Source organism: Lissotriton vulgaris, unplaced genomic scaffold (genome assembly GCF_964263255.1).
Source record: "Lissotriton vulgaris unplaced genomic scaffold, aLisVul1.2 SCAFFOLD_3746, whole genome shotgun sequence".
Lineage (NCBI taxonomy): Eukaryota > Metazoa > Chordata > Amphibia > Caudata > Salamandridae > Lissotriton > Lissotriton vulgaris.
Window position 1 is genome coordinate 31,718 of NW_028243856.1, and position 144,179 is coordinate 175,896.

The 144,179-nt window shown below is 48.2% G+C and overlaps 1 protein-coding gene across 1 annotated transcript; it reads right to left on the minus strand.

Moving 5' to 3' along the window:
* Window positions 1–20,295: 20,295 nt before the first annotated feature.
* LOC147668217 (rho-related GTP-binding protein RhoG-like) lies at window positions 20,296–108,716 on the minus strand. The gene is made up of 2 exons (XM_086948694.1): window positions 108,111–108,716; window positions 20,296–24,976 (listed from the first exon to the last, which is right to left on the minus strand). Exon 2 carries the CDS (start codon window positions 24,939–24,941, stop codon window positions 24,366–24,368), a length of 576 nt encoding a protein of 191 aa, XP_086804820.1. The 5' UTR covers window positions 24,942–24,976; window positions 108,111–108,716; the 3' UTR covers window positions 20,296–24,365.
* Between the last annotated feature and the right edge of the window lie 35,463 nt (window positions 108,717–144,179).

A 144,179-nucleotide genomic window follows, 5' to 3' on the forward strand; every position in this document is an offset into this window, starting at 1 on the left:
GGGTGATGCCATTTACTCCAGGTACTGCTAACCTGCCCATACAATAGCATTACATGGCATCAGTACCCGCTCAGGGCTGGCTTTAGGGCAGTGCCAGCCTTGCAGATGCACGGGGCACTGACCTATGGGGGTGCCCTGTGTTTAGCAATAACATGATTTATAAGTTCCTTGTGCGTCCAGCTTTCAGGCAGCAATAAAAATATCAATAGAACTCTTGTGATTAATGTTCCTGCTACAGAGAGAGATCCCAGTTTTGTCTGGTGGCAGTGTTCACTCCCATTAAGTAGCACAGACGATTAATATGCCTCCTGCAAAGAACGGGTACCGTGCAGATCACAGAACTGTATTTTATAGCTGAGTGGATTAGTAAAGCCAGACTTTACCATCGCTTTAAAACAAATTAAATGCATGTGAGAGAGTCGGGCGGTGGAGAGATGAGTGGCTCTTTTGCATGGTGGTAGTGAGGGAATCCGAGGAGGAGGTCATGGAGGGAGAGATTGTCCCACCGGGCGCCACCAGCGCTAAAGCCGGCCCTGGACACAGGGCTAAAATCAAGCTCTACAGCTGTCTGAGGTTCCCGCAGGGGGCCACTAAAGAGGGTAGCCCTCTAGTGCCATTGGGGCACCCCACACCCTCTTAGGGGCCGGGACTCCGGGAGGAGTCCCCCCAGCCTTGTTGCGGTGCGCAAGGCGATCATCACTTCCTGTGCGCGAGGACAGGGGGAGGGGTATGTAGTCCTCCCCCATCATCTGGAGGTCCTCTTTCACGAGCCGGACCTGCCGTCTCCCACCCTACCGCTTACCCGGTGTGGTTCATGGCAGGCAGGAGGCAGAGAATGTTGTAATGTTGTCTTTTTTCGTTGCAGGCGGAGTTACAGGGCGATCTGGAAGCAAAGGGGTACAGAAGGGTACCTCTTCGCGGCACAATAGGGGCGCCATAGCCAAATCTCAGGAGCCTTCGGGGAGGTTCCTGAAAAAACGCGTTGGCGCCCCATTAGTCCTTCGGGCGATTGTGGGCCTGAACAACTGGGGGCTTGCTATGCTACACTCCGCCCTGAAAAGGGGGTGAGTAATAAGGGACCATGTGTCACGTGATCCGGGAAGAGGATCACCAGAAGGGACAGCACAGATGGGGTTTGCCCCAGTGCTGCTTGGCTCATCAGGCGGGTGGCCGGCCCAGATGGTTGCCTGCCCTTGGATCGCCCATAAGATAACCCACCGTATTACATAACGGTGTATGTAATAAACCTGCAGCAATTTTACCCAAGCAAAAAATGTGTGGTGTGTTTATTAATTAGCATGCATGCTACGTGTGGTGGGGTGGGGAGTGTTGCCAATGGTGGTGCTATGAACTTTCTCCCGTTGTAAGACTCAAAGGTCAGCCTGGAAGGGAATGTCCTCTAAAGAAGCCGTGCAGGGAAGCAGGGCATTAATGAGTAACTAAGGCAGCCTATTTACAGACCATGGGCTTTTTTTCTGCCCTATCTATGCATACCTTCGCCTTGTTATGATTGAAGAAACAATTTGCTTTGTAAAACATTGAGCAAGTGCTCAACTGGAACAAGGGCAAGTGCTACAGATTACCCAGAATCCCTTACGTGGACCAAGGTGCTTCCCATGGTCAGCTGAGAGAGAGGCGGCCGGGTCTGCAGCCTCTCAGAGTTCACGAGACGAGGACTGAGGCCACGTGATCAATTTACCCAGGGGTTCGCGAGCCCTCAGGCTGGGCAGGTGACGAGCCCCACGTGAACGAACGTAAGGCACTCATTTACAGTGGACGGAAGTGCACATTGTTCGAAGTGTGCTTTTCTAACACTTTGGCCCTCATCACGAGGGGCCATTATTTCTCCATCTTTGGACTGACACTTACTGCGAGAGAGGGAATTCCTGGTCTGAATTTCTCTTGAAGTTCCTCATTTTGGCCTGGACTTTCCCCTATAATTTCAGATTAAAGTAAAACATTTCATCATTTTGAAGGGGTTGGTAACTGCTGATAGCGGCCCTATGACAGTAAGTGCCACTTATAAAGCGTCTATTTAAATAAAAATTGGGGGGCAGATTTACAAGCCCCTTGTGACACATTTACGCCGCTGTTGCGTCACTTCTGTGACGCAGTGGTGGCGTAAACCATGCGCCATGTTGCGCCGTATTTACAAAGTGACGCATCTAGAGAGATGCGTTACATTGTAAAGTCCTGCGCCACGTTAAACCTGCGTCAGGTTTAATGTATGCAGGGTGGGCGTTCCGTCGGAAAAAGCCTCGGAAAAGTGACGCAGTGAAATCTACAAGATTTCATGGAGTCACTTTTCCGAACAAAACACTGCGCCTTCTTGAAGCAGACATAAGACGTGACGCAGCATGTTTGAAACCGGTCCTCTGAAGCTTGTTTCCGGTCCAGGGAAGACGTGGCTTGGCAGTTCGGGCTGGACTGTTCCCATGAGGCACAGGGCCAGACTGATTTGCATATAGCCATGTCTGAACTGGGGTGGCAGAGTGGGCTAAAGAACGGTGATGGATTAAACCCAGATCTTTTGACTGGGTGTGAGTGTTTGTTTGATTGATTGGGATGTTTCGTCCATCACCACCCCCTTTTGTACCGCTTTTGGCCGCCAAAATTGTGGCAGGGTATGCTCAGACGTGAGTCCCTTGCTCACTTTGCCACTGGATTCAAGCTGAAGGCGACTGGAATGCCAGAAACCGGTCCTCGGAAGCTTGTTTCCGGTCCAGGGAAGACATGGCTTGGCAGTTCGGGCTGAACTGTTCCCATGAGCCACAGGGTCAGACTGATTTGCATATAGCCATGTCTGAACTGGGGTGGCAGAGTGGGCTAAAGAACAGTGATGGATTAAACCCAGATCTTTTGACTGGGTGTGAGTGTTTGATTGATTCGGATGCTCCGTCCATCACCACCCCCTTTTGTACCGCTTTTGGCCGCCATAAGTGTGGCAGGGTATGCTCAGACGTGAGTCCCTTGCTCACTTTGCCACTGGATTCAAGCAAGCCGGGCTGAAGACGGCTGGAATGCCAGAAACCGGTCCTCGGAAGCTTGTTTCCGGTCCAGGGAAGACATGGCTTGGCAGTTCGGGCTGGACTGTTCCCATGAGCCACAGGGTCAGACTGATTTGCATATAGCCATGTCTGAACTGGGGTGGCAGAGTGGGCTAAAGAACGGTGATGGATTAAACCCAGATCTTTTGACTGGGTGTGAGTGTTTGATTGATTCGGATGCTCCGTCCATCACCACCCCCTTTTGTACCGTATGTTAGGTATGGGCAGCCCCTGAGCATTGATTGAGTTGCATCCCGCTTGCAACACGACTCCAGCAATGCGCCGCCCTTACGCCATCAGATGCAACACGCATCTATCTATCCCTGCGCCACGGTGCGCCGCATTGTAAATGCGACACATCTGTGGTGGCTCAAGGGTAGAATTGCGTTTCACATCTTTGCTGGCGCATCCCTGCTGATATGCAGGGATTCACCAGTCCTTGTAAATCTGCCCCGTGGTTTTTATGACAGTAGGCCCTTTAGCAATGATGCATGAGGCATACAAACGTTCCGAGCAGGACCAGCAAAAAAACTGACGCCAGCGCCACACCTTAAAACTAAGACTAACTTCAGATGCAGCGTTTATGCCTGCTATTCTGCTCTCTATTGCTCTTTTACAGCTACACTTACAGTAATACCATGAATATCGGATGCAGTAATCCGGTTCCTAGATTGTGGGTGAGATGTTTCACCTTGAGAGTAGAAAATGCCTTGTTTTCTAGTTATACTGTTAAACATTTACTAGTTCATGAGCACAAAAGGGAGAATTCACAATCATGTTTGGGACTTGGGTGTACAATTAATTGTAGACTTGCCTCTGGTTTCTATACAGTTTTCTGATTGTCAGGAGATTCGGAATTCTAAGCAAGTGTTAGATTTCCATACACACTTCTCCCATGTGTATACACATGGCTGCGAGTCCTTCCCAAAACAAAGGAGTGAAGACAGCGGAAATGTCCAGAATTCATTTTTGTAACCTTTTTTCTCTCCAGGAAAGTACCTTCTCAGCAATATCTGGAGAAGGGTCAGATGCCTGACTTTGCTACACTGTGAGTAGCGCTTGTGTTTATCCTGTGGACAGCACTCAGACAGCAGGCACTAAAATAGTCCCTCTTGTGAAACATGGGTTCAATTGATAACAGCAGAGGGTTTTTTCCTGCGCCTCTAGAAGTTGCAAAAACAGGTGTGACTCGAAGCTAAAGACAGTAGGAGGGATGCACGTCCTAATTCACACAAAAAACAGTACATCTGCCCTGGCAATGGCACGCCTCAGAATGGGCGCAAGTTTATTATTTTTTTGTATTTCACAACATTGTGAGTAATACACACAGGAAGCCGCACTAGTCACGGGGTTTCAGGCTTACTACTGGAAATGATGTCTGGCATTTTCACACGTTGCGGTTTCGTCAGTACGGAATTGCACGACAGTGTAATTCTGCATATTTGTGCAACTGCACGATTCTTTCTTCCTTTTTTTTTCTCTAAGGGGAAGTCTTTTTGGGCCAGGCGGAACCTGTTTTCCTTACACCATCACGAGGTGTGAGTGTGTTATATTCCCTGCCACATCCTGGAAGAAGATGTAGCCCAGCCTTTTCTTCGAGCAGATGCCCGAAAATGTGCAGGGTGGTAAAAGGTCAGAGAGGGGTTTGCAACTGTCCACAAACGTGCAAGAACGTGGTAGTTCACAAACTCAAAATACATGGGAAACATCCTTTACAACGGAGCCGTTACAACGCTGTACCGTTACAACGCAGGATTTACAACGACAGTCGTGACAACGACTTTCACTGGAGGGCGCTCTAGGATAGGGGATAGTTTAATTTACTTTCCAACACCTTCCCTACTATCCACGGGGACTGGAGTTGGAATAGTAAATTAAACTATTCACTGTCCAGCGCCCCCCAACGCAAGTCGTTGTAACGAATTGCGTTGTTAAACCTGCGTCGTAAAGGTACGCGTTGTAACGGTACGCGTTGAACCGTCATACATCCTAATACACACCGACGATAGAACCACACCTTCATCTGTCCACTCTCTATCCCTTCCAAGGAGTTTACGACTGAGGCATTATATGGAGTTGTGATGCACAATTAATGGGACCCTGCAGTGGTAGGCAGCGAGCAGCAAGGGTTCACTGGGCCCTAGCGCAAGCAAAGAAAATGGGCTCCCTGACTGCTGTTTGGGTACTAAAATACAGCAATAATCAGGGTTCAGTGGGACCCTCCTATATCTTGGCCCTGGCGCAACTGCACTGGCTGCACCATTGATAGCTGCGCCCCTGCTTGAAGCTGGGAGCGCACTCGGACTGTGGATAGGATTCTGCTTGCATAAGGCGAGGCGAGGCTGCAGCCTTAGGAGCCATCAACTAATCCAAATGGCCTGAAAGTGTACCCTTTTCAGGAGCACCAGAACCTTCCATTTTAACTGGAGAGCTTAAACCCCTTGCACCAGCCCTGATCTTCCGGCTCAGTGTAGCCATCGCTTGATACCTGCAGCGCCTGGATACCCTCACGGGTGACAAGAAGCGCTCTACAAATCTGCTGATTGATTGATCGTGCAGGTGCGACATAGAAAACAGACCCATTGGCCCCAAGAACCTCAGGCACCAGGGACCATTTGGTAAATAGAATAGTCAGAACTGTTTTGTTTACAGGAAGTGGTTGTCCACTGTTCATGGTAGGTTTTGCCATCACTTTCTCTCTCCCATGCATGTTTGTGAAGAAGCACCATGAGATGTTTCTCAGTATGGATATTGTGGAAGGGCCGTGGTGGAAGGAAAGAATATATGGATAGGGCATTTCTTGTGGTGTGACCCGCTCACGGTCCTGTGCTCATGCTGCCGCAGAGCCAGAAAGGGAGGAATGGAGATCTACATGTAGAGACGGCGCTCAAGTTTGTTTATAAAGTTGTCTATGTTCTTTTAAAGAGTTAACGGCATTGGAAGACTATTCTAGATTGGAAGGCTATTCTAGGTTCTGGATATTCTAGATCAGCAGAGGTAAAGATGGGAATGTACGCGTCCAACTCTAGCTGGTTTCAATTCTGGCTTTGCCAAGAGTCCACGGTTGGAAGATCCAAGGGTCCAGGACTTACCTGTACATGCCTGTGGCCTTACATCTTTGAACCAGGCAGATCACGGTAAGAGGATTCAGGATTCAATAGAGTCAACGGGGACTTGCTTGGTCTCACCATCCAGTCTCCTAATCCTCCTTACTAACCGAACTGTCGCATTTTGTTAGACCTGTAGCTCATGCAGAATTCTTTTGGGCAGCCTGCAGAGTGTAGTGTACAGTAGTTGTTTATTCTGTTTTTGTTGTCTGACAGTATTTGCGTAGAGCATGTTCTGCCATCGGTAAAACTCACAGGGGTGCCTTCGAGACTTGGGGCCTTTTTAAGAGTTTGGCAGATGGGATACTCCGTCACAAATGAAACGCAATTACAAGACATCTCCCATGCTGTAACAGAGTATTCCATATGCCAAAAGAAGGCCCTTGGTTAGAGGATTCACAGATCAAATTCGTATTTGACTTGTGATAATGTGGCATCAATAGTGTGCACAGCTACCTCCTCTCTTAGCTGAATTTGTCATATTCATCGAGTTCTTCTTGTGTGTGCTTGTTGAATGGTAGATACTCTAGGGTTGGCATTTATTACGGTACTGTATGTATGTATTTGGTATTTCTGTAGTGCAAACCTAGCCAAAGGCATAGAGCGCTGTGTAGGAGAGTAGGGTCTGCTTCCTATGGTCACCCCCACTTTTTGCTGTGATTCTCTGGTTTTTCAACTTTAGTCTGGCTGTGGCCCTGCTTATCAGGACAACAGCCTAGCTGTTCTCTCTCTAAATTGATACCATGTATTTTAGGTACATACCAGATTGAGTACTGGGTCACCCTTGTGAGCCCCTGTATAGTGTACCCTAGGTACCCAGGGCATAGGTGCATCCAAGGCCTACCAGGGGCTGCAGCATGTATTATGACTTTGGCTTTGGTTGGATTGAGCTTTAGGCCTGGGTGACGTGCAGGTAGTGTTTGAGGCCTTGGAAGTCTGAAGCAGAGGAGACCTTCAAGTACAGTTTTGCATCATTGGCATACTGACGGATCTTGATGCTGTTATCTGTAAATAGGCTTCAAGAATACAGTTTGCCAGCCACACACTTACTCAAACCCTCTATTATTGAGGGAAAAAAACCAAGTGAAACTTCCTGGTTGATCCGGGTATGTCACTATAACCCTTTTATTATTTCATTTTTTTATCTTTTTTTGTTTGATGTATAAAAAAGGACACCTTATTGTTTTCTATTTTACAGTTATTTACAACTCACAATTATTTACAACACAGAAACATACACTTAACTAGTTGTATATACAAAATTATTTGCTTTGATGGTTTTTTTCCCCTCAACCAGGAAGTTTCACTTGGTTTTTTTCCCTCAATAATAGAGGGTTTGAGTAAGTGTGTGGCTGGCAAACTGTATTCTTGAAGCTTAGTAATGGTCCAGCTAGCCACACGTCCCAGGACCTGACTCCCCCATTCTTTAAACGTTATCTGTAAATAGAGCACCAAGTGGCTGCTTGTAGTAGTTGAAAATTATAGGATACAACATGGAACCTTGGGGTAATCCGCAAGTGACAGGGATATTTTGAGACCTGGAGGGGCCCATGTCAACATGGTGGTGTCGGTGGAAAGGAACCAGTGCCATTAAATCCCATTGAAGAATGTAGGGTTCTTATGCGGGTGGGATGGTCAACTGTGTTGAAGGCAGCTGAGAGGTCCAGAAATATCAGGAGGGAGGGGTCACCTTCATCTATGGTTACGAGGGCATCATCAACAATGTGTAAAGTAGCAGCCTCTGTGCCTCATCGTGATCAGAAGCCCAACTAGTAATTGTGCAAGGATGGTCACAATTCATGTGAATTTGGCGTCGAGCATAGACTGCTTTTGCAGTGATCTCGCCAATGAATGGTAGGCAATCCATGCAAGGGTAAGACAACATCTTGATAAGGAGTGGCTTTGAGGGAGTTGCATATGTTGGTGAGGTCTATGAGATACAGGGCTTTGATGGGGGGCCATTGTGGGATTCTATGGGAAGGGGTGGGCGTGAGGGATGAAGTATTCTTGGTATTGTCAATGTGCTGTTTAATCTTCTGTATTTTTTTCACTGAAGAAGAGGCTGATGACATTAGTGACTCCATTTTATTTTCCTGAGTGATAACATGGCACATTTATTTTAGATTGTAGAATTGGAAATAGGAAGGACTTCCCTTGCTCACTGCACCATCAGGATTCAAGCAAGCCGGCCCGAAGACGGTTGTAATGCCAGAAACCGGTCCCCGGAAGCTTGTTTCCTTTCCAGTAAAAGAATTGGCTTGGTAGTTTGGTCTGTCCTGTTCCCATGATGCACTGGGCCAGGGACAGACTAATTTGCATGTAGCCAGGTTCTGAGCTGGGATGGTGCAGTGAGCTAAAAAACGGTGATGGATCAAGCCCTGATCTGTTGACTGGGTACGAGTGTTCTGCTTAATTCAGATACTCTGTCCATCACCACCCCCTTTTCTGAATCGTTTTGTCCACCAAGCGTGGAAGGGTATGCTCAGACATGAGTCCCTTGCTCACTGCACCATCAGGATTCAAGCAAGCCGGGCCGAAGACGGCTGTAATGCCAGAAACCGGTCCCCGGAAGCTTGTTTCCTTTCCAGTAAAATAATTGGCTTGGTAGTTTGGTCTGCCCTGTTCCCATGATGCACTGGGCCAGGGACAGACTAATTTGCATGTAGCCAGGTTCTGAGCAGGGATGGTGCAGTGAGCTAAAAAACGGTGATGGATCAAGCCCTGATCTGTTGACTGGGTACGAGTGTTCTGCTTAATTCAGATACTCTGTCCATCACCACCCCCTTTTCTGAATCGTTTTGTCCACCAAGCGTGGAAGGGTATGCTCAGACATGAGTCCCTTGCTCACTGCACCATCAGGATTTAAGCAAGCCGGGCCGAAGACGGCTGTAATGCCAGAAACCGGTCCCCGGAAGCTTGTTTCCTTTCCAGTAAAAGAATTGGCTTGGTAGTTTGGTCTGCCCTGTTCCCATGATGCACTGGGCTAGGGACAGACTACTTTGCATGTAGCCATGGTTCTGAGCTGGGATGGTGCAGTGAGCTAAAAAACGGTGATGGATCAAGCCCTGATCTGTTGACTGGGTAGGAGTGTTCTGCTTAATTCAGATACTCTGTCCATCACCACCCCCTTTTCTGAATTGCTTTGTCCACCAAGCGTGGAAGGGAATGCTCAGACATGAGTCCCTTGCTCATTGCACCATCAGGATTCAAGCAAGCCGGGCCGAAGACGGCTGTATTGCCAGAAACCGTTCCCCGGAAGCTTGTTTCCTTTCCAGTAAAAGAATTGGCTTGGTAGTTTGGTCTGCCCTGCTCCCATGATGCACTGGGCCAGGGACAGACTAATTTGCATGTAGCCAGGTTCTGAGCTGGGATGGTGCAGTGAGCTAAAAACGGTGATGGATCAAGCCCTGATCTGTTGACTGGGTACGAGTGTTCTGCTTAATTCAGATACTCTGTCCATCACCACCCCCTTTTCTGAATCGTTTTGTCCACCAAGCGTGGAAGGGTATGCTCAGACATGAGTCCCTTGCTCACTGCACCATCAGGATTCAAGCAAGCTGGGCCGAAGACGGCTGTAATGCCAGAAACTGGTCCCCGGAAGCTTGTTTCCTTTCCAGTAAAAGAATTGGCTTGGTAGTTTGATCTGCCCTGTTCCCATGATGCACTGGGCCAGGGACAGACTAATTTGCATGTAGCCAGGTTCTGAGCTGGGATGGTGCAGTGAGCTAAAAAATGGTGATGGATCAAGCCCTGATCTTTGGACTGGGTAAGAGTGGTCTGCTTAATTCAGACACTCTGTTCATCACCACCCCCTTTTCTAAATCGTTTTTGTCCACCATAAGCGTGGAAGGGTATACTCAGATGTGAGTCCCTTGCTCATTGCACCATCAGGATTCAAGCAGGCCGGGCCGAAGACGTCTGTAATGCCAGAAACCGGTCCCCGGAAGCTTGTTTCCTTTCCAGTAAAAGAATTGGCTTGGTAGTTTGGTCTGCCCTGTTCCCATGATGCACTGGGCCAGGGACAGACTAATTTGCATGTAGCCAGGTTCTGAGCTGGGATGGTGCAGTGAGCTAAAAAACGGTGATGGATCAAGCCCTGATCTGTTGACTGGGTACGAGTGTTCTGCTTAATTCAGATACTCTGTCCATCACCACCCCCTTTTCTGAATCGTTTTGTCCACCAAGCGTTGAAGGGTATGCTCAGACATGAGTCCCTTGCTCACTGCACCATCAGGATTCAAGCAAGCTGGGCCGAAGACGGCTGTAATGCCAGAAACTGGTCCCCGGAAGCTTGTTTCCTTTCCAGTAAAAGAATTGGCTTGGTAGTTTGGTCTGCCCTGTTCCCATGATGCACTGGGCCAGGGACAGACTAATTTGCATGTAGCCAGGTTCTGAGCTGGGATGGTGCAGTGAGCTAAAAAACGGTGATGGATCAAGCCCTGATCTTTGGACTGGGTAAGAGTGGTCTGCTTAATTCAGACACTCTGTTCATCACCACCCCCTTTTCTAAATTGTTTTTGTCCACCATAAGCGTGGAAGGGTATACTCAGATGTGAGTCCCTTGCTCATTGCACCATCAGGATTCAAGCAGGCCGGGCCGAAGACGGCTGTAATGCCAGAAACCGGTCCCCGGAAGCTTGTTTCCTTTCCAGTAAAAGAATTGGCTTGGTAGTTTGGTCTGCCCTGTTCCTATGATGCACTGGGCCAGGGACAGACTAATTTGCATGTAGCCAGGTTCTGAGCTGGGATGGTGCAGTGAGCTAAAAAACGGTGATGGATCAAGCCCTGATCTGTTGACTGGGTAGGAGTGTTCTGCTTAATTCAGATACTCTGTCCATCACCACCCCCTTTTCTGAATCGTTTTGTCCACCAAGCGTGGAAGGGTATGCTCAGACATGAGTCCCTTGCTCACTGCACCATCAGGATTCAAGCAAGCTGGGCCGAAGACGGCTGTATTGCCAGAAACCGTTCCCCGGAAGCTTGTTTCCTTTCCAGTAAAAGAATTGGCTTGGTAGTTTGGTCTGCCCTGCTCCCATGATGCACTGGGCCAGGGACAGACTAATTTGCATGTAGCCAGGTTCTGAGCTGGGATGGTGCAGTGAGCTAAAAACGGTGATGGATCAAGCCCTGATCTGTTGACTGGGTACGAGTGTTCTGCTTAATTCAGATACTCTGTCCATCACCACCCCCTTTTCTGAATCGTTTTGTCCACCAAGCGTGGAAGGGTATGCTCAGACATGAGTCCCTTGCTCACTGCACCATCAGGATTCAAGCAAGCTGGGCCGAAGACGGCTGTAATGCCAGAAACTGGTCCCCGGAAGCTTGTTTCCTTTCCAGTAAAAGAATTGGCTTGGTAGTTTGATCTGCCCTGTTCCCATGATGCACTGGGCCAGGGACAGACTAATTTGCATGTAGCCAGGTTCTGAGCTGGGATGGTGCAGTGAGCTAAAAAATGGTGATGGATCAAGCCCTGATCTTTGGACTGGGTAAGAGTGGTCTGCTTAATTCAGACACTCTGTTCATCACCACCCCCTTTTCTAAATCGTTTTTGTCCACCATAAGCGTGGAAGGGTATACTCAGATGTGAGTCCCTTGCTCATTGCACCATCAGGATTCAAGCAGGCCGGGCCGAAGACGTCTGTAATGCCAGAAACCGGTCCCCGGAAGCTTGTTTCCTTTCCAGTAAAAGAATTGGCTTGGTAGTTTGGTCTGCCCTGTTCCCATGATGCACTGGGCCAGGGACAGACTAATTTGCATGTAGCCAGGTTCTGAGCTGGGATGGTGCAGTGAGCTAAAAAACGGTGATGGATCAAGCCCTGATCTGTTGACTGGGTACGAGTGTTCTGCTTAATTCAGATACTCTGTCCATCACCACCCCCTTTTCTGAATCGTTTTGTCCACCAAGCGTGGAAGGGTATGCTCAGACATGAGTCCCTTGCTCACTGCACCATCAGGATTCAAGCAAGCTGGGCCGAAGACGGCTGTAATGCCAGAAACTGGTCCCCGGAAGCTTGTTTCCTTTCCAGTAAAAGAATTGGCTTGGTAGTTTGGTCTGCCCTGTTCCCATGATGCACTGGGCCAGGGACAGACTAATTTGCATGTAGCCAGGTTCTGAGCTGGGATGGTGCAGTGAGCTAAAAAACGGTGATGGATCAAGCCCTGATCTTTGGACTGGGTAAGAGTGGTCTGCTTAATTCAGACACTCTGTTCATCACCACCCCCTTTTCTAAATTGTTTTTGTCCACCATAAGCGTGGAAGGGTATACTCAGATGTGAGTCCCTTGCTCATTGCACCATCAGGATTCAAGCAGGCCGGGCCGAAGACGGCTGTAATGCCAGAAACCGGTCCCCGGAAGCTTGTTTCCTTTCCAGTAAAAGAATTGGCTTGGTAGTTTGGTCTGCCCTGTTCCTATGATGCACTGGGCCAGGGACAGACTAATTTGCATGTAGCCAGGTTCTGAGCTGGGATGGTGCAGTGAGCTAAAAAACGGTGATGGATCAAGCCCTGATCTGTTGACTGGGTAGGAGTGTTCTGCTTAATTCAGATACTCTGTCCATCACCACCCCCTTTTCTGAATAAGTTAGCACTAGGCAGCTCATCGAGCACCAGCGCAGGGAAATGACAGAAATGTGCCGTATATTGTTAAGTAAGGCTCATTCCTGCCCTTTCCTAATCATGCAGCGCAGCGCAGGAAGGTGCCTTGGTGCACTGCATGATTTCGTAATAAATATGAGATAAGAACATGGTCATCGAGGAGGGGAAAATGTAAAAACACACCCTCTTTCCTTCTTCCATCAGGTTCTGCCTGCCATCCCTGTCAGCTCTGAGACATGTTGTCTCCTTGGCCCCTCGGTAAATGTTCTCCATCCCTGGAAGAAGCTGCCCCTCTGGCTGGAGCTGATGGTGTGGTCATGCCATCAAGTTGAGGTTTGTGCTGGGGGCATGGGCAGTGGAGGGACGGAGGAGTTAGGAGTGTGGGCTTTTGATTGTGGATATCTGAATGTATGGCTGTGTGTTTAATCAGGTGAGTTTGTTTAGTGTTTTGTTATTTAGCGCTTATTCATCCGGAGGTCTCTAAGCGCTAGGAAGGATATCACCCTTAAATGAGAGCATGCCAGGTGTCCAGTGTAAGATGAAGGCGATTGGAAGTCCTAGCTTTAGAGTACCCATGAACCTCCAGTAGATGCATATTCACGGAGCGCAGGCTCTTCGACGAATAAAAGAAGGCCTCCCTTTTGCTCGAAAATTGATTGGGGCCAGACCACAGACCATCCAAAGTACAAGACAAAACTAGCAAGCAAGGATTTTTAAAGGACACTGACCTGGACAAATAAAAGCAATGGCAAGCAATAGGTGGAGTTTAATGCCACAAATGATGTATAACTGTTCAATAAGCGACAGCGCAAGCGCTGTTTTGGCTCGACCTAAAAAGGCTTATTTACAGGAGGCCCGCGCCACCCGAGCATCCCTTTATTTCATGCTCTAGTGGTGCAGGCCTCAGCCAGATCTATGAGGTGATGCAAAGCCGCCTTGCGTGGCCTCATAGATATGGAGTACGACAAGCCTGTGCAAAGCGCTGCGTTGCCTTTTTCTGCGTCAAGGAGGCGTTTCTAGGGCATTGCAGCGGGTGTTCCGACACAACACCTGTTGATTTTGATGCTGCGCCAGATTTACAAAATCACGTAGACCTGGGGCAGCGCCCCCCAGAGCAGGCATAACGAGGAGAAATGTTTTTATTGCTCCTCATTTTTTCCTCTTGCTATGTGTACTGCAGCCTGAAGCGCACATAGAACAAGGGAAACCCCTCTTGGGGCTGTTTCGTGCAGGAAGGTGCCTCTTCCTGCATATTGCTGCGTTGCCTCACTCTGCCCTGGGAAGGCGTTCCACGGGCGTTGCCTGGGTGTTTCCACGATACGCCCATGCTTTTTGACGCATTCTCAGATTTACCAGAACTGGCGACCTTGGAATGCGCTAAAAAGATGCGCCTTCCCAGGAGAGTTTTAACGAGGAGGAATATCTTTATTTCCCTTTGTTATTTCCTCTGTCTGTGTCTGCTGCTTCTGCAGGACACATTGCTAGAGGAATTTGCCTCTCAGGATTGTTGTTGTGAGGATGTTGCCCCTTCCTTCGCAAAACCAATCCTGCGTGCAACGCAAGCACCACTGCTCCACGGTGCCGAGGTGCCTGCGTGGGCGCTAGGCTTCCAAAAGTGCGCCGGCACAGACGAAAAGGCAGGAATGCACAGATTCTTTTAAATGCATCACATTCCTGCCCTTTCCCCGCCAGGCAGCGCAGCACAGTGACTTCCTGCGCTGCACTGCGTGACACTTTCGTAAATAGGCCCCCAAGGCTTTTATTAAGAGGAGGATGGATTGGGCGGGCCTTAGTTTAGATGGATATGAGGAAGGTGCCCACAGATCAGCGCCCCCAATGACAACCAATATCTCAGTCTTGTCAATATTTAATTGCACCCAGGCCCTTTCCATTCTTTCCTTCCATTCAGGTATTGACATCCAGCATGCACTGTTGGAAGGAAGGGGTTTGCTGCTTGGGTGGGGGGGTTCATGAGCTGTCTGTCCTCTGCATTCGTGTGGAATTGGAATCTTTTGGGTGCTAGGAGGGGGCAAGAGACTCACAGAGAGACTAATGAGTAATGGTGGTGGTGGGACAACTTAGGAACTCCAGATGAGATGCCGGAGAGGGTGGACGTTGAGCGCCCAGGCATAACCGTTTTGATGCAGTTGACCAGACAAGCACTGAGCCCCCAGGCTGTCTCTTGAAGTCTGTCCAGCAGGAGGAAGAGGGCGAAAGTTTCTAAAGCCACTGATGGATCTATTTAACTCAGGGCGGTGGCACTGCCAGAGCTGGCAGCCCAATAAATAGAATGTACGGCATTACAACGCATGCTTTTACATCGCATGCTTTTACAACAACGGGTTTTACAACGCATACCATTACAACGCATAGCGCTTTGGGGTGCTGGATAGTGAATAGTTTAATTTACTATTCCAACTCCAGTCCCCGTGGATAGTAGGGAAGGTGTTGGACAGTAAATTAAACCTATTCCCTATCCTAGAGCGCCCCCCAGCGCAATGCGTTGTAAAAGTTGCGTCGTAAAGGCACAGCATGGTAAAAGTTGCGTTGTAAGTGATGTTTCCCCAATAAATATCATGTTTGTTTGTATTAAGCGGCCTGCAGATGCCTCTTGTTTATGACCCAGTGTGAACCCCCTCCCGGAGTCCCTGGCACGGATGGTGACTGCCCCTTACATACTGCTGGCACTCCAGCTGTACTGGCAGCATCCTACATAGTGGTGGGGAGGGGCGGGCTCTGGCATAATGATAGGCACTGCTCCCCAATATATTGGTAGCCCTTGTTGGCATATAATGACTCTATTGCATTGGAAGAGGGCATCCTTGCTGGAATTGTTGCCATTGTGTGAGGTGGTCTCCCTCTACACTTCTGGGGCATCCTTGGCAATATGGCTGCCATTTATGGCATATTGGTAGCTGTGGTGTGAACTGGCCCTGTTGGTCCATGTGATCAGCCTTTCCATTACTGTGGACAAACCCTGGCATAAGCAGGGCAGTCCTGATATCTGTTTGACAGCCTTGGAATGTGATGGGCATTGCTGGCATGTGACTGTGGTACACTGGCATGTGAAGCAGACTCTCTCAGGGTAGGGAGTACCTGAACAAAGTGTCAAACTATTATGTGGTCACCAAACTTGTGTATTTACTGAAACAATGAAGTGTTATTGGAAAACAAAAGTATTTTTGGAAAATGCCAGACTGTATTTGGGAGCAAACTGTGTGTGCTAACTTGTAGTTTCTTATTATCTTTGAAGCCAATCTTTGGGTGATAGCTCAAGCTCAGGTGAGAAGACTTATTGCTGATGATGTTTCTATGGTGCCAGACAGCACTTTCTTACCAAGGCTGCAAACTCAGGGTGGAGGCAATCCAGCATCTTTTATTACATTCTCATCACTCAGAGCCCATACGATAGGTGTAACCGTACGCATGTATCCACTCTCTACACCTTGTAAGTCTCTGTAACTGAGTGAAAGCGTCAGTGTCATGGCGCGTGAGACCTGAATGACATGAGGGACAGCTCTGCTGTCCGCTGACCGAGATGGCGATGTCTGTTTGACTCTTTATTTTCACTCCTGCCTTTTCTGAGTAGATTCCTAGATATAACATGTGACTGACTCGGAGAGAGTAAGATGGGAATTGAAAAGTGCAAGGCAGAGGAGAAGAAATATACTTTATATATACTGTATATTTTGATAAGTTATAGGAGCCCATGTCAAATTGGGTATTCAGAAGCATAAGCGTTCTGGAATACCTAAGGCTTTTTTGGACCATTTTAGGTAAAACAGGCTATGAAATGTAGGGGCAGATTTACAATAATTGGCGCATTCCTGCATATCAGTAGGGATGCGCCAGTTATTGTGCGTCGCAGCTCTGCCATCCTGGATGCGCGCATTTACAATGCGGCGCACCATGGGGCAAAAACGGCCCGGATGCGTCACGCATCTGTGCCGTGAAAGCAGCGCATTGCTGGAGTTACGTTGCAAGTGTGACGCAGCTCCAACAATGCTCTAGGGGGCCCTATCTCCACAATGCTGCGTCAATCCTTACGCCTGCTTCAAGCAGGCGCAGGGTTTTGACACAGCATTGGCCGAAAAGTGACAGTGAAATCTTGTAGATTTCACTCAGCCACTTTTGGGAGGCGTTCCTGCGCCGGAATGGCTTCCTCTGCGATGGAACGCCTCCTTCTGGCGCAGGGCTTTACAAAGTGACACATCTGGGAGATGCGTCACGTTGTAAATACCCCGCACCATGGCGCATCTTTTGTGCCGCCGCTGCATCACAAAAGTGACGCAACAGCGGCATAAAAAGGGGCGTGCAAATATGCCCCATAGATTTTCCATCATTGCACCAATAGGGACGACATGTTTATTTGTATTTGAATATTTCAGGAGATACTCCTGACTGCAAACCTTGTAGTTTTGTAGCCAACTTATCTGAAAACTGTACTGTGAAATAATTATCGTGATGCCGTGAAACACAATACTGGGAGAGAAGAAACTCATGACTATTTGTGGGGAAGTTGAGTTCCCATTAGCCGCTTCTTTGCTTCAATTCGAGGGGGCTGTTTGTGCCTATTCCCTCCAAAGCTGCCTGGCCATAACTAACGTTTGGTGAAATGTTTTAAACAATCGTCCTCCTCGCCCTGACTTCCAGGCATGGAAGAGCCATCCTCTCCAAAATAGTCCTATTCAGAATGTCCTTCATAAAGGTGCCCAAGGGAACAGGTGGTTCATACCTTCCTGTTTCAGAATGAATGTGTGTGTATGTGGGTTAGCATTAGAGTGTATGTGGGGTTCTAATTTATAATTTGCAGCTTCAGTCTCTATTTTGAGTTAACCACAGAGTCCTCATGTAGAGTGCCCGCCTAACTCTATTAGCTTCCTGTCTCTCTATGATGTTAGTGTGAGGGCATTTGGGAAACTGTTTAGGTTCTGACAGGAATCTGAGACAGTCTTTCCTTACAGATGTCCTGCTTGGTGTGGTATTATATATATATTTAGTGTGAGTACTTTACATAAAATTACATCCCTTGATTTTCCGTGAATGTAATCCTTCATTATCGATGTTTTTAGGTCTCCTGGGCGTGGCAGCGCAAAGCGCTGCTCCGCCTCTGCGAGAGATATTGTATATAGAAGATTTCTAAAAAGGACTCTAAGCCCCGCCCCTCCTTTCCATTGGGTAGCGTCAGCGTTTGTGGTAAACGCTGGCTTCCCAATGGAAACAAGTGTTTTTGGGTGCCACCCTGTCCACTTTTTGGACAGCCCCAACGGACACGATGTCAATGATTCGCAGAAATGTCAGAGAACACATATGTAGACAATGCACATAGAATTATGACAACACCAGATAACAAATGCGACGAATGACTGTGATTTAATCTATTAAACAAGGGTTGTCAAAGGATCAACGGTTCAGATGACATAATGTATGTCACAATCTACATTTTAGTTAAAGCAGGTGCAAATAAAGTGACAAGTGCAAAAATTGGGATCAGTGTAAGTGATGTGCAAGGGGAAGGTAGTGCATATATATACATCCACAATTAATTTAGAAACCCCACCTCCAAGACATTCATTTTGCTGGTCCCCACAGGGGTCGAAAAGTCGACTTTTTCTTTTTCTTTTTTTCCACATCAAACCTGGTTGACAGTGATTCTGTAACTCCATCCTTTGTTTATGTTGTTGCATTAATTGTATTTGCCAGAATTCTGGCAGGATAGGTTTCTAAATTAATTGTGGATGTATATATTGTTATCTGGTGTTGTCATAATTCTATGTGCATTGTCTACATATGTGATCTTTGACATTTCTGCAAATCATTTCCACTGTGACCATTCTTTTGTGCACTACTATCGGGTTACCCCATTGATATAGAACTCCACGGACACGATGGCCTGGTTTACGGCTGTCGTAACTAACTTTCTTATCAGTGGAGGCGTGTTTTATCACTTTGTTTACTACTCCAGCCATGCACGGAGCTCACAGGTGCAGGAGGGCACGGAGAGGAGAACAATTATCTCAAAACCACCCATCACCATTGTTAGAGCAATGGCTGCGGTGACTTTGTGTTTATGCATGGAAATCTGACACATTTCAGGTGTGATACTGGCGCAGACAAGAAGGTGGTGCTTGTGGAACAGTTGCATGTGCAATAAGTTGTACTTATTGGAAATTGTAATGTACATTTGTTTCAAGGCAGGTACACACACTTCTGCCTGGTCCTGAAACATTGCAATATTCTGAATAAGTATCCCTACTCCACTCTGTCAAATGCCTTACACTGCCAAGCCCTCCCTTAAATGCAATTAAACTTGTCTATCAGAAAAGTAACCTTTGACCCATCAAAGAGTTACAAGGCTAGATTGGGAATTGTTATGGCTTCTATGATTTCTGAGTGCTTTATGGCTTGAACACAGGACCTCAGCAGAGCTCTGTCAATGTGTTATTACTGTAAGCAGCGGAGGCTGACGGAGGACTGACTGGCTTAGTAGGCTTTCAGAGAACTTAGCCAAAAATAGAAAATTGCTTTGGTGTTTAGCTAAAGCAATCACCCTTCACTTTCTGGGGCGGGTCAAAGGTGGAATGATGTGTTTCACTATAGATCCCTGGATCCCTGGAAGAAGGTGCTCAGGTTTGAAATATCAGCACCACATTTGTTGGTATCTTGTTCATTCATCTGGCCTATCGCTCAACTGTGAAACATGGAGAGGTTGTTGGGTGAGTACTGAGATGCATGGGCAACACTGCACATAGGCACAAGTAGAACACACAGATTCGGTGTCAGGCTAGGGAATAACCGTATAACTAACGAGCCGTGTATTAGTAACACGAGAATCACAGATAAGGAAGGATGTGCATTAACAGAGCTGTGGGGTCACTTCTGGATAGACAAATCATTTTTAAAAGCTTGGCAAAACACTGACAAACATGGTAATGCAGGTTACACACATGGACTATTTCTGAATTTTAGATTGAAAATTAAAAAAGCACATAAGATACCTAGCTATAACGATTCTGCCCTGCACCTATTGCCACCATTAAGTGCACGCCTTAAGTATGCTATGGAGTAAGAATAGTAATTTGGTGGGGATTGAACGTTTTAACAGGTTTGCATATTTGTACATAGATATTATTGTATGCTCTTCATTTTTAGAGTCCAGTTTTGGGGCCTTTAGTTTGGGGCTTTTATTTTTTAGGTCTTTTTTTTCTCTACACTGGACATATGCAGTGCTCCTGGAAACGAGCCCCATGGGTTTGTACAGCAGCAGGAGGTGTGGAGCCAGACCAGGTCTGGAATCTAAATGGAAGTAAATGGGGAAAAACCCATACAATGGAATCAGATTTCTTTATGGTGCTTGATTCACATGTTCATGCAGAGGATTGTGAAAACAACAGACTAGAATGATCATGATTTAAAAAGACAGAATTATGGAGAAAATACTTTTCAGTGCTGTTGTGAAACATGGAGGCCATGGAAATGAACTTACAAAGGTATACACATCTTCAATATGAAATCAGCTTCTGATGCTTCGGAAACCTGTTAAGCATTTAATTTAACTCATATTTTTTATTTCTCTTTTAAATTAATTTTTACAGTGTTTTAGAAGCGCTAACAATCTCATAAATGCAAAACGAGCATTTTATTAATACAAAACAGGCGTTAACCAGATGAGAGCGCAACATCAATTTCTGTCCCCTTTCGTTTGTGTTGGGGGTCGCTCTGAAGCTTACTGACGAATCCCATCGTGAATCGTGAACTGCGCAGCGTAGGACAGAGGAAGGGGTCAGGGTTGCGTTGCATTGGTGGAGCAGCACTTGACCGTCAGAGGAGTCAATGGCAGTGGTCTTCCCACTCCCCAATAGTCGTGTTTAATATAAAAGCGTGAGATAAGCAACTCATTGAAAATTGAGAACATCACATAGATAAATAGTCTTTATTATAAAAAAATAGCAAGAGATCTTGTGTGGGACAATCAGACAAGCATCAGCAGTTGTTGGTGGGAGAAGCCCTCAAGTGGCCACAGAGTTCACGCCGTCTATACCATCCTACCAATAACGTTCATCGAGGGGTGGAGCGGGAGGTGGCCCTAGCTCCACCCTCCTTCTGCTAAAGCCAACTGAGGACTTCCCTCAACTACAAGAGCTTCATCGCTACACATAGAAGTGCGATTGTTCATCTTGCTAACGATGACTAGAATATGGCTTGGTCCAAAAATCATGATTAGGAATGAGAAAACTTAGCAAGGTTGTGCTCTTCTCAGTGTAGAGCACGGTCCACAAACTTTGTATTGTCGGCCACTTGCGTCGGCATAGGCTAATGCTCCGGGGGATGCACAATCCAACGTTCATGGGGGTGCTGGGTGTGAGAGAAGGTGTAAGAAATGGGTCTCGCCAGGCTCTGTGCGTGTTGGCACTTCATATTTTACTTTACTGGAAGTGAACATTTTTTCAGGGGTGCAAGAAAACATCATGTGAGGGGGCAAAGGTTTCCAAGGGCTGGAAGTGTGACCTGCCATCCACCACCAAAAGAAACCACTGTGATATACTAAAGACAGGTCTGGAACAGCAGGTTGCACCTTTCCGTGAAGCACAGGTTGATGTGAAGTAGGGGGGAAAAACGACGACAAAGTAAATGGCACCCCTAAAAATGTAGCTTCCTAAAGCCACAGCCGGATCTTGGCATGAGCATCCTCCTCTCTATCCTTTGGGATCCACCAAAGTTAGCAGGATATCAGCTCAACAAGCCAGTTGGAAGCACAAAACGCCTTGAGAACAAGTTGCCATTTGTATGTCTTCTCTACGTAGAGCAGAAGCGGCCGCGCTTCGGCCTGAGGCCGCGGGGCACGCACATTTTGTAGGAAGAGCACATTCTCTCACTCCTCATTAAGACAAAGCCCTTTGTGCTACCCGCTACTGTCTTAAGGCACTTTAGAGAGCTGTTTCTTTGGCAATGGGAAGTAACAAATTAGCTAATAATCAGGCCGTGATCCCGACGTCCAGCAGAGACCGCACTGTCCACACTGCCCTGCCCTTCCAGACCCCCGCCCACACCCTGCCCTGCACGTATGCACTCCATCCCGCCGCCCACAATTGATCCAGTCATATGAGGAGGCTTGCAGCATTTGTGGCATACTAAGCCCATTGATAACTGGATCATGGTCCGGTTGCCTCAGCAACAGCTTTTCTTCTTTGCCGGTCACGTGACACTTGGCCTTTCACTGAAAAGGGCTGTGGAGAATTAAGGCATTTGCCAAGCGTATCTACACAAAATAAGTAAATATTCAGAGTGGTCAAGGCGTGACCAGCTTCACTGTTCTCCATCGCAGGAGTCCCTGAGTCTTTGCGGCTTTAAAGCTGAGAAGGGAACCATTTCTGTCTCAGTTCAAGGTTGCAACAGTCTGTTGGATCAGCAGCAACACTTATGCGTGGGCAGCATAGCAGCCACTGGCGCGTCTTCTGGTGTGCATAGTGTCTGTTGGCTCAGCAGCCTCAGTTTGTTGCACATTACATTTTGGTCCAACAGTCATTGATATATTTGTGTCACTGGGGTGGCATATTGCTTTCTGGCTCAGCAACCACATGCATGCTTCTTTTGGTTTGGGTGTTGATTGCTCCCTGGCCTAGCAGGCATAGATATGCCTCCCATAGTTAGAGTGCACTGCTATTTCACAAGGACATGTCACTCTAGAGTAGTGGTTTTACTCCCAGTTGACTCAGCAGTTTCTTTTCTGAGTTAGGGTATGTACTGCCTATAATCTCGGCCAAGAACTTGTTTTCCAGACTTAGGCATTTGTGGTTTGTTAGCAACAGACATACTTGTCTTGGGTAGGTTGTTTATTAATGTTGGCTAAGCAGCCAGGACCATTCTCTGGTGGTGGGTTATTGCCTTTTCTTTCAGCAGCGATAAACACGCTTCTATTGGGTGTGTGTGCTTTTTGTATTGCATTAGGACTAAACATTCAGGGGCATGCATGTCTTGGCTGGTTCTGTATTGCTTCTAGGCCTAGCAGCCATAAAAATAAATGTTTAAGTTGGGTTGTACTATTTTGCCAATTGGTTCAGCAGTATTGGTTGTGCTTGGGTAGGTAGAGTAATGTATTGCCTTTTGGCTCAGCAGCCATACTCATGCTTCCCTTAGTTGGTTTGTTTATTGCTTGTTTGCTTAGCAGCCATAGGTTGTGCTTGTCTAGGTGGAGTTATTTATTGAATTTTGTCTAGTCAGCCACTCTCATGCTTCCTTTAGTTGGTTTGTTTATTGCCTGTTGCCTTAGGAGCCATAGATGAGCTAAGCTAGGCGGGGTTATTTATCGCTTGTCGGCTCAGCAGCAACCGACATGTTTACCTTCTTTGAGTTGTATGCTTCCTGTTATATCAGTTGCCACTAAAATGCTTATCTCTGTTGGGTGTTTACTACCTGCTAGCTCTACTGCCACAGACCGGCATGTCTTGGTTGTATCATTTATTGCCTGCCAGCTCAGCAGTCATAGGCAGGCCTTGCCACAGGCAGGCTTGCCTTGGCTGGGTTGGTTGTTGCCTGTAGCTCAGAAGCCACAGGCATGCATTCGTGAGCAGGATGTTTATATTCTGTTGGCTTCACAGATACATTCATTGTCTTTGTTGGGTTGTTTAGGGACTGTTGGCTCAGCAGCTGCATGGTGTGCTTGCTCTCCATAAGGTGTGTTGCTGCTTGTACTGCAGGTGACCTGATCAGAGAGAGAGCTGGGAGAGTGTAAAGTGTCAGGAATAGGGTGGTGAACATTTCAGGCCATCAGAAAATAGTAAGGTACAAACTTTGACCCCAACTGCTTTATAAATGCACATGCACTTAGCTGTAATTCCTAATCAAAGCTTGCCTGTCTTTCCTCTTTGAGAAAACGTTACTCTTTTTAAATATGTTCTTGTCTAGGGTTGTCTGCCAAATTAGTTCTTGTTTTTTCCATGAAAAAGCAGACCAAGCTCTGTCCTCCTCAAACTCACATCAGATCCTTCAAAGGCCCCACCTTTACTAAAAGCCTAAAGCAAAATGTTCTTTTTGGGCACTTGTGTGTATATGATCTCTGGAAGCTGAAGTATCTTTTCTTTATAAAAATGAGGTGAGAAGGTCCTGGGAAGGAACGCAGAAACCATTAACATGTCCCACCAGATAGCTGGAAAGCTTAGCACACTGCGCTGGTAGACTCTACTTCATTCCATGGGCGTTTAGACCAGACTTCCCGGGGTGGCGAAAGTGACATCATGCACCCTTGGATTCCTGGTGACATCACCGGGTTGGTCTCTTGCCCCAGCTTTTGCTTCTCTAAAGTCTTGTACTTGCTGCTCAGGGCTAGGGTTGGGGTAAGGAGTGAAAAGTACACTGCCTGCTTGCTCCCAGTTCATGACTCTGCCTTCATGACACCTGAGACTAAGAGTGGAAAAGGCAGTGCTGGGGTATTAAAGTACAACCCAGGGATTGCAGGTACCCCTAGCTACCATTAACCAATGTCCATGTTGCAAGCTCCACCAGCAGCACCAAGATTAGCAACAGAAGAGGAAGCAAAACTTGTGGATGAACCAAAGAACGTAAACGCAGAGAAAACATAATATAACCAAGTGGAGAAGCCCCTTCAATTCTATTTCTTCACAACAAGCGGCAGACTGGTTTTCGTTTGACTGGAGTGGGGTTGAGGACGGCCCGCACTGCCTCCATGAAGACCTCTTTGATGCCATCCTGGTTCAGGGCTGAGCACTCCATGTATTTCACAGCATGGATCTGCTTGGCAAGGTTGGTCCCCTGTTGGGTGGTGATGGGCATCTGGTTCTGTTCCTTGAGCTTCTTCATGATGTCTGCATTATTTCGTAGATCTTTCTTGGTGCCCACCAGGAGGATGGGGACATCGGGGCAGTGATGGCCGACCTCTGGGTACCACTTGTGCTTCACATTCTCGTATGACGGGGGGCTGGCGATGGAGAAGCAGATGATGAAGACGTTGGTCTGGGGATAGGACAGAGTCCTTAGCCTGTCGTATTCCTCCTGGCCAGCTGTATCCCACAGGTTTAGGCTAATAGTCCTGCCGTCCACTGTGCTTTGGGCGCTGTAGTTGTCGAAGACAGTAGGAATGTACTCCTTTGGAAAAGCATTGGTGGTGTAGCAGATCAGAAGGCAAGTTTTCCCAACAGCGCCATCTCCCACCACCACACACTTAATGCTCTGCATCTCTTCTGGTGTGCCCTCTGTGCCGTGTCACCAACCTGTGGGAAGATCAACAGAGAGCAAACATTTAAACACTTGGTTAAAACAGCACACATCAACATATCCACCTAACCTACTTCTCGGTCTTCATCTCCCACCCACCCCATCCGATGCCTCTCTAGAGTAAAAAGCCATAGTCGGAAAACTTTGCTGAAGAATCTGAAGATTGAAGGCCCAACCACTACATTTATATTCTTATTTAGAGTGTTTGTGCACTACCTAGCATGGGGCATTGTGGACAAACCAGAGTTCTTTAACACCATGCGCGCTAGCGGAATTCCGCTAGCGCGCTGGGTTTTTCAAAAACGCACTTTACGTGACGAGCTGGGCTCATCATCAGCGTGCGAGCGGGCTACGCCATGACGAGCCCAGCTCGTCATGAGCGTCGAAGGGGTTATTATATTCAAACAACACCTTACATTCATTAAAGCATCTGGATGACATACAGCATCAGGTGAGGCATTACAATGATGGAGGTATTGATACAGAACACCAGCCTCCGTGCCTGAATTAAAGGAACATTGCTGCGGTATCCTTGAGTGAAATGAGGAAAAATGGGGCAGTCGGAGGTAAGTGATTGTGAAGGGGTGCAGACTGCACGCTTGCGGTCCCAGTGTGCTGAGGGGACCCTATAATGAAGCTTGTCACCCTAGGGCGAGTGAGGATTCTCATCCAAACACATCTAGTGCCCCACCTGTCCCTCTTCTCCCCCCTCCCCGTTTTGTTACCCTGTACACTGTGTTAGCTTACACATTTCAAAGTTGACATCTTTCTTGAATGTTGACATTTGACACACATCTGCTTGCATGCCTGTATGGATAATATTCTCTGAAATTACTTTTGCTTACATTTACATTTCTTCGTAGGTATATAATCTGAGCACTGATCATTCTGTACGAAAGCTAACATTCACTGCACAAAATGTTGATGTTTGTTATTGTTTGCTCTGCGACAGCTTTGTCCGGATAGAATCAATAATGACAGCCTGACTGAGACTTCGGCATGGCAACATGGATGACATTTATTATATAAACAACATCTATCCTTTGTTTAGTTAGAGGAGCATTTTGCTGCCACTGTCAAAGTCACCCCATGCAGAAATTTCAGCCACCTGAATCCTGTTAACCTCCTGAGAAGGATGGTGCCCAGCTCTAAACCAAGATGGGCTCCTAGACAAAACATACCCACTGGTGATTGGCGAGTTGGATCACCCTACAGGGATTCTGGCAGATTCACCCACCGTAGGCACACTAGAATAGGAAGCGCTAGGTAGGAGCACAAATATAATTGTATTTATATGCAAGCATATATTGTATGTAACAGCAAAATGGCTAAAATTTTCATTTTCTTTACCAATCTTGTGATGCCGATTACTCTGTTTAATTTCCTTCTATTGATATTTGCAGTGCATGTATTTTACACACAATTTGTATTGCTTCAATAAATATTGGAACGCCAATTCGAGTGTTTCTTGTGTCTATCTTTGGGCATGCACGAATAACCATTTATCGGAGCCTACTGGTGTTTCTTTTGGAGGCCATCAATTGTCCATATTAGATACTGTTTGCAGTACTGGTGATGCTCCCATAAATTAAGCAGAGTTAACTTAATTTGTAGCCTCCAATTGCAAATTCCTTCATATTTAGAGAGCATTTTAACATTTTCAATGTACACATATTGTTACACATATGTTTGCCTAATTAATCAGCCAAAATTATTTATTTGGCTAAACAGTTGCAGACCCCTGAGTAGGCATTGCGGACCCGCAAGGGTCCAGTTAGGAAGTGCTGCCCTATACAATAGAAGGACATATGGAGGTATACACCTACGTCATAGAAGAAGGACTCGCTCCAGTGCTCAAAACCCTAAGCCACAAGAGGGCTAATGTGGCAAGCACCTACAGCTACAGCAATAGGACTGGTTCAAGGGCTCAAAACCCCAGGCCATAGAAAGGCTAGTTAGTCAAACACATAGAGATATAGAAATAGGACTGGTCAAAGCACTCAAAACCACAGGCCATAAAAAGGCTAGCGCGTCAAACACCTAGAGATATAGAAATAGGACTGGATCAGCGCTCAAACCCCAGGCCAAAGAAAGGCTAGAGTGAACTATAGAAATAGGACTGGTTCAAGCGCTCAAGACCCCAGGCCATAAAAAGGGTAGCGCGTCAAACACATAGCGCTACAGAAATAGGACTGATTCAGGAGCTCAAAACCACAGGTCATAAAAAGGCTAGCGCGTCAAACACATAAAGCTATAGAAATAGAACAGGCTAAAGCCCCTATAAACCCAGGTCATAAAAAAGCTAGCGCGTCAAACACCTAGAGCTATAGAAATAGGACCCGGATCAAGCGCTCAAACCCCAGGCCATAGAAAGGGCAGAATGAACTATAGGAATAGGACTGGTTTAAGCGCTCAAAACCCCAGGCTATAAAAAGGGTAGCGTGTTAAACATATAGCACTATAGAAATAGGACTGGTTCAGGCGCTCAAAACCACAGGTCATAAAAAGGCTAGCGCGTCAAACACATAAAGCAATAGAAATAGGACTGGCTAAAGCGCTCATAAACCTAGGTCATGAAAAGGCTAGCGCGTCAAACACCTAGAGCTATAGAAATAGGACTGGTTCAGGCGCTCAAAACCACAGGTCATAAAAAGGCTAGTGCATCAAACACATAAAGCTATGGAAATAGGACTGGCTAAAGCGCTCATAAACCCAGGTCATAAAAAGGCTAGCGCGTCAAACACATAGCGCTATAGAAATAGGACTGGTTCAGGCGCTCAAAACCCCAGGCCGTAAAAAGGCTAGTGCGTCAAACACATAGCACTATAGAAATAGGACTGGTTCAGGCACTCAAAACCCCAGGCCATAAAAAGGCTAGCATGTCAAACACATAGAGCTATAGAAATAGTACTGGTTCATACGCTCAAAACCACAGGGCATAAAAAGGCTAGCGCTTCAAACACCTAGATCTATAGAAATTGGACTGGCTCAAGCAATCAAACCCAAGTAATAAAAAGGCTAGTGCATCAAACATCTAGAGCTATAGAAATAGGACTAACTCAAGCGCTCATAAACCCAGGTCATAAATAGGCTAGTGCATCAAACACCTAGAGCTATAGAAATAGGACTAACTCAAGCGCTCAAAACCCCAGGTCATAAAAAGGCTAGTGCATCAAACACCTAGAGCTATAGAAATTGGACTGGTTCAGGAGCTCATAAACCCAGGTCATAAAAAGGCTAGGGCGTCAAACAGCTAGAGCTATAGAAATTGGACTGGTTCAGGAGCTCAAAACCACAGGTCATAAAAAGGCTAGCGCGTCAAACACATAGCGCTATAGAACTAAGACTGGCTAAAGCGCTCATAAATCCAGGTCATAAAAAGGCTAGCGCATTAAACAGCTAGAGCTATAGAAATAGGACTGGTTCAGGCACTCAAAACCACAGGTCATTAAAAGGCTAGCTCGTCAACCACATAGTGCTATAGAAATAGGACTGGTTCAGGCGCTCAAAACCACTGGTCATAAAAAGGCTAGTGCGTCAAACACCTAGAGCTATAGAAATAGGACTGGCTCAGATGCTCATAAACCCAGGTCATAAAAAGGCTAGCGCATCAAACACATAGTGCTATAGAAATAGGACTGGCTCAAGTGCTCATAAACCCAGGTCATAAAAAGGCTAGAGCATCAAACACCTAGAGTTATTGAAATAGGACTGGTTCAGGCACTCAAAACCCCAGGTCATAAAAAGGCTAGTGCATCAAACATCTAGAGCTATAGAAATAGGACTGGCTCAGACGCTCATAAACCCAGGACATAAAAAGGCTAGCGCGTCAAACACATAGCGCTATAGAAATAGGACTGGTGCTAGTGGTATGAGCCACAGTCTAGAGAAGGATCAGTGTGGCCTGCACCACACCCACAGAAATAGGACACGTTTGTACATTCGAAGCTCCAGGTCACAGGAGGGTTCTTCCATAGTTGTCTAGTGCATGACGTAACCTGGCCGCCACCCTCCCCACCCGCACATGGCTGAGTGATGTCAAACATTTTGTAGGCCCTGAAATCATGCAATGCTGAATTAAGTAATTTGTTTGGCTGCTATCCAGGCACAACAGAAACGTGCTTTCCCTGCTCACATCTGGCTGAAATTAACATAGGGAAGAGCCCACATCAAGAAGCAATTAACAGCATGGAAACGGTCATAAAAGGCCCAAACGCAAAGTTACTCCACCCAGACAAGTGACAAAAAGCATTCCCTTCAAAAACTATAATTTATCTCAGAACCAATAAAATGACATCTTGCCCATTACAGAACCAAAACGCAGCCAATCCGAAACATAGAGGTATTTCGTAGACACAAAGTACGCACAATGCACTACCACTCTCAAATACACAAAAAGCTTGCTAGCGGCAAACCGTGGCAGCCATAGAGCAGAATACAATGCTGCCTAATAAAATTCTTCTATACCTATGTGCTTTGGAAAGAGAATGCAGAAAAGTGTTTCCCATTTGTATAGTGCTTTCTATCTCTAGTATGGCATTGCAGCGCTTTCTTAGTCTGGGCACAATTTAGTGAGCTCATGGCAGTGGCTCCCAATCTTTTTCGACCTGCGGCTCCCTTGACTTATTGGCCTTTGGCCCTTGCTCCCCCTTATGTCATTTTAATTTTATTTGGGTGGGTGGGATATAAGCCCAGCCTCAGCTCACTACCTTAGGATCTCTTGGAGCAGATGTTTAAGTTACCCTAGTAAAGCTCCATATGTAGTTCCTTTTTTTGAAGGAGCCAAGGAAGGAGATTTCCCAGATGTTTCTCGGTAGGAAATTGTGGGAAAGCAGACTTTTTGCCTTTTGAACCGAGTTCCATCCAGGGAGGGTTAGGGAGTTTATTTTTGCTCCTTAGATACTGTCTGAGTTATATAGCATGGGGTAAGCCCGTGAATACATTTGAAGAAATGGCAAACTATTCTGGCCCTCCATAACATGGTCTCTTCCTCCCGAGAGCAAATGGACAACAGCATTTGGAGGTCTTTGGAGAGTGTCGACTCAATGCAGGAAAACTAGCAGATAATTAATTCCAGTAGTAGTAGGGGATTTCTCTAGAAGCCGTTAACAACGATAGTGGCTTCAAGTAGGAGTATAAAACATGAGCACAATGAAGTGAGTTATACACATCTGGCTGATTTAGCCTTTCTGTAGCAATGATAAGAGACAGACAAAAGGACAAGCCCCGTCTAGAAACGTCTTCACCTTTAACAATATAAACTGCAGTCCCACCAACCATCCGCTGAACAGCAGTATTCTAGAAGGACATATTAAATTGGTGACACAAAGTAAGGGTTGGGTTATATACACGAAATAATATACATAAACATATAAGTACCTGGAGGTAAAGATCTGGTATTAAAAACTTTATATAAGGAAAGGAACTAAATAAATCCTTACCCTGTCCAGACATGCGTGAAAGGGGGGAGTGAACATGGGTCAAAGCATCTCTCCCGCAAAGCACAGATGGAGTGTGATCACAGGTCAAGGTAGGCTCTGGGCCCAGAGACATCCAGATGAGGTTGGCCCAGGGTGATTCAGCCGTAGAAGGGCGCCTCTGGGATGCTCAAACGTGAGGAGTGTCTTTCTCTCACGTCCTTGTAAGCTGACAAGTTGCTGGCTCTGGAGTTCACACTTCTGGAGAAGGGTGGCTCAATGGTTAGAGCGGCAGACCCTGATGCAGAGGTCTGGCCCGGGACCAGGGTTCAATTCCCCGCCTCGGCGGGTCTTGGGCTCAATTTCCTCGGACCTGATAATTCTCGCCTCGGTGCCTATTCTAATCATGGGTTCCACTCCGCAACTCTGGGCAATAGCTTGCTTAATCTCCACAACGGCCCCAACAGCACTGGGATGCCTGGCTTCACCTTGGGGGTGCCCAGGAGTGGTTGCCTCACAGGGAAAGCCAGGATGGGTTCCACAGCGGTATGCGTTACAGCACCAGGACACCCCAGTTGGGGTATTAGTGCGCTTTACAAGTACAAATTATAATTGCAATTACAATTACTTCTGGAGGTTCCTCACACGTCTAGGTTGGCTCCGGGGTGCTCTCATCTGGTCGCTGGCTCTAGGGGGGTTCACACTTCGGGGGTGCCTCTTCTGTGCTTGGCCACGCCTTGCAGCCTTTTCTCTTGCACATGCCCCTTGCACAGCCTGACTCTGGTTAGCAATACGTCACGCACTTAAGTGTGTTTCAGTTCCTCATGCAGCCCTTCAGCATTCCCGGACGTACCCTGACGCCCATCCATGTGGAAACCTCTCAGCACGGGAAACGGGAAGCAGCGCCGTAAAAGTGAAGCTTCTCTATTGCATTGAAGCGTGTTACGCACTCGGCCAAACCATGATGCAGACACCGACAGGTGGGTATTCCGTAACCCCCACCATGACACTGCCAAATGGTTTACTCGGGCCTGCAAATAGTTATTTTGACCTCAGCATGCACGGATAGTGAACTATTAAAGGGCTGGTGTTAAAATACACTGCACATTGTCTTTAAAAGACGTCAAACGTCAAAGAAAAGGGTGAAGGGCTGTTCTGACACTATGTTGGGGTGCACTGAGGTCATAAATAACTAAGGCTCTGGAAATAAGCGAGAAACAATTGTAGATAATTACATTGGTTGTTTTTTCTCAGAACTATGGAGCCACAGCAAAGTAAATGTCAAAATCAAATTTTCTGTTCGTAGAAGAAACTGGTAGATACAATGTGTATGTAATCAAGGGATAAATCAAAGAACACAATATGTAATTGTTGTAAATGAAGTAGTATGAAGCAGAGGTGAGTACGAACGTCTTTATTCTGTCATTCACTCTCAGTAACTGACAGGTTGATCAACATTCCAAGGTGAACTCTTCAGGGAAATACCAAGACAGCGGAGAAGCAGGGGAGAGTGGAAGGTACCAAGTGGGAGAGGGAGAAAGAGAGACAGGGGAGAAGGGCCAGGGGAGAGGGGAGGAAGATTACAACAGTAATGGCATGTAATGCTCATCTGGAGATGATTTAGTTCCCATAACATGTAAGATCATCGTAAGCATAGTGTGTAAAAATGCATGCGTTATTTCTGTGAAAAGGGTATACATCTGGTAGCACGCGGACCCAAAACAGTCACTTTGTGAACACAGGACCCTCTGACTCCTGCTGTGTTTACCTGCTTGTGCACCCACGCCCGTCACATATCTTACTACTGTCTGTCAGAATTCATCACGAAGCCTGCAGTGAATCAGTGGGTCACTCCATTTATAAAACCGAGCAGAAATGACACGTGCATTTTTACACAATATGCTAACGATGATCAGACATGTTATGGGAACTAAGGGCCAGATGTAGGAAGCCTACTACCGGTCGGCATTCAGCCGTTACCGACCGGTAATAGGATTTTCTGATGTAGGGGCCGAAATTAAGGATTCAGTAATTTACCGAATCGGTAATTAAGGAATCGGTAAATTACCGATTTCTTAAATACCGATTCAGAAATTACTGAGGGCCAGATGTAGGTCGGTCGGTAACGGACGAAAATCGGTATTTTCGACCGTTACCGTCCGGTTTACATGATTTGGCATGTAGGGGGGCAATATTTTACCAAATCTGTAAAATTACCGATTCGGTAATTTTACCGATTCGGTAAAATAAAACATCGGTAAATTTACCGATTTGAAGCCACCCATATGTAGGTGGGACTCTTCAGAGTCCCAGGAGCCTTAACGAATCGGTATTTTACCATCAAAACCAATTTGATGGTAAAATACCGATTCCGGTGTGCATGCACATGTGTGCATGCACACCTATGTCATGTGACAGGCAGACCTGCCCTTAGGGCAGGTATGCCTGTCACATGGCACCTGTGCCTGTTTTGGGGGTGCCAGAGGGTGTCAAAGTGACACCCCCTGCACCCTTGTGAATTCATTAATTACCGATTCGGTAAATACCGAATCGGTAATGCCTAATCATTCCTATGGGCTTCAAAGCCCATAGGAATGAATGGGCATTACCGATTCGGTATTTACCGAATCGGTAATTAATGAATTGTTAAGGATTCGGTAACGAATCCAGATGTTGGAACCTACATCCCATTTACCGATTTTGAAATACCGAATCGGTAAAATTCGGTATTTCAAAATCGGTAAATGGGATTTACCTACATCTGGCCCTGAATTCCTAATGTAGGGAGCACTTAAATGAGTGCTTATCCCATGTTAGGATTCGTTATTTACCACCAACTATAAGTTGGTGGTAAATAACTGGAAAAAAAACAAAAAGCTATTTTATGCAAATTGCTTCAGTGCCATGTTGCAGACAAGGGCATGTATGTCTGCAACATGTGCACCCATACACAATTGAGGGGTGCAATAGGGTGTCAAAGTGACACCCTGCCACGCTTCTATGTTTATCCCAATTACCGAATCAGTATTTACCGATTCGGTAATTGCCATTCATTCCTATGGGCCTCCAGGCCCCTAGGAATGAATGGCAATTACCGAATCGGTAAATACCGATTTTTACAGATTCAGTAAAATTTACCGAAAAATTACCTACATACTATTTACCTATTCTTAAATACCGGATCGGTAAAATTCAGTATTTAAGAATAGGTAAATAGTATTTACCTACATCTGGCCCTATATCATCTCCAGGTGAGAATTACATGTCATTGCATATTTTGATGTATCGGCCCCTGTAGGAAAGCGGGCTGATCCGCAGCAGACATGTCTCTCACTGAGCCATCTTGCCAGGTATTTACATTCTGTCCTTTTGGTGTTGTCACTTTCAATGGCAGCATCCCATATCCGTCAGTTCACCAAAATGCCAGGGGTAGTGGAAGTGATGCTATCCACCCTGTGACCCCCTCCAATTACATCATAGGAGGAGATGTCACATGACCGTTGAACCTGATGACATCAGAGGAAGTTACACCACTAAAGGTATTTAAAAAACTGTAACATAGGTTGAAGATTAATACAATAACTAGGAAGTTACTAACACTGATAAAATCTAGTCAATTTACTACCAGTATATCAGGTAAGGTGCTTCCGTGATAAGTCTTCGTGCAGCAATTGCCTGTGGGCAGGTGGTGAATATTTTAACACATGAGTCAGAGATATATGTGACCTATGCCTTCAACTGTGGTATATGGTGGCTTAACAGATGAATGCGTAGGAGCCTGTGTTCTACCTCCTGATCACAGGTTCAAACCCCAGTGGGTCCACTCAGCCTTTCATCCTTCTGAGGTTGATCAAATGGATACCATTGAGTTGGGTAACAATAAACATCTGTCATTCAGCGCCAAGAAACTCACGGGTTAATGTGCACTTGAAAAATAAACATGTTATCTTTTATACATAAGAAAATAGATTGCAAAAGCCAGACCCACGGCGGCGCAGCAATGGCGGTCCACCGTTTTGCCTATTATGACGTTCACCGTCATATCTGTGGTGGACCACTGCCTGCGCCAGGGAACAGTTGTTTCCTGGAGGTGGCGCAATGCACCACAACGCAATACGCCAAGCGGGGACTGGCTCAGTCCCACAAAGGAGGCCCTACAGGGCCCCCATGTGCGCCCCGCCATGGACCTCCTGTCTGTGTCCCCACAAAATCCCAGCACAAAATGGACGTCCATGCCGTGCTGGAACTTTTTTGCCGTTCACATTGCGGTGCCTGTTTTCCAGTGACCACCATGGGTAGAGAAAAGGACTGCCTGCCATATTATGAGCTGAACTCTTTCAACTCCTAATATGGCGGGCGGTCCTTGGGCAGGTTTGGCGCAGCTGTGCCGGCGACGAGCCGGCGCAACTGCATCAAACCGGTAATCGGGCCCTTAGACTAAACAATAAATGCTCAACCACACCAAAGAGCCATGTAGGATACTTGGCATTCAGTGTGCAGTGCAATATTACCCAATGCACTTAGTTAATCAATGTTAACTGCCCAGTTACCACTGACTGCCCCAGGAACTGAAAAAGAAGATTTACATGGGTCCAAACATCTGTGACAATGCCCCCAAACACTGACCTACAGCACCACTTGTAATTCCATATGGGGACTCTCAGAGCACTTACTTTGCACTTTAGTCCTGACCAGTAACCCTACTGATTTCCAAGCACTGAAACACATACTCTACAAATGCATCTCTAGGACTAACATAAGATTTCAGGTCCTAAGCACACCTTGCAACACCCTAGGTTTGTGTTTACCCCTGTAATGCCTTCTGTGGCACGTGCCACTGGTAGAGCTCGAGTGATCCTATTAAACTCTCAGTCCTGAACTCAGTGATAAATGGAAAGAAATTCCAGGACTGGAAAAGTCATGCATTTGGCTTCACATGGTCCCCTGTGCACCTTATTCCTGATCTGCAGCAGGCCGGGCTATTCCATCACTGACAAGCAGAGCTTTCTGGGGGCGCCTCAGTCCTGACCCATTGCACCCCCCATACTCCGGAACTGAGGACCAGGCTTGGCTCTGCTCATGCACTTCAGTTCGGATCATATTTATATTTACAATACAAAAATCCCTGAAACCAATCAGACAGTTAGTAACAGGGATCCATGATACACCTTTCCTTGTGCCAGGACTGGCACGTGCTCCCTACACCCACACCCTGCAGTGCACACCCTTCCTACCAGCTCAGAGAGGATCACTCAGCCACACTGCTGCCTCGGGCATCAGGGCAGGGGCGTTTGAAAAGCTTGTGCTTTCCAAATCATAAATGTTATAATGTCACACAAGGGCTCTAAAGCTCCCCTGACTGGAGCCTGGAAAAAGTATGTCTTTGCCACATGAATAGTTCACCAGGGTTATATCTAGGGCCTACCCTGTCAACTTTTGTTTTAAAGGAATGCACGGCTGCCTTCAGGGAACACCAGGGCAAAAGGATACTCCTGCTGTTCACCAGGAGCAGCAGGTGCCCTCTCTTACAGGCACCAGCAGGGGGCGCTGTGGGCAATGTACAAGGTGAACAGAGCTCTCCCAGCCCTCTTTTCCCTCTTCTCCTAGTGCTGCCGCCTCCGAGACCAGGGGTCGCAAGGATAGTGCCAGGGGTCCCAAGGATAGTGCCAGGGGTCACAAGGATAGTGCCAGGGGTCCCAAGGATAGTGCCAGGGGACCCAAGGGTAGTGCCAGGGGTCACAAGGATAGTGCCAGGGGTCGCAAGGATAGTGCCAGGGGTCGCAAGGATAGTGCCAGGGGTCGCAAGGATAGTGCCAGGGGTCACAAGGATAGTGCCAGGGGTCGCAAGGATAGTGCCAGGGGTCGCAAGGATAGTGCCAGGGGTCGCAAGGATAGTGCCAGGGGTCGCAAGGATAGTGCCAGGGGTCGCAAGGATAGTGCCAGGGGTCGCAAGGATAGTGCCAGGGTTCCCAAGGATAGTGCCAGGGGTCGCAAGGATAGTGCCAGGGGTCGCAAGGATAGTGCCAGGGGTCACAAGGATAGTGCCAGGGGTCGCAAGGATAGTGCCAGGGTTCCCAAGGATAGTGCCAGGGTTCCCAAGGATAGTGCCAGGGTTCCCAAGGATAGTGCCAGGGTTCCCAAGGATAGTGCCAGGGGTCACAAGGATAGTGCCAGGGGTCGCAAGGATAGTGAGACTTGTGAGGGCAGGTGAGATGTGATCGAACTGTTTGGGTCCTATGAGGAGCCTGGCAGTCGCATTGGGAACAACTCTTAGGGGGGGGCAAGGTGACTTTTTGGAGTTCCTGTGATGTTGGAGTTGACGTAGTCAAGTTTTGAGATGACTAGTGATTGCAGTAGGGTCTTAAGATCACCAGGGGGAATGACAAGTTTTTGTCGAGGGTAATGCCCAAGGACTTTACAGAGTTGGAAAGTGAAAGAGAACAGTTAGGTGCGTCCAGATTCTTGAGCCATTCTTGGATTTGTAGTAGTTTCTTTTTTGGGTTGGGGAGTAGTAGTTCAGTTTTGTTTGGGTTCAGCCTTAGGTGGTTGGTGTTTAGCCATGTTTGTATCTTAGAGTGGTGTTCAGATGCTGGATGTCCCTGGGTGATTTAATTTTGTATTAGAACACTGGAATGTTGAGCGCTCCATTGAAGACAATAGAGTCCCTCGGGCTTCTAATGGCCAGTAGAAGCCCAGATCATCGACATTCCAATGTTTGTCAGTCACAGCAACAGCTGTAAAAAAGGCCCCCTCGAGCCTTAGGGAATTTCCAACCCCCTCGGGCTCCATGAGGCTTTTTTATTTTTTTTTACAAATTAGAACATTCTGCCCTCTAGGGATTGAATGTTCTAATAGTCTTAGTACCCTCCGTAGCGGGCTCTACCGGCCATTCGGCTCGGGCATTTAACGCTGAAGCAGGCCTTTAGCGGCCGGTAGAGTCCGCTATGGCGGGCTCTAAGGCTATAGTAGATTTGAGTGTCGTCGGCATATAGGTGATAGTTGACCCCTGCTTGGTTCAGAATAACTGTGAAGGGTTCCATGAAGAGATTTAATAGGGCAGGAGAGAGAATTAGGCCTTGAGGTACACCTTCTGGAACTAGGGTAGGCTTCAAGAGACAGCTGTTAATTTGTATTTGTTGAAATCGATTTTACAGATAGGAAGTGAACCATTTCAGGACTGTACCATTGATACCAGTGAGTGTCTCGAGTAAAGCTGCCTGATTGACCGTATCAAAAGCAGCAGATAAATCAAGTAGGATTAGGAGGCAGGAGTCGCCTTCATCTAGGGATCTGTGAATGTCATTTGATATATTGAGCACAGCGGGTTTCTGAATCCTGATTGGATTGTGTTCTGAAGGTTACATTTGTCTATGTGTTGGTTGAGCTGTAGCAGGACACACTTCTCCATCGTTTTGGCTAGGAATGAAAGGTTGGTGATAGGTCTGAGGGTATTGAGGTCATTGGGGTCTGCCCCCGTTTTTTTGAGAATGGGTGTGACTTGGACAAGTCGGAGGGAGTCAGGTACATGGCCTGATGAGACGTGTTGAGGATTTTGGTTCAATACGGGGAGATGATGCGGTTGAGGTTCTGTACTAGGGAGGAGGGGAGGGGACAGAAGTGTGGGACGTCGGCTTCAAGTGCACAATAATATTGAAGACGTCCCCTTCTGTCATAGGACTGAAGTCCTGGAAATTCACAAGTAAATCACTCCTGCCCCATCAGAGACACATGTTGTGAATTATGCAGTAGGATTCATACCTATGTCAGGAGTAAGACACCAAAACGCTTGGTGAACCAGCACCCGCGTTTCACAAACTGTACCATATTCATCCTTCCCACACCCACCTCCCTTGCTCCCACGAACACCCGCCGGGTGGCTCGCTGTGCACCACAGCGCCCCCTGCAAAGTGCTCCGTTTAGGGTCTATTTCAGGACACTAATTGTGCACTCTTTTTACCTCCTTGGAACAGCATTTCCTGTTAGAGATTCCCAGAAGAAGAACAAGGAAAACATCGGAAACAAAAATAAAGTGAAGCTGTGGTTTATGTTATTCTGCGACTGCTGAGACTGGTATGCGCCAGTCTGCCAAAGACTGACAGTTCTCAAAGCTCTTTTATCATCACAGACGCGATCTGTCTTTTAGTATTAAATCTTTTATTGGGTAGAAAATAATCACACTGCACCTCGCAAAACGTATCAGTGCCGACCCCGAGGGTAGGCAGTCTAGGCCGGAGGCATTGCTTACGCCTAACATGGTAATACTAGACATTCTTAGTTAACACAGCAAGCCGCCTACAACCCATCCGGGCCGGCCGCGTCAAAAGAGGTGCTCAAGAGGTGCAAGCGGAGCCCCTCCAGGATTTCAGGGGGTACATAAGGGCGTTAGGGAGGCCTAGTAGGATATAGGCTGGGAAACGGGGTAGCTGTGTATCTAGGTGGGAGTCAATTAAATCTAGAATGGGGGTCCAGTACGGACGGAGCTTGTCGCAGCTCCACAGCAAATGCTCCAGAGTCCCCAGTTCCCCACAATCCCGCGATCTGTCTTTTGCTGACAAATTCACATTAAATGTGAAATTATTCAGCACTGTTTCTCAAAACTAAATTTTAAAAAAATTAAAATTGGTGATTTCTGAGTGAAGATTTGCAAACCTCTGTCTTCTACATGTACAGTGAATTTAGGGGGTATACACTCTAGTAAAAGGGGGGAGTTGCTGTGGTTCCTGATGATCTTGGGTATGCTTCTGTTTTTATAGTTCACATCAGTGCCTCGCGATAAGAAACTGTCCCACGCATTAATCACAACAATCCTGGCCTGCATTGAGACAAAGGCGATAAACTGTAGCTCTCTGGAGTAAAGATTGGCAACAGAAAGTGACAACTAGAAAGTTTGTGACAACAGAGATCTGTGGCATGCCTGAGAAAGACAGAGCAGTCTCTGGACACGTAGAGGAAGGCTAAAATCAGCAGCAACCTATTATAAAGGCCAACTAATTAATTGATGGTGTCTTGATATAGGACATCTTAGCATACCTGGAAACTTGCCTGCCCTGTATCACTCCCAGAGTATTCAGTTTCTGGTCTCCCTCTGTCTTCAAGAAGGAGCGGATTCCTTTTCAGAGAACATTTTTGTTGTAGCAGGAGCCTCTTAAGCATTGGGTGCTAAAACCTGAACAGTGAACCGCTTGTGGTCTCACTGAGATTAGAATACAGAAACCAGGGTATGATTAAGCGACGGGAGGCAGAATTGGGGGTGGGGCTCCTGAATATTGAATTCAGGATATTGTGGGACACTAATATCGTGGACAAAATATCAAAGTTAAATTATATATATATATATATATATATATATATATATATATATATATATATATATATATATATATATATATATATATATATATACACCCAAGTGATTACTAACTTAGACCCAACATATCCTGTCACCTGGCATTTCAAAGAACGGCACAACAACAAATTGGAACAGTTGAGGTATTATTTACTTGATTCTGTTCCGAGCCTTAGAAGAGAGAGCAACAGAGATTCAGTGTTACGAAAATTAGAGAGAAGATACATTTTGTAGTTGGGTACCAAAACTCCAGGGGGTCTCAATGCCACAGAAGATCTGTTTACATGTCTGTAATATGAATATGACCAAGTGTTAGAAATAGGATTTTTGGCAGGCTAGGGCATGTGCTAAAGCCAGGCAGAAACCACCACTCTAGTCAGGATAAGGGAGTTACACTCCAAAAACAACCCTTGCAGTGGCTCAGTGGCGGCGTCAGATGGCGGCGTCGGTGGGACGAGGGTCGCGGTGTGGGATGAAGGCACTGCTAGTCACAGTGCTAGCAGGTCACGGCGTAAGCAGCGGTGTTATCGTTGTGGAGCGCTGTTGTCGGCTGATGAACTGGAGTTGATGGCGCCGGCGTCAGTAGGCCAAGGCTGCGGTGCGGGATGACGGTGGTGCTTCATGTAACTTACGAGCGTTGCCCTCGAATCACGGTGCTAGCAGCTGCGTCAATTTTGGCATGGAGCATCATCGTCTGGGATACCAAAGCTTCATTGTGAAGCGAGGTGGTGCGGAGTGTGGTGCCCACAGCTTGCAGTGCGAGCAGCGGCTCTGTGGCGGCATCAGCAGGCGTCGTCAGTGAGATCAAGGTCGTGGAGCGGCATTGCGGCAGTGCCCTCTGCGATGTCAAGGCGTCGTTGTGAAGTGAGACGGTGCGGAGGGCGGTGCCCACAGGTTGTGGTGCGAGCAGCAGCTTGATGGCGGCGTCAGCAGGTGGCGTCCGTGAGACCAAGGTCGCGGTGCGGCATTGCGGCGGTGCCCTCTGTGGTGCCGCCAGGACTCTGAATCGGCAGTGGCGTCGTCAAGTTGCTTTTCCTCTGTTGCAGCACAAAACACATAGTCACCAGTACCGCGAGCAGAAGAGCTTGAAGTCTTTGTTGTTCCTGAGACTTCTTGAACAGGGGGCAAGCTCTACCTCAAGCCCTTGGAGAAACTCACAAAAAGAGATTGCAGAAAGTTCAGTCCAGTCCTTTCACTGCCCAAGACAGAAGCAGCCACTGCAGGTCAACACAGCAAAGCACACAGCAAAGCGGTAGGTCCTCCTCACAGCTTCTCCATCTCTTCTTCTTGGCAGTCTTCTTGATCCAAAAGAGTTCTAAAGTTCAGGGGTCAGGCCCCCAATATTTATATCCCAAAATCCTTTTATCTCTTAGGCAAAGAGTGTCTGTGCCCAGCCAGAACCAGTTCTGCCTTCCCTGGTGTGAATTCCTGGCAGGAGGTGGAGACAGCATGGTCAGAGGCAGACAAGGCCCTTTGAGGTGCAACGAAATCTCCTCTCCCTTCCCCCATCGCAGCCCAGGTCTATTCAGCCCTTCCCTGACCTACCTAGACTATCCGGAGCCACTCCTGCTCCCCATCCTTCTATCATCCAAAACCCAGACAGGCAATCCACATTCCAGAAGCGGCACACAGGATGACTGTGCAAGAAAATACCTACTTTCTAAAAGTAGTATTTTCAAACACAGAATATAAAAATCACCTTCACTAAAAGGTGCATCTTTAGATTCTGAGTTCAGGCACACTAAACGTTATTTTCCTAACTAATTCCCCGGGCCAGTTTTGTCTATAAGATGGTAAAAACAAAATTCCCATTCTGTCGTATGGGGAACAGGTAGCCTTGCAATAGTGAAAAACGAAATTGGCAGTAATTCACTATCAGGACATGCCACACACATCACGCATATCCCCCCTTTCATGTACACAGGCCCTGGCACACTCAGTGCACTTTACTAGGGACTAACAAGTAAATCAAATATCCAAACATGGAAACACCAATCCATAACACAATTTACACAGAAAGCATATGCACTTGAGCACTGATTGGCAGTGGTAAAGTGCCCTTAGTCCAAAGACCGATTCAGAAAAGGGGGTGGTGATGAACAGAGTGTCTGAATTAAGCAGACCACTCTTACCCAGTCCAAAGATCAGGGCGTGATCCATCACCGTTATTTATCTCACTGCACCATCCCAGCTCAGAACCTGGCTATATGCAAATCAGTCTGTCCCTGGCCCAGTGCATCATGGGAACAGGGCAGACTAAACTACCAAGCCAAATCTTCACCAGAAGTCCAAAAACCAACACAAAAAGGTCAGGAAAAGACAGGAGGAAGAAGCAAAAAGTTTAGGGATATCCCTGCAAATAGGGCCATTTCCAACACCAAGTATTAACCCACAAAATGTTTTTAATTAATCTGCCCAGTCAGTATAGGTTACTCAATACAACAATGTTTGATATTGCTCAATAAAGTGGAAACAACAGCCAAGAATGCTTGTGTATATAGGCACCTGCGGGTAGACTGTTTAAACGTGATTTATTGAAGGGATCATTAACATAAAAAGGAATTCAAAATGAAACATTTTTATAATCATGTTAAAATTAACATGAGTTGCTAACCAGTTATGATTATCAACTTTACATTCTGTACACTTTAGAAAAACACTAAGGAGTGGATATACACCACACAACACTTTATCTACAGCACTCTGGCAGAATGGCACTTTAAAAGTTTGTATGGTGGGATACCCAACAACAGGCTTCAAATTGAACTTATTTAAACACCCAAAATATCATGAAGGGTATGTGAAAAATTATTGGATTTACCAGAAAAACTAACGTACAAAATAATGCAAGAAATGCTGCTATTTATAGTACAAACCTGGTATGTGCATATCAATACACGTGAGGAGAAACATTAGACTGTACTGTGGAGTATGTATAATCATATTAACTAGGCTTAGCTGGTTTTAGTTAAGTCAATCACTAGGCTTGAAGTGATATAGAACACATTTATACAGCTTGCATACAGGCAATGTATTAAAATGGTATTTCACTTTTACTAATATGCGTACATGAGATGCTTGTGTGTCTGTTAAAGAATTCTTCAAAGTGTAACGATACAATAAGTCTGTTTTCAGTGCTGATGTTTTAACTAACACGTATCACTTTAAATATGCTTGTTCCACAATGCAGCGGTGTCATGTGATCAAGGCCGTTCCAAGGCCAAAACACACAATGGAGGATTGCCCTGAATAAATTACACAATTTTTGCACAAATTTGTGGTCCGTGCCCGTGGTATTCTGAGTGATTGGGAAAGAAGGAGGGGAGAATATCTTATGAAAATATATTTGTGCATATCATTTTTTTTCAAAGTGCATAGATTTGGAGTTAAGAATAATAATTTGAACTTCCCTCTTTGCATTTACCTCAGGAAGAAACTCTAATTTTCATCTAAATTATTATCTGTAGACTCGTAATGAATGACCATGTTTTACATGCTCAGTAGATAGTCTTATCAGGAATAAAGAGGTTTTTAAGTCAGCTAAGCGTTTCTTTTCTGCCCAGTATCCTTCCAGGAATAGATTTATATTAGTTACAATTTTTTGGAATGTGTGCTCACAGCCTCAGCATGCAAATAACTCAAGAGTATCGAAGGAGAAGCCGTGGTCTGCTGATCGCAAAGATAAGGGCTGCTCGGTTCTCGAGCCTATGTTATCCTGTTTTAATCTAGGCAGAGGAAGTGTGACTTCCTAAGGAGCTTAAGAAAGAAAACAGAAGTGTCCGTTGTCAGCAATCTGGAACATAACAGTGTATGTGTTCGCGCCTCGTAGTTCTTGAGTGTGCCCTGATGGAGAACAAGATTCAAACGTGAAACTGTTCAGCATGAGGGAAGAGGAAGAAGAGGCAGATCTGACGTGTGAGGCAGTGAAGTAAAGATCGTGAGGACTGAAGAGGAGTAACAAGATTTGGGTTGATGGGTTTCCGGAGCCCTGAGAAGAGCTTGTCTTTGCCAAGTCATTTGTCACGCACACTGACAAATGAGCCAATATAAAGAAATACAGAACTTTGTTAAGGCCATTTCATTTGCTCCATCCTTCTTTTAATTGAGATTGGAGGTAACATTTCTAGATCGTATCACTTCAATAACTCACGATGTGTTACTTCTGCAACTGTTAAGCTCGAAGAAGAGAACACTTTAGCTTCCTACTCCGTAAAGCTGAAGTGTCTGTCTGTGAAGTGAGCTAAAGAAAGGCCCCTCAAAGAATCAAGTGGCAGAAACGTGTCAGCAGGCAGGTCTCTAAATATTCAAGGGCCAAAACTCTGGCATGCTTTACTTCTGCAAGATTAAGTTCTAATAACAGCACACTGCCAATTATCTGCATTTATGGCTCCATAAACCAGCAGAGTCTAAGAGGGCCCTTCAATCAATAAATTCCCAGGATATGACCCAACTTAAATTTGCGTATCAGAAATTTGGATGCAGTTCTCTGAGTTCATGGCTGAAACTACGGAATGCCCTGCACTCGTCCTTGACTGATAACCTCAACAGCCTGCACCTCAAAAAACGTCTGAAAACAGTTACATTTAGGCAAGCATTTTAATAACAGAACTTGCAGCAACAACAAATAAGTGTCTCCTGACACCTACTCCTCCTTCAGTTTGGGCAAGACCAACTTACTTCACTTGAGCAACCCAACAAATTTGATGGGTCCATTTCTAGTTACAAGAGGATACTTTGAAAATGTGTCACCATGACAATAAACAAATCTGCTATCAAGTAATGGCCAATCGTAAATGGTCAGAGCTCAGCACTGTGGAGACAATGGATTCAAAGAAGGTCGAAGGGCGATCCTCAGTACCTTCTGATTGGGGTCTACCCTTTCACTCTGTGGTTGTCCTGACCCGATTCTCAACCCTCTTCGTTCCTTACATCTAATCCTTACTTTTCCCTAACTCCATTCAGGCCAACAGGGTCAAGGGATCATTGACCAGTACAAGACTTGTGGAATTATACTATGTGGCTTGGCATGTTACGAAGCGGGTAGAAGGGGCCACGTGAGCGCTGCGCAAACCTCCTTAATTAAAGACATATATTAGTCCCATCCAACAGAGCAGATAAAAAACAAAAAAGACGCATGTTGTAGACGGCAAGGCAGACATACATGCCAATCAGTCAATTTCATTATGTAAAACAAGCAGAAGCCCTACTGAAGTAGCGCAAGGATTTTATTCTGGAGGACAAAGTGGCTCAACAATTAGAAGACAACTGAAAGGTATCACAACACCTGTCACAGTACACACCTGTGAAACAAGCCAGTAAAACAAGAGGTTTAGGGTAAGTCAAATGGAGAATGCATATGTGGAACAAACAAACAGGGTTTATGGTCGTTTCCTGTGGGGATATATATATATACAACACAAGGACCAACACATATACCCAGTGTGGAAGGCGGGTCAACTCAGTAAAATAATACACAATGGACCACAATCTACCTTCACCGGCCTCATCACAAACTTCACCGCCCCCTCACTGTTGACTCCAAAGTCTTTATACTCCTCTGGACCTCAACTTCCACCTGGAAGACAGAACCGACCCATGCTCGATAGCACTCCTAGAAAGCCTAAACAACATTGGACTAACCCAGCACGTTGCAGAACCCACACACATCGCCGGACACACGCTAGACCTCATCTTCACCACCATCGGCAATGTCAAGTTCAACTCGACCTCAGCTCTCACATGGACCGACCACTCCATAGTGCAATTCCAAGTTATCACACCGCAAGCCAATGCATCCACTAGCATCAGTCTACCCAGCCACAGATGGAGCAAAATCTCAGAATCAGACTGGCTCAACTATTTCCACACGGGCCAACCCAACCCTATAGACAACATCACCGAGGATATTGACAACTTCAACAACTGAATCAATAACTGCACAGCCTCCTTTTCACCTATCAAACTCAACAAACAGAGAAGATCCAACAAGCAAGCTAAACAGAGGACCTTTGGGATACCAAGAGATTCTGCAAACAGCTAGAGAGAAAGGGGAGAGCCAGTCGGGAAGCCTCTGACAAGTACCTTCAAAGTTGCACTCTGACAATATCATCAGCAACTTAGAGACACCAAGAAAAGAACTGAATGGATCAAAGGGAGCTCCAACAGCAGGAAGGACGCAGTGGTTGCAACTGCATCTTTCTTATGTCTTTTCACTTCACTCCAAGTTTAAGAGCAGCCATAAGCTTGTTGTAAGGAACCTGTAACAAACCATACACACAAAACTGAAACTCATCCTCAGAGGGCACATTAATACCCACGCTCTATAGACCTTACACAAACAATGAAATATTCACTTCCTTTACCATTAGAAGGGATACAAGGCCTTGGTAAGGGCATAAGACACTATACAAAAGCTACATTACATATTATCTAACACCAGCCTCACACCCGGGGCCCTCAAAATGCTCTTCCGTCTTCACAATTAATGTCCATGGTGCGAAAAGAGACACTTTGTGCTGAGCGGACAGAAATTAGCTGCACCGGGCTGGGCTCTGGTTCCTGGTGCTCTGACAGAGTCAATGCACAATCAGCCCAACTCACAAACTCAAAGAGGCCACATGAGTGGCAGGCTTACGCTAGAAACACCTGTGAACCCAGGCTGTGGCTGAGCACCATGGGTCTCAATCCAGGGGGCATGCTTTCAGTCCCTGGATCTTGTCACCAGGGCCACAAGTGGAAGAGAGAGTCAGAAGCAGGCCAACACTAGTACAAGTATCAGCAACATCCAGCTGCCAATCTGCAGGACACTTGGTTTGACAGTGGTCACAAATTAGGCTGCAACCTACAAGTTGACCACAAGGGGGGCTTTCTGGGCAAGGAGACGAGCACAGAATGGTTTATAAGTTCAGGCGCCATCTTGGTACGTTGTTTATTTTCCCCTCGTTTGACTCAGTGTATAGTTTTAGAGAACGCTTTACCACCATGTGCCCTAGATCGTACCTTTATACAGGGTGGAACTTAATATCAGATATTCCCAACTCAAAAACATTAGACGAAGACCCAAAACTGATGCATTTCAATTCAAACAGAACAAAGACATTAGAACAGAAGAGTGTCACCTCTGTGGAATAGAATATTTGGAAGGGCTCTGGTTTCTGCTTTTCTACTGCAGCCTTCTCTAAGGACAGTGTTTTTCGAGGAATCTTTCCCAGGAAACACTGCGACACTCAGTGCTTTAACGTTGACGCTCTAAGTAGCCCATGCCACGTGTTTACAGCTTCACCTAGTTTCCAATATATAGTCAACATCACTTTGCATTTTGGGATTTGTAGTATTGCTTTTATCAATGTAAGTCTGTGCCTACTTGTCCCAGTATGCAAAGTGTTGGCTACAATCCATTGGTCTGGGCGTAGGTGTTGGACATGATACGGGCCAACTTGGCAAATGTGGCACTATGGTGGGCGAAAGATGGTTCCACCCTGAAGCAGTAATGGGCCTGTGTTCCGCCAAAGTCAATTTGGTGCCGCGCCATGTCCCGCGTTGGAGAACGGGAATCCGAGGCCATGGCTTTCAAATGAGACCGTATGCAAACGCAACTTGCGCGTACAAAGGGATACCTTGACTGCATGGAGATAAAGGCACCATACAAATAAATAAAGCATAACATTGACGTAACTTCCCTAGTAACAGCAACAACAGGAGTAAACATAACAGCTTGTGGACCTGCTCACCCCTGCTATCTGCATATTTAAAGTATCCCAAAGCGCTTAGAGCCATGAACAGTAGCATGCTGGTGCTATACAACGCAAAAGTACTATTGGAAAAAAGCAAGGCCTAATTAAATAGAATAAACAATGCACAAAGACAATAATAAGAAATAAGAATGGGTCACCCGCCCAGTGTTTGACAGTCTGATATTCTGTGTACTGACATAGGAACCACCCTGTCTAGACCTATCAATAGGAATTGTCCATTTATCTAATGATCACGTTTTCTTCATGTTCTGGGTTAGTTAAAACCCTGCACACATATTTTAACAACGTTTAGTTAAGCACTCGCTGCTGAGATCAGAGTGAGACCTGCAGGCCAAGGCTCAGACCCTAGCATGGCCAGCTTGGCCTTCATTTGTTAATTTCACATTTCATATAAGAAGACCAAGAGGGTACGGATGTGTAGCTCATGTGAGGATAATTATATTGGTACTTACTGGCGAGTATCTGGCACAGTAGGGATGATGCTACGAGTCTCCCTGAGTTTGATAATGTGACCCTGAGCAGCCTGTATGTTGTTCTGATTGTGCCACTGAATATCAACCCCCAGAATATCACGGTACGAGAATACTGAGGACCAGCCGCGGCCGGCAGTGGGAGAACCTGCAGGGCAGTGATGTGGGGTGGGGCAGGGCGGGGGGTAGTAATGTATGGATTATGGAGTTTTACAGGTAAGTAAACATTTAAATAAATAAAACGAATTTCGTTGCACGCACTGCATCACATTAGGGGATGCAGTGCACTCAACGAAATTCAAACCACCAAACTAGCAAATCCTTAGACAATCAAAGCAGACATGCTGGACTCCTATTTAAAACAAAGGAAAACCACCAGCACTAACAATCCCCTCACAGGGAAGGCTGACCCCAGTACTTAATTTGAGTGTTTTCCGGTGCTCAGCACCAGCATTTAATCATCAACACTGGTGGTTTTCATGAGCACCAGTTAAGGACACCTTCATTTATGGTAGACAAGGGGAGATTACGTGATTTTGCCCAGAATGTTGAGCTGACGCCGAGACTCGAGCCTAGTTCCCCAGCTCCGAAGTCGCCAGCTCTGTCCATTACACCACATGGTTATGTTTTAGGCGGTGCTAACAAGAGAAATGGGCTGGTGCAAGCTGCCTCCTGATGAGAACATGGCACTTATTTTTTTATTTAGATTAACCATTGGCTAACCCAACCTCTGCATTCCTTCAAACAACTATCACAAAGTGAATTTTTGGATGTTGTCAGAGCAGGCACCTTTTACCTACCTCTGCAGCCACACCAGTCAAAACAATCATCAATAATTATTTAACTAAAGGAATCTTTCCAGAAGACTTAAAAAAGACATACAAAACGCCCATTGCAGAAAACAAACCTGGACCCACATGGCTCAAACAACTACAGGCTGATTACAAGTGGACCTTTCCTGGGCAAACTGATCGAAAGTGCAGCATTCACGCAGATGTCCCCATTCATTGAAGATAACCCCATCCTTTCCAACTTCCAAACAGGATTCCGTCCAGGAAGAAGCACAGAATCTGCCCTCATAGCACATGGGATGACCTTAAAAACACAGTAGACAGGAACGGGGTCGCTGCACTACTTCCCTTGGACCTCTCAGCTGCCTTCGACACAGTTGAGCATGACACTGTAATACAAAGGCTCTAGGAAGCCGGCATAGAGGGGACTGCTCTCGACAGGATCACATCCTACCTTCAAAACAGAACTAATGTCAATCATACCCCCCTTTCGCATCCAAACCGTACTTCACAAAAGCAGGGGTCCCTCAAGGCTCTATTATCTCATCTGTGCTTTTCAACATCTACATGATGTCATTACTGGCACTGAGCAATCAATTTCAGCTCACAAGCTACAACTACGCAGATGACACACAAATACTTCTTAAACCCGAAAGCCCCAAAGACATCAGAAATTCAAAAATCTTCAGTTGCCTCAGAGCCGTTGATCAGTGGATGACATGGAGCCATCTCAAATTGAATGCATCGAAAATTGAAATACTCACACATGGCGATTGGAAAAATGACTACCCACTCTGTGCCTGGCCTGAGGACCCGGGCCACCTCAGTATCCAAGGGAGTAAGAAACCTTGGAATTACCAATGGGGTGTATGTATGTGGAAAAAAGCGCAACGTAATGTTTCATGTTCCATAGAAGTTTCAAATTGGGCCCGCTGTGGAAAGCATTCACACCTCAGCTGAAAACCTATTCTATGAAACGGTTTCCAGCTCACTGTGTGATAGTACCTCTTCACCAGGTTGCTGTGTGATGTGGTGTGGAACCGTGTGTCACACGATGGCACTGTGTGATGTGGTGTGGAACCGTGTGTCACACGATGGCACTGTGTGATGTGGTGTGGAACCGTGTGTCACACGATGGCACTGTGTGATGTGGTGTGGAACCGTGTGTCACACAGTGCACTGTGTGATGTGGTGTGGAACTGTGTATCGCACTGTGGCACTGTGTGATGTGGTGTGGAACCGTGTGTCACACCATGGCACTGTGTTATGTGGTGTGGAACTGTGTGTCACACGATGGCACTGTGTGATGTGGTGTGGAACCGTGTGTCACACCATGGCACTGTGTGATGTGGTGTGGAACTGTGTGTCACACGATGGCACTGTGTGATGTGGTGTGGAACAGTGTGTCACACGATGGCACTGTGTGATGTGGTGTGGAACCGTGTGTCACACGATGGCACTGTGTGATGTGGTGTGGAACCGTGTGTCACACAGTGCACTGTGTGATGTAGTGTTAAACTGTGTGTCACACGGTGGCACTGTGTGAGTTGGCAGGCCTGAAAGTGATCCTTTTATTTTGCGGCCCCCTCAGCTAATTTTGTATTTCTACCCACGATCATTTCAGATTTTGGAATTTTCAAGCCCATACTTCGAATATTAAAAGTGAAGCTAAAAGTACCAGAATGCAATGCGATGTTGGCTACAAAGCTATAACTTGCTGAAGCTGGAGCACGTCATATAGGGCTACTTGGCAGATTTTTTCAGGACTGTTTTAAAGTTACACCAAAGACAGAGCCTAGCGACAGCTAAGCTCCTCTTTGTGCCCTTCGGGGATTCATTTGAGCCAAATGTTGGGGGTGGCGCCCACCGGCCATCGGGCCGGCTTTAGCACTTCGGTGCCTGTTGCGACAATCATTTTTGGCGCTCCCCCAATTACCGTCTTGTCAGATTCACTCATAACCACAAGTCAAAAGTGTCCCTGATATCTCCTCAGACACTCTCTCACATACATTTAATTTGTGTTTAAAGCACTGGTAAAGGCTGACTTTGCTAATAAGAATACATATCTACCCAAACAAACCCTTTTCAGCAACATTAGGAATAGATAATGAAACACTGGGGGGAAAAAACATAACGTCCCAACCTATTTGAAACAGTTTGCATGCAGCTCTCTGATTACAGTTCGTAACAGTTACTGTTCTGTATCAGGGTTGTAACTTATGAACTGCGGTGACAGAAGGATCTCTGTGGCAAAAGCAGTAATCCACTCAGCTATCCACATAAAACACAGATCTGTGAGCTGCGCTCTAAGGGTTCTTTGCAGCAGGCTTATTAACCCTCTGAGCTACTTTATTGCAAGTGAAAACTGCCACTAGACAAAACTCTGATCTCTGCCTCTCTCTGGCAGCAACATTATCAGAGTTATCTTGACATTTTTAATGCTGCCTGAAAACTGGATGAACAAGTAACTATGCTGAAGAGGTTTTCAAATCGTAAATTATTGCTAAACACGCCCCCCCACCACCCTCCCTGAGCTCTGTGCCCCCTCCCCAGGTCAGCGCCCAATGCGGCCGCACAAGTCGCACTGCCCTTCATTTTTTGGGGGCGGACCAGCATTTATTTGTACTTATTAGACTTTCACCCAGAGCAAGAGAGAGAATAACACACAAGGACAAAAGAAAGGGGAAGAGGAAGGCAGAAAAACAGTGATAAAGGGAGAGACTGAATAAAAAAAAGAACGTGAAAAGGTGACAAAGGGGCCAGGGCAGCGAGTATCTGGTGGTGGATTAAAGAGGAATGAGGTGGAATCAAGACTAAGCAGCTCCCTCAAAACCCTCGATAATTGCTGGGGTTCTGAGCAAACGTATGCGCCCCGGCACTTGTATTACAAATTAAGCACTGCCCACCTTGCCTCTGAGGAGGGTTCCTCATCACCTAATATATTCACATGTGCTCATACTCTTATATAGAACATGATTATATTTCTTGTCTCCCTGTTGGAAATCCCAATTGCCAGGGATATGCAGATTCTGTCAGACACACTGGTTCTCGAGAAATTACCTTGATCTCTGTGCCACACAGAATCGTGTGGATACAAGAAAATAAAGATGAGCTCTACAACACTTCTGTATATAACAATTAAAAGCCCACACTACGTTGTCTCGAGAAACGTCCAGGCGCGGGGGGAACCTGCGTGTGGTCTGGAGGAAGGACATTTAAGGTTGTACATGCATCTTTGCCCTAATTTAACCTTAGCTTTCACAATTTCCTCTTCTGCCACCAGGTGGCAGTATTTTGTTTCCCCACAATATCTCTTTATTCGTTTTAGTTATAATCATACAAAATCTCGTTTACAATGGGGTAAACAAAGTTACGCAAGTCAAATGTTTTCAGCGCACATGCACAATGCCTGCCTAACTATCCACGCCCGGAGTAGGCAATGAAAAAGAAGAAACATATAAAGAACGCCGCAGCTGATAGCCTGGAAACAAACCGAGCCCAGGAAAGTCGTTAAGGGAACCCGTGCGACCAAACTCGTCAGGTATGCATATCATTGCGGGCTATTACTCTGGTGGAGGAATGAAAGGGGGGGGGGGGGGGCAAGCGGGGGGAGGGGGCGGGGGCTGTCAAGCCTGGCAGGGACGCTGCAGGTAGTCAGGGCCGGACTGGGAACCAGAACCGGCCCTGGCAAAGTGCTCGGCCGGCCCCCCTTCCCCCCTCCGGGAGGACGAGGGGGGGGGGGGGCGGTGCGGGGTGCGTCCGCGCTCTGTGCCAGGGCCTGTTTTCGGCCGTATTTGTTACAGGGCCGTTTTTGCAGCATAGCTGCGAAAACGGCCCTGTAATATAAAACGGCCCCCAGGGGCCCAAAAACGGCCTCCAACCATGCGGCCCACCGGGGGTTTGCCCGGTGCCTGCAACGGCCAGTCCGGGCCTGCAGGTAGTCGTCCATGATGGGACACCACTTGCACAGACCTTTTAGGTGTGTCGTACTTATAATACGTGGACCCGCTATGGAAGTCTTGTCTGCCCGCCCGTGTATTAATGCAGTGCTTAATTTGTGAAAAAAACAAGTGTCGACCCTTGTCAGGAGACCACTGACCTTTCACCACACATCGCCCCTGCTAGTAACAACACACCTACTGACCATCACACTCCTACAAATGTGACAATTCGGACTATTCCAGGCCCCCCAAAGCTAAAAGAATGGCCTGGGCGGCAAGTAATAGTTGTTTTTAACATCTGTTGAATTAATAATTAACAACTGTTGTTGTGCCATCTCTAAATTATCCAGACAGCGCCACCTTGTGGTAGACTGTCACAAGTGCCGCTGTTGGCAAGTAAGTGCCAGTACCGAGCACTGGAAACCACAGGCTCAAATGAAGCACTGCCTTCATGTTGTGTCCACCTGTTCGAGGTGGTCTGGTGTCTGGTTTGGCTTCCATCAGCGGCGTCTCACCCCACTGCCTGGCTCAGAAACAGCAGTTCAAATCTAAAACAATGTCCTAGCATCGTTTAATCATTTGCCGGCTCTAAGCCAGGGCTGTATGGAGGGGAGGGCCGAGGCATGAGAGCGGGAGGAGTGCTATGTGCACTCCCTTAGTGCGCATATGTGTGTTGGCCAACCATCTCAGGCTGACCAAACACACATGCGCACTTAGGTTTCTCCAGCCCGGATGCATTGAACAGCCGGGCTGGAGAAACCCGACAGACTCTCTGGTCTGAGCAGAGCGTCTTTCCAGCCCGCACAGGCCAATACCCGCACTGCTCTGCAGCAAGGGGATTGGATGGGAGTCTCTCCCAGGGGCTGCTGGGAACAGGAAGAGAATCGGAGAAGTGACACGGGAGGCGGCCAGCGGCTTCAGGTAAGTTCTTTTTTCTTTTACATATATTATTACTAACACCCCTTGCGTATGACCCCCTCCCACATTCGCCCTTACACCTTCTCTCCACCCGCCACACCACCCTTTGTTTGTGGCAGCCGCCACTGGCTTCCATAACTGCTAAAAAACTGTCCCATTGTTGGTATTGGGATTCAGAGCCTCCAGTCACCTTAAGGACTGGCATTACATTTACTTCTGCTGTCGCCTATTTGTGCAAATATCTTAACCAGTGCCTAATGGGCCAAGGCCACCTTGCAGGTCATCGCTTTGGGCCACTTGGCCAGCACCAGCGCCAATAATCTGCGGACATGTTTTGTTTTCTTGGTGCACTTTACCATCCCTAGTAGACACTGTTCCATCTCTATTGGAGTCAGTCTGCCTGTCAAATCCAATAAACATCCCAGCACTTCCACTGAAAATCTCCCAATTGTGAGGCATGACCACACTATGTGCAGGAAATCTGGCTCTATGCTCGAGCATCTAGGGGAGTTCAAGGATGCAACAGGATCATATCCGTTCAATACGCTTGGGTATCAGGTATGAGTGATGGATGTCATTGAATTGCCTGCACCTCACTCGTGAATTCCTGGATATAAGTTTCACGCTTCTAAGTCTTCACCCCCCAATCACCAGGTGTCCACCCAAGGGCCATGTGCTACTCCCACCATTCCTTTAAACTCTCTAGATGAATCCCCTCTAGTTGCAACAGGGCGGTATAAAGGCATGTGACCGCCTGTCTAGCAGCGCCATGGGCGAGCACAACCTGCAAGAAGGGTGAGGGACCTTTAGTCCCGCTGTCCAAGAGGCCATCCGTAGGTGTTTTAATGCGTCATATAGCACATTGTCCTGGTCCCAATGTGTTGATGCCTTGTAAGTCCTCAAACGTTCTTAGGTTCCCCTCTGCGAACAAATCGTCCCATACTGATACGCCCCCCTCGCTCCATGATCGTGTATCATGAATCGATGTCAATCTGGCGGATACAGGTAGGGTCCCTAGTGGCAATGGTGGTACGTGTGGGGGGCTGCCTTTTTAAGTACATAAATAGACCAGCACCATTTGACCACCCAATTGGTTATGATCCCTCCCAACTCCTCTGTCGGTGGACATGACTCAGGTGTGTCCTGACATCCAGCTTCTCCATGTCACGCTGTGTCGCCACCCACCTCATGGGCCATTGGAGCTGGGCCGCCGCATGATATACCTCATAATTGGGAGCGCTTAGGGCATGTCCTCCAGTGGTGCATATAGTTTCTTGACAACCACTCGAAAGTGGGCCCTTTACCCAGATGAGGAAGATGAGCACGTCTCCGAAGAACGTTTTCTTCAGTATCACCAGTAATGCAGCAAAGAAATAGAGAAACAGGGTGAGTAGCAGCATTTTGGCAGTTGCTACTCGTCCCGTTGTTGAGATTGGTAGTGCTCTCCAAAACGTTCGGGATTGCCTGGTGGAAGCTGCTGCTCTTCCCAAATTACCGTCAATTAGTTCTTATCCCTCATGGAAGACATGGAGTCCCAGATATTTGATGGTTCTACGCGCGACCCTTCTGTTGAGATGCTTAGTGGCGAATCCTTTGGCCCTATAACCAGTAGGAACAGCCAAGACTTGTCCCAGATTACACTCAACCCCAAAGACACCTTGCCAAAGTCTTCTAGCAGGGCCATGACCAAGAGCAAGCTGCCATTCCAAATGGCCTCTTTTCGAAGACGAATTAGAGCACTGTCAGCGTACAGAGATATAAAGTGCCAGTCTCTGCCAACAAGCATCCCCCATTTGCATCCGTGTGCTCTTAGAAGGCAGGCTAGGGGACAATAGGAGAAAGAGGGCACCCCTGTCTGGTACCTTGCCTTATGTCAAGTACCTAAGATATTGTTTCGTCAGTGTGCACCCGCACCTTTGGGTCGGTGTATAGGCGCTGTTCCCAGCGGCAGAACTCTGGACCCAACCCCCAGGGCACAAGTCCTAAAAAAAAAAAAAAAAAAGAAGTGGGGGGACGCTTATGTCCCAGTAGGAAGTAACGTCACGAAATATGGCTTGCACTCAGTTGCAGTTTAAAGTTATCGAGCTCCCGTTAAAATAAGTGGGGGGGTGCCGTCCACCCACAGCGGCGGATGTTTACAAATGTAGTCCGGCCGGGGGTCAGCCGTTTTGGTGTCTGTGTACTATGGTCTGGGCTATGGGCAGCAAGCGATTCGCTAGCACCCTCCATAGCATCTTCGAACAAAGATTTAGAAGCGAGAGGGGGCGGTACGACTGCACCAATAAGGGGTCCCTGTCTGGTTCTGGGAGGACCAGAACCAGCGATTCCCTCAGTGATGTCGGGCGCCTTCCCTTGTCCCTGGCCGCCTTGTGCATGTTTAGTAATTTATGAGGTAGGTCTGGGGAGTATGCTGGGTAAAACTCTACCGGAAACTCGTCCGTCCACCAGGTGGCAGTGTTAACAGAAAACTGCAAAAGGGGGAGCAGGATGCAAGGGCCCATGTTGGCTGCTTGAAGGACTTATCCAAGTGTGGCCTAACAGCCAGAGCGGCCGACTCTGGAACTGGGGAGCAAGGTTCCAGCCTCAGCGTTGGCTCAACATCATGTGGGTCTGGGTAATTCACGTAATTCCCCCCCCCCCCCCCCCCCGCCTACGAAAATGTGTCCTTGTGAAACGTAACGTGTGCTCATGTAAAGCGCTGCAATACCTTCGGGGCGAGTTAGCGCTATATAAAACTGCTAAAATATATCCCTGCACAGCAGGGTTAACCTCGGCAGCGGGAGGCAGGGCAGCCGCTGAACATGTGGGGCTTTTACCTACAAGTCCTCACTTCACGCTCAGCTCCTGCTTCGAGGGAGTAAAATACACGACATGTTGGAGTTGCCTTGTTTCCCCCTGCGCTTCTCCAGGGGTGGCAGCTACTTACCGCCCTCCAGTCCACCCACCGGCAGAGACTGCCGGGCGCCACAGATTCTGCACAGTTTGAAGCACCAAACCCCACCCAGGCCTCAGGGGGCGACCTCTGGGACAGCCCAGCAGGGCTGGAGATAGGACTTGGCAGGGACGGCCCTGGACCGGGGCCAGGGGCCTGTCCGCTGTCATCCCTCGCAGGCCTCGAGGAGCTGCTGGGTGGGAAAGGGAACGCAGAGTGGACGCCGCGGGGTTCTGGCCGTTTGTCTGATAAATCAGCCGCCCAAGGTCACACTGGGGCCTGCGGCGCGCCGGGCCTGTGTGCAGGAATGAGTGGGAATTGGGAGGAGGAATGCGGGCCCCCGGGGCGGGCAGCTCAGCTGGTCCTCGTTACACAGACACGCTTGTCTGTTCTGCATCCAGGGGCCCCTCCTCCCCGCAGCGCCCCCCCCCCCCCCCATCTCTGGGAGGATGCTGGTCCCGCTCACATACCTACAGCCGGGCCCCTCCTAGGTTTCCGGTTTGGATTCGGCCGCCTCTGGGAGGCTTTGGAGCAGCAGGGAGGGGACCGGCCCTGGGATGTCCTGCAACACAGGCTGCCAGAGCCGCCCCCTGAAGCCAGGAGCACTCTCAGAAAATACAGAGACTGCGGCTTCAAACACCGAGCCGGGCCTGTGGAGCACGTGCCACGAGCGCGCACGTGCTCCGGGCGCGCGGGAGCACGAGACCTGGGACTAGTGAAGAATTTATAATCCGGCTGCACAGATTTAATGACCTCCCCGCTGCAAGGCGAGCATTACCGGCCTCTCACGTAAGAAGCCAAAAAACCACCAGCGATGCCAAATGAACCTATGCCAGTCACCCCAAGCCACGTCACTCGGACTCACCCTGGAGGTGTCACTCCGGGGGACACCACCAGTCGGCTCTAAAGGTGCGGATCAGAGCCGACAGGTAAAATAATGCCATAAAAAATCCACAGCCTTTATTTATTTATACGTTTTTATATAGCGCAGACTTTACCCGAAGGCGTCAGAGCGCTTCACAATAGGAACAGAAAATTACAAGTGAACAAATTACAAAAGCAGACGTTGAGTTACATGAGGTAAAAGTGACAATTGTCAGCAAACAAAACACAAGAGGTAGCAAACAGTGCATTACAGGAGGAAAGAGTGACAAGAATGCAGGTTACAAGAGAAACAATTAGAGGTAATATACTGCACTATATGCTAGAAACTCAGGCACAATGGCGGCACTTGTGCAAGTATCAAAAGCAAACAAAATGTGAGAGGTAGCAGTGTGTTACAAGAGAAAAGTGGCGTGTGCATGTTACAAAAGAGTACCAAACACAGGTAGAAGGGTAATACTGCAATAAATGGCAAACACTCCAACCACAAGAACACACTGGGAAGGCACTTCCATAGTCATGGAGAATAGAGTTTTCAGTAATGGGAGGTCTTCCTTCAAATAATAGAGAGGCGTGAATTACTTTTGGAGGAGTCTTTGGAGAAGGAGAACTTTGAGGTCCGTTTTGAAGACCTGGGAGGAGGTGGTGGTCCGGAGCTGGTGGTCCGGAGCTGAGGCGGAAGTGAGTTCCAGATTCTCACCGCGTTGCCTAAAAAGGATTGGGCCATCGATCTTTCCTTCTTGAAAGTGGGAGGTTCAAGCAGTAGATTTTCCGCATTACATGATGGTCTAGAGCCTCCAGAGAGTTTGTTTATTCGCCAGGTAGCGAGGAGAGGAGGAGAGCAAGGCTTTGTGGGCGATACAGGCAGTCTTGTAGATAGATCTTGCCTCCATGGGAAGCCAGCGGAGGGTGGATAACATCGGTGTGATGTGGTCGCTTCTTTTGGCCCCATAAATGAAACGAGCTGCTGAATGGAGAACAGATCTAAGGGGGGACAAGTGGGGATTTGGGGAGGCCAGTAAGAAGAGAATTGCAGTAGTCCAGTCTGGAGAGGACCAGCGAGTGCACCAGGGTTTTAAGGTCCTGCTCCGGGAAAAAGCGACAAATTCCCCAAAGAAGTTGGTATCGAGCAAACTTTGCAATGGAATTGATGTGGGATATTAGATTGAGTTTTTTGTCGAGTATGACAGCAAGGGATTTTGCGCTGTCGACAATGATGGGTTTATTGTTAAGTAGATTAATCTGATCCATCCATGATTGAACCGGGGGAGGAGAGAGTGAGGAGGAGAGGAGGAGGAATTCAGTTTTGGAGGGATTCAGAATCAGTTGATGAGTTGACATCCAGTTTTGAATGGAGTCGAGAGTGGAGCTTAGGATGGAGAGATCGTGAGTGGAGGCAACCTTGAGGTAGATTTGAGTGTCGTCTGCGTCTGCGTAGAGATGATAGTGGATCCTGGATTTACTTAGGAGATTTCCCAGTGGTTCTAAATAGAGATTAAACAATGTGGGTGCAAGTATAGAGCCTTGTGGAACACCCTGACCTACCGCCACAGGAGAAGAAAGACTGTTCGCTATTTTGATCATTTGGGATCTATCTGAGAGGAAGGAAGCAAACCATTTAAGCACAGTGCCCTCCATGCTCATTCTCTGTTGAAGAGTGTTGAGGAGGGTGTTGTGATTGACAGTGTCAAAGGCTGCAGAAAGTTCAAGGAGAATTAGAAGACAGGACCCCCCCCCCCGAGTCGAGTATCCTCAGCGCGTCATCAACCACTTGCAGTAGGGCTGTTTCAGTGCTGCAGTTTTGGATGAAGCCGGACTGACAATTGTCAAGAAGATCATTGTCCTTGAAATGACGAGAGAGTTGTTTCGCTACACATCTTTCTGTGATCTTCGCAAGAAAGGGTAGATTAGTGATGGGGCGGAAGTTGTTGAGGTCATTCGCATCAGCAGTGGGTTTTTTAAGCAGTGGGCGTCCCACCAACCACCACGTTGCTGCGTAAGGCTGAGCTGTGCGTAACAACACCACCACCAAGAAAACCAAGTGCGCCTGGTACCAACTGCTCTAAAAAAGAAAGTAAAACCATTCCTCCCAGAAAGTGATTTCAAAGCATGGTTCAAGCCAAGGCACTCGTGTCTAGATGGGTGCCCGGCTCCAGAACCCCCCAAACTCCACACCGCGCCCCACTTAGGGGCACCCTCACTACCCTTCAGCATGCCTCAAAGGCCTGAAGTAATGTGACCACATCACCCTCACCCTGATGGAACTCCAGAGGACCCCTTTCTGGCCCAAAGCCATCACAACCAGCCCATCACAAGCAGACCATCACAGCCCAACGCCATCACAACCAGCCCATCACAAGCAGACCACCATAAGCAGACCATCCCAGCCCAGACTCCACTGGACTTCTCTGTTGCTTACCCAGGACCTGGAGGAACACCAGAGTATCCATCAGAACTGCTGCAAGCCTGCACCAGGGTAGGAAAGAGAGGGAGACACTCCCCTTTAACTCCTTTGCCGCGGGGCTAATTCCCCCGTGGTGCTGGGGGGAGGCGGGCTGCGCTCGGCGCCGCGGTGCTCGTCACGAGCTCGGCTTGTCACGCAGTACGGTGGCGCTGCACTCATGCCATGCCCATTTCAATGGAACGCCCAGCACAGCTGGGGAATTATCCCCGCGTGGGCGTTCGGCGGAGGTAGCTCGTCATGAGCACGCAAGAGGTAATGGACCAGATGTCGCGACACAGGAACCGGGCGGTTTCATTGTTAGAAACCCGCTGCCCATCCAATCGCCTCTGACCCTCTTTACTGCGTCACTGCCTTTCAACTAGATGAGTTACACAAATACCACATACATACATTCTACCACCTTGGTACCAGTCCTAGACTTCCAGTAAAAAAAAATCAGTGTATTCAGGGAGTTGTTATCATGGGTCAGGAAAAAATTATTTGTCACCTATCACCGAGGGGCGCTGTCAGAGCGGTGCCACACAAGGATTCTAGCACATGATAGCCCGGCACCCTCTGTACATAAGTTATTATAAGTTCAACAACAGTTCAAAGGATTTTGTTCCAAATGCAAGTCGATGTTCGTTTTCAAATCATTCTTTATTTTTCATTCTTTAAAAACTTTTGGAAAACGCCACTTTTGAAACCGCCAACGCGTTTCGTCCCATCCAGGGACTTCTTCGGGGCTTGAAATGTAAATACAGAATGTTCAAATTGGTATTCTTTCATATATTCATAATTTATAATTTTTGCGTTCTAAATTTAGTGCACTTCCCCGTATTTGGATGTGGTATTGGCAGGAAAAGAATCCTTGATAAGAAACAATCCCGAACGTAGTAATTCCGGTCCTGCAAAGGGGGGTCCTCAGATGTGTTAGTCTCGTGTCGACCAGGAAAGCACATCATGGATTCTGAAAGCAGGCCCCAAATTACCAACACATTGTCACTCTCACCACACTGGTGTCACATGCAGTGCTGCTGAAGGGCCATAGTATGGTATGACCTGCACTATCAGGGTAAAGTCTGTGCCTCAGCCTCAATGTGGACACCCATCTGGGAAAGGTAAATTACAAAACAAAAAAAAGTGTGCGAAAGTGCATTTTCAGAAGGAGATGTCTGGTAGCAAAATGAAATTCTGGGATCTCCTAACATTTTAAAAAATAAATAGAGGTAAATAAAGGACTGGTTCAGAGGGTAAGGGAAGACATGGACTGTCCACACCCAACCCCCAGCCTACTTCCCGCTGCATCAATCCAGCTGGCTTTTCAGCGTCACGTGGCAGCAACCTGTCCAAGGAATGCCTCCCTTCCATGCAATCAATTAAAATAGAGATCTGTCTAGTGTCAAAAATGTTTTCTAAACTTTCGAAGTTCAAACTTTGCAAATCTTTTAGTGTTGCCAATTGTACAAGAAAATCATGACGTGCAACAATTTACAGTGCAAGTACCCAGGGTTGGATTGGTAAGGCGGGCGCTTGGCCAATGGTAGAGGGGCCGGTTTCCGAGTTCCAGCTGTGAGCTGCTTTTTTGGGCAGCCTGGGGGGCTGATTTGGGCAGTGTCTGTGTCCTTCGGTTGCACCCAGCGGTCCTGTGGGTGCCTGAGTGGTCTTTCTGGAGGCAGATGGGTGCCCATTACCTCCCTTTTATCAACGGGCAGAGGTGTCACTCCCTTTCTCTCTTTGGGCCGGCCCATTAATGTATGCATATTGAGCGGGGGCGGGGGGCCTGAGCAGAGGCGGTCTCACTTGTTTTCAGGTGTGTTTCACCAGTGTGAACTAATCAGTGCATTGTTCTGTTTTTTTTATAGCGTGTCCGGGCTGATTTTTAATCCCAATCCGACCCAGCAAGTACCCTTGCTGAACCCTCGGAGAAAGCAGCGTCCTCTCCTGAGCCACGCACCAGAGGCCCCGGATGTGTTCATCTCGGCTGCTTCCTGGTGTTTTCCCTCCAAGCCTCAAGGCTCTCTGTGTGTTGTACAACATGATGTCACTGCTGTCTCTATTGTCTATTCACAAGACACAGCAGTCACAGAGAAGGTCGATTGATTCATGGCCCAGGCGCAAAATATGTATACAGCCTTCATTGTAATTCTCTCAAGCATCCTGCTCAGGCCAGCCCTGGCCCTGCACAAGACAACAAGCACTGGCTAAGCCAATAGTTCTCGCCTTTGAGACCCATGCTCAAAACTTACATACAGCATTCATTATAATTCTTTCAAGCATTCTGCGCAGGCCAGCCCGGCTCCGCACAAGACAACAAGCACTGGCAAAGCCAATAGTTCTCGCCTTTGAGACCCATGCTCAAAACGTACATACAGCCTTCATTGTAATTCTCTCAAGCATCCTGCGCAGGCCAGCCCCGGCCCTGCACAACACAACAAGCACTGGCAAAGCCAATAGTTCTCGCCTTTGAGACCCATGCTCAAAACGTACATACAGCCTTCATTGTAATACTCCTCATGCATCCAGTGCAGGCCAGGCCAGCCAGCCCTGCACAATATTATAACAAGCATTGGCAAAGCCAATAGTTCTTACTTTTGAGATTCATGCTCAAAACTTACATACAGCCTTCATTGTAATTCGCTTAAGCATCCTGCGCAGGCCAGCCAGCCAGCCCTGCACAAGATAACAAGCATTGGCAAAGGCAATAGTTCTCGCCTATGAGACCCATACTCAAAACGTACATACATAATTCGTTGTAATACTCTGTATGCATCCAGTGCAGGCCAGGCCAGCCAGCCCTGCACAAGATAACAAACATTGGCAAAGCCTATAGTACTCACTTTTGAGACCCTTGCCCAAAATATATATTCAGACTTCCTTGTAATGCTCCTCATGAATCCAGTGCAGGCCAGCCCGGCCCTGAACAAGATAACAAACATTGGCAAAGTCAATAGTTCTTGCCTTTGAAACCCAGGCACAAAATATACATACAATCTGCATTGTATTACTCTCAATCGTCCTGTGCATGCCAGCCCAGCCCTGCACAAGATAACAAACATTGTCAAAGCCAATATTTCTCGCCTTTGAGACCCATGGTTAAAAAATATACAAATATCCTTCATTGTAATACTCCTCATGCGTCCAGTGCAGGCCAGATCGGCCTTGCTGAAGATAACAAAACTTGGCAAAGCCAATAGTTCTCACCTCTGAAACCTTTGATCAGAATATACATACAGCCTTCATTGTAATACTCCATGGGCCCAGTGCACGCCAGCCCAGCCCTGCACAAGATAACAAACATTGGCAAAGCCAATTGTTCTCAACTTTGAGACCCATGTGCAAAACGTACATACAGACTTCATTGAAATACTCCTCATGCACCCAGTGCAAGCCAGCTCGGCCTTGCTGAAGATAACAAACATTGGCAAAGCCAATAGTTCTCACCTTTGAGACCCATGCTCAAAATGTACATACAGTCTTCATTGTAATACTTCTCATGTGCCCAGTTCATGCCAGCGCGGCCCTGCACAAGATAACAAACATTGGTAAAGCCAATAGTTCTAGACTTCGAGACCCATGCTCAAAATGTACATAACGATGGATTTAGGCCCAGATCCTTGGACTGGGGTGAGTGTGTGACATTGATCCACATTCTGTCCATCACTTGTTGTGTTTGCAATTTCCGCCATAAGTGCGCTGAGGATGCCCAGACGTGGGTCCCAGGCACTCCACACCACTGGAGTCAAGCTAGCCGGGCTGATGAGAGGTGTTACCTCGAAACCGGTCCGGTCCTCGGATGCTTGATTCCGTTCTGGGAAGGACATGGCTTTTGTAGTTCGGACTGGACTGTTCCCATGAGGCTCAGGGTCAGAGCTGATTTGCATATCGCCATTGTCTAACCCAGGGTGGTGTGGAGTGCAAAATAACGATGGATTTAGGCCCAGATCCTTGGACTGGGGTGAGTGTGTGACATTGATCCACATTCTGTCCATCACTTGTTGTGTTTGCAATTTCCGCCATAAGTGAGCTGGGGATGCCCAGACGTGGGTCCCAGGCACTCCACACCACTGGAGTCAAGCTAGCCGGGCTGATGAGAGGTGTTACCTCGAAACCGGTCCGGTCCTCGGATGCTTGATTCCGTTCTGGGAAGGACATGGCTTTTGTAGTTCGGACTGGACTGTTCCCATGAGGCTCAGGGTCAGAGCTGATTTGCATATCGCCATTGTCTAACCCAGGGTGGTGTGGAGTGCAAAATAACGATGGATTTAGGCCCAGATCCTTGGACTGGGGTGAGTGTGTGACATTGATCCACATTCTGTCCATCACTTGTTGTGTTTGCAATTTCCGCCATAAGTGCGCTGGGGATGCCCAGACGTGGGTCCCAGGCACTCCACACCACTGGAGTCAAGCTAGCTGGGCTGATGAGAGGTGTTACCTCGAAACCGGTCCGGTCCTCGGATGCTTGATTCCGTTCTGGGAGGGACATGGCTTTTGTAGTTCGGACTGGACTGTTCCCATGAGGCTCAGGGTCAGAGCTGATTTGCATATCGCCATTGTCTAACCCAGGGTGGTGTGGAGTGCAAAATAACGATGGATTTAGGCCCAGATCCTTGGACTGGGGTGAGTGTGTGACATTGATCCACATTCTGTCCATCACTTGTTGTGTTTGCAATTTCCGCCATAAGTGCGCTGGGGATGCCCAGACGTGGGTCCCAGGCACTCCACACCACTGGAGTCAAGCTAGCCGGGCTGATGAGAGGTGTTACCTCGAAACCGGTCCGGTCCTCGGATGCTTGATTCCGTTTTAGGAAGGACATGGCTTTTGTAGTTCGGACTGGACTGTTCCCATGAGGCTCAGGGTCAGAGCTGATTTGCATATCGGCATTGTCTAACCCAGGGTGGTGTGGAGTGCAAAATAACGATGGATTTAGGCCCAGATCCTTGGACTGGGGTGAGTGTGTGACATTGATCCACATTCTGTCCATCACTTGTTGTGTTTGCAAAATGTACATACAGCCTTCATTGTAATACTTCTCATGTGCCCAGTGCATGCCAGCGCGGCCCTGCACAAGATAACAAACATTGGTAAAGCCAATAGTTCTCGACTTCGAGACCCATGCTCAAAATGTACATACAGCCTTCATTGTAATACTTCTCATGCGCCCAGTGCAGACCAGCGCAGCCCTGCACAAGATAACAGACATTGGTAAAGCCTTTGAGGCCCATGCTCAAAATATACATATAGCCTTCATTGTAATACTTCACATGCACCCAGTGCAGGTCAGCCCAGCCTTGCACAATATAACAAACATTGGCAAAACCATTAGTTCTCGCCTTTGACGCCTATGCTCAAAATATATATACAGCTTTCATTGCAATACTCCTCATGCGTCCAGTGCAGGCCATCCTAGTCTTGCACAAGATAAACATTGGCAAAGCCAATAGTTCTCACTTTTGAGACCCACGCCCAAAATATACATACTGACTTCCTTGTAATACTCCTCTTGAACGCGGTGCAGGTCAGCCACCCTTGAACAAGATAACAACTATTGGCAGAACCAACAGGCTGTGCCTTTGAGATCTATGCATTTTGGTGATGACTTGATGACGTCTGGTCGGGTTTTGAGCTAGATTGTGATGTATTTTACTGAATAGCCCCTTTAACAATACATTTTACCCTATTGGTGCTAAAGCATCACTAGTCCAAAAGTAACAAAGAGATACTGCTAGTTAAATAGTAACTACAAACAAAACCAACAGACACCCACAAACCTCAATAGCAAAATGAAAGCGGCAACCAGAATCCACTGCAATGTTCACTGAAACAGGTTATTATTAGCCCATACCACTAGGGCTTTAAGTGGAATGAAAAAACTGGGGGGTCTCTCACAGGGGTGCATCCGATGTAATTAAGGGCATGGCTTAAAAACAAATAAGCTAAAAAATCTGTGATTAGCAGAGTGTGTTGCCTGGTATTGTACTGTTTCTGTCATTGCATCCAGATATACAATACAACAAGTAAAATTACATCTACAACAAGCTAGATCTATTGGCTTTGTCAATGGTTGTTATATCCATATAATAAAAAACAATGGCGTCACTTTGTAGAATATTCCAAAAATACTTTAGTTCTAACATGATACGACTGTGAAAGAACTATAGCAAGTCTCTTTGAAGTTACATGATGAAAGGCAGTGACGGGTGGCACTGCTGCAGAGTTGAGGTTCTTTTTCACCCTGAGGGTGAGGGCTAAAATGAAGAGTCCGAAAGGGACCCGTCTCAGCACCTGCTTTTTGGAACTGCAGGTACTCAGTACCGGCAGGACCCGGCCCACTTAAAGTCCTGCATGCCACTACATTCCAGCGACTAGATCACTAAGCAACCATTTGCCAGCGGGAACTGGAATTTCCAGAAAACTTATTGTCCTGTTTCCATGGGACTTAGCAGAGACACAGTGACAAATCCCTGAGTGACACGGTGCACAGAGGCGCAGGTTAACTGCTGAGAGCTTGTAAAGCACCCCAAGCCTGTGGTTAAGAGACAGAGTCTAAGGTATCAGACATACACCAGGGGTATTCCCAATGGTACAATTCTGTAATTCAATTCATCAGTCTGTTTTGTAGCAATGCAGACCAGGTGGTAAAAAAAATAAAAATGAACGTATTCATCTATAGCACAACTGGTGCTCGCGTAAAACTTTCCGATACCTTCGGGTCAAGTTTGCGCTATATAAAACTCTAAATAAATAAATAAAGCTGGTAAGCAGTAAACTGTGTGTTTTCAATTTGTGAAATGCTAAGTTGTCAAATAAAGTGTTTTTATACTTCTAAGCTTTGCAAAGGCAAATATAAAATCATGATGCCAAAAATGAATACTTCTGTACATACCACCTTTAATCACGCGTTTTATACCTTTTTTTTCAGCAATCCTGAAACGCTATTCTCTAAAAGCATTATTAGGTAAAGTAGACACCTGTCAAGGTCCGACTGGGACAAAAAGTAGCCCCAGATACCTAAATAAAAGTGTCCACCTCCAGTAAATTAGGTAGGTAAAAAGTGGCCCATGTTAGCAAATTGGGGCAGTTTCGAACTTGCAAGGACACGCTGTATAAGTGTTTTGCAACGTATGGAAGGCTACAGTGATTTGAGCTTGCTGTAGGCAATGTTTGTTTTAATATCAGGGAAATCAACAGTAAAAACAGACTCAGCAGATCATAAGACAGGTCCAAAATCGGCCAAAAAACACGGCCCACACACTGACCTGTCAGACCGGCCCATCAAGCACCGCATTATTGCCCTATAGGCCCGTCCGACCCATAGGCCTGTCTTCTCACCCAATGCTTGTCATGAAGCAGTAAAAGGCCCTGTCTGGAAGCCCCAGGCGTGCCCTCCATTTGCGTATGGGCTGGGAATTCACTTCTCACAGGCCACCCTGAAGTCCATCTGCCTCCCCCACCCATCCAAAGTGGTCTTCAAGGAGCCACTCACTTTGTTTCTGGGTAGAAGACATTTGACCACCTTACTCCCATCCTCTTTGCTGTATGATGTCCCCCATTTGAAGCAAGAACACAATGTAAAAAGCGCCGGCATTGCTCACAAAGCGCTACATACATGCACACATTCATACCTGGCGGAGAAATTGGCAGTATCTGGTGATCAGCTGCATTGGAGAAATTGAGAACTCCTCTTATTTGAGTCTTCCACATTTAAACGACAGCATTGTTTGGACAGGGCTTGTCCGGCAGTGCAACAAGGACGTGACTTAGATGTCTGCAGCGCCAGTATGTATGTCTTGTAATTTAGACATGGATAGTAAAATTTCGGCTCTATTCTGCCCTTTACGCTACTGTTTTTTTTGCTGTTCAGTTTATTAGACTGAGCAACATCCAAAATAAAATGATGGACGGAGTGCTGAAACTTTTCAAACACTCAACCCCAGGTTTCAGATCTGGGGGGGGTGGTTGGTGTGTGTGTGTATAATAATAATACCAGTATTTGTAAAGCACAAACAATTACCAGAGGGTGTCAAGGGGCTGGGGGCCGACGGGAAGATTAAATGAGCTATTGCCCAGAGTCACATGGTGCTGGGCTGAGCTGCCGCCAGCGCCGGTTCTCGAACCGTGAGCCCCCGTGTTCCAGAGTCAGCCGACCTGGCCGCTGTGCCACACCTCTTCCCCTGCGTGTGTGTGTGTGTGTGTGTGTGTGTGTATGTTGGACAGTGTATTTATTAGGAGGCTGTGACACTCCCCCACTTGAAATTATGCACTTGGCCACTGGCCGACAGTCTTTCACGGTGTTGTGGCTTCTCACACACTATCACACTGTCAAACATGTCCTGTTGAGTGTTACTCGATGTAGGCAATCTGGAAGAGAACGCTGGCTGAATGGGAGAAGAGAACCCTCGAATCTGATTGCCTAAATCCACCTAACTTCCGCTCTGTAAACCCCCTGGCAGGAAGCCATGATGTGTCCTTCCGGTACGGTAAATACCACAGTGCAGGCGTCAGAGGGGTGCACAGACTCTTCAGGAACCCTGAGCTCCCGCCCTCTATCTCCTCCCCCTCTTTGTACTTTTGGGAAGCACCCATTGCACAGCCACTTCCTTCTAAAAGCAGGTCAAGTACCACTGAATATAAATAGTTACCTTCATTTCCGAGCTGCCTTTTCTGGTGTTTCCCATTAGAAAGCAACTTGATGGCTTCACCAAGAGACTTCTAGCGATGGAGGAAGGAAGTGTCTGCTCAGACTTTCCCATCCATTCTCTTTTGAGTCTTTCTTGGTGGAACAAGTGTTATTATTGAAAAAGTCAATGTTGATGTACGCAATGATACATGTGTGCATAAAAACAAAATCGAATCACTGTTGTCGAAATCACCCGAGATGACCTCTCCATCATCCCAGAGTCAGAAATACGCGGTCAGGCAGCCCCTGCGACCCAGGCCTGAGGTAACGGATTGACAGATTGCAGGTGGGGTGGCATGTAGCCAGCAGAAGAAACGTGCAAACATGAAAAACCAAGATTAATCCCACAGATAGGCAGCGACACCACAATGGTCCGGGGAGATTGGCCGCAATAAATCAAACATGGCCGGAGGGATGCACGTTCCCAAACCATCATAAAGTTAGACGCCACATGAAGCTAGGAACACTCAGCCAATGAGGACACAGCACGTGCAGTGATTATGCGCTCTCATGACGGACATCTGGACATGTTACCCACTGTCTCACATTGTGTCCATGCAAGGTTGAAACCCACCTTCAGTTTTTTTTTTTATCAAGTGGGAGTCATTTATGACTCCATGACTGACCCACATTCCACTTCCTAAAAAGAATCTATGAATTGTTTTAGGATGCTCGAAGAAATGTATATGGCTCTTAAATCAATTGTACTTTGAGACAGTCCTCAGGCCCCGAATCCATAACTGTTATCCCGGCCGAAGTGTTTGATTAAACCAACTGTTCCTGTTTTGCCAAATGTCTCTTGTCTTTTATATATATTAAAAAAGACGCCTTTTGTCTTCGTCTTTAAAGGTAAATTCACATTCAAGCAACATAGGAAATAATAATAAATAGAAGAATTTGAAAATGATGATGAGGATAATAATGATATATAATAATATTATTCTTATAACATTTCCATCGCAGATGCCAACCCTTGCCTGATTCTTGCTGTGCCAACGTGCTCAGTATATGATAGTGCCTGGAAGACCTAGGACCAGCTAGGAGGAGGTGTGGTAAGACCTTGGCCTCCACAAGTCTTCGAGAAGACGAGGCCCTTATGCTGCCTCAGTGACAGTGCCAAATTAGAACAAAAGGCCAAAAAAATATCACTTTTCAGTGTATAGGAAGAGCTCCCCCAGGCAAAGTATTATTTTACCTGGAGCCCTGAAAATCAGTGCAGTAAATGTGGCAGATCAAGCCAGATCCCTGATCGGGCAACTATTGCTCAGCCGAATCCGTGCTGGGCTCAGTGAAATATGCTGAATTCGTCCCAGTGTAATTTGCTGAATCTGGGACACATTCAGCAACAGCTGCACCTCGTATGATTTCTATTCAGAGCAGCCATCTGCAGTAGGTGAGGGGGCTTTCATATTTTCCCTTACAGTTCGGCCAAACACAAAGGCTTCGCTTAAAGGGCCATCAGCTGTTCTTTTGTTCAAGTATCATGACTGGAGGCTGAGTGGAACCTAGCACCTAGATGCGTATGGAATGGAGGAAACAAAGGTGCACAGCTTGTTAACCCCTTCACCGCGGGACTAATTCCCCGCGGTGCGGGGGGGAGGGGGGCCTTGTGCGGTGCCGCGCTGCTCGTGACGAGCTCGGCTAGTCACGCAGCACGGTGGCGCTGTGCTCATGACGCGCTGAGCTCGTCGTGACCACGCCCATTTTAATAGAATGCTCAGCACAGCAGGGGAATTATCCCTGCGTGGGAGCGCCGCTGCGGGCATGACGAGCTCATAGCACAGCGCCACTGTGCCTCATGATGAGCTGAGCTTGTCATGAGCACCAAAGGTGTTAATATCTCACAAGTATTTAAGAGAAACTATGATTTGGAGGCCCGTTTTCACTTTGTCCAACCCTTTCTATGTAAGAGATATACATGCACTGTAAGAATGTCAGATGTAGCTGTCGGTCAGGGCACGAGTCGGAGTACACGCGGGTGGACGGCGTCTCCCCATTATTTTCACAGGGTGAACACCATCCACATTGGCAATAATTTGGGCCCCACTGAACAAAGTGCTGAACTCATCCTGGTGTCATTTCCAAACACCGGGACACTTTCAGCAGCGGCTGCACGCTGTCTACTTTTCATCTGCAACAACGTGCAGGCGGGGACGGGGCTTTCTTATTTTAGACTCCTGCTGGGTCCATACCAATGGAGGAATATGAGGGGTCATCAGGCCTCCTTTTATGCGAGTCTCCTGGCTGGGAGCAGTCAGGAGCCTCACACCTGATGCAAATGAAGCAGAGGGGAAGGGAAACAAAGGCTCACACCTTGTTAGCCCTTCACACATGCTTAAGAGAGGAAGCTTTTCCCCTTGTTCAGTCCCTGCTTAGGAGATATGCATGGCACGGTAAGAATTTCAAATGTGTCGGTCTTTCCCAGTATTTACAAAAAGCAATTTGCATTTATATAGAGCTTACTACACCTGAGGAGGCGTTCAAATAATTTTAGTACCACTATTTTTTCTTGTATAGCCCTAATCACCCCAATACAGGGTGTCAGAGCGCTTTACATCAACACATCCATATTACATGTATGAATCATTATATACATTTGTAAATGAATGTACAGGATGTGTTACATAAAACTGGGGGGCTGCAAGGTGTAGAAGTCACATATCATCTTCCATAGCTCACAGTGCTATTATCCTCGGAATGCGCTCAAACGTACACGATAGACCCGCTAAACACATATGTGAGGGCTTTAGATCTAATGTCACTTCCTGTGATGCCACTTCCTGTAAAGTTGTGGCTTGTGATGCCACTTTCTATTACGTCCATTCCTGTGATGCCATGTGTGATGTCGTGCACTGTGATGTCACTTGCATGCTGCCTAACTAGGTTAATCCCCCACTTCTTTTTTTAGGTCTTGTGCCCTGCTGTCGGTATGAGAAATGACAAGAAAACAATTTGAATATCCCTTACTATTGTTTTTTATTTAATTCTTTTATAGCGTTACTCATCTCAATGTCAGGTGTCAGAGCGCTTTACATTACTCGCACACACAGACAATAAATCATACATGTATGTGTAAGTCAATGTACATGAAACATTACATAAGACAATGAGGGTTACAAGGTGTGGGAGTCACATATCGTCCATACTGGCAGGCAGTATAAGTTAACAGTTGCTGGTTGGGAGAAACACAAAGAATTTAAGATGTAATGCAGTGGTTGGGGTTATGCCTATGAATAAGACTTTATTGCTATCCAAATGAATCCTATTTAGCGATGACAGACTAACCTAAAATTGAGAAAAAACAATAAAGTTCTAAACCCATGCGTTGCAGTTTACATGCAGCTCCGTGATGCCGGATCATAGCTCACTGTGCTATCTTAGGATGACAACTTAACACCTTAACCGCGGCGGTAATTCCACCGCGGGGCGTTTCATTGAGTGGGCGGCCAACGAACGTGCGCAGCACTACGGAGGTAGTGCTTGGGACGGCCGTTGGCCGACGGTCGCAATGACAGGTCTAAGAACCACAGATAACAACAGGTTGTTACAAGCCCTGTACACCACATTTGCGCTGCCATCGCGTCACTTTTGTGACGCAGCGGCGGCGCGAAGCCATCGCCATGCTGGGGGTATTTACAACGTGACGCATCTAGGGAGATGCGTCAGGTTGTAAAGCCCTGCGCCACATGTGGGCGTCCAACACAGGGGGGGTGTTCCGGCGCAGGAACGCCTCCGAAAAGTGGCTGAGTGAAATCTACAAGATTTTACTCAGTCCCTTTTACGGCCATGCCGCGTCAAAACCCTGCAACTGCTTGAAGCAGGCGTAAGGAGTGACGCAGCATGTTGGGAAAAGGGGCACCACGGGGCAGATTTACTACTTCTGGCGCGTCTCTGTTAATCAGCAGAGATGCGCCAGAAGAGTAGCGACGCATCTGCCCACCCGTGCGCCACGCTGCGCTGCATTGTAAATGCAGTGCATCAGTGGTGGCGCACGGGTTGTCAGATGCGTCACAACTCTTCTGGCGCATCCCTGCTGATTAGCAGAGACGCGCCAGAAGTAGTAAATCTGCCCCGTGGTGCCCTTGATCGAAAACATCAGTGTGTGTTTCTCTCTGAAGCAGTCAATGGCTGTTCTGAAATTTGGAAGAAAGGTTTCGAAAGCCTGTCTTCTGTGTTTTGAACGTGCAGGTCACCTTTGCTAGAAGGAGGCTGGGCCTCCGTGCGCTGCTAGGTGTCACTGGCTCTGGATGAGCTCGAGGTCCTCGTAGACTCTCGAGCCCAAAACGAGCCGAGCTTTAATGGTGCTTCTGCTTGACTCAGACTTTAACCTCATACACAAGAGGTACTGTCAAATCATTTACCTTTTATGTAAAACAAGCGAGAGGAAAGCGATACCCACCCAGGAGCTGAATCGCAACACAAAACCACAACGCCAGGCATCAATCCCGGCTTCCCCGTTTAAAGCGTGTGTTTCTAGGCAAATATTTTCTTTCACCGAGCCTCTTTTTTATTGATTTGCACACGTAAGAGTACTTTACAATATGAGAGGTTGGGATGCTGACTGTATAGAAACCATGTGGGTTTGACTGAATAGACTATTACGTTTCTCCAACTATAAAAAGAATCTAATGCCCACATGCATCAAGGTAAATTGCATTCGCAAACGGTGCGAATCGCAAAATTCAGTCGTTTGCGAATGCAATTTCCTTTTTTGGGATGCATCATGTTTTTTTATTTTTTCGCAATTTAAGGAATCGCAATTATGTTGCAATTTCTTAAATTGCGATTGCATTTAATAAATCGCAATTTGTGATTTCTTAAATGCAATGCATGAATATTTTTTTGGGGCGAATTCGCAAATAGGAAGAGGTAAATTACCATGAAGTTGAACTTCATGGTAATTTGCTAAAACTTTAAAAAATGCACAAAAGTGCATTTTGAAAGTTTCATTTTACACACACATGCCCTTAGGGCATGTGTGTGTGAAAAAATGCACAAAAGTGCATTTTGAAAGTTTCATTTTACACACACATGCCCTTAGGGCATGTGTGTGTGAAACATTTTCTTAAAGTTAAATTTCAGGGGTGCAGGGGGGGGAAATCCTTGGGACCCCCCCCCCGCACCCTTGAAATAGCATTCTCACGTTGCGATTCCTTAATTGCGAATCGCAAAATGAGAATGGCTTCTCTTTCATTCCTATGGGCCTCTAGGCCCATAGGATTCAATGGGAAGGGATTCCATAATTGCGATCCGCAAATTGTGAATCGCAATTATGGAAAATTAAGGAATCGCAAAAAATATTGCGATTTCTTAATGCATAGCATTTTGCAATTTCTTAATTGCCATTCCTTAATTTTCACAGTTAAGAAATCGAAAAATGTAACAATGATGCATGTGGCCGTAAGCCACCTATAAGGTACACATGACAACGGACTTACTTGCCCAGTGGGTGACTGATCACACTGTTGTCAGGACTGTGGGCGAGAGTGTTTCTAAGGTTATGTTTAATCACCATCGTTCTAAATAATTGCCTCTCAGTGCAGTGATATAATCTGGTGTACTAGGGGGAAATGCTGCCATATGCCAGAAAAAGACACATTTTTTGAATTGTCAAGTCACTCTGTCATATTCTTGCATTATGTTGGTTGCTTTATTTATATGCCAAATATTTTCAGGGCTTGGCTGGTGTACTTAGAGCCAAGCCAGGCCCTTGGCTCGGCTCTGCTCATCCTGTTACCGGCTGGCTCACCTCTATACAGGCCCAGAAACAATACATGTATGGAAACCTTACCGTCAAACCCGCTCCACAACATTACACTTAATCTGCAAAGCACACACTTGCCATCAAAACCGTTTCTTGGCGCTTAAACCAGATATTTATGGCTACCGTACGGCGTTCATTTGATTGTCCTCAGGTGGATGAAAGGCTGAGTGGACATGTCTCAGTTTGAACCCGTGTCCACCCATTTAAACACAGGACCCGGGACTGGATGCCTTCGTCCACTGAGTCCCCAGACTGCTTGGAGGGGACTTAAGAGGGCCTGGAGGGCCACAGGGGAGGAGGCAGGCTGGAGGATGGACAGATAATCCCTTTTCAATGTACCAGAATACTTTCCGCCTGGAGACATCGTTTACCACGCATCCATTCAACGTGGTACTATTACATCTTGGTTTTTACTACGCAAGTCGTTACATCGACTTGTACTGGAGGGCGCTGCAGCCTTGGGAATAGTGTAAATTACTGTTTCCAACACCTTCCCTACTGTATGTAGACTGGAGTTGGAATAGTTATTACACTATTCCGAAGTCCAGCGCCCCTCCAGCGCAAGTCGATGTAACGACTTGCGTTGTGAAAACCGCGATCTAACAGACCGCGTTGAAATGGCCCTCGTTGTAGCGCCATACATCCCCCGGAAAGTGAAAAAAGAAATAATGAAAATATTCATATTGGTACAAAAATAACAATAGGGGCTTATGAACGGTGGAGGCAGCCAACAGCACTGGCTACTGAGCCTCGCCGGACTGACGGGCCTTAACTGCACGGGAGGGCCCTTAACGACAGGAAAAGTCAATTACTGGCATTATTGATCGTATCTTTATTGTTATTATTATTATTGTATAATAATAATCTTCTGTTAAGCCTCAGCGCTTTGAAGCGGTCTCAGAGAAGTGTAAACGCTACAGAAGCGAATGGGCTGATAGTTAGTGCCTGCTTCAAGGAGGTGTGTTTTTTATAACACAAAGTGTGATCTGCTAATCTTAGTAACTCAGGCTTGACCGTGATCTGCCCAAATTACACCCATGTAACAGCCACTAGATGCAAAGTGGCGCTAAACAGTGCCAAGCGCTATCTGCGCTGAGAACAGGGCACCTATGCATTTTGTGCTGGAAAGGAAGCACCTGGACTGACAGTTCGGCCTCGAACCCCCGGTTGGTTGCCCTACACTGCAGGGCCAGCTGAGTTCAAAATAAGGAAGCTGGCTTAGTGGCAGGAGGTGGGCTGTGGGTGGCAGCTGGCCTATGGCTGCTGAGAAAACACACTACTAAAGGCACCAGTGGAAATTGGGCCTCGTGAAATTAAGAAATGTACCCAAGAGCACACAACTTGAGCAAGTGATAAAGATACTATTAGATCCCAGTTCTTTTAGTTCAAAAGGAACGGATGGGGCAATTGTTGACGCCAAAGTACTGAAAACGTCTATGGGGAGTGCTCCATCTGGCAAAATTATATTTTGGCTGGAGGCCTAAAGATCCTGGGGACCGATTTATATGCACCTCGTGACACTTTTGCGTCACTTTTCCCATGTTAAAAAATGACGCAAAAGTGGCGCAAGGGCCTTGTAAATAAGCCCCTTGGTTCCTGGCCACTGGGCACGCCTTCCCATCAGATTGAACCTCATGTTCTTCCTCCTTACTAAGTCAGGAGGTCTATTGACACCCCAGAGCCTCACAGAAGAGAGCACCGAAGGGATTAGGGGCTTAGCGCAAGAGATACCACGCATGGGCGTTTCCTCTTGGACAAATTCATTGAGCTATGGTAACAGTGAGGAAAAGAAACAACACTTTAAAAACAGCAGATGTCACCCAACAGTTCCTCTTGGTCCGGCGGCGGGGTGTCATCGTGCAGAAGGCGGAAGTTAGTGGCACGCAAAGGCGACCGCCAGACCTCCAGAGAAATACCACTCCTCCAGACAATCTACGCTCTAGGATGTACAAGATAACACCCAAAAGAAAGAACCTGGCTATCATATACCCAGTATCTTCCTTGGCACTTAAGACTGGTATTGAAACAGTTTCTCAGTGCTTATTGGAGCCGGTGGTTGAAGGTGGGGTCCACTGGCACTCATTTTTGGGGACTTGCACTTGTTTCCTTTAACAAACTTTAATCCAAAGCAAGAGAGAGAAAAACACAAAAAGAGGAAAGAAGGCAGAAGAGGTAAGATGGAAAAACGTGACAAAGAAGGGAACATGGATGAGAAAGAACCTGCAAGAGTCAGCAGTGGCGGTTCCTCCATTAGGGCGGAGGAGCATTGCCCCACTGCTTTCTCGCAGTGCGAAAAGCAGAAGCATAAAATGGTAAACCTACCATTTTATGTTTCTGCTTCTCGCACTGCGAGAAAGCAGAAGGGTTTGGTTGGTTCAGGTCTGCTCAAGGGCAGGTGAGGAGTGGCTTGCCCAATGCTGCGGGCCCTGACTATGACCAAACCAGTCATGCACACTCACACTCACTCTTTTCTTCACGTAAGCTGCATGCAGCCTACATGGAGAAAATGGCATCCCGTGCAAGAGTGTTTCTGGCCCTAAACAGCACCTCTGGGGAGCAGTGGGTGAGATGACACTGAAAGGTCAAATGTACAACTCTAACTCCAGTCCTAGAATATTTGGGGAAAGAGCAACTTTTCCCCAAATATTCCACGAGTGGCCCTGCCAAGCTTCCCAGGTCCATGTGTGATGTGCTGCTCAAGTCTGGGTTTTTTCTTTGCATTATGGGACTTGTAGTCTTGTTTATTGCATTCTAAAACTTGGACTACAAGTCCCACAATTCAAAGTAAATAACCTGAACTGGAGCAACACATCACTTGTGGAACTGAGAAACTTGGCAGCTGTACAGGAGACTTATTTACTATCGTAAGTAAAGTCTCTGAATATTTTGGGGAAGTTGTTAATTACCCAGTATTTTTAGGACGGGTTGCAAAGTGGTAATTTTCAACATCAGAAAGTGCTGCCCTGAAGGCTCAGCTCAGGGCAGAAACCAGGAACTAGCCTCCTCTAGGCCCCGAGATGCGCGGGGTTCCCCTCAAGGTTTCCATTGACCTTTATAATCACATTACTGTGCTGAGTTCTGGGGAATTATCTCGTGGTTTCGCTGCTGGGCAGATAGTTTCATATGTGTGGCTAAATCCGCGTAATTCTGGTTTCCGCCACTGAGCCCCGCCGAGGCGGGCCCCACAGCAAGCACAGAGTGTACCTCCGCGGGAATAGTCCCCACTGAAGCCAGACTGGCCAGCCAAGACTGCTACAGACACCTGTGACAAGAGCACAGCGGCCCTCCTACGGCGTGAGACCCCTTCAGACAAACCTGGGATATCCAACAGCACTTAGAACGCGTGTCCAGCCTCCTCATGGGAAGGAGGAAACTACAACTCCCACAATGCCAAGCTGCTGCTGGCTAAATGACCGGCCCCGGCTGTCACACGTTGGGTCAGCTGGTAAATTACACCAAAAGCTTTCGAATCTGCGTTTCGTCAGAGCGCAGGCAAGTATCCCGTCCCAAGTCAGTCCAAGGTTTCCAGGAAGTGTTTTTATTCCCTGCGCTGAGTCACTCGGGGTCCTTTGAGGCCGCAGCAGCTCTCTGAGCCGGCTTCAAATGGGAAACAATGAAGATGGTCCACAGTGACACACACACACACTGAAGCTTTTCTGTGCATTTATTGTACACCAACCCCAGTCAACCGGGCGCATGCCACGAGAGACAGCTTCACTAAGAGATTGTTTTCCAGTTATCAGTACAAACTAAATGCATGCTGGGATTTGTAGTTTTACTTTTTCCCACAAAACACGTGGGCACTTCGAGGCCCAGAGTATTAGGGATGTTGGCTGAAAGTAACCAGGAGCGGCTCAAGGTCACCCTTCCGACTTCATGTCCTCAGGGACATCTTTACTTTAAGAACCTAAAGCATACCTGCCAACTTGAACAGCAATCTCACTGTGCGAGGTGGAGGCGGGCCTTGAACGAGGCGTGGCCTCGTGCAGAGAAGTACCTACCAGGCACTTTTGAACCCCACACCGCCACTCCTCCCGCCAAAAAAGTCAAAAAGCTTGCTGAGGCTGGTGCCAATGTCCTGGGGTGTTTTCACGCCCCTTAACCCCTTCCACACTGATGACGAGCTGGGCTCGTCATGGCGTAGCCTCCTCGCACGCTGATGACGAGCCCAGCTCGTCACGTAAAGTGCGTTTTTTAAAATCTCAGCGCGCGAGCGGAATTCCGCTCGCGCGCATGAGGTTCAAGGATGTCGGCAGTTCAAAGCAGGGCAGGACTGGGAACCAAAACTGGCCCTGGCAAAGAGCCTGGCCCACTCCCCTGGAATGAAGCGATGCTGCAAAAACAGCCCTGTAACAAAAATGGCCTCCAGAGGCCCAAAATCGGCCCCCACCCTACTAGACAGCCGGGGAAATGCCCAGTGCCCGCTACGGCCCTGGTTCAAAGCCTCGGAAAACGAGCTGGAAAACCACTAAATACAGTGCTTATCAGCGTGTTTTCGTTGCTACCAGGTGATATCGGCTCCTCTCCAGGAGACCGTGTGATGGGAGCTGATATAGCGTGTCACACAGTGGTAACGTGTGAGTTGGCAGGTATGCTAATGCATTCTGGGATTCATAGTCTTGATTTTGGTGGAATCAATTATTTTAGCACACTTGAAAACATTTATTAGCGACTGGAAAGGCCAGTCCCTCGTGATACAAAGTCAGGACCAAGTTTATCAAAGATAGCGCAAGACGAAACACAAAACAAGTGCAATAATGGGGCTGAATCATTCCGCAGATGAGCACACGAACTCAGTGGTTAATTTGTAAAGTAAAAAAAAAAAACATTTGTGCCAGGGCTCTCGTCAGAAGGCAGCTTGCATCAGCCCATTTCTCCTGTTAGTGCAGCATAAAACAGAACCAACTACTAACAATAAAACTTGGGCATGGATGTGGCGTAATGGCAAGAGCAGTCGTTTTTGGGCCTGGGGAACCAGTTTCGATACTCGCCGTCGGCTCAACATTCTGTGACTCTGGGCAAATCACTTAATCTTCCCTTAAATTAACACGTCCTTAACTGGTGTAGATGATTAAGCACCGGAAACCACAGGCTCAAATGAATCTGTGCACAGGATAGATTATTTAGGCATGCGCAGGCGAGTAGAGGAAATGACACAAGTTACTTTATTTTCTTTTTTTTTTACATATCCAAGATGCTGGGCACTATTTGCTTTGGTAAATAAAATAAATGTAATTTCAGTTGCTCAATAGCGCTTTTTACACAGCATAGCAGCCCACTGTAAAAAAAAGCCATAAAAAAAGGTGAAGGTTTTGGGGACTAACAGAGAAGTGTATGTGGGGAGCTTGTGGTGGGGTCGCAACAGGAAGTGGGCAGAGATGAGGAAGCTACGGTGGCGCGTGAGGCTGGGTCCACAGGAGGCCTAAAACAATAATTAAAATAATCGACTGTGGTGGTGGGGACAGCAAAGGACAGCTTTGGTGGGGGGATAAAGAACAAACATGGAGTGCACAGGGGGGCTTGTGCTGGGGGGGAGAATATGAGGGAGAGAGCTGTAAACATGCACTCTGAAAGAAAAAGAAAGTAGTTCCCTGAATGTGAGCAGGTGAAAAATACATGTCATCCAATCAAACGTATGGTAAAGAGGCTATGCTTCAGCGAATGAAGAGGAAGTAAAGTTATCAAATAAGAAGTGAGCAAATGAGAGTGACAACAAAGCCAACCAATAGGATGCAATGGGTGGGCTAAAAGCCCACTGTATGTTTTTGGTAAGGTCTACAAGAGGCTTTCACCTACAGACAGCTAAACGCAGTCTCATAGGTGGGACCTAACAATATAACTAAGTTAGAAAAAGTTTGAAATGGAACACAAACTGCATTAGATTCAAATATGGGGCATTAAGAGAATCTAATGTAATTCTTTTACGAGAAACTCGATTTGCTAAAGAAAAGTGGTTTAATGAAATCAGCACATCTGGGGCCGTATTATGCATTGTGATTGTGTGCCCCCGTCTCAGCTTTTAAAAGGTGCACCAAGCGCAAACAATCACAATGCGCCCTATTATGATGTATACGCTGCCCCAGGGCAGATGCTCCGTGTTTTCACAGTGCAGGCGGCACCCTCCTGCACTTTTACAGGGTAATAGAGGTCAGTGACTGCACCCACCTGTAAGGGGATGTCTGGAGGGCCCATGGGACCTTTAACCCCTGCAGAGGGCTGCTCTCAGGAGGCACACTGACAATGTGCCACTTTTTAAATGGCATACTGTCAGTACGCCTCCTGAAGGCTTCTTTGACTGTGCGCCACCTTCTGTAATATGGCACGGGCACAGAGTCAAAAGAATTCCCTCATTTGCATAGGGCACGCCCCTATGCAAATGAGGGAACACCCTCTGAAGGTAGCGCTCGTGCTTTAGGTGCGCCAGTGCTATCCGTATAATAGAAGGGGACACACAAGCGTCTGCACCCCCTTCTATAATACCAAAGTGCCCCGGGGCGTGCAAAGTGGGCGCAATTGCCCATTACGCCCCTATGGCACATATTGCAATACGGCCCCTGGAAGTCGGACTACATTCTAAAGGGTCACTGCAAGTAGTTTATTCCTTCACTTGTACTTACTGGTAAATCGCCTAAAGCCCAGTCTCTCTGCTCAGCCCCACATCTCCACCTCCCCAACTGAAAGTGTGGGAGACCCCACACTTAGCAACAGAACAAACCTACATCACAGGAGCAGCTGGAAGAGGGAGGCACAACGTGTGAGACGAATACAAGAATGAGGCTACATGCCAAGATTACATAATATTCACAGCCCTGTAGCGATACATCAGACTCGTGTAACCAAAACCATACACGAAATTACCAAACATCTGTCGCAAAATCATATTCAGGCCATCACTAAGGAAATGGTCTTCACCGCCATCCCAGAAAGCAAAACCACCACCCCTAAACAAGTACCAGAAAAGTAGCCTAGAGCAAAACAAAAAAAGTCATTATAGGCAGCGGGAACATTAATACGGGACACCAGTCGTGTGACTCCTCCGTATTGTCCAGCATTTTACGGTTCTTCTAATAGCTTTATGAGTGTGTGTTGTGCATGTGTGTCTGTTGATGTGTTCTTTCTAGACTGCTTTCAGGTCACTACATCCCCAGCTGCTGCAACTGTTCTCTTCTGTTTAGCTCTTACAGAGGTACATTATGAACCTTGCCCACCTTGGCTATACTGGCACAAAGACGCAGTCCACATCGGCCTGCCGGGCCAGCCCTTCTGACATTGTGGTAATCCAGGCATCACCAGGGTTGACTTAGTCTGTCAGACCCTAGGGTCTTTCTTGTGTCTCGGTGCGTCTCTTCTGTCTCTGGCAACGTTAAGCGATGGCGTATGTGATGGAGCAGTCCTGCATTGACTGTCTTACCTTCGCACCACCAGGGTACTTAAGGCAGAGGGTCACTCCCCCTCCATCCCTCTACCTGGGCTGTGCAGCTCACTCCTGTCTGCAAGCTCAGGACTTTCTCCTCTCTCAGGTGGGAACACCTTCTACCCTCCCCAGCAGCAGCTTTGGGAACCAGCCCCGAGGGGAAGCGCCTTTGCAGGCAGCCCGCTAGACTGGACATACTAACATTTTCAGGATGTCAAGAATGAATGTGCTATGAATTCCTTTAGAAAGAACATTTATTTTATCCATCCTCTCCTAAACGCACTTTAATATTAGCCCTAAATCTGCCCTAACCTGTACGGGCCACCAGGGTCTGGGATATGTTGTTATGTTATGTAGCTGTTGCGCCATATAAGTTCAAAAAATAAATAAATAAATATGTGAATTTGTAGGGCCCAGCTAATCACCCGTTAGGGTATTCAGTGAGGGTATTCAGGCACTGATCAGCTTTCTGACTGCCTCTGATCTCACGGATCTATCAAACATCCTCCTCTTGCTTGTGTCATCTGAGGGTGTTGGGAGGGTTTGAATTCACGCGAAACGTGCTAAAGTTGCACAGTTCCGGTTTTCACAGTAAAATGATCACCAGACTGCAGCAGTTAGGATCAGACCTAAAGGATGCCCAGCTAGAACCTGCCATCTTAACCCTCGTCAGCGGTTGCAGCAGCAGTCTCTCCTAGGCCGCCATCGCACTGTTTTTGGCCATAACTCTCTCTAGGCCATAGTTCGGTTAGAACCCAGAAGCGACTAAACAGACTCCTGGCCGAGCTCCCCGGAAGTGTGCCCTCAACCCCTCACGTGACTTCTGCTTCCAACGGCTTCTCTGTCAGCAGCTCACTTCCAACTGCCACTATCTAGTCTGAACTGGCTCTTTCCAGACTGACGGAATCTCAAAATGGCGGCCGCCCCCCCCAAGCAGGTGAAGTTCAAATCGGAACTTTAGGTCCTATAAACATACATCATCTGTAAACCTTTACATGGATTAAAAAAAACACATCTTCTTTTGTTTAACTGCCCCATGGGACATTTGGAGCCATTTAGCATATTTATCACTTATTGGCAATTTTAGGAAGCCATCCTGCAGGCCCCACCCACAAAGCATACCATAGCCTTTGCGTAATTGTTATTTTTCACATTACAGAATTCCTGGACATTATATCATGCTGTGTTTGAGAATAATTATAGGTCCTAACATTTATTTTATGTGAAGCCCTGGTCAAGGATGGTACATATGCACCTTGTGACATTCCCTGACGGGTTGTGGAATGGCTAAAGGCTGTGCATAGTGAGGGTTGTGCACCCACAGGAAGGGTGAGCGCAGGGCCTGGCAGTAGGCCAGTGCCGTCTTAACGCATGGGCACGCTGGGCAGTTGCCTGGGGGGCCCACGCACATAGGGGCCCCATGGAGACCAGAATTTAACACAAATTTTCTGTTCAACATTTTCAATCCTGTGAGTGGTTGTGTAGGCAGGGCCCAGTGCACTGCTTTGCCCGGGGGCCTATAATGCTCTTAAGAAAACCCTACCATAGGCTCGATCCTGCAACCAAGACCTATCAGTTGTTAATAAACAACATCATGTCTTACAGTAGGGTGACCATGTGACTCCATGATACAAGTGCTTCCTGATCACCACTCAGCATGTCATTCATCAGTTTATTCTGACCCCAGAAGTCTTGGACCATAAATCCAAAATCAATGATTTGCCTAAAGAAAAATGCAGGACCTGGACAGATTGTGTCTTTATAACAAGGAGGAATATGGTAACCCCACTTAAGGCAGGCCATATGACGTGCTTCATACAAGACATAGCTCTGCGGTGTAGGCCACTTCATATTCCCTCCAGGATGTACATGGTACATACCAGACACCCAGGAATAACCCTTTAAAAATGCCCTTTGGCTGCTTAAAGTCTACAGAATCACATGATGAAACAATGGTCCAAAAACACACAGTGACAGTGCTTCTCACTTAAAGGTGCTATTCATAAAAGCCCCCTATAGGAAAGAGGAATGTAATGCGCCTTCCTCTTAAAGAGACAGGCGCCGCACTATGGGACGGTTCATGTTCTATTGTCTGGGGCTGCAGTTTATCAATGCCAGCCCCTTGGGGTCACTTGACTGGAATGTTTGCATGCCCATGGTCCAGTCCATGTCCAGTGCCCACTGTGAGCAGGCTGGTGACAGGCTAGTGTGAGGGTTTGTAATGCTTTCTTAAAGAGCCCTGTGACTTAGGAGCCCCCCATAACTCCTTACTGAGCCACAAAATGACAACTGATGGAATGTCACTCATGTTTGTCACGGCCAAAGTTGAATACTTTAGCGCTGTAACCTAATGGAGGTGCCACACATTTTCGAAAAAATACAAATCTGATGGTATCGCCCTGGAGAAATACCCAGAGATTAGACAGGACTGTCTCAAGCCACTGAGCTAATTTCCAGGTTACCTCACATGGCAGCATGTCACTCCCACTATGCCTGTGAAGCTCTTAGACTATTTACAGGCAGGACCAGATGAGATAGTTGGGCATCCTGGCATTTACAACCTGGCTGATGAGGGGTGATACCCCAAAACCGGTCACAGGATGCTTGTTTCCGGTCCAGGGAGGACCTGGCCTGGCAGTTTTTGCTGGACTGTTCTCATGAGGAAAGGGGTCAAGACTGATTTGCATATGGCTGAGTCCAAACTGGGGTGGTGTGGCGAGCAAAAGAACAATGGATTCAACCCTGATCTGTAACTGGGGGTGAGTGACTCTACGTCATTTCAGAGTTTGTGAAAATGCTGTGACAACCTCCCCCCTCCCCCCTTGTAAAATGATGTTGGATTAGCCTCTTCTTGTTAGTTCGCCCAATTGCATAAACCCTGTTACTACCCTCCCGTGGCGGAATTGTGTTGTACACAATCGCTGTTCCCCCCTCGAAGTCTAAAGTTTATCTTCAGGCTCCTGAAAAGAGGAAGTGCTTTTGCCTCACACTGACGACGTGCTGGGACAGAGGTCACAGCAATGTGAACAGGAAACGCATAGCAATACAGGAAGTGACATCAAAAGCAGAACAGGAGGAGCTTTCAAGGAAGTGCCACACGACAAGGTGGGACAAGAGGACAGGAAAAGGCCACAGCCCCTCTTGTGCTTACATCTTCACGCTACACAGCGCGTGCAGTAACGACCCATGCCAACACTGCACAGGTAGAGGCGCAGAATACGACAATCAGAAGGCCTTGCACGAAGAGATGTATTTATAACACAACCAAAGCACTTTTCCCCATCAATAGATGAACACTTTCAGCGAATTTTGGGTTAAAAAATCGCATTTCTTGAGTTAGCCAAAGTCACAATGCAAACATATTCTGAATTTAGCACTAAAAGTGCCTGTCTGTCACAATCCAGCTGCTTGTAAACCAGTTAAATATCTAAATAGAACAGCAGATATAATTAGGTATTTGGTTAATAAAAGCCCCTCCCCTTTTAATATTCAACATACTTGAACAGAATAAAGTGCACTGGGGTGGTGACTACCTTGAGTTGTGTTGCAAGATGGCATCTAGCAAAAAAACCCGAGTGCATCTTTTCTACTTTAAGATGGATTATTACAGTAATTGCCTTGACCTTGCTCAACACTTCTGTCTATCTGTAAAATTATCTGTCCCCCCACCCCTACCAGTCAGAACACTATAGAGAAAGGCTTCACCAGTGAAACCGAGGGCGAACTCCATATTGTGAAAATGCGCTAGATTAGTGAGTAAAATCCACCAAACGAACTGTTCTGTGAGTAACTCTGGTAGCGTGTTACGAGTGCCTTCTATTTTCCTCCATTCTTTGAGTGCACAACAAAACCACCGCCCCACAATGCAACGCAGCATAAATGTCTCAAATCAAAGCTGCCACGCTCGAGTTCTGATGTGATAATTTCTCTTTGTGAAGAGTTGCTGAGAACGTTTTAGAGGGAGCGACTTTTGTCCGCAAAATGCTTTTTATGAAGAGTGCTATGTGAGTGGGGAAGCTATAATATGAAGTAGGCAACCATTTGTATTGATATATATATATATATATATATATATATATATATATATATATATATATATATATATATTTAAAGGTATAAGTAGTAAAAATAATCTCTGCCTAAAAACAACACATAAATAAAAGGCATTGTCATTTACAATGCCAATAGCTCAAACTCTCATAAATGCGAGACCTATTGCATTGCAAATGCTTGTTTATCTGTGCGGAGGGGCGGTGGGGGTATACTTCCTCTTGGGGAAAGCCCTTTTCCTATGGTGGGTGGTGATACGTTCTCCTTCCCACCCTGGAAGTGGAGTTATTCCAATTGCTAAACATTTCCAGGAGAGAAGAGGCCGTTTTGACGTTTGAGAATGCCCTCAAATGTACATGTTTGTGGTCATTTACGAACCTGGAAGGCGACCCACGTCTTGTGATGCTCCCTTCCCACTCCTGCAGGGGACTCATGACTGCAGACTTCTCATCACTCCTGTCAGAAGAAAGACACAGCAATACATCCAGTGATGAGGAATCCTGGAGGTGCAAAGGAGGTATTTGATGCAGTAAACGTGTTTACGCCAGAAAATTCCCTTCTAAAAAGGGTCCCTCGTGGCGAGCACTAGGCCATGCCCCATCCAGGGGGCACAGGCCTCAGCTGCTTAGACACCCTTTGGGGTGATTAGTGCGCAATACAAATCAATATAACGTAGCATAGCACACGACAACACAGCAGTCAAGTGTACCTTCCTTTGAACATAACCTGCTGTAAAACACACCATTTGCAGAGCAGTCATTCAAGTATGAAAGGAGGACTCCAAGAACCGCTGTGAGATTTTACAAGCACTTTCTCCTCAGTTGTAGCCACGGCCTGGGTCAGCCGTGGCCTGTGTCAGCCGTGGCATGGGTCAGCCGTGGCCTGGGTCAGACGTGGCCTGGGTCAGACGTGGCCTGGGTCAGACGTGGCCTGGGTCAGACGTGGCCTGGGTCAGCCACGCCTGGGTCCGCCACGGCCTGGGTCCACCACGGCCTGGGTCAGACGTGGCCTGGGTCAGCCGCGGCCTGGGTCAGCCGCGGCCTGGGTCAGCCGCGGCCTGGGTCAGCCGCGGTCTGGGTCAGCCGCGGCCTGGGTCAGACGCGGCCTGGGTCAGACGTGGCCCGGGTCAGCCGCGGCCTGGGTCAGCTGCGGCCTGGGTCAGCCGCGGCCTGGGTCAGACGTGGCCTGGGTCAGCCACGGCCTGGGTCAGCCACGGCCTGGGTCAGACATGCCCTGGGTCAGCCACGGCCTGGGTCAGACATGCCCTGGGTCAGCCACGGCCTGGGTCAGCCACGGCCTGGGTCAGCCACGGCCTGGGTCTCCTAGCTGGGGGAGGCCAGGCCTTGCTGCCTCTGCCGCCCTGGGTGACTAAACCCACTCTGCTAACACAGTCACTGGCACCACTTCCACCCCTGCTCAGGCGAATAAGGTGGATTAAAATGAGGTGAGACATTACAAGAAAATACAGAAACCAAAGTATGTGCCGAGAGCGTGGGAGGGGTGAGCAGCAGGGGTTTAAGGGATGGGCCAGTTTGGAGGGAAGGGAGGACGGTGACCACTTCTCTCCAGCTCAATAAAGTAATTGTGTCCACGCCTGGTCTTTTGTGTGCTAACCTAATGCATTCTGGGTGTTGTAGTCTTCATTTACTTCCATTGAGCTAATTAGACTAACACAACTGAAAGCAGTGATTTGCAGCTGAAAAGTTCAGGCTGAAGAGAGTGCACAAGGACCTGGAGTGAGGCGGTCATCGCCGTAGAATGGAGCGTAGTGACCCTTTCAAGCTCAGTAAGAGGTTGGTAGGGCTCTCACTGGAGGTAGGGGTCTCACTGGACTGGCTGAAAGTCAGTGACAGGGGCTGTGGGCATTTGGCTGTGCGGTTATTGGCACCTGCCCCTGGATTGTGGTGCGCTTGGTTTTCACAGATCTTGGTATTTTGATTTGCAGCAGTTGGCTCCTTCGGTGGACTTTGGTTCTGAGTGGTGGGCACCTGTGTAAATTTTTGAAGTGCAGTTGTTGGCTGCTCTCGTAGTCTTGGAAGGCACCAGTGTGTGCACCCTTCACGGGGGATGTTGGGGTACCTTCTTGGGCATGTTTGAAGGTCCTGAATCTAACCGTGCCTTGTGAATAGCCCTACCTTTTAGGTACTTATGTCTGCTTGTGACTTTGGCTCTTTTGTAATTATGGAGCCTTTGGCTAGTCAAGCCCAGCATCTAGCCACACCTAGTTGCTACTAATAGTTAGTAGCGAGGCCATTCGGCATCCCTGGGAGCTAGCACTCATGTTTAGGTCATGCTGTCTTATAGTTTGCGACACTCTGTAGCAAGTGATATGTTGTAGCTATCAATACCGTACAGCAGTACCTTGTAGCGATAACCTGTAACTAGCTGTGGCTAATAGGGGACAATACCTTGTGCGTCGTGATACTCTCTGGATAGCAGTATCTTGTACACAATACTCTCTAGATTGAAATATCTTGTACATGATACTCTCTAGACCACAATATCTTGTACATGATACTCTCTAGATTGAAATATCTTGTACATGATACTCTCTAGATTGAAATATCTTGTACATGATACTCTCTAGACCACAATATCTTGTACATGATACTCTCTAGATTGAAATATCTTGTACATGATACTCTCTAGATTGAAATATCTTGTACATGATACTCTCTAGACCACAATATCTTGTACATGATACTCTCTAGATTGAAATATCTTGTACATGATACTCTCTAGATTGAAATATCTTGTACATGATACTCTCTAGATTGAAATATTTTGTACACAATACTCTCTAGATTGAAATATCGTGTACATGATACTCTCTAGACTGAAATATCTTGTACACAATACTCTCTAGATTGAAATATCTTGTACATGATACTCTCTAGATTGAAATATCTTGTACACAATACTCTCTAGATTGAAATATCTTGTACATGATACTCTGTAGATGGCAATAGTTGCAGTAGACAGCAAGATCCAGTCCCTAGTTGGTTAAACGCACAGACAGCAGCAATTAGTAGGTATTCATTCTTTGCAACTAGTGATGTCCTGTATGTAGAAATATCTTGTGGCTAGCAAGACTCTTTACTCGATGAGACCTACTGGCTAGCAATGCCTTCTAGGTAACAATTTGCAACTTCTACTTCGTACATAGCAATATCTTGTAGCTGAAATGCTTTATTACAAAGTAGTATTGTGTACCTACCTTGTAACGAGTGAAAACATATAAGGAGTGCTTACTTTCATTAGCATAGCCTTGTAGCCAGCAGTACCTTCAAGCTGGTGTTACTTTGTTTCCAGCATTGTTTTGTAGTTAGTGATAACTTCTGGCTACAGATACCTTGTTTCTATCATTGTCTTGTAGCTTGCAAGATCTTCTAGCGACACATTGTATCTAGCTCTGTATTGTAGTTAGTAATATCTTCTAGTGATAGCTGGTGGAGTGGTGTGGCTCACTGGTTAGAGGCGGCAGACCCGGAAGCAGATAACGGCCCGGACCAGGGTTCAATTCCCGACGCGGCAGGGTCGTGGTCCAGGGTCAACGGACTCGATAATTCTCGCCTCGGTGCCCACTCCAACCATGGATCACACTCAGCAACTCTGGGCATTAAGCTTGCCTCATTTCTACAACGGCCCCCCACATACGCCGGGGATGCCTGGTTTCACCTTGGAGATACCCAGAAGGGACCATCTCACAGGGAAAGCCAGGACGGGTTCCCCAGCGGTCTTCAGCGCCAGGACACCCCGAGATGGGGTAACAGTGCGCTTTACAAGTATCACCATCATAACCAGTGACACCTTGTATCTAGCATTGCCTTGAAGACACCAACCTCTTAATGCTTTGCGGTTCAACTAGTGCTTTCTTGAAGCTACTGAGTCTGTATCAGCATATATTGATATGTGCCATTTCCATTCTTTGAGACTTTAACAGTGGTTCACCTACGAGAGTACTTTACGTACCAGGGAAGAGTGCATAGTGTCTTCGTGTAGAGACAACCCTCTGCAAGTTCAGAGTTGGCTCTGTTTTAATGGCCATATTTGACAAGAACGAGCTTAATACAGAATTTATTAGGTAGGTAGTGGTGATGACTAAATCCGGTAAAAAGAACCAACCCTGCGGAATTTCACCTGGTCTGAGCCTGGTTTTACATGATCGGTTCGTTGTGCTCCTTTGGGTAAGAAGCCAACAAATGGAGGCTGAACCTTCCACGAGCCCCAGGTCAGCGAGGGTCAACATTCCGTAAGAATGCATTCTCCAGTTGAACCACCCCCGCCCCCGCCTTTGACGAACTTTCTTTAGGGATGGCAAATGGCCGATGTGTGCTCCCACTGCATGGTACAGCACTGGCATTAACGTAGACTCCTGAAGAAGGCACTGAAGCACTTTCAGCCGAAGGGTAGCGTACTGTAGGTTGGGTTTGTTTGGAAGGGTGTGGGTTATAGCACGGTGGAGTCAGCGGAGTTCGCTGAGTTTTACTCACTCTGATTGTTCCAGCAAAACTCTGCAAACTGCAGCATGCATCTCGCCAATGTTACGTTGGCAATGCGAGCGAGAATTTAGTCCCCTAGACAGATTTTCGGGTACTAGAATGCCTTCCGGTGAGATTTCTCACCACTAGTGTTCGAGACAGGTCGCGACTGTTCACGCTGAGAAAGCTGCAGCTCGAGTAGAAAATCTATATGAGTAGCAGGAAGAAGCAGCGCCCTCTGGTACTCCGCATGGTGGCGTTCGCCGATTTTACAACAAAGAAGAAGCTCATAGCTCTAAAAATCAGCAGGAGCAGCGCAACGTGCCAAATTCTGCCCACTCACGAAACATCACGGAATTCCGCAAAATGTAACCCCACGAGCAGCTGCGAGTCCTGGCTTGTCCCTTGTCCCTGGTGACCTGCGGCACTATACTTGTGATCCCTGGCCTCAGAGGTGGTAATATCAATGCCAAGAACACAGAAGCAGCTCACACTTAGAGATGCCAGCCATGCCTCCACTTTGCTTTTTTTTCATTTTTTTTTTTAGTACAGTAAAAGTGAAATACTGTATTATTCACTATTAGTGTAAAAAATATCAAGCACAAAGAGCTGGAATAGGACCCCCCTAGCAAAAAAATGCTTTTAAATATATGTTGTGGGCATGCTCATAGGTGAGAGTGTGTTTATGTGAGAATGTGTGTGTGTGAGTGAGCTTAATAGTCAAATGTCATGTGGTGGTGTCACTTCCGCTACCCCTGGCCCTTTGGGTAACTGACGTTCATGCTAAAGTCCTACTTTTAATGTGAAACCCCAGACGCAGAAGACTTCTCAGGACACAGGTGGTAACTGTGGTACTCGGAGGAGTCTGGGACGCTCGCCAGAGAAAACGTTTGCATCTGTCCGCACCCGCCCTGTTCCCATGCCGGCCGGGCGTGGCTGCTGGGGGGGGGGGGGGGCATTCTCGAGTCTGGTGGAAGTGTCCCGACTGTGGGATCCGCCCCTGCAAGGGTCCAGTGAGGGGGAGTAGGCACGGGGGCAGGCGCCTGCTTCTAAGCGCTCAGATTTGTGCACAAGGGGCACTGACAACACAACATCTGGGATTGATTATCAGCACTGGCTGCACCAGAGTTTGGAAGTTTTCCAGTTCACTACACGCCCAGATTCCTCCCTGCATTCGTGTACATGTTGTATTGAAATTATCATGGAGTCCTGTGGGGTCCCTAGAAATTCAGGACTACAAGTCCCAGAATGCAGCAAGACACCAGTACTGAGATATTCATGCATGGAATCAGGAACCTTGCGGTCTCTGAAATCAGCAACTGACGGTGAACAGCTCATGGGAGGGGTTAAATCCATCTGGCCACCCACACCAGGTGTGTTTGTTGGATTCTGGTACCTGTAGTCATAATGGGTAACAATGTCTTTTTATCATCCACTTTTTACCCCAAGGAGTGCTAATGTGAGACCCTTAGCAATGAGATGTTCCTATGTACATTGAAAAGCCTTCTCTGCCCGCTCACACACTGGGCTGTTTAACCCTGAAAAAAGGCAGAGTCAGCAATTAAATTTTATTTTGCATTTCACTAGTCTGCCTTGTGCATTAGGGCATATTAGCCATTCACTGCTTTCCACTCAACAGCATATTGCATTGTGGGTCTTGTAGTTTTACCTTAATACTTTCCTTATGGGTTCAAAGCAGCAGAATACAAAATGATATTGGTTAAAATGCCCGAGTTGAGGTAAAATCCAGGGTCCCTGGAATTATGCAGCAGGGAGGACCAATTTATACCGGAGGGTTTACTAATTTATACAGCAAGAAAAGGCAGATTATGGGGCGTAATGTGGCAAATATTGTAGAGTATTACTTCTTTATTTTGCCATTTTAACACAAGTTAACACTGTCTTGGCAAATGTTTCACCTCATAAGTACCAGTTTAATACCCAAATACAAAATAAGCAACAGGAAGGGGACCAGTCAACTTTTGCTAAGGGCCTTCCACTGCGCTGCAACAAGCATTGCTGTGTTTTTAGTAACTTTTGATCCATTTGAGCTAGACACTATTTTATGTTAAAATCAGAAGTTATGCAGCAGATAATGGATTATGTGACAAAGCCATAATTATGTGAGACCGCAGCAGCCGCAAAATCACATAATTCCAGTGGCCCTGGTATATCCTATAAGTCAACATGTATGTCCTCCCTTTTGTTAAACTCTCAGACCTATAATAAAACTTGTCTTTTACTGGTGTCTCTCTGCTGCAATATTTTTATTTTTTAAACAGAGGGTAGAGCAACATACCATGCTTCTCTTTTCCGTCAACATGTTTTGGCCCTTGGATATTGCCCCTTTGGGGACAGGAACTTCCTCAGGACTACAGGCATCTCACTTCAAATATTGTGGATACATCTCTGTTCATTGGGCATGCTATCCTTTTTGTCTTCATAAGCAGTGGACACACCTTAATTCAGCAGTGGAAACACCCCTTCTTCATAGAGAGGTGCACCTTGAGCAGAAATAGCACACACGCCCCTCCTTCAGAGCAACAACAACCCTTCCTGGACACACACAAACCAGGCAGCAACAGTGCAAGTTTAGCTTCCACATAGAATTGGCACAGAGTGGCAGTAGCAAAGCAAGCTTCCTCTCTCACAGAAGATAACAAGTACAATCCACCATTCCCAGAATAACAGAAGCAGCAGGGCAGACTAGTGCAGGTGTCATGGGTCAAAGGTCATGTACGGTTACGGCATGATTGATATGCAGAGACAGATCTCTGCAGCGGGTGCTTAACTCACTGAGGGGGATGTGAAAGGCGGATGAGTGATTGAATATGCCAGTTTAATAGATCTGCACCAAGTGATCAACTGCTGGAATGGAATGCACACATTTGTTAAATTAAAGCCTAGTACGCAAACAACGTGCACCTGTGACATGACGTCAAGTGGTAGACCTAGGCACAGGCTTTGGATGTCAAGTGGGATCATGTCAGGTGAGCAACCCTCAACCAATCACAGCTTCACAGGAAACACTAGAACAAGTAGAATGCACAAACAAAGCCAGAACTACAGGTCCCAGAATGCAACGTGCTAATGATGCTACATGTGTCTGTTGGGAGCTATGCCCAGTGCACCGGCCTGCCCAACTTAAGGGGGACAATGGATGCCACACTTGTGAGTCAAGCCCCTCTTTGGATTTCCTTTCAATTGAGCCTGTCGCCAACACCCGACTGAGTCCAGGCCAGGGCGAGGACTGGTCCCACAGCATGACAGTCACTAACACTGGGGCTTGTATGCCCATGCTATAATTAGAAAAGCGAAACAACAATTCCCGGCATGCTTAGAGTTGCCGCGTCACCTGTATTTGGGTACTGTCTCCCAAGACTTCAGGTTTTCCCCGTATTTCTGGGACCTGTTCCTTACTAATGGAGTTTACTTTCTCCCAAGGGATTTTGACACAACACGCTGCGAATTTGGCACATATTGATTACTATTGGACAAATTTAAATATACTCTTGGATGGCATAAATATACACTGGATACAAGGTCTCTTGATTTTAATTCGCGTCAGGAGATCTTGAGCTTGAATACATCTAATACCCTAAACCCTGAGGAAGGCGTAGGGGTGTTACCCCCAAACGACGAAACGTGTTGGCTAAATGGAGTGGAAGGAATAAAAACACCAAAGAAGAAACAAAGTCCATATCATTGCTTTCATGTTTCTCAACTGCACTATACTTTGACTTCACTTGGAAATGCGTGTGCTTCAAAAATTGTAAATTGTTATGTTCAATCTTAGATTGATGGTTGGGCATTTAGGGTGTATCTCCCCCTTTTGAACGCACCGCCAAGATGCTATTTGTGTGGATCAGACTAATATTGATTGTTGTGATTTCTATTTTAGCACCTGTTACCCCTTGCACCCAACTCAGTCAATTATGCTAAGTGTTGATGGATGAAAACTCTGGCCTGGCTCAATGCCACCTCTTGGCCTGGGCAGGTTGACAGCTATGTCAGTTCCAGGGACAGAGGGTAGAAAGTCCACTTGAGCACACTTGTTGGCCATGGTGATTGGAATGTGTGACGCTGTCTCCTCTACAAATGGCTGACTCATGTTTGTCTTGGCAGTCTAGGGAGCTGTGGAGTGTGTCATGCAGCGGTCCCCACCCTTCCATCTGGCCTGGCCTGCACAGGCGGGGGCTGAGCCAGGCTCGGCCTGCTCTGTGATGGTGTGGACATTGCCAGGCGGACAGCACTGGTGACATAGCAGCGGTGTGATCCTAAGTCACCTTTGGTTCGACCTCACCTTTCAACCACCATTGCATTGTGGGAGTTGTAGGCCCACGTTTAGGACGGAAGACAAGCAGAACCAAAGCGCCGAGTTTCTTTAGCTAATTCATGAATAGTCAAGGTTTAGCTTTCACATTTTATATTTGTATTTTTGTACATCTGATTACTATTTCAAGACTGCAAGTACCAGGATGCAAAGAAAAATCATATACCAGAAGCGCTTCTCCACCATGGCAAAACAAACGTGGGGGCTCTAGTAACTGAGGTGCCAAAAACTGTTAGGTAAAAAGCCAGGACTTGCTGACAAAGTCATGGATGACGCTTAAACATCCCCTTCCCGCATTTGGAAGGGGAATATGAAACTCCAACCTACCAGGTGAGTTTCTTGCAGATCAGGTCCATTCCTGCCTCACTCCTCCCCCAACAGTATATATTCCATAATGTCACCATAATAACTCCGTGTCCCCAAGGATGCCCCGCCCAATGCTCACGTGGAGGTCTCTGTGTATAACTACGCAGATGACCTTCAGCTTGTTTTTGACCTTTCCCCTGCCCCTGACTCTCTTCTCAAATTCCAATCTGTTCTTATTTTTATTTCAGATTGGATGAATCAAAACTCCCTTAAGCTTAACCCGGACAAAACGGAGTTGGTCCTGACTGGTGGTGCCATCAGCCCCTGGACATCCGCCTTTTGGCCTTCCACCCTCGTTCCTTTCCCGGTTCCCTCAGGGACAGTTAAAACCCTTGGCATCAAAATCAGTCAGGACCTCTCCATGCATCCTCAGGTTAGCTCTGTTGTTTCATCCTGCTTTCTTTCCCTCAGGATCATTCGCAAGATTTCCCGTTTCTTCTCTACTGAGGCCCTTAAAATTATTGTCTTGGCCATGATTCTCACACGGTTGGACTATGGGAATTGCCTTTATGTTGCCTTTATGATGGTCTGCACGCCTGCAGACCATCCAGAACCATCCAGACTTATCCATCGGCTTCCCAAGTCCCACCATACCACCCCTCTTCTTAAATCCCTTCACTGGCTTCCCATCCTGCAGAGATCTCTCTTCAAGCTGGGATGCCTTGTTTTCATGGCTTGTGACCGCACTGCCCCTGCCTTCATTAATTCCATGATCACCCACTATCACCCTGGTCGTAATCTTCGCTCCTCCAGTCAGGCCCTCCTCTGCGTCCCTCGTTTCCGTAAATCCAGAACCGGTGGCACCAGATTTCCCACTCTTGCCCCCGCTTCTGGAACAGTCTTCCCCCCACCATCAGATCCATCACTGTCTACTTGCAATTTCGTAAGGCGCTCAAAACCCATCTGTATTCCCAGGCATTCACAAACCTGTAACTTCCTGGCCGCCTCCTCCACCTGATACTATCATCCCTCTAGCGCCAGGAAACCACTTGGTCACAGAGCGCTCTACAAATAATTTCAACTTCAACTTCATCTTCTCAGTGATCATTTAACAGCGTGATGCTTTCTGGGGGATGTAGTCTTAGTCTGATGCCACTGAACTAATTAGATTGAAAAATCTGAAAACAATGATTAGCAAAGGTAGGTCTCAGGACAGGAGCACTGCCACCTTGATGACGTGGCGTCGTCTGGTAACCTTAACATCACTCACCATCACTCAAGTACAATAGACAGCAGTTCAGGCGCGCGCAGGGCACCTCTCGGGAAGCCCCCAGCCACATCCGGTGCACCACTGAGGTGATGCGCGAACAGGAAACGGATGCTCCGATTGCATAATCTAAACCTGTCACTTTGAGCACCGAGGGCTGGTGCGCGAGGCAAACCAGCTCTGAACTGGTGTGTAACCAGCAGGTTTCAGGCTACAATCCAGTAAGAAAGCTCAGTGGGTTCATGTATCCAGAGAGGTCAACATTTCTGGGTCCAAACATGAGTACTTCATCCAGTCCAGGTTTGTGCTTTGTTTCCTGGGACTTGTAGTTTGGTATAGTTTGGAAAATCAGTGCCACAAGTCACAGAATCACAGAATGCCAAAACAAAACCTGGACTGGATCAGCTGCTCCTGGAAGCACTTGGGAAACTTGAGACAGTGATGGGTGTGTGTATGGCGTCCTGCATGGGTCTAACCCCCAGTGCAATGGCTGAGTGGGTTAATGCAGCTGCTGTAGGAGTCCTTGTGTAACCTGAAGATCATCTGTTTGATCCCAATAAGATATCTCAGTGCACACATCGATTTGGACCATAGACTCTCGCTTCAAAAATAAAGTTCAGTGGGTTACTGCACCTGCTTCAGAGTTTTATATGTAGCCTACAGCTTGCACTTTCTAATCTCACTGACATAGCTCAGTGAATGCACCTTCTGGAAATGTTTTTATGTCCCTGCAGGTTGCATGTTCAAATGACAGTGGAACCCTCTCTGTCTGTGATTTTTCTCGAAATTAAAGGAGTGTTTTTCAGAGTAGCAATGGCCATTTCTACAGTTTCGATGGCAACCCAGAGCGAACTTGTGGTGTGAACGATGTGAATGATAAATCGGAATATTTCACTGTTGTGTCACAAATACTGAAGAGCTTGCAGGTGAGATCATTTCTCCATGCTTCGAGGAATCTTTTACTTTAAGAGCACTCCCCTGGGTGGTCCAAGAACACACATGAGGTTGATGGCTGCTTGGAGAGTGGGTGGTGGAAGGGACAGCCAAGGGCAGGAAGTGTAAGAAGGCCAGGTAGGGCTGAGGAGACCTCCACTCCTGTGGGGCGACACACATCTCGACAAGATGTTCTCAGGGTCGTAGGAGGTTTGGGGTGTTACACCCTCTAATAAATATATTTTCTGGCAAATAGTTGGGTACAGGTGCTTTCAGTAGGGCATGGTGAGGTGTGCCGGATTTCACCAGGAATTATTACATAAACACAGACAAAAAATGCGGGCCGCGCACACACATTCCCCCTCTACTTTAAAAGTCTTCAAAAATGTTGGTTATTTAAAAAAATATGTTTTCTCTCACTTAGTACCCCTACCAACCCGCATTCCGTCCCTTTCCACTGCCCCTTTAACCCCTCTAAGCACCCGCTAGTCGTATAACGTACTTAAACATTATATGTCAGCCTGTTAGTTGGATAGTCTGAAGCGCCCCACCCCCATCTTACTGACCAGGCCACACCCCTGGATGCCCTGTACATTTAAAGGGCGAGGACACAGGTCCAGCATGTTCATACATTTACTGAGACTAGACTGATACTTCCCCCCAAAGTTTCTTAGCATGGAATGCCATACATTTAATGAGACAGAACCCAAACCTTCTCAATGTACTTACTTTCTACAGGATTAACAACACAGCTACAGGATCCAGCATTTCTTAGCATGAAATACAATACATTTAATGAGAAAAGACAACCCTTCAGAGCAGACTTTCTTGATGATTGACAACAAAGCTCCAGGCTGTCTCTGTGGTCATTATATAGAGCATATGTCATGGCTGCTGTATCCAGCATGCCTCGCTTCTGCACCGCAGTCTCCCTTGAGACGCTTCCTAGATCAGTGATAATGTGGGGCTGTACACTGTCTAGCCCTGTGTGTCCTTATCCCGTCTTTGTGGTCAATATATAGAGAATGTTGTGGGGCTCTGCATAGTTCAGCCCCGAGTGTCCTGCCTCTGTGGTCATTAGAGCATGTGTCATGGCTGCTGTATCCAGCATGCCTCTCTTCTGCATGGCCGTCTTCCATGAGGCGCTCCCTAGATCCGTGATAATGTGGGGCTGTACAAAGTCCAGCCCTGCGTGTCCTTATCCAGTCTTTGTGGTCAATATATAGGGCATGTGTCATGGCTGCTGGGTCCAGCATGCCTCTCTGCTGTTCTGCCATCTCCTTGTAGGCGCTCTCTAGATCTGGTATAATGTGGGGCTCTGTACAGTCCAGCCCAGCGGCTCCTTGTCCTGTCTCTGTGGTTATTGAATAGAGCATATGTCATGGCTGCTGTATCCAGCATGCCTCTCTTCTGCACGGCCGTCTCCCTTGAGGCACTACCTAGATCCGTGATAATGTGGGGCTGTACACAGTCCAGCCTTGCGTGTCCTTATCCAGTCTTTGTGGTCAATATATACAGCATGTGTCATGGCTGCTGTATCAGGGCGCCGCTCTGCTCCACTGCGGTCTCCCTGGAGGCGCTCCCTAGATCCGTGATAATGTGGGGCTGTACACAGTCCAGCCCGTGTGTCCTTATCCAGTCTTTGTGGTCAATATATAGGGCATGTGTCATGGCTGCTGTATCCAGCATGCCTCTCTGCTGTTCCGCCGTCTCCCTCGAGGCACTCCCTAGATCCGTGATAATGTGGGGCTGTACACAGTCCAGCCCTGCGTGTCCTTATCCAGTCTTTGTGGTCAATATATACAGCATGTGTCATGGCTGCTGTATCAGGGCGCCGCTATGCTCCACTGCGGTCTCCCTGGAGGCGCTCCCTAGATCCGTGATAATGTGGGGCTGTACACAGTCCAGCCCGCGTGTCCTTATCCAGTCTTTGTGGTCATTATATAGAGCATGTGTCATGGCTGCTGTCTCAGGGTGCCTCTCTGCTGCACCGCTGTCTCCCTGGAGGCGCTCCCTAGATCCTTGATAATGTGGGGCTGTACACAGTCCAGCCTTGCGTGTCCTTATCCAGTCTTTGTGGTCAATATATACAGCATGTGTCATGGCTGCTGTATCAGGGCGCCGCTCTGCTCCACTGCGGTCTCCCTGGAGGCGCTCCCTAGATCCGTGATAATGTGGGGCTGTACACAGTCCAGCCCGCGTGTCCTTATCCAGTCTTTGTGGTCAATATATAGGGCATGTGTCATGGCTGCTGTATCCAGCATGCCTCTCTGCTGTTCCGCCGTCTCCCTGGAGGCACTCCCTAGATCCGTGATAATGTGGGGCTGTACACAGTCCAGCCCTGCGTGTCCTTATCCAGTCTTTGTGGTCAATATATACAGCATGTGTCATGGCTGCTGTATCAGGGCGCCGCTCTGCTCCACTGCGGTCTCCCTGGAGGCGCTCCCTAGATCCGTGATAATGTGGGGCTGTACACAGTCCAGCCCGCGTGTCCTTATCCAGTCTTTGTGGTCAATATATAGGGCATGTGTCATGGCTGCTGGGTCCAGCATGCCTCTCTGCTGTTCTGCCATCTCCTTGTAGGCGCTCTCTAGATCTGGTATAATGTGGGGCTCTGTACAGTCCAGCCCAGCGGCTCCTTGTCCTGTCTCTGTGGTTATTGAATAGAGCATAGGTCATGGCTGCTGTATCCAGCATGCCTCTCTTCTGCACGGCCATCTCCCTTGAGGCACTCCCTAGATCCGTGATAACGTGGGGCTCTGCAATGTCCAGCCCGCGTGTCCTTATCCAGTCTTTGTGGTCAATATATAGAGAATGTGTCATGGCTGCTGTATCCAGCATGCCTCTCTGCTGCACTGCCGTCTCCCTGGAGGCGCTCCCTAGATCCGTGATAATGTGGGGCTGTACACAGTCCAGCCTTGCGCGTCCTTATCCAGTCTTTGTGGTCAATGTATAGGGCATGTGTCATGGCTGCTGTATCCAGCATGCCTCCCTTCTGCACGGCCGTCTCCCTGGAGGCACTCCCTAGATCCGTGATAATGTGGGGCTGTACACAGTCCAGCCCTGCGTGTCCTTATCCAGTCTTTGTGGTCAATGTATAGGGCATGTGTCATGGCTGCTGTATCCAGCATGCCTCCCTTCTGCACGGCCGTCTCCCTGGAGGCACTCCCTAGATCCGTGATAATGTGGGGCTGTACACAGTCCAGCCCGCGTGTCCTTATCCAGTCTTTGTGGTCAATGTATAGGGCATGTGTCATGGCTGCTGTATCCAGCATGCCTCCCTTCTGCACGGCCGTCTCCCTGGAGGCACTCCCTAGATCCGTGATAATGTGGGGCTGTACACAGTCCAGCCATGCGTGTCCTTATCCAGTCTTTGTGGTCAATATATAGAGCATGTGTCATGGCTGCTGGGCCCAGCATGCCTCTCTGCTGTTCTGACATCTCCTTGTAGGCACTCTCTCGATCTGGTATAATGTGGGGCTCTGTACAGTCCAGCCCAGCGGGTCCTTGTCCTGTCTTTGTGGTTATTGAATAGAACATGTGTCATGGCTGCTGTATCAGGGTGCCTTTTTTTCTGCACGGCCGTCTCCCTGGAGGCGCTCCCTAGATTCGTGATAATGTGGGGCTCTGTACAGTCCAGCCCTGCGTGTCCTTATCCAGTCTTTGAGGTTTGTGGTCAATATATAGAGCATGTGTCATGGCTGCTGTCTCAGGGTGCCTCTCTGCTGCTCCGCCGTCTCCCTGGAGGCACTCCCTAGATCACTGATAATGTGGGGCTCTGGATAGTTCAGCCCTAAGTGTCCTTGTCCTGTCTCTGTGATCATTATATAGAGCATGTGTCACGGCTGCTGTATCAGGGTGCCTCTCTTCTGCACCGCCGTCTCCCTGGAGGCGCTCCCTAGATCCGTGATAATGTGGGGCTCTGGATAGTTCAGCCCCGAGTGTCCTTGTCCTGTCTCTGTGATCATTATATAGAGCTTGTGTCATGGCTGCTGTATCAGGGTGCCTCTCTTCTGCACCGCCGTCTCCCTGGAGGCGCTCCCTAGATCCGTGATAATGTGGGGCTCTGGATAGTTCAGCCCTGAGTGTCGTTGTCCTGTCTCTGTGATCATTATATAGAGCTTGTGTCATGGCTGCTGTATCAGGGTGCATCTCTGCTGTTCTGCTGTCACCCTGGGAGGAGTCTGCAGCATACCTCACAATTGGTTCCTGTGGAGTGCGGGCCCCGCCCCTTTCACTCCTTTTCCTGACATTTCACTATGAACTGAGGATCAGAGCAGCACGCCTGTCACTCACGCACAACCCCAAACCCTTCCCATACAGGCAGTGAGGTGCTCTTCCTACAAGTGTCTCCTGTGAGTAACCTTCCACTCGTCCTAGGATGCACTTCTGTGCTTTCTCAGGGAACTATATAAAACTGCACATCTGCAGTATATGAAGGACATTGCCGAGGCAAAAAAAGTCTATCTAGGCAACAGGATTAATCTAGCAACCAACTCACAAAGAGAACTCTTTAACATTGAGTTCACTACTCCACCAGGAACGCAGCAGGCGCCCCCCCGATACTAAGGACTGGGTGGAATCTGTAGCCTCCTACTTTCATGAGAAAGTTAATGAAATTCATAAACGGTTCCCTCAGCCAACGTCAAATGATGAAACCACCACCCCTTACGTCAATAGGCAAAACATCCCCAATATCCACTCTGCCATGCTAAAACAGTTCTCACCCTTGTCAGAAAAAGAGGTGAACCAAATTTTGTTGAAAATGAAATCTGGAGCACCGGGAGATCCTGCCTCTCCGCAAGTTATATCTAAAATCTCCCCAGTTCTGATCCCCATCTTAACTAACATTTTCAATCAATCACTACACCACTGTGCTATCCCTGATCACTGGAAGGAAGCAGTAATCAGGCCTATTCTAAAGAAACCTACGGCTGACCCGGATCAACTTGTAAACTACCGACCCATTTCCCTTTTACCACTCTTTGGGAAAGTTATGGAGGCTCTAATTAACAAACAGCTCATCGACCACCTGGAGTCCAACAAACTCCTCGATCCATCTCAATCCGGCTTCAGGGCGTTCCACAGCACTGAAACGGCCCTGCTGGAGGTCGTGGACAACATAAGACTGTCCTTGGACTCAAAAAAGTCAGCCATACTGATCCTGCTAGACCTGTCTGCGGCCTTCGACACCATCTCGCATTGCGTTCTGTTAGAGCGTCTTGCTGAGGTTGGTGTCGAAGGAGCCGCACTCCAATGGCTATCAAGCTACCTTGGCAACAGACAGTCCAGGGTCCAATTAGGCTCCCACACTTCCATTTTCTACGAAAATGATAAAGGTGTCCCACAGGGATCCATTCTGAGCCCGACCCTTTTTAACGTTTATGTTTCCCCCTTGGCGAACATCATCAGAGAACATGGTTTTGGAACCGTATCCTATGCTGACGATACCCAAATCCTCGTCACTATCAACCAAAACCCTGATGACATTAAAAGTAGGTTCAAAAACTGTATGATCAGTATACAAGAATGGATGACCAGAAACTACCTTATGATGAACGCTGGAAAGACTGAGGTCATGCTTTTCGGCAAAGCCGACCAAATTTGGTCATCAGACTGGTGGCCAGACTCCCTCGGTCCCTGCCCAGCCCCCAAGCCCTTTGTCAGGAATCTTGGAGTAACACTAGACGACAAGCTGACCATGTCTGAACATATCAGGAAAACAGTGGGAAATAGCTATGGCCAGATGCGAAGTCTGAGGAAGATCTTCAAATGGATCCCACTCTCAGCACACATGCTCCTGGTCCAGGGACTCATTGTTAACAGGATGGACTATGGAAATGCCCTTTTTCAGCCATCAACCTAACACTACTGAATCGACTGCAGGTCCTCCAAAACACTGCTGCTAGGCTAGTACTAGATCTACCCCCTCGTACCCCCTCAGCAGCCTGCCTCAGGACTCTGCACTGGCTCCCCATACAATAAAGTTCAAACTCTGCTGCCTAGTCCATAAGGCTGTTAATGGCCATGGACCTGTCTATCTCGAACAGAAGCTCAAGGCCCACGTCCCAAGCAGGACGTTACGCTCTTCCAGCAAAGCCCTTTTCTCCGTTTCCAGAGTTCGAACAGTGAGAAACGGAGATAGAGCTTTCAGTAAAACTGCCCCAGAAGCATGGAACTCCCTCCCCATTCAGTTGAGGTTAGAGCCCGATCACATGAAATTCCGAAAACAACTAAAAACCTGGCTCTTCTAGTCAGCTGAGCCCTCCTACTTCCTGGATCAGTTGGTCATAAGGATCCTTGCTACCTGCCAGCGCTCTGAGACCTTCGGGTGATTTATGTGCGATACAAATGAAATAAAATGGAAATGGAAATATGAAGTGCTGTACAATACCGCTGCCCTACAGTACACGTCATGCGACAGCCCCTGCACTTCTCAGTAGCGCAAGCTAAGCATTTTATGCGCAGTGGTGGCACTAGGCCATAGGACTTGCTATACGTTTAATGGGCAGCAATGAGCCATGGAGTTCAGTAAGACAGTGCCAATTCTTCTGTGCCGGGCATGCTATACATTCATTGGGACAGTGCCGCATCTTCTCAGCAGGGCATGCTATACATTCAATGAGACCGTACCGTCTCTACTCAGCAGGGCGTGCTTACATTTAATGGGACTGTACTGTCTCATCTCAGCAGGGCGGGCTATACATTCAATAGGACAGAGCCGTCTCTTCTCAGCATGGTATGCTATACATTTATTGGGACAGTGCCACCACTTCTCAGCAGGGTGTGCTATGTATTTAATGAGACAGTGCCGCATCTTCTCAGCATGGTGTGCTATACATTTATTGGGACAGTGCGGCCACTTCTCAGCGGGTTTTGCTATACATTTATTGGGACAGTGCCGCCTTTTCTCAGCATGGTATGCTATACATTTAATGGGACAGGGCCGCCTCTTCTCAGAAGGGTGTGCTATACATTTATTGGGACAGTGCCGCCACTTCTCAGCGGGGTTTGCTATACATTTAATGAGACAGTGCCGCATCTTCTCAGCAGGGTGTGCTATACATTCAATGAGACAGAGCCGTCTCTTCTCAGCATGGTGTGCTATACATTTATTGGGACAGTGCTGCCACTTCCAGCGGGGTTTGCTATACATTTAATGAGACAGTGCCGCATCTTCTCAGCAGGGTGTGCTATACATTCAATGAGACAGTACCATCTCTTCTCAGCAGGGCATGCTATACATTTAATGGGACAGTACTGTCTCATCTCAGCAGGGCGTGCTTACATTCAATGGGACAGTACCGTCTCATCTTAGCAGGGTGTGCTATACATTCAATTGGACAGAGCCTTCTCTTCTCAGCATGGTATGCTATACATTTATTGGGACAGTGCCGCCACTTCTCAGCAGGGTTTGCTATACATTTAATGAGACAGTGCAGCATCTTCTCAGCAGGGTATGCTATACATTCAATGAGACAGTACCATCTCTTCTCAGCAGGGCATGCTATACATTTAATGGGACAGTACTGTCTCATCTCAGCAGGGCGTGCTTACATTCAATGGGACAGTACCGTCTCATCTTAGCAGGGTGTGCTATACATTCAATGAGACAGAGCCGTCTCTTCTCAGCATGGTATGCTATACATTTATTGGGACAGTGCCACCACTTCTCAGCAGGGTGTGCTATGTATTTAATGAGACAGTGCCGCATCTTCTCAGCATGGTGTGCTATACATTTATTGGGACAGTGCGGCCACTTCTCAGCGGGTTTTGCTATACATTTATTGGGACAGTGCCGCCTTTTCTCAGCATGGTATGCTATACATTTAATGGGACAGGGCCGCCTCTTCTCAGCATGGTGTGCTATACATTTATTGGGACAGTGCCGCCACTTCCAGCGGGGTTTGCTATACATTTAATGAGACAGTGCCGCATCTTCTCAGCAGGGTGTGCTATACATTCAATGAGACAGTACCATCTCTTCTCAGCAGGGCATGCTATACATTTAATGGGACAGTACTGTCTCATCTCAGCAGGGCGTGCTTACATTCAATGGGACAGTACCGTCTCATCTTAGCAGGGTGTGCTATACATTCAATTGGACAGAGCCTTCTCTTCTCAGCATGGTATGCTATACATTTATTGGGACAGTGCCGCCACTTCTCAGCAGGGTTTGCTATACATTTAATGAGACAGTGCAGCATCTTCTCAGCAGGGTATGCTATACATTCAATGAGACAGTACCATCTCTTCTCAGCAGGGCATGCTATACATTTAATGGGACAGTACTGTCTCATCTCAGCAGGGCGTGCTTACATTCAATGGGACAGTACCGTCTCATCTTAGCAGGGTGTGCTATACATTCAATGAGACAGAGCCGTCTCTTCTCAGCATGGTATGCTATACATTTATTGGGACAGTGCCACCACTTCTCAGCAGGGTGTGCTATGTATTTAATGAGACAGTGCCGCATCTTCTCAGCATGGTGTGCTATACATTTATTGGGACAGTGCGGCCACTTCTCAGCGGGTTTTGCTATACATTTATTGGGACAGTGCCGCCTTTTCTCAGCATGGTATGCTATACATTTAATGGGACAGGGCCGCCTCTTCTCAGAAGGGTGTGCTATACATTTATTGGGACAGTGCCGCCACTTCTCAGTGGGCTTTGCTATCATTTATTGGGACAGTGTCGCCTTTTCTCAGCATGGCATGTTATACATGTAATTGGACAGAGTATACTATACATTTAATGGGACAGTGCTGCCTTTTCTAAGCATGGTATGCTATACATTTAATGGGACAGTTCTGCCTTTTCTCAGCATGGTATGCTATACATTTAATGGGACAGTGCTGCCTTTTCTCAGCATGGTATGCTATACATTTATTGGGACAGTGCCGCCACTTCTCAGCAGGGTTTGCTATACATTTAATGAGACAGTGCAGCATCTTCTCAGCAGGGCATGCTATACATTCAATGAGACAGTACCATCTCTTCTCAGCAGGGCATGCTATACATTTAATGTGACAGTACTGTCTCATCTCAGCAGAGCGTGCTTACATTCAATGGGACAGTACCGTCTCATCTTAGCAGGGTGTGCTATACATTCAATGAGACAGAGCCGTCTCTTCTCAGCATGGTATGCTATACATTTATTGGGACAGTGCCGCCACTTCTCAGCAGGGTTTGCTATACATTCAATGAGACAGTGCCTCATCTTCTCAGCAGGGCATGCTATACATTCAATGGGACAGTACTGTCTCATCTCAGCAGGGCGTGCTTACATTCAATGGGACAGTACCGTCTCATCTTAGCAGGGTGTGCTATACATTTATTGGGACAGTGCCACCACTTCTCAGCAGGGTGTGCTATACATTCAATGAGACAGAGCCGTCTCTTCTCAGCATGGTATACTATACATTTATTGGGACAGTGCCACCACTTCTCAGCAGGGTGTGCTATGTATTTAATTAGACAGTGCCGCATCTTCTCAGCATGGTGTGCTATACATTTATTGGGACAGTTTAGCCACTTCTCAGCGGGTTTTGCTATACATTTAATGGGACAGGGCCGCCTCTTCTCAGAAGGGTGTGCTATACATTTATTGGGACAGTGCCGCCACTTCTCAGTGGGCTTTGCTATACATTTATTTATTGGGATAGTGTCGCCTTTTCTCAGCATGGTATGTCATACATGTAACGGGACAGAGTATGCTATACATTTAATGGGACAGTGCTGCTTTTTCTAAGCATGGTATGCTATACATTTAATGGGACAGTGCCGCCTTTTCTCAGCATGGTATGCTATACATTTAAAGGGACAGGGCCGCCTCTTGTCAGCAGGGTATGCTATACATTTATTGGGACAGTGCCGCCACTTCTCAGCGGGGTTTGCTATACATTTAATGGGACAGGGCCGCCTCTTCTCAGAAGGGTGTGCTATACATTTATTGGGACAGTGCCGCCACTTCTCAGTGGGCTTTGCTATACATTTATTTATTGGGATAGTGTCGCCTTTTCTCAGCATGGTATGTCATACATGTAACGGGACAGAGTATGCTATACATTTAATGGGACAGTGCTGCTTTTTCTAAGCATGGTATGCTATACATTTAATGGGACAGTGCCGCCTTTTCTCAGCATGGTATGCTATACATTTAAAGGGACAGGGCCGCCTCTTGTCAGCAGGGTATGCTATACATTTATTGGGACAGTGCCGCCTTTTCTCAGTCACGCATGCTGTACATTTAATGGGGCAGTGCCGCCTTTTCTCAGCATGGTGTGCTATACATTTAATATGACAGTGCCACCTTTTCTCACTATGATATGCTATATATTTAATAGGACAGTTCCACCTTTTCTCAGCATGGTATGCATTTAATGGGACAGTGTGCCTCTTCTCAGCATGGTATGGTATGCATTTAATGGGACAGTGTGCCTCTTCTCAGCAGGCAGTGCGCTACACGTTTAATAGGACAGGGACACCTTGTCTCAGCATAGATTGGTATACATTTAATGGGGCAGGGCCGCCTCTTCTCAGCAGGGTGTGCCATACTTTCATCGGGACAGTGGTTGCACTAATACTTCCAATGGGACAGTGAGGATTCTTCACATTCATGCACCTACCTACCCTTGAGACACGCTCGTCCCGGCATACACCGCCCGCGGCGCGAGAGGCAGGAGCCGGGGACTCGCCCCCAAACTCTGGGCGTCGCCTCTAGGAGCTCCGGCGCCACACCCAGCGGCCTGCCAGGGCGGCGGCAGCAGCCTGGCGCTGTCAGATCTGCACTTCCGCTCGGATCCGTTACTCGGGGCCTGAGGCCAAAAAAACTGTCCCTGCACTCAGCACCAAGTTCACTTTTCACCCCTCCCGGCCCAGCCCTTCCCCCCCTCCCCTCCCCACAGGCGCACCCCGGAACTTTCGCGGCGCGCCCCTTCTTCATTGTGGAACACTGGGGGCGCGAGGGGTGGGGCAGTAACCTGTCCCAAAGAGACCTTCGCTTACCTCTCATAGCTCTCGCGCTCCTTGGGGGGAGAAGTGCCGTCTCTGTCTGGCCCCCTCTGCAGCTCCTCAGCTGCTGCGAGTCTCGGCTCTGCTGCAGCGCTCTCTTTCTGTTGAAGACGCTGTCTCTGCTGCAGGTATCCGTCTCAGCTACAGGTTCCTGCTGCGGGGCCACCCGCTGTGCTGCAGGTCTCGCCTGTGCTGCAGGTCCCGCCTGTGCTGCAGATGTCTCCTGTGCTGCAGATGTCTCCTGTGCTGCGGGGTCCCGTCTGTGCTGCAGATGTCTCCTGTGCTGCACTCCTCTCCCCGCTCCTGGTGCTGTAGGTTCCGCCTGTGCTGCAGATGTCTCCCGTGCTGTGCTACAGATGTCTCCTGTGCTGTGCTGCAGATGTCTCCCGTGCTGTGCTACAGATGTCTCCTGTGCTGCACTCCTCTCCGGGTCTCTGGCGCGGCTCTGCTCTCGGCTCCGGGCGGCGCTCCTCTGCTCCTCGGCAGGCTGGGCGAGGACTCCTCCGGTGCCCCCACCCCCAGAAGGAGGAAGTGAGAAGCGAGGAGGAAGTCTGCAGAGAAGCGCTCCGGCTGGCCCCGGCGGCAGCAACAGCGGGAGAGAGAGTGTGACCCGAGGAAGGAGGAAGTGCCGGAGCTGCTGCCTGTGTCTGGGGAAAGGCAGAGATGAGTCCTGCCCGAGGAGGGGGCAGAGATCAGTCGTGACTGGGGAGGGGGGAGGGGGGGGGGGGGCAGAGATTAGTCGTGACTGGGGGAGGAGGCAGAGATTAGTCGTGACTGGGGAGGGGGCAGAGATCAGTCCTACCAGGGGATTGGGCAGAGATCAGTCCTGCCTGGGCCTGGAGAGGGGGCAGAGATCAGTCGTGACTGGGGGAGGAGGCAGAGATTAGTCGTGACTGGGGAGGGGGCAGAGTCGATCAGTCGTAACTGGGAAGGGGAGGGGGCAGAGATCAGTCGTGACTGGGCCTGGGGGAGGGCAGAGATCAGTCGTGACTGGGCCTGTGGAGGGGGCAGAGACCAGTCCTGCCCGAGCCTGCATAGCTGCCAAGGTTTCAGATTGCTATGAGTGACATTTTCATAATTTCAGTGTTATCATGAGTGACATGACATTTCAATGACTATGAGTGACACTTTCTCACGAGCAACATCAAGCAAAGAAGACGATTGAAACATATACATATTAGAGGTTAAACCCAACTGAGGAACAAGAAACTCTAAAAAGATCTTAAAACTGCTGCTAGACACCAGAAATGGAAGGATACTTACCAACATGACACAGAGCCCCGCCCCCAAACAGGCGGGCCACTTGTTTCTGTAGGAAGCCTCAGCTTCCATGCTCGCAACAATCCCGGAGTGCACATTAGTGGTATCAAAAATGTTAACTGAAAGTACCGAGAAATACTGGCCCTTCCTCGAGGGGGTTCTGGACAAGTTCGGCTTTGGCCCGAAATTTCAAAAGTGGGTCCAACTGTTATACACGGAACCCAGAGCTAAGGTGAGAGTGAACAGGACCATATCTCGGGAATTCCCTGTCCGGAGGGGAACTAGACAGGGTTGTCCACTGTCCCCCCTCCTCTTTGCGCTCACAATAGAGGTACTGGCGGGCAGGATACGTAAAAACAAGGCCATTAAAAGATTTCGGAGGGGAGAAGAGGACTCCACGGAGGAGAAGATATCGCTATATGTGGATGATGTCCTGTTATACATTACACAGCCGGAAAGCACGATCTCGGAAATGTTCTCGGAACTGGAACGATATGGAGGGTATGCGGGATACCAGATAAACTGGCACAAGTCGGTCCTCTACGACCCCAGGGGGCTTGGACACTGGACGGCTCTACCAGGGAAATTATTGCCGACAATAGAAGGGTTTAAGTACCTCGGAGTCTATGTGACTCTGGGCAAAAACAGTCTTACGAGCAAAATATAGAACGAATAATACTGAACTTTATAGAGGACGCCCCCCGATGGAGGCAACTCCCCCTTACCATACTAGGGCGAGCAGCCATGTTCAAAATGATCTAAAAGTTAAGTAGAGCCAGGCACTGCTTTTGATAATGTTTCTTCAAAAGGAAAAAAAGTTTGTAGGTGCTCTCAGGTGTCGCCCATCACTCCGGGCGAGTGTAGATAAATCAGTATGAGTGTAGCCAATGGGTCATTGGAAACATCCCTGAGGCACTCAATGTAATGTATTGTTCAAAAACGATTTAGCTGGACAATCTTAGCTTTTTATCCATATAGTTCTTTTAATTTCTTATATTTGTTCCATCATTGGTATTCTTTTCATATCCATATGACACTGTGATTCCACATTAGTTTTCAACATTCACAAATGCAACATTTCATAATCCGCTCCAATGCATTTCGGGCCACCGCCCTTCATCGGGGAGCATCTATAACAAAACAATATGTAGGTGTAATCCTTATTCCAAACAACAAAGATAAAGCATAGAGATGTATGCAAATGCACCGGTTAAATAAAGTGCCCCTTGTTTTTACAATCACCGATATGTGCTCAACGTGATGGGTATAACTCTGGCCTGTGCTTGTAAGAGGAAGAGCTGTGTTTATAGACCAAAAAAACGTTAGTGCTTTAAGCGACGTGACAATAAATACGTGCTGGTATAGAAAAAGCTGGTTGAGTTTAAACGCGGAAAAGCCATCAAATAGAAGAAAGGTTCTGAGGTTCTAAATAATACGATCCCATGCAAAAAATAACCATGCTGACTACATGTGCGAAAACGCGGCGCTTTGGGCTTCGAGATACTTACAATTGATGGAGTTTCAAAACATTCCGGACGCCGGAGACGGCTTAGGTAACCGGTTCGTTTTTCGGTGTGTGTATATGCGCGCCCGTGTTTGTAAGGGTCATGTGATCGCTAGGGGTAAACACAAAGGGTGGACTATGCGTTCAAGACTAAAACAGGATGAAAGACTACGCTGCTTGCCTGTACATGCAGTGAGTGGAAAAAATATAAAGATGGTAATTATGATTGGTAAAAGTTAAACGTGGGATAAACAAGCTGGGAAAAAATTAAGCTAGGAAAAAATAAATACAATGGAGTGTAAGTAGGAATAAGGTCAAATCTGCATTCACGAGCTGGGTTCAGAACAGAACTAGAGGCATGAATTGCCTTAATAGTAGTCTTATATATAGCATGCAAATTCTACACGTTCGTTTAAGCCCGCAGGCTTGGTCGCGTTCAATTTGTAAATCCAGTAATTTTCCCGTTGTAGCAGCATTTTGTTATTGTCTCTACCCTCTTTTTTTTGGATGATTTCCAATGCCATAAATCTTAGTTGAGAAATGTTGTGGTTCATTTCCAAGAAATGTGCTGCAACTGAGGATTTTAAATTGTGGGTGCGGATGTTAGATTTGTGTTTGTTCAACCTAGTCTTTAATTTACGTTCAGTCTTTCCGACGTAAACTTTTCCGCACGGACATTTAAGAAGGTATATCAGATTGTTAGAGTCACATGTTGCTGTTACTTGTAATTTGATATTGTTTCCTCGCATTGGATGGGTTATCGTATTTCCTGGTATGATATTGTGACAAATATTGCAATTATTGCATGGTCTCGTTCCTTTTGCGATGAAAGTGGGTTCTGTGGGTTGTTTCAAGGTTTCACCCAAGTTTTTGCTCCTGGTATGAGCGAATATTGGTCTGTTTTTAAACATGTCTTTGAAGTCTGGTTCTAATACTAACATTGGCCAATGTTTAAGTATTATATTTCTATACTCAGTGGTTACATTAGAATATCTTGATACTATGACCATCCGGTCACTCTTTTGTTTGCTTGTTGTCTGATGTAAAAGAGTTTGACGATTCAATTTCTCCACTTCTTTGGTGGCTTGTACTAGAAGTTCCTCTGGATATTTTCTATCTCTGAATCGATCTTTCGTTTCCTCCATTCTTATTTTTGATTGATTCGGGTCTGACGTAATTCGTTTAACTCTCATTAGTTGAGATTTCGGTAGGTGTTTTTTTAGTGAAGGTTGATGAAAACTGTTGTAATGTAACATGTTGTTACGGTCGGTGGGTTTGCGAAAGATATCCGTTGTTATTTTATTGTTATGTACGGTGACTTGTACATCCAAAAATGTAATGATTTTGGGGTCTATTGTCCAGGTAAACTGGATTCGTGGGTTGGCTATGTTAAGGGTTGATAACGCCTGTTCCAAATTTTGACGTGTGTGTTCCAAAGAATGAATAAGTCATCGATATACCTTCCGTACATCTTGAGATTATCTTTCCATTGTGGATTTGTCCAAATATGAGACTGTTCGAATTCTCCCATGAAAATATTCGCGTAGACTGGGGCAGCGCTGTTTCCCATGCTGGTGCCCACTAGTTGCAGATACCAATTGTCCTTATACTCAAAATAGCTGTGATACAGTGTAAACATGACTAGCTCCATAAGAAATGTTTTCATGGATTCGTCTACTTCAAGTTTCAAGATGGCCTGTTCCATGGCTTCAATGCCCTCTTGGTGTGGAATGGTCGTGTACAACGAATTAACGTCGGCAGTGCATAGCCACAGTTGTTCATTTGGGTCTATGGTGATTGCCTCCAATTTCTTCAAAAAATCTGTCGTGTCACGGATGTAACTTGGTAAAGATTGAACGATAGATTGCAGATGACGGTCCAGAAATTGACCTATAGGCTGATGTATGCTGTTGCGGGTAGATACAATAGGTCGGATTGGGGGATCCATTAGATTTTTATGAATTTTAGGAACCGCATATATGTTTGGACTTCTTGGGTTGGATTTCAGTAAAAAGTTCTTAGTCTTCTGATTGATCACTCCCTGTGTTATTGCTTTGTTTACTATTTCAGTCAAGATTCTCATATATTCTGAGGTGGGATTCCCTGGAAGTTGTAAATAGGTGGAGTCATCTGATAAGTGCTGTTGGATTTTCTGATGGTACATGTGTGAGTTCATGATGACAAGGGCTCCGCCCTTGTCTGCCTTAGTGCAGGTTATATTCAGGTTGTTCGCTATTTTCTTTAATGTATCCCGGTCTTTTTGTGTGACATTCTTATGTTTGTTTTTCTGAAAGTTAATCGTTGATAGGTCTTGTCTGACCATTTGCTCAAATAAGTCAATTGTTTTGTGACTTTGAGGGGCCTGAAATGAACTGGAAGTTTTGAGTCCCATTAGTGGATCGGGTTCCTTTTCTACAGTTGCTGGCATTATGTTAGTAAAGAAGTGACGTAGTTTTAATTTTCTAGTCAGTTTGAATGTACTAACTTCTAGCTCGAGTAAATCCGTTCCTGTTGTTGGTACGAAGGAAGTGCCTTTTTGTAGCAATTTCATTTCTTGATCTGTAAAGGAGTGATCTGATATGTTGATGACTAGATCGTTTTTTTCTTGTTGTCTTTTTTCGGTTGGGCTGTACTCCTTGTTTGAGGTGGAACTGTTTTTTGTTTTGCTCCTCCTGGATCGTCGGGTTCTACGACCTGTTCTAAAAAATCCGTGTTGAGTGAACTGGTGGACGTACTTGGTGTTTGTTCAGTTGTAGTTCCTGATGTTGTTGGACCTGTTTTTCTCTGTCGGTGAGTGGGACAGTGTATATAAATAACAACGGATATCTTTCGCAAACCCACCGACCGTAACAACATGTTACATTACAACAGTTTTCATCAACCTTCACTAAAAAACACCTACCGAAATCTCAACTAATGAGAGTTAAACGAATTACGTCAGACCCGAATCAATCAAAAATAAGAATGGAGGAAATGAAAGATCGATTCAGAGATAGAAAATATCCAGAGGAACTTCTAGTACAAGCCACCAAAGAAGTGGAGAAATTGAATCGTCAAACTCTTTTACATCAGACAACAAGCAAACAAAAGAGTGACCGGATGGTCATAGTATCAAGATATTCTAATGTAACCACTGAGTATAGAAATATAATACTTAAACATTGGCCAATGTTAGTATTAGAACCAGACTTCAAAGACATGTTTAAAAACAGACCAATATTCGCTCATACCAGGAGCAAAAACTTGGGTGAAATCTTGAAACAACCCACAGAACCCACTTTCATCGCAAAAGGAACGAGACCATGCAATAATTGCAATAATTGTCACAATATCATACCAGGAAATACGATCACCCATCCAATGCGAGGAAACAATATCAAATTACAAGTAACAGCAACATGTGACTCTAACAATCTGATATACCTTCTTAAATGTCCGTGCGGAAAAGTTTACGTCGGAAAGACTGAACGTAAATTAAAGACTAGGTTGAACGAACACAAATCTAACATCCGCACCCACAATTTAAAATCCTCAGTTGCAGCACATTTCTTGGAAATGAACCACAACATTTCTCAACTAAGATTTATGGCATTGGAAATCATCCAAAAAAAAGAGGGTAGAGACAATAACAAAATGCTGCTACAACGGGAAAATTACTGGATTTACAAATTGAACGCGACCAAGCCTGCGGGCTTAAACGAACGTGTAGAATTTGCATGCTATATATAAGACTACTATTAAGGCAATTCATGCCTCTAGTTCTGTTCTGAACCCAGCTCGTGAATGCAGATTTGACCTTATTCCTACTTACACTCCATTGTATTTATTTTTTCCTAGCTTAATTTTTTCCCAGCTTGTTTATCCCACGTTTAACTTTTACCACTCATAATGACCATCTTTATATTTTTTCCACTCACTGCATGTACAGGCAAGCAGCGTAGTCTTTCATCCTGTTTTAGTCTTGAACGCATAGTCCACCCTTTGTGTTTACCCCTAGCGATCACATGACCCTTACAAACACGGGCGCGCATATACACACACCGAAAAACGAACCGGTTACCTAAGCCGTCTCCGGCGTCCGGAATGTTTTGAAACTCCATCAATTGTAAGTATATCGAAGCCCAAAGCGCCGCGTTTTCGCGCATGTAGTCAGCATGGTTATTTTTTGCATGGGATCGTATTATTTAGAACCTCAGAACCTTTCTTCTATTTGATGGCTTTTCCGCGTTTAAACTCAACCAGCTTTTTCTATACCAGCACGTATTTATTGTCACGTCGCTTAAAGCACTAACGTTTTTTGGGTCTATAAACACAGCTCTTCCTCTTACAAGCACAGGCCAGAGTTATACCCATCACGTTGAGCACATATCGGTGATTGTAAAAACAAGGGGCACTTTATTTAACCGGTGCATTTGCATACATCTCTATGCTTTATCTTTGTTGTTTGGAATAAGGATTACACCTACATATTGTTTTGTTATAGATGCTCCCCGATGAAGGGCGGTGGCCCGAAATGCATTGGAGCGGATTATGAAATGTTGCATTTGTGAATGTTGAAAACTAATGTGGAATCACAGTGTCATATGGATATGAAAAGAATACCAATGATGGAACAAATATAAGAAATTAAAAGAACTATATGGATAAAAAGCTAAGATTGTCCAGCTAAATCGTTTTTGAACAATACATTACATTGAGTGCCTCAGGGATGTTTCCAATGACCCATTGGCTACACTCATACTGATGTTCAAAATGATCACACTACCTAGATTCCTATACGCACTACAAAATGAGTATTACCCTTTGCCACGAAAGGTGATCGAGAGGATAAACGCGGAACTTAGGACCTTCCTTTGGCTGGGCAAACAACTGAGGGTGGCGCTGAGCACCCTTCAGCGCCATCAGTATAGCGGAGGGATATCACTCCCGAACCTAGAGGCGTACTACTGGGCGGAACATATAGCTCCAATTAACGACTGGCTACATGCTCAGGTGGACCACCCCACATATGCCCTCAAACGACACCGTATGACAGCCCGGCCTCTGACGTGTTATCTATATGGGGGTAAAGGGAGTAAGAAGCTTCTTCCGGCCACTGGGCTTACCCTAGAGATATAGAACAAAACGACTGTGCGCACCGATGGGAAAACAAACCTACACGTCAGACACCGATTTGGCACTGCACGTGGCTGACATATTTGAATAAATGAAAGGGCTTCCAGAGATGGGATGAAATAGGGATCTCGACATTAGGAGACATAATAGCTAAGGGAGAACTGAAACCATTCACTGCTCTGAGGTCGCAATTTGGACTGCACCATACGCAGTTTCTTAAATATGCGCAATTGCGGAATGCTTGGCGAACAGAAAAGGGCCACCTGGATACGCTCCCGGAGTACGCACCCTTAGAGGGCAGATTACTGCAAGAGCAGATACAGGAAAAAGCAGTATCACTCACATATAGAACATTAATGAACAATATGGCTGACGACTTGGGCAAACTTAGGAGGAAGTGGGAAAGGGAGGTAGGAGAAATGGATGATGTAGGCTGGGGCATTAATGATGCATCCTAGGGAGGTAGCTATTAAGTCCAGGCTACGACTCATCCAATATAATGTACTTCATAGAACCTATTATGACAGGGTACGACTCCATAAAATGGGGAGGACTGAAGATACAAGATGCCTCAGATGTGCTGCCACCGGAGGGAACTTTTATCGTACCATTTGGTCATGTCCCACGATCCAGGGTTATTGGCAGGGAGTATTCAGTGAGCTGGGTGATGTGGACACTGTCCCAGAAATAAGTGCGGCAGCCCTTACGAGAGTGGCCTTGACACTGTCCCACTACAAGTGCAGCAGCCCTCACGAGAGTGTCCTGGACACTGTCCCACTACAAGTGCAGCAGCCCTCACGAGAGTGTCCTGGACACTGTCCCACTACAAGTGCAGCAGCCCTCACCAGAGTGTCCTGGACACTGTCCCACTACAAGTGCAGCAGCCCTCACGACAGTGGCCTGGACACTGTCCCAATACAAGCACAGCAGCCCTCACAAGAGAGGCCTGGACACTGTCCCACTACAAGTGCAGCAGCCCTCACCAGAGTGGCCTGGACACTGTCCCACTACAAGTGCAGCAGCCCTCACGAGAGTGTCCTGGACACTGTCCCACTACAATTACGGCAGCCCTCATGTGAGTGTCATGGACTGTCCCACTACAAGTGCAACAGCCCTCACGAGAGTTGCCTGGACACTGTCCCGCTACAAGTACAGCAGGCCTCACAAGAGTGTCCTGGACACTGTCCCACTACAAGTGCAGCAGCCCTCACGTGAGTGGTACAAAAGGGGGTGGTGATGGACGGAGCATCTGAACCAATCAAACACTCACACCCAGTCAAAAGATCTGGGTTTGATCCCTCACCGTTCTTTAGCCCACTCTGCCACCCCAGTTCAGACCCGGCTATATGCAAATCAGTCTGACCCTGTGCCTCATGGGAGCAGTGCAGCCCGAACTGCCAAACCATGCCTTCCCTGGACCGGAAACAAGCTTCCGAGGACCGGTTTCTGGACACTGTCCGACTACAAGTACAGCAGCCCTCACGTGACTGTCGTGGACACTGTCCCATGACAAGTGCAGCAGCCCTCAAGAGAGTGGCCTGGACACTGTCCCACTACAAACACAGCAGCCCCCGCGAGAGTGTCCTGGACACTGTCCTTGTACAAGTGCAGCAGCCCTCACGAGAGTGTCCTGGACACTGTCCTTGTACAAGTGCAGCAGCCCTCACAAGTGTGTCCCGGACACTGTCCCACTACAAGTGCAGCAGCCCTCACAAGTGTCCTGAACACTGTCCACCTACAAGTGCAGCAGCCCTGACGAGAGTCACCTGGACACTGTCCCAGTACAAATACAGCAGCCCTCACTAGAGTGTCCTGGACACTGTCCCACTACCGGTACAGCAGCCCTCACGTGACTGTCCTGGACACTATCGCACTTCAAGTACACCAGCCCTGACGAGCGTGTCCTGCACACTGTCCCACTACAAGTACAGCAGCCCTCACGAGAGTGGCCTGGACACTGTCCCACTACAAACACAGCAGCCCTCACGAGAGTGTCCCGGACACTGTCCCAGTACAAGTACAGCAGCCCTCACGAGAGTGGCCTGGACACTGTCCCACTACAAACACAGCAGCCCTCACGAGAGTGTCCCGGACACTGTCCCAGTACAAGTACAGCAGCCCTCATGAGAGTGTCCCAGACACTGTCCCAGTACCAGTGCAGCAGCCCTCACGAGAGTGTCCTGGACACTGTCCCAGTACAAGTGCAGCAGCCCTCACAAGAGAGGACTGGACACTGTCCCACTACAAACACAGCAGCCCTCACGAGAGTGTCCCGGACACTGTCCCAGTACAAGTACAGCAGCCCTCGCGAGAGTGTCCCGGACCCTGTCCCACTACAAGTGCAGCAGCCCTCGCGAGAGTGTCCTGGACACTGTCCCACTACAAGTGCAGCAGCCCTCACGAGAGTGTCCCGGACACTGTCCCAGTACCATGCAGCAGCCCTCATAAGAGTGGCCTGGACACTGTCCCACTACAAGTTCAGCAGCCCTCATGAGAGTGGCCTGGACACTGTCCCACTACAAACACAGCAGCCCTCACGAGAGTGTCCCGGACACTGTCCCAGTACCATGCAGCAGCCCTCACAAGAGTAGCCTGGACACTGTCCCACTACAAGTTCAGCAGCCCTCACGAGAGTGGCCTGGACACTGTCCCACTACAAATGCAGCAGCCCTCACGACAGTGTCCCAGACACTGTCCCAGGACAAGTGCAGCAGCCCTCACAAGAGTTTCCTGGACACTGTCCCACTACAAGTGCAGCAGCCCTCGCGAGAGTGTCCTGGACACTGTCCCACTACAAGTGCAGCAGACCTCACAAGAGTGTCCCGGACACTGTCCCAGTACAAGTGCAGCAGCCCTCGCGAGAGTGTCCTGGACACTGTCCCACTACAAGTGCAGCAGCCCTCACGAGAGTGTCCCGGACACTGTCCCAGTACCATGCAGCAGCCCTCATAAGAGTGGCCTGGACACTGTCCCACTACAAGTTCAGCAGCCCTCATGAGAGTGGCCTGGACACTGTCCCACTACAAACACAGCAGCCCTCACGAGAGTGTCCCGGACACTGTCCCAGTACCATGCAGCAACCCTCACAAGAGTGGCCTGGACACTGTCCCACTACAAGTTCAGCAGCCCTCACGAGAGTGGCCTGGACACTGTCCCACTACAAATGCAGCAGCCCTCACGACAGTGTCCCAGACACTGTCCCAGTACCAGTGCAGCAGGCCTCACAAGAGTGGCCTAGACACTGTCCCACTACAAGTGCATCAGCCCTCACGACAGTGTCCCGGACACTGTCCCAGTACCATTGAAGCAGCCCTCACGAGAGTGGCCTGGACACTGTCCCACTGCAAGTGCAGCAGCTCTCACAAGTGTCCTAGACACTGTCCCACTACAAGTACAGCAGCCCTCATGAGATTGGCCTGGACACTGTCCCACTACAAGTACAGCAGCCCTCACGAGAGGTTCCTGGACACTGTCCCACTACAAGTGCAGCAGTCCTCACGACAGTGTCCCAGACACTGTACCAGGACCAGTGCAGCAGCCCTCACGAGAGTGGCCTGGACACTGTCCCACTGCAAGTGCAGCAGCTCTCACAAGTGTCCTAGACACTGTCCCACTACAAGTACAGCAGCCCTCATGAGATTGGCCTGGACACTGTCCCACTACAAGTACAGCAGCCCTCACGAGAGGTTCCTGGACACTGTCCCACTACAAGTGCAGCAGTCCTCACAACAGTGTCCCAGACACTGTACCAGGACCAGTGCAGCAGCCCTCACGACAGTGGCCTGGACACTGTCCCACTACAAGTACAGCAGCCCTCATGAGAGTGTCCTGGACACTGTCCCAGTACAAGTACAGCAGCCCTCACGAGAGTGTCCCGGACACTGTCCCACTACAAGTACAGCAGCCCCCGCGAGAGTGTCCTGGACACTGTCCAACCACAAGTGCAGCAGCCCTCACAAGAGTGGCCTGGACACTGTCCCACTACAAGTGCAGCAGCCCTCATGAGAGTGTCCTAGACACTGTCCCACTACAAGTGCAGCAGCCCTCACGAGAGTGGCCTGGACACTGTCCCAGTACAAGTACAGCAGCCCTCACAAGAGTCACCTGGACACTGTCCCACTACAAGTACAGCAGCCCTCACGTGACTGTCCTGGACTCTGTCGCACTTCGAGTACACAAGTCCTGTTGAGTGTGTCCTGGACACTGTCCCAGGACAAGTGCAGCAGCCCTCACAAGAGTTTCCTGGACACTGTCCCAGTACAAGTGCAGCAGCCCTCACCAGAGTGTCCTGGACACTGTCCCACTACAAGTACAGCAGACCTCACAAGAGTGGACTGGATACTGTCCCAGTACAAGTACAGCAGCCCTCGCGAGAGTGTCCCGGACACTGTCCCACTACAAGTGCAGCAGCCCTCGCGAGAGTGGCCTGGACACTGTCCCAGTACCAGTGCAGCAGCCCTCACAAGAGTGTCCCGGACACTGTCCCACTACAAGTGCAGCAGCCCTGACGAGCGTGTCCTGCACACTGTGCAAGGACAAGTACAGCAGTCCTCACAAGAGTGTCCCGGACACTGTCCCAGTACAAGTGCAGCAGCCCTCACAAGAGTCTCCCGGACACTGTCCCACTACAAGTGCAGCAGCCCTGACGAGCGTGTCCTGCACACTGTGCCAGGACAAGTACAGCAGTCCTCACAAGAGTGGACTGAACACTGTCCCAGGACAAGTACAGCAGTCCTCACAAGAGTGGACTGAACACTGTCCCACTACAAGTGCAGCAGCCCTCACAAGAGTGGCCTGAACACTGTCCCAGGACAAGTACAGCAGCCCTCACCAGAGTGTCCTGAACACTGTCCAACTACAAGTACAGCAGCCATCGCGAGAGTCACCTGGACACTGTCTGTTAGAAAGGCGATCTTAGGGGGGAGGCAGAGGTTGTCTGGCCGACCACCCCAAGACCCACCTCTCCTTCTGGAACTGACCGAGCGAGGTTGAGAGGCCTCCTGGCGAGGTTCCTCTCCTAGGATCATACAGGCGAGCAATCACACCACTACAGATGGACACCACACAAGGATAGATTCTTAACGTTTTTATCAGCAATCAAGGCAGGTTATCTCGGCAATACAGGTAGGAATGGATCGAGGGATCCTTAAGGTCTTAGTAACTGCGGGAAGGGGGTAGCGGGACAGTCTTGGTACCAGCTTGGTACAGGGATACCCTACGCTCAGCTCTCAATCCTCGAGCTGGGGGGTTCCTCAGGGTCGGGCCGCGGCAGCGCCAGCAGGGCTCCAAAGATGGTTTCAGCAAGGTTGGGCCGCGGCAGCGCCAGCAGGGCTCCAAAGATGGTTTCAGCGAGGTTGGGCCGCGGCACCGCCAGCAGGGCTCCAAGGATGGTTTTCAGCGAGGTTGGGCCGCGGCAGCGCCAGCAGGGCTCCAAAGATGGTTTCAGCGAGGTCGGGCCGCGGCAGCGCCAGCAGAGCTCCAAAGATGGTTTCAGCGAGGTTGGGCCGCGGCAGCGCCAGCAGGGCTCCAAAGTTGGTTAGGGGTTCGAAGTAGGTGAGTTCTTCTCGGGGTCTCTCGACTCCAGGATACAACCACCGACCCATTCCAGGGCTGCCCCAGATATAGGTCTGGAGTCCTTTGATGTCCGGACCCTCGCACCTGGGGGTCAGAGGGGCCGGGATGAGAGTGTCCAGACACCCAGCAGGAGGGTGGAGCCAGCGCCCAGGGAGGCTGGAGGGCGATCGAAACCAGGCGTCCGGGGACTGCTGGAGGGCCATCGAAACTCCCCTCTTCTTTGATCCGTCAAGTGGCCGTTTTAACACCTGGTCGGATTTTGGTGCCTCGATGTCGGTGCTTTGTTGGGGCCGCGGCCGAGGTCGGGCCGAGGCCACGGGTTCCAGACGGGGGAGGCCCAAGATGGAGTCGGGGCCAGAGAGGGTGGCCCGAGATAGGGATCGGACCAGCAGCGTGGGTCGAGTAGGGATCGCCATGTTCTGGTGGAAGAGAGCCGGGGGTCGCCAGGAGTGGCGGCTCTCGTGAAGGTTGGAGGGGGTATCTTCAGCCCGAGGGACAGGGGTTGATGTTGTCCAGGGCCCACCATGCGGGAAGAGTGGGACCACGCCACGAGGCCAGTTATAACACTGTCCCAGTACAAGTACAGCAGCCTCACGTGACTGTCCTGGACACTGTCGCACTTCGAGTACACAAGTCCTGTTGAGTGTGTCCTGAACACTGTCCCAGTACAAGACAGCAGCCCTCACAAGAGTGACCTGGACACTCTCCCACTACATGTACAGCACATCTCACGAGAGTGTCCCAGACACTGTCCCAGTACAAGTGAAGCAGCCCTCACGAGAGTGTCCTGGACACTGTCCAACTACAAGTACAGCATCCCTCACAAGAGTGTCCTGGACACTGTCCCGCAACAAGTGCAGCAGCCCTCACAAGAGTGTCCTGGGCACTGTCCCAGTACAGGTACAGCAGACCTTACGAGAGTGTCCGGGACACTGTCCCAGTACCAGTGCAGCAGCCCTTCCAAGAGTGGCCTGGACACTGTCCCACTCAAATGCAGCAGCCCTCATGACAGTGTCCCAGACACTGTCCCAGTACCAGTGCAGCAGCCCTCACAAGAGTGGCCTAGACACTGTCCCACTACAAGTACAGCAGCCCTCACAAGAGTGGCCTGGACACTGTCCCACTACAAGTACAGCAGCCCTCACGACAGTGTCCCGGACACTGTCCCAGTACCAGTGCAGCAGCCCTCACGAGAGTGTCCTGGACACTGTCCCAGTACAAGTGCAGCAGCCCTGACGAGCGTGTCCTGGACACTGTCCCACTACACGTCCAGCAGCCCTAACGTGAGTGTCATGGACTGTCCCAGTACAAGTGCAGCAGCCCTGACGAGCAAGTCCTGGACACTGTCCCACTGCAAACTGCTGCACCCTTCACAAGAGTGTCCTGGACACTGTCCCAGTACAAGTGCAGCAGCCCTCACAAGTGTCCTACACACTGTCCCACTACAAGTACAGCAGCCCTTATGAGATTGGCCTAGACACTATCCCACTAAAAGCGCAGCAGCCCTGACGAGCGTGTCCTGGACACTGTCCCTCTACAAGTCCAGCAGCCCTAACGTGAGTGTCATGGACTATCCCAGTACATTTGCAGCAGCCCTCACAAGTGTCCTAGACACTGTCCCAATACAAGTACAGCAGCCCTTATGAGATTGGCCTAGACACTATCCCACTAAAAGTGCAGCAGCCCTGACGAGCATGTCCTGGACACTGTCCCACTACAAACACAGCAGCCCTGACGAGCATGTCCTGGACACTGTCCCACTGCAACTGCTGCACCCTTCACGAGAGTGTCTTGGACACTGTCCCAGTACAAGTGCAGCAGCCCTGACGAGAGTGTCCTGGACACTGTCCCAGTACAGGTGCAGCAGCCCTCACAAGAGTGGCCAGGACACTGTCCCACTACATGTACAGCAGCCATCACGAGAGTGTCCTGGACACTGTCCCATTTCAAACACAGCAGCCCTCACTAGAATGGCCTGGACACTGTCCCACTACAAACACAGCAGCCCTCACGAGTGTGTCCAGGACACTGTTCCACTACAAACACAGCAGCCCTCACAAGAGTGTCCTGGACACTGTCCCAGTAGAAGTGCAGCAGTCCTCACAAGAGTGGCCGGGACACTGTCCCAGTACAAGTGCAGCAGCCCTCGCAAGATTGTCCTGGGCACTGTCCCAGTACAAGTACAGCAGCCCTCACGAGAGTGGCCTGGACACTGTCCCACTACAAGTACAGCAGCCCTCACGAGAGTGGCCTGGACACTGTCCCACTACAAGTGCAGCAGCCCTCACGACAGTGTCTCGGACACTGTCCCAGTACCAGTGCAGCAGCCCTCACGAGAGTGTCCTGGACACTGTCCCAGTACAAGTGCAGCAGCCCTCACGAGAGTGGCCTGGACACTGTCCCACTACAAGTGCGGCAGCCCTCACGAGAGTGGCCTGGACACTGTCCCACTACAAGTACAGCAGCCCTCATGAGATTGGCCTGGACACTGTCCCACTACAAGTACAGCAGCCCTCAAGAGAGTGTCCTGACACTGTCCCACTACAAGTACACCAGCCCTCAGGAAAGTGTCCTTACACTGTCCCACTACAAGTACAGAAGTCCTCAGGAGAGTTGCCTAGACACTGTCCCACTATAAGTACAGTAGCCCTGACGAGCGTTTCCTGGACACAGTCCCACTACAAGTACAGCAGCCCTCACGTGAGTGTCATGGACTGTCCCAGTACAAGTGCAGCAGGTCTGACGAGCATGTCCTGGACACTGTCCCAGTGCAACTGCTGCAGCCTTCACAAGAGTGTCCTGGACACTGTCCCAGTACAAGTGCAGCAGCCCTCACAAGAGTGTCCTGGACACTGTCCCAGTACAAGTGCAGCAGCCCTCACGAGAGTGTCCCGGACACTGTCCCACTACAAGTACAGCAGCCCTCATGAGAGTGGCCTGGACACTGTCCCAGTACAAGTGCAGCAGCCCTCACAAGAGTGTCCTGGACACTGTCCCAGTAAAAGTGCAGCAGCCCTCACGAGAGTGTCCCGGACACTGTCCCACTACAAGTACAGCAGCCCTCATGAGAGTGGCCTGGACACTTTCCCACTACATGTAAAGCAACCATCACGAGAGTGTCCTGGACACTGCCCCATTTCCAACACAGCAGCCCTCACTAGAGTGTCCTGAACACTGTCCAACCACAAGTGCAGCAGCCCTGACAAGAGTGGCCTGGACACTGTCCCACTACAAGTACAGCAGCCCTCACGAGAGTGGCCTGGACACTGTCCCACTACGAACACAGCAGCCCTCACTAAAGTGGCCTGCACACTGTCCCACTAGAAGTACAGCAGCCCTCACGTGACTGTCTTGGACACTGTCGCACTTCGAGTACACAAGTCCTGTTGAGTGTTTCCTGGACACTGTCCCAGTACAAGTGCAGCAGCCCTCCCGAGAGTGGCCTGAACACTGTCCCAGGACAAGTGCAGCAGACCTCACAAGAGTGTCTCGGACACTGTCCCAGTACAAGTACAGCAGCCCTCCCGAGAGTGTCCTGGACACTGTCCAACTACAAGTGCAGCAGCCCTCACGAGAGTGGCCCGGACACTGTCCCACTACAAGTACAGCAGCCTCACGTGACTGTCCTGGACACTGTCACACTTCGAGTACACAAGTCCTGTTGAGTGTGTCCTGAACACTGTCCCAGTACAAGACAGCAGCCCTCACAAGAGTGGCCTGGACACTGTCCCAGTAAACGTACAGCACATTTCACGAGAGTGTCCCGGACACTGTCCCAGTACAAGTGCAGCAGCCCTCACGAGAGTGTCCTGGACACTGTCCAACTACAAGTACAGCATCCCTCACAAGAGTGACCTGGACACTGTCCCACTACAAGTACAGCAGACCTCACAAGAGTGTCCTGTACACTGTCCCAGTACAAGTGCGATTCAGAAAAGGGGGTGGTGATGAACAGAGTGTCTGAATTAAGCAGACCACTCTTACCCAGTCAAGAGATCAGGGCTGAATCCATCACCGTTATTTAGCTCACTGCATCACCCCAGTTCAGAACCTGGCTATATGCAAATTAGTCTGACCCCGTGCCTCATGGGAACAGGGCAGACCAAACTACCAGCCAATTCTTCACTGGAAAGGAGACAAGTTTCCGGGGACCGGTTTCTGGCATTTCAGCCGTCGTCGGCCCGGCTTGCTTGAATCCTGGTGGTGCAGTGAGCAAGGGACTCATGTCTGAGTATACCCTGCCACACCTATAGTGGCCAAAAACGATTCAGAAAAGGGGGTGGTGATGAACAGAATGTCTGAATTAAGCAGACCACTCTTACCCAGTCAAGAGATCAGGGCTGAATCCATCACCGTTATTTAGATCACTGCATCACCCCAGTTCAGAACCTGGCTATATGCAAATTTGGCTGACCCCATGCCTCATGGGAACAGGGCAGACCAAACTACCAAGCCAATTCTTCACTGGAAAGGAGACAAGTTTCCGGGGACCGGTTTCTGGCATTTCAGCCGTCGTCGGCCTGGCTTGCTTGAATCCTGGTGGTGCAGTGAGCAAGGGACTCATGTCTGAGTATACCCTGCCACACCTATAGTGGCCAAAAACGATTCAGAAAAGGGGGTGGTGATGAACAGAATGTCTGAATTAAGCAGACCACTCTTACCCAGTCAAGAGATCAGGGTTGAATCCATCACCGTTATTTAGATCACTGCATCACCCTAGTTCAGAACCTGGCTATATGCAAATTTGTCTGACCCCGTGCCTCATGGGAACAGGGCAGACCAAACTACCAAGCCAATTCTTCACTGGAAAGGAGACAAGTTTCCCGGGACCGGTTTCTGGCATTTCAGCCGTCGTCGGCCTGGCTTGCTTGAATCCTGGTGGTGCAGTGAGCAAGGGACTCATGTCTGAGTATATCCTGCCACACCTATAGTGGCCAAAAACGATTCAGAAAAGGGGGTGGTGATGAACAGAGTGTCTGAATTAAGCAGACCACTCTTACCCAGTCAAGAGATCAGGGCTGAATCCATCACCGTTATTTAGCTCACTGCATCACCCCAGTTCAGAACCTGGCTATATGCAAATTAGTCTGACCCCGTGCCTCTTCGGAACAGGGCAGACCAAACTACCAAGCCAATTCTACACTGGAAAGGAGACAAGTTTCCAGGGACCGGTTTCTGGCATTTCAGCCGTCGTCGGCCCGGCTTGCTTGAATCCTGGTGGTGCAGTGAGCAAGGGACTCATGTCTGAGTATACCCTGCCACACCTATAGTGGCCAAAAAAGATTCAGAAAAGGGGGTGGTGATGAACAGAGTGTCTGAATTAAGCAGACCACTCTTACCCAGTCAAGAGATCAGGGCTGAATCCATCACCGTTATTTAGCTCACTGCATCACCCCAGTTCAGAACCTGGCTATATGCAAATTAGTCTGACCCCGTGCCTCATGGGAACAGGGCAGACCAAACTACCAAGCCAATTCTTCACTGGAAAGGAGACAAGTTTCCGGGGACCGGTTTCTGGCATTTCAGCCGTCGTCGGCCCGGCTTGCTTGAATCCTGGTGGTGCAGTGAGCAAGGGACTCATGTCTGAGTATACCCTGCCACACCTATAGTGGCCAAAAACGATTCAGAAAAGACGGCTGAAATGCCAGAAACCGGTCCCCGGTAGCTTGTTTCCTTCCCAGTATAAGAATTGGCTTGGTAATTTGGTCTGCCCTGTTCCCATGATGCACTGGGCCAGGGTCAGACTAATTTGCATATAGCCAAGTTCTGAGCTGGGATGGTGCAGTGAGCTAAAAAACGGTGATGGATCAAGCCCTGATCTTTGGACTGGGTAAGAGTGGTCTGCTTAATTCAGACACTCTGTTCATCACCACCCGCTTTTCTGAATCATTTTTGTCCACCATAAGCGTGGAAGGGTATACTCAGATGTGAGTCCCTAGCTCATTGCACCATCAGGATTCAGGCAAGCCGGGCCGAAGATGGCTGAAATGCCAGGAACCGGTCCCCGGTAGCTTGTTTCCTTCCCAGTATAAGAATTGGCTTGGTAGTTTGGTCTGCCCTGTTCCCATGATGCACTGGGCCAGGAGCAGACTAATTTGCATATAGCCAAGTTCTGAGCTGGGATGGTGCAGTGAGCTAAAAATCGGTGATGGATCAAGCCCTGATCTTTGGACTGGGTAAGAGTGGTCTGCTTAATTCAGACACTCTGTTCATCACCACCCCCTTTTCTGAATCATTTTTGTCCACCATAAGCGTGGAAGGGTATACTCAGATGTGAGTCCCTAGCTCATTGCACCATCAGGATTCAGGCAAGCCGGGCCGAAGACGGCTGAAATGCCAGAAACCGGTCTCCGGTAGCTTGTTTCCTTCCCAGTATAAGAATTGGCTTGGTAGTTGGGTCTGCCCTGTTCCCATGATGCACTGGGCCAGGAGCAGACTAATTTGCATATAGCCAAGTTCTGAGCTGGGATGGTGCAGTGAGCTAAAAAACATTGATGGATCAAGCCCTGATCTTTGGACTGGGTAAGAGTGGTCTGCTTAATTCAGACACTCTGTTCATCACCACCCCCTTTTCTGAATCATTTTTGTCCACCATAAGCGTGGAAGGGTATACTCAGATGTGAGTCCCTAGCTCATTGCACCATCAGGATTCAGGCAAGCCGGGCCGAAGACGGCTGAATTGCTAGAAACCGGTCCCCGGTAGCTTGTTTCCTTCCCAGTATAAGAATTGGCTTGGTAGTTGGGTCTGCCCTGTTCCCATGATGCACTGGGCCAGGGTCAGACTAATTTGCATATAGCCAAGTTCTGAGCTGGGATGGTGCAGTGAGCTAAAAAACGGTGATGGATCAAGCCCTGATCTTTGGACTGGGTAAGAGTGGTCTGCTTAATTCAGACACTCTGTTCATCACCACCCCCTTTTCTGAACCAGTACAAGTGCAGCAGCCCTCACAAGAGTGCCCTGGACACTGTCCCAGTACAAGTACAGCAGCCCTCACGAGAGTGGCCTGGACACTGTCCCACTACAAGTACAGCAGCCCTCACGAGAGTGGCCTGGACACTGTCCCACTACAAGTGCAGCAGCCCTCACGACAGTGTCTCGGACACTGTCCCAGTACCAGTGCAGCAGCCCTCACGAGAGTGTCCTGAACACTGTCCCAGTACAAGTGCAGCAGCCCTCACGAGAGTGGCCTGGACACTGTCCCACTACAAGTGCAGCAGCCCTCACAAGTGTCCTAGACACTGTCCCACTACAAGTACAGCAGCCCTCATGAGATTGGCCTGGACACTGTCCCACTACAAGTACAGCAGCCCTCAAGAGAGTGTCCTGACACTGTCCCACTACAAGTACACCAGCCCTCAGGAAAGTGTCCTTACACTGTCCCACTACAAGTACAGAAGTCCTCAGGAGAGTTGCCTAGACACTGTCCCACTATAAGTACAGTAGCCCTGACGAGCGTTTCCTGGACACAGTCCCACTACAAGTACAGCAGCCCTCACGTGAGTGTCATGGACTGTCCCAGTACAAGTGCAGCAGGTCTGACGAGCATGTCCTGGACACTGTCCCAGTGCAACTGCTGCAGCCTTCACAAGAGTGTCCTGGACACTGTCCCAGTACAAGTGCAGCAGCCCTCACAAGAGTGTCCTGGACACTGTCCCAGTACAAGTGCAGCAGCCCTCACGAGAGTGTCCCGGACACTGTCCCACTACAAGTACAGCAGCCCTCATGAGAGTGGCCTGGACACTGTCCCAGTACAAGTGCAGCAGCCCTCACAAGAGTGTCCTGGACACTGTCCCAGTAAAAGTGCAGCAGCCCTCAAGAGAGTGTCCCGGACACTGTCCCACTACAAGTACAGCAGCCCTCATGAGAGTGGCCTGGACACTGTCCCACTACATGTAAAGCAACCATCACGAGAGTGTCCTGGACACTGCCCCATTTCCAACACAGCAGCCCTCACTAGAGTGTCCTGAACACTGTCCAACCACAAGTGCAGCAGCCCTGACAAGAGTGGCCTGGACACTGTCCCACTACAAGTACAGCAGCCCTCACGAGAGTGGCCTGGACACTGTCCCACTACGAACACAGCAGCCCTCACGAGAGTGGCCTGCACACTGTCCCACTAGAAGTACAGCAGCCCTCACGTGACTGTCTTGGACACTGTCGCGCTTCGAGTACACAAGTCCTGTTGAGTGTTTCCTGGACACTGTCCCAGTACAAGTGCAGCAGCCCTCCCGAGAGTGGCCTGAACACTGTCCCAGGACAAGTGCAGCAGACCTCACAAGAGTGTCTCGGACACTGTCCCAGTACAAGTACAGCAGCCCTCCCGAGAGTGTCCTGGACACTGTCCAACTACAAGTGCAGCAGCCCTCACGAGAGTGGCCCGGACACTGTCCCACTACAAGTACAGCAGCCTCACGTGACTGTCCTGGACACTGTCACACTTCGAGTACACAAGTCCTGTTGAGTGTGTCCTGAACACTGTCCCAGTACAAGACAGCAGCCCTCACAAGAGTGGCCTGGACAATGTCCCAGTACAAGTACAGCACATCTCACGAGAGTGTCCCGGACACTGTCCCAGTACAAGTGCAGCAGCCCTCACGAGAGTGTCCTGGACACTGTCCCACTACAAGTACAGCAGACCTCACAAGAGTGACCTGGACACTGTCCCACTACAAGTACAGCAGACCTCACAAGAGTGTCCTGTACACTGTCCCAGTACAAGTGCGATTCAGAAAAGGGGGTGGTGATGAACAGAGTGTCTGAATTAAGCAGACCACTCTTACCCAGTCAAGAGATCAGGGCTGAATCCATCACCGTTATTTAGCTCACTGCATCACCCCAGTTCAGAACCTGGCTATATGCAAATTAGTCTGACCCCGTGCCTCATGGGAACAGGGCAGACCAAACTACCAAGCCAATTCTACACTGGAAAGGAGACAAGTTTCCGGGGACCGGTTTCTGGCATTTCAGCCGTCGTCGGCCCGGCTTGCTTGAATCCTGGTGGTGCAGTGAGCAAGGGACTCATGTCTGAGTATACCCTGCCACACCTATAGTGGCCAAAAACGATTCAGAAAAGGGGGTGGTGATGAACAGAATGTCTGAATTAAGCAGACCACTCTTACCCAGCCAAGAGATCAGGGCTGAATCCATCACCGTTATTTAGATCACTGCATCACCCCAGTTCAGAACCTGGCTATATGCAAATTTGTCTGACCCCGTGCCTCATGGGAACAGGGCAGACCAAACTACCAAGCCAATTCTTCACTGGAAAGGAGACAAGTTTCCGGGGACCGGTTTCTGGCATTTCAGCCGTCGTCGGCCTGGCTTGCTTGAATCCTGGTGGTGCAGTGAGCAAGGGACTCATGTCTGAGTATACCCTGCCACACCTATAGTGGCCAAAAACGATTCAGAAAAGGGGGTGGTGATGAACAGAGTGTCTGAATTAAGCAGACCACTCTTACCCAGTCAAGAGATCAGGGCTGAATCCATCACCGTTATTTAGCTCACTGCATCACCCCAGTTCAGAACCTGGCTATATGCAAATTAGTCTGACCCCGTGCCTCATGGGAACAGGGCAGACCAAACTACCAAGCCAATTCTTCACTGGAAAGGAGACAAGTTTCCGGGGACCGGTTTCTGGCATTTCAGCCGTCGTCGGCCCGGCTTGCTTGAATCCTGGTGGTGCAGTGAGCAAGGGACTCATGTCTGAGTATACCCTGCCACACCTATAGTGGCCAAAAACGATTCAGAAAAGGGGGTGGTGATGAACAGAGTGTCTGAATTAAGCAGACCACTCTTACCCAGTCAAGAGATCAGGGCTGAATCCATCACCGTTATTTAGCTCACTGCATCACCCCAGTTCAGAACCTGGCTATATGCAAATTAGTCTGACCCCGTGCCTCTTCGGAACAGGGCAGACCAAACTACCAAGCCAATTCTACACTGGAAAGGAGACAAGTTTCCAGGGACCGGTTTCTGGCATTTCAGCCGTCGTCGGCCCGGCTTGCTTGAATCCTGGTGGTGCAGTGAGCAAGGGACTCATGTCTGAGTATACCCTGCCACACCTATAGTGGCCAAAAACGATTCAGAAAAGGGGGTGGTGATGAACAGAATGTCTGAATTAAGCAGACCACTCTTACCCAGTCAAGAGATCAGGGCTGAATCCATCACCGTTATTTAGCTCACTGCATCACCCCAGTTCAGAACCTGGCTATATGCAAATTAGTCTGACCCCGGGCCTCATGGGAACAGGGCAGACCAAACTACCAAGCCAATTCTTCACTGGAAAGGAGACAAGTTTCCGGGGACCGGTTTCTGGCATTTCAGCCGTCGTCGGCCTGGCTTGCTTGAATCCTGGTGGTGCAGTGAGCAAGGGACTCATGTCTGAGTATACCCTGCCACACCTATAGTGGCCAAAAACGATTCAGAAAAGACGGCTGAAATGCCAGAAACCGGTCCCCGGTAGCTTGTTTCCTTCCCAGTATAAGAATTGGCTTGGTAATTTGGTCTGCCCTGTTCCCATGATGCACTGGGCCAGGGTCAGACTAATTTGCATATAGCCAAGTTCTGAGCTGGGATGGTGCAGTGAGCTAAAAAACGGTGATGGATCAAGCCCTGATCTTTGGACTGGGTAAGAGTGGTCTGCTTAATTCAGACACTCTGTTCATCACCACCCCCTTTTCTGAATCATTTTTGTCCACCATAAGCGTGGAAGGGTATACTCAGATGTGAGTCCCTAGCTCATTGCACCATCAGGATTCAGGCAAGCCGGGCCGAAGACGGCTGAAATGCCAGAAACCGGTCCCCGGTAGCTTGTTTCCTTCCCAGTATAAGAATTGGCTTGGTAGTTGGGTCTGCCCTGTTCCCATGATGCACTGGGCCAGGGTCAGACTAATTTGCATATAGCCAAGTTCTGAGCTGGGATGGTGCAGTGAGCTAAAAAACGGTGATGGATCAAGCCCTGATCTTTGGACTGGGTAAGAGTGGTCTGCTTAATTCAGACACTCTGTTCATCACCACCCCCTTTTCTGAACCAGTACAAGTGCAGCAGCCCTCACAAGAGTGCCCTGGACACTGTCCCAGTACAAGTACAGCAGCCCTCACGAGAGTGGCCTGGACACTGTCCCACTGCAAGTACAGCAGCCCTCGCGAGAGTGTCCTGGACACTGTCCCACTGCAAGTGCAGAAACCCTCGTGAGAGTGGCCTGGACACTGTCCCACTGCAAGTACACCAGCTCTCGCGAGAGTCTCCTGGACACTGTCCCACTGCAAGTACAGCAACCCTCTCGAGAGTGGCCCAGACACTGTCCCAGTACAAGAACAGCAGCCCACACGAGGGTGTCCTGGACACTGTCCCAGTACAAGTGCACCAGCCCTCACGAGAGTGGCCTGGACACTGTCCCACTACAAGTGCAGCAGCCCTCACAAGTGTCCTAGACACTGTCCCACTACAAGTACAGCAGCCCTCATGAGATTGGCCAGGACACTGTCCCACTACAATTACAGCAGCCCTCAAGAGAGTGTCCTGACACTGTCCCACTACAAGTACACCAGCCCTCAGGAAAGTGTCCTTACACTGTCCCACTACAAGTACAGAAGTCCTCAGGAGAGTTGCCTAGACACTGTCCCACTATAAGTACAGTAGCCCTGACGAGCGTTTCCTGGACACAGTCCCACTACAAGTACAGCAGCCCTCAGGTGAGTGTCATGGACTGTCCCAGTACAAGTGCAGCAGGTCTGACGAGCATGTCCTGGACACTGTCCCAGTGCAACTGCTGCATCCTTCACAAGAGTGTCCTGGACACTGTCCCAGTACAAGTGCAGCAGCCCTCACGAGAGTGTCCCGGACACTGTCCCACTACAAGTACAGCAGCCCTCATGAGAGTGGCCTGGACACTGTCCCAGTACAAGTGCAGCAGCCCTCACAAGAGTGTCCTGGACAATGTCCCACTGCAAGTACAGCAGCCCTCATGAGAGTGGCCTGGACACTGTCCCACTACATGTACAGCAACCATCACGAGAGTGTCCTGGACACTGCCCCATTTCCAACACAGCAGCCCTCACTAGAGTGTCCTGAACACTGTCCAACCACAAGTGCAGCAGCCCTGACAAGAGTGGCCTGGACACTGTCCCACTACAAGTACAGCAGCCCTCACGAGAGTGGCCTGGACACTGTCCCACTACGAACACAGCAGCCCTCACGAGAGTGGCCTGCACACTGTCCCACTAGAAGTACAGCAGCCATCACGTGACTGTCTTGGACACTGTCGCACTTCGAGTACACAAGTCCTGTTGAGTGTGTCCTGGACACTGTCCCAGTACAAGTGCAGCAGCCCTCACAAGAGTGGCCTGAACACTGTCCCAGGACAAGTGCAGCAGACCTCACAAGAGTGTCTCGGACACTGTCCCAGTACAAGTAAAGCAGCCCTCCCGAGAGTGTCCTGGACACTGTCCAACTACAAGTGCAGCAGCCCTCACGAGAGTGGCCTGGACACTGTCCCACTACAAGTACAGCAGCCTCACGTGACTGTCCTGGACACTGTCGCACTTCGAGTACACAAGTCCTGTTGAGTGTGTCCTGAACACTGTCCCAGTACAAGACAGCAGCCCTCACAAGAGTGGCATGGACACTGTCCCAGTACAAGTACAGCACATCTCACGAGAGTGTCCCGGACACTGTCCCAGTACAAGTGCAGCAGCCCTTACGAGAGTGTCCTGGACACTGTCCAACTACAAGTACAGCATCCCTCACAAGAGTGACCTGGACACTTGTGGAAATTTGAGAAATTGATGTACATAAACAGCGTTCATTATTCCATTTTCCCGCTCCTCTCCCTGTAAGCACCATGAATACCGTAAACTATTGACCGCATCACTCTGCCAGTAAAAGCCTGCACCCATATGTACATGACAGCTATTTTAGGCACCCTGGCCTTTTTCCTGCTCATTAGAATCACCGGCTTCCCTTCTGCGCGTATCTGAACCCCCCTCCCTCTCTCACATGCATAGACTATGAAACCCTCTCCCTCTGCGCGACCCTGCCCTGAAAGGCAACCCTCCTGCTTGACCCACGCAAACCCCCCGTTCCCTCTTGAAGAGGCATCCTTCGCCTTAGCTGACATAGCCCTCCCCAGCTGCACCTGACTACCCCCGCTCTCTCTCGCACGAGTCATAAGACCTCTCTCTCTATGCGACTCTGTCCCTGTGTCCACCCTGGTTCCCCCTCCCTTCTCCCTCACACGGGCAAGTCATAAACCTTCTTCTTCTGCAAGACCCTGTCCTTGGGAATCACGGCCGCGCCTGACCAGCACCTCCTTTCCTTTCATGAATATCCCCTCTGTTAGTAAACCCTCCCTCTGCGATTGACTGTCCACACATGTCTGAGGTCATCGCCTAAGCCAGGAGATACTGTTTACTGCTTATTGTACGGAATCACTCCTCTTCAAAGGACCCACTATTGATCCTGGGCACCCCACCCCCTGGGCTATGATCAGGCGCACACATCCTAAAAGTTGGCGGAACACTCAGCTGCGTGATTACCCTCCCCTCTTATCAGCAGGTCAAGGGTCCCTATTGTGAACATATGTGGGGTAGGATTGACACGAGGATCATGGGGATGTTCTTTCCGTGTTTCACAATGTCGTGATTGTAATGCTAAATGTTCTGTAAAGTATAAAAGACGACGTTGCAGCTCACTTGTTAGAGCACCTCCCGATGGCACCTTGTTTCGTGTCTGAAATGACAGGCTCTCCTCATGAGTAATAAATCCTGTTCTTGTGATTCCTGCTCCCAGCGCCCGTCTCTTTATTTGGTAACTATTCAGAATGGGAACTAAGAGGCGACTTGCGCCAGCAGCCTGGGCATCGATAGTAATGCGGGCTCCTGCTCCACAATTGGCGTCCCAACGCGGGGTCCATCAGTGACATAAGGTCCAGTAAGAGAGATCCAGACGATGAGGTGAACATCTAAATGATCGGAGTATACCTGCCTTGAGAGGGCCCTCGTCCGGCTGCCGATTGAATGAACTTCACCGATTCTGTACGGACCTCTCTCGAGTGACCTACTGTCCTGACTGGAATCCCACAGGACTGCTGCGGTAAAATCATGGAGTAAGAGAACGATCGGGCGCTGGAAGGAGGAAGGCGAAGAACTGCCCACACGGTCCGGTCCGGGTAAGGTCGCGTAAATGCGACAAATTGTGAAATGATTGTTTGATTTGGATAATACTAGTATTACTCTTTTGTTGGTACCTCTGGAGATTCACCGTCTGCAAACGGAGAAACAACAGGCTCTCCCTTTGCAAGCAGTGAAGGATAGGTAACGCAGACTTTTGTCCCCGTTGTAATCCGTCGTGCCTATCTTCCTCCCCCACTGTTTCCCGAACTGTTGTTCGTGGATTATTGTCTGGAGATTCTCTGTCTACAAACAGGGAAGAACAAGGTCTCTCTTTGTAGGTAGCGAAAAGGTAGGTAACGCAAACCTTTAACACGTCGTACCTACTTATTCTCCCCACTGATTGTTTGATTGACCGTACATTAAGTGTTCGGTATTGGTTCTTTTGAGGTATTCACCGCCTGCAAACAACGGAGAATAGAAATATTCTGTCTAGTCTTTGCCCGCCGTGATAAGATAGGTAGTGCAGACTTTTGTCCCTGTTGTAATCCGTCATGCCTATCTTCTCCCCACTGATTGGTAGCCTGTTTAGCCCGGACCGCTTATTAGAGATGAACCATCCAGCTCCACTGGAGGGCACACCTAATAAGGACATGTTCATTAAGTGTGGACTAGTCGCTATAGCTTATAATAGGTTATGGCATAAAAATACAAGAAAAAGAGTTGAGCGAAATCAGTAGGCCACTGATGAGTTATCAACTTCGCTAAAAATAAAATAAGAAACGTTAGAAATAACCCGCAATAAGAAACATAAAAATGGCGAGGGAAGACAAGCTTGACACCAAGGCAGCCACGAGGTAGCTAGGTTCCGTTGCCTATTCCTGCCCCAAACATGTCTGCCTCATTGCCCACCACGCCCAAATAACGGTCACATGAAATAGATACAAATCAATAGGTACCTACCCCCATTCCGGAAGCTCCCGAAGTGCAACAGGTCCGCGGTTACGCCCATCCGGAAGGTGAGGCCTCGATGCATGCAGGGCTCGCCTGGCCGCAGTCGGAAGGGGAGGCTGTGGGGCGAACGGCCCGAAAAATCGTAATGACCTCTCCTTCTCCCCTCTTCTGCTGCCCTGCAGGCCACGGGGGGGGGGCTGTCTTGCCTCAGCCACCGACCACTCCCCCCCCTCTCTCTCGCCTGATCCGGCTCTCATCGAAGGCCGAAGCCAAGGCGAGGACTGGGGCGCTTTTTTGCGCAATAATGGCTGCAACTGCACTCGGCCTGGGACAATTACAGGTAGCCCCGCCACATGTCAACGCCTGAGAGTGACAGGTAGTCCAGCCACACGGCAACGCCTGGACAATTGCAGGTAGTACCGCCACATGTCAAGGGGGGGATGTCTTGCCTCAGCCACCGACCCCCCCCCCCCCATCTTCATTGCCTGACATGGCTGTACCAAAGCAGTGGAGCTGACGAACGGCGCGGGGTCGCTGGAAGGGGGAGGCGGCGCGAACGAGCCTCCCCCACCTCCCTCCAGGTGGAGGCTTCCAGCGACACCCCAACGCTCTCGCTTAAAGAGGGTCCACATCGAAAAGCGGTCTTTTGCCCGGGACGGGCACACGCCCCATGCCTTCTCTCCTCAACTTTGAAGATTCTATGAGAGCCGGGGGGCCCCCCCTGACCCCTCCGCATGGGCACCCCCGTCCCCCTCGCTGGGAACCGCGACATCGACGCACTCCTGCCAGCGCCAGCCTCAGTTTGGAAATGGCTAAAATACAGCCAAGGTACAGACTTGTTCAGTTCCGGTGGAACACCAGAATGACCCGGTAGGAAAATTGTTGCCGCCCTCCCCACTCTTTGACTGATGGTCCATATTGTTAGACTGTTACCACATTGCGAAAAACTTTTTGAACTGCCAACGGAAGGTTCTGGTCCAACCATGAGTCATTGGAGACATTCTGACTATACCGGAACCTGCCTGACCTCGCCCAAAATGGCGCCGATACACGAAACGAAACTTTCGAACTCCCTGTTCACCCGGATTGCTCGAATATTGATGCTCTGAGATATGTATGCATTTTTGGACAATGAAAGTCGATAAGATGGATAGTGATTATGTGCTTAGAGAAGAAAGCAATACAGATATTGATCATGTGTTTGGACAATGAACTGATTTAGGGTGGGTACTAATTATGATTGGGAACAATGAATTGGTATCATTTAGGCACTGAATGAGCATTTGGATAATGAATTAATGAATTAATTGAAAAACTGAATTCTTGATATGCATCATGCTTGCTCTGTAGGAAAGTTCGATACGATTTTATTGCACTGCCGCACTTTATGCAATGAACTGCCACCAACTTCGTTCTTCTTATGTACAGTTCCAATCTGCTCCGTGGCCGGTCCACTGGGTTGTAGGCCTGTATTTATACACCAGCACTTTTTATTAAAAGTATTTTTGAAAAAGAAAGCATAGTTGTAGCGGTTGCATTAATGAGTTTTGAATGTATTACTACTGTGAGCAACGAGAAAGTATGATGAAGGCTGAAGGTTAAAAAGGACCCGATATTTAGCAGCTACATTATGTGTCACAGGCAGCCGGAAAAGTGTTTTAGAAGCCTTAAAACGACACCACAGAAATGCCACCTAACCGCCACCCTTGCACACAACCAAAAGGGGTCGCGACCAAGTAACTCATGTAGATACGCAGATCGTCAATGATTATCCATCTGACATTACTGGTCCCTCTGGGCTTAAACGCCGAGATGGTAAAGAAATGCACTACGTGGAGATAGGTCGAGTATGTGGTAGGTAAAAACATTTTCGGATTACTGCATGCTGATGTGGTTTGAATGCTGCCCCCCCACCCCTTCTTTCTCCTCCCTTCTGCAGGTCGCGTTGGAACATCGGCTGAAGTATGGGAGAACGATGATCGAACCACCGACGAAAAAGGGAAGGAGGGAATATGAGCATAGTCCTTATGCCGATAAGTTTTTAAAAGACGTAGACTTAAACATGACTGTTCCTCCTTAGAACATAGCGACTGGGAGGATGGACTGACATAGAGACTTGACGGGTACTGTATGACGAAAATTGACTCGAAATAACACGTTAGAGAATGTAACTAGACGTTTGACTAGGTAGGGAAAGGACAAAAGAAAGGTGCACGGGTAAGGGTTACCAAGACTGCACCCGTCCGGGAAGTTAGAAATGTTGCTGATGTTCAAAATGTACTGCCCCCCTTCTCACACTCTTATAGATCTAGCCAAGCTGCCCGACTGGTCCCCCGATCAATACTTGCCATTGCCTCAGCCTGGAGAACTTCCCACCAAAGGAAGGAACTGAAAAATGGTTTAAGATCCAACCATGGGTAAATAGCGCGACCAGGTTCATTTCTGATCGACTAACCGAGGTGTAAGTATTGGCAATTGAGAACGCTCGGAGAGATAACAAGCGAGAGGGAAAAGGAGGGAAAGGTAAAAAGAGCTAAGAACGTAGGTAAATAGGATAGAAAAGATAAGTAGGATATAAAAAATAGATCTTGTTGGCCAGCTATTGTTTTCTGTTTTGTTGTGAATGTCTTATATATATAATACATGTACTGTCTTCCTTCGTCTGAGTGTGTGTGTGTGTGTGTGTACTGTAGGGGTTTATGTTCTGTCTTTGTTTGCGTCTCTCCGTTACCTGACCCCCTGCTGTTCTGTGTTGTGAACGCACTAAATGACCTATTTTTGTACACGTCTCTCTCTCTCTTTCTCTATCTCTCTCCGCCCTTTTTCCTATCTCTATCTCTCTCTCTCTCTCTCTCTCTCTCTACATGTCATACGTGTACCAAATGGCTCGTTTAGATTGCGGACGACTCTCACTCTCTATGAGAGTCTCCCTATTTCCTCTTCCTTTTTATGGTAACATCGTGCCTCGCTGGCACCAGTCTGATTGGATACTTATTGAACGCGAAGGCGTTCAGCGAAATTGACCGAAAACTAAAATGATTGTATCTCGCCATATTACTACCTCTCCTTTCTGCAAAATGAATGAACTTGAATTGGCTGAGAAGGAAAGGACAGGTAAGACGACTAAGGTCCCCCAATCTGGCCTTTTATAGGGGAACTGTATGTCAATGGCACCTTATTTTATTTTTTTGTTCATCAGAGACGAACGCCAACGTCTAGATCGACCCCCAATGCCCAGATTGCCCCACCCCCTTTTTTTTGCACCCAAGCGCGAGCGCCCGAAGCATCCCCGCTCCATTTGATAGACCCCAGCTGCTGTCCCGGATATAAGCATGATGACCATGAGTAACTGTCGTCCATCGAGAAAAAAAAAAAAAAAAACTGTTTTACCTGACTCTCGATGATAGCGCCGCCGCCCTGTTTGAAAAGGTTAGCCAGCCTTGAAGGGAAATGTTCCGAAATGTTGAATATGATGAAATGCACAGTTGATGGGAATCTTATTTATCCCCACTTGAGTTATAAATAGGACGATGAACAAACTTGGCATGATCTAAGTAGGAATGCCGACATATGCACTGCTTGGTAATAGACCTCTGACTGTGACCGATGAGCGTATCTCCCAAGTACGTAGGATTAAGGGAGGAATTCACATGCATAAATGTCTTCGTCTACCAGTTCTCTAAAAGCTTGTTTTGTACCTATTCAAAGATTCACGATCACCGGAGGAGAAGGGTCGGACGTGACGTACAGCCTAGCTGCAGATCTTGAGACACATGTGACCTCGACCAAAGGTGGAGCTGCAGAGCAACAAGATACGGGACGAGACAGCAATTTCAAACGTGGAAAATGAAACTTGACGGGCTGCCCTGAAGCCCTCCGTCTGCTAACCCACGTGTGCCTGGAGTCTCCGTCCCCCTTCTTTGGGCCCGATTGATGGGCCTGCCTGCTTGTTATCCTTTGCTCCCCTGGTCCCTTTTGTGTGTCCCAGGAACTCTGACCCAACTCCGCCCTCTCTCCTATCGACTATTTGAACCACACCCACCCTCTTTTCCATGTGACTTCACGCCAAAAGGAACGGCATTCAAGTGGGAATAGGGTGTTGCTACGGAAATATAGGTGCCGAACATAAGGCGCCACTAAAAGGACTGGTTAGGGAACAGGACTGTGGTCTAACAGCAGAGGACAGACCGCACCTTGCAACGCGAAAGGTTGAATACGAGCTGGACCTATAGCTCCACCGCCGGTGCTCAACAGCGCCAACTGAAGGATACGGACTAGAGCCTACCAGTGATGGCTCACTGCTAAAAAGACACTGTGACGAAGAGATCTTGTGTATTGAACTGAATTCCGCCCTCAACTACTTGGTCAAAATGTTCATTGGTCGCATTTTTTAAGTCAGATACATTTATGCTATGTAGTGCGTTTGAATATTAGGAACTCGACAAATGCAATTTTCTATGTGCTGCATCCTGCCAATCACATCAACTGTCCATGATTATGTGCCAAATGTTAATAGTGACAAATGCTAATTCTTCAACCACGCCTGTGTATTTTTGTACCCCCATCAATTACAAAAATGAACTCTGTAATGTAAAAAGGGGCGACTGTGGAAATTTGAGAAATTGATGTTCATAAACAGCGTTCATTATTCCATTTTCCCGCTCCTCTCCCTGTAAGCACCATGAATACCGTAAACTATTGACCGCATCACTCTGCCAGTAAAAGCCCGCACCCATATGTACATGACAGCTATTTTAGGCACCCTGGCCTTTTTCCTGCTCATTAGAATCACCGGCTTCCCTTCTGCGCGTATCTGAACCCCCCTCCCTCTCTCACATGCATAGACTATGAAACCCTCTCCCTCTGCCCGACCCTGCCCTGAAAGGCAACCCTCCTGCTTGACCCATGCAAACCCCCCGTTCCCTCTTGAAGAGGCATCCTTCGCCTTAGCTGACATAGCCCTCCCCAGCTGCACCTGACTACCCCCGCTCTCTCTCGCACGAGTCATAAGACCTCTCTCTCTATGCGACTCTGTCCCTGTGTCCACCCTGGTTCCCCCTCCCTTCTCCCTCACACGGGCAAGTCATAAACCTTCTTCTTCTGCAAGACCCTGTCCTTGGGAAACACGGCCGCGCCTGACCAGCACCTCCTTTCCTTTCATGAATATCCCCTCTGTTAGTAAACCCTCCCTCCGCGATTGACTGCCCACACATGTCTGAGGTCATCGCCTAAGCCAGGAGATACTGTTTACTGCTTATTGTACGGAATCACTCCTCTTCAAAGGACCCACTATTGATCCTGGGCACCCCACCCCCTGGGCTATGATCAGGCGCACACATCCTAAAAGTTGGCGGAACACTCAGCTGCGTGATTACCCTCCCCTCTTATCAGCAGGTCAAGGGTCCCTATTGTGAACATATGTGGGGTAGGATTGACACGAGGATCATGGGGATGTTCTTTCCGTGTTTCACAATGTCGTGATTGTAATGCTAAATGTTCTGTAAAGTATAAAAGACGACGTTGCAGCTCACTTGTTAGAGCACCTCCCGATGGCACCTTGTTTCGTGTCTGAAATGACAGGCTCTCCTCATGAGTAATAAATCCTGTTCTTGTGATTCCTGCTCCCAGCGCCCGTCTCTTTATTTGGTAACTATTCAGAATGGGAACTAAGAGGCGACTTGCGCCAGCAGCCTGGGCATCGATAGTAATGCGGCCTCCTGCTCCACACACTGTCCCACTACAAGTACAGCAGACCTCACAAGAGTGTCCTGTGCACTGTCCCAGTACAAGTGCGATTCAGAAAAGGGGGTGGTGATGAACAGAGTGTCTGAATAAAGCAGACCACTCTTACCCAGTCAAGAGATCAGGGCTGAATCCATCACCGTTATTTAGCTCACTGCATCACCCCAGTTCAGAACCTGGCTATATGCAAATTAGTCTGACCCCGTGCCTCATGGGAACAGGGCAGGCCAAACTACCAAGCCAATTCTTCACTGGAAAGGAGACAAGTTTCCGGGGACCGGTTTCTGGCATTTCAGCCGTCGTCAGCCCGGCTTGCTTGAATCCTGGTGGTGCAGTGAGCAAGGGACTCATGTCTGAGTATACCCTGTCACACCTATAGTGGCCAAAAACGATTCAGAAAAGGGGGCGGTGATGAACAGAATGTCTGAATTAAGCAGACCACTCTTACCCAGTCAAGAGATCAGGGCTGAATCCATCACCGTTATTTAGATCACTGCATCACCCCAGTTCAGAACCTGGCTATATGCAAATTTGTCTGACCCCGTGCCTCATGGGAACAGGGCAGACCAAACTACCAAGCCAATTCTTCACTGGAAATGAGACAAGTTTCCGGGGACCGGTTTCTGGCATTTCAGCCGTCGTCGGCCTGGCTTGCTTGAATCCTGGTGGTGCAGTGAGCAAGGGACTCATGTCTGAGTATACCTTGCCACACCTATAGTGGCCAAAAACGATTCAGAAAAGGGGGTGGTGATGAACAGAGTGTCTGAATTAAGCAGACCACTCTTACCCAGTCAAGAGATCAGGGCTGAATCCATCACCATTATTTAGCTCACTGCATCACCCCAGTTCAGAACCTGGCTATATGCAAATTAGTCTGACCCCGTGCCTCATGGGAACAGGGCAGACCAAACTACCAAGCCAATTCTTCACTGGAAAGGAGACAAGTTTCCGGGGACCGGTTTCTGGCATTTCAGCCGTCGTCGGCCCGGCTTGCTTGAATCCTGGTGGTGCAGTGAGCAAGGGACTCATGTCTGAGTATACCCTGCCACACCTATAGTGGCCAAAAACGATTCAGAAAAGGGGGTGGTGATGAACAGAATGTCTGAATTAAGCAGACCACTCTTACCCAGTCAAGAGATCAGGGCTGAATCCATCACCATTATTTAGCTCACTGCATCACCCCAGTTCAGAACCTGGCTATATGCAAATTAGTCTGACCCCGTGCCTCATGGGAACAGGGCAGACCAAACTACCAAGCCAATTCTTCACTGGAAAGGAGACAAGTTTCCGGGGACCGGTTTCTGGCATTTCAGCCGTCGTCGGCCCGGCTTGCTTGAATCCTGGTGGTGCAGTGAGCAAGGGACTCATGTCTGAGTATACCCTGCCACACCTATAGTGGCCAAAAACGATTCAGAAAAGGGGGTGGTGATGAACAGAATGTCTGAATTAAGCAGACCACTCTTACCCAGTCAAGAGATCAGGGCTGAATCCATCACCGTTATTTAGATCACTGCATCACCCCAGTTCAGAACCTGGCTATGTGCAAATTTGTCTGACCCCGTGCCTCATGGGAACAGGGCAGACCAAACTACCAAGCCAATTCTTCACTGGAAAGGAGACAAGTTTCCGGGGACCGGTTTCTGGCATTTCAGCCGTCGTCGTCCTGGCTTGCTTGAATCCTGGTGCTGCAGTGAGCAAGGGACTCATGTCTGAGTATACCCTGCCACACCTATAGTGGCCAAAAACGATTCAGAAAAGGGGGTGGTGATGAACAGAGTGTCTGAATTAAGCAGACCACTCTTAC

Bases quoted from the DNA above. Each gene is read 5' to 3' on its own strand.
- LOC147668217 (XM_086948694.1), bottom strand. From the start codon at position 24,941: ATGCAGAGCATTAAGTGTGTGGTGGTGGGAGATGGCGCTGTTGGGAAA.